The 144,179-nt window shown below is 31.9% G+C and overlaps 2 protein-coding genes and 1 pseudogene across 2 annotated transcripts; 1 reads left to right on the top strand and 2 right to left on the bottom strand.

Annotated features, from left to right (window-relative positions):
- Positions 1-6,879: 6,879 nt before the first annotated feature.
- LOC143042757 (uncharacterized) lies at positions 6,880-32,920 on the bottom strand. The gene is made up of 7 exons (XM_076215215.1): positions 32,865-32,920; positions 26,699-26,798; positions 25,213-25,353; positions 24,367-24,477; positions 11,004-11,187; positions 9,591-9,711; positions 6,880-7,068 (listed from the first exon to the last, which is right to left on the bottom strand). Exons 1-7 carry the CDS (start codon positions 32,909-32,911, stop codon positions 6,930-6,932), a joined length of 843 nt encoding a protein of 280 aa, XP_076071330.1. The 5' UTR covers positions 32,912-32,920; the 3' UTR covers positions 6,880-6,929.
- A 38,348-nt stretch (positions 32,921-71,268) lies between these two features.
- LOC143042756 (endoprotease aex-5-like) lies at positions 71,269-114,503 on the bottom strand. Its single transcript, XM_076215214.1, has 17 exons — positions 114,399-114,503; positions 111,968-112,025; positions 110,987-111,032; positions 110,166-110,237; positions 109,484-109,615; positions 107,401-107,462; positions 104,780-104,865; positions 101,049-101,221; positions 97,876-97,996; positions 96,486-96,589; positions 94,190-94,287; positions 92,526-92,638; positions 91,987-92,107; positions 82,808-83,088; positions 78,409-78,621; positions 76,487-76,585; positions 71,269-71,553 (listed from the first exon to the last, which is right to left on the bottom strand). The coding sequence occupies exons 2-17, from the start codon at positions 112,015-112,017 to the stop codon at positions 71,351-71,353; spliced, it is 1,974 nt and encodes a 657-aa protein (XP_076071329.1). The 5' UTR covers positions 112,018-112,025; positions 114,399-114,503; the 3' UTR covers positions 71,269-71,350.
- Positions 114,504-115,994: 1,491 nt separating this feature from the next.
- Positions 115,995-122,815, top strand: LOC143043812 (actin, cytoplasmic-like; annotated as a pseudogene).
- Positions 122,816-144,179: the final 21,364 nt, after the last annotated feature.

Genomic DNA, 144,179 nt, shown 5'->3' with positions numbered 1-144,179 from the left:
CAATCGAATATAAGACTGAATATCCTGAACAACAGAGGTTGACATCTGTTGACTTTTAACGGTGCATTAGTAAACTCCGTCGTAATGACTGATGATTGACGTTAAGATGTCTTTACCTATATGAGGTAATTATTTGTTTAACAGATAAGACTTCTTTATGTGCATTTAACTATTAAACAACAAAAATACATGCATAAGAATAAAAAACAATGTTAGCAATATAAAAAACCATTTCGTCATACTACAACAAACAAAGAGGGCTGAATAAAACACATGCACAATTTACTAAATCATACGCAATATACACCGATCTTAATTGAACAAAAGCACTTTACTTGGAACGGTGAGAAATTATATTGGAATACACATAAAGTATAAGAAAAAAAGTAAAATCACAAAAATACTGAACTCCGAGAAAAATTCAAAACGGAAAGTTCCTAATAAAAGTCAAATTTAAATGATAAAACACATCAACCGAATGGACAACACCTGTCATATTCGTAATTTGGAACAGGCATTTTCAAATGTAGAAAATGGTAGATTGAACGTGGTTTTGAAGCGCTAAACCTCTCACGTGTACGACAGTCGCATCAAATTCTATAATTTTGACAAATATGCGTGAAAAAATGTCACAAATAGGTGTATAACATCAACACAAACCCCACCAAAACTGAGGTTGATTTCGGGTTCTCCGGAAGGAAAGCAGATCTTGCTCCAGATGTGGCATACGTGGTGTTTCTAATATTATTACAAAGCCGATTGTACAAATTCCAATTGAACAATGCCGAGATATATTAAAAGTATATTGTCATCGATCCAACATCTTGTTTAATTGCTTTTTTTAAACATTTAACTAGTTTGGAATTCTAATTATTGAACAAAAAACGACAAGACAAAGACTAATTCTGTCATAATTCATGCTTTCAGAAGCCTGTAATTCAGTGGTTGTCGTTTATGTATTTGTTACATATTTGCTTTTCGTTAATTTTTATATATAAATAAGGCCGTTAGTTTTCTTGTTTGAATTGTTCAACATGGTCATTCCGGGGCCTTTAAAGGCTGACTTTGCGATATGGCATTTGCGCATTGTTGTTGAAGGCCATGTGGTGACCTATAGTTAGTTTTTTGTGTCATTTTGGTCTCTTGTTGAGGGTTGTCTCATTGGCATTCATACCACATCTTTCTTTTATCTTTAACTTTGTACTATATTTGGTCTTTGTAATATTTTATTCGAGCGCCTCTGTCGAGTCTCTTGTAGACGAAGCGAATGCCATGCGAAGCAAACTTCAATCCTGGTATCTATGATGAGTTTTTGATGCTCATTCGTAGTCCAAAAACTTTTGTTTCATTTGATACCAATCAGACTCTATTTATTATAGTGAAAAACGTATATATAAAATTGAGTCCTGGTATCTAGGATGAGTTTGTTTACAACCACTGGGTCGATGCCACTGCTGGTGGAGATTTATTTCCCCGAGGGTATCACAAGCCCATTAGTCAGCACTTTTTGTGCTGACATGAATTGTCATTGATATGGTTATATTTATAAATTTACTGTTTACGAAATTTTGAATTTTTGAAATTCTATGGTTTTTCTACGTCAGGCATAGATTACCTTAGCTGTATTTGGCAACACTTTTAAAATTTTGGTCCTCAATGCTCTTCAACTTCGTACTTTATTTGGCCTTTTTAACTTTTGGGATTCGAGCGTCACTGATGAGTCTTTTGTAGACGAAACGCGCGTCTGGCGTATATACAAAATTTAGTCCTGGTATCTATGATGAGTTTATTTATATTCAATGTTTTGGATTCGACTTCTTTGATTCTTTAGTTTGCGAAGACATGGGTTGATATTTTTTGGATTGCTTTAATAGCTTCAAGTTTTGGCACCAAGAAAAAAAGTAAAATTACAAAAAAATTGAACTCCGAGGAAAATGTGATGTGTTTGAGCTGTTGATTTTGTCATTTAATAAGGGACTTTCCGTTTCGAATTTTCCTCGAAGTATTTTTTTTTTACTTTTGAATGTTTAAATATGCAAAATATCTCTTCAGACATTAAGAAGGTCAAATTCCGCCAATGCAATGAGACAATAATTCCGAATGCAATTCATTGTGTTTCCTATCGCTTGAAACATTAACTGAATATTTTATCACTACCTACATGTATTCATCATAAATATTCTTAATCAATTTTGAAGTGGCAGATTAGTTGATATATATATATATATATATATATATATATATATATATATATATATATATATTTCTAAATAAATCGTTCAAGTATTTTCTTCTTTACACACAGGTTGTTGGGTTTAACCTCACATGTTAAATCGAAAATAAAAATGAATATAAATAAACATGTAAATAAACACACCGCTTTTTGGTCGGACCACAAAAAAGGTTCATGCACCAGTTAAATATGGTCTAATGAAAAACATATGATTTCATGCTTTATTCAGACAACATCTGTGATTTCATTTAATACTGATACATTCTCTTTAAATTGCTGTTCCTATTACGAGCAAGCAGTCCAGTGGTTGGCGTTGGTTGTTGTCTAGTGTAATTGTATTTCGTTAAACGGCACCATCTTAATGTAACAAGGACGAAAAATACCAAAGGGACAGTCAAACTCATAAATCTAAAGCAAACTGACAATGCCATGGCTAAAAATGAAAAAGACAAACAGACAAAGCTGTTTGTTCTTTCTGTTGTGCTGTTGTACATGTTCCTATCCTTGTTATTGATTAGATTCCTACACGTAATAATCTACTGCTCAATGTTGAAAGCTCTACGGTGATCTGCATTTGTTTTCATCTTGTTATTTAGTCTATGATCCTTGTTTTTATTTTCAGTATTTTTTACATATTAATGATTTATCGTCCTGATATGCATGTGATATTGGCTTTTATTATACTTAACTTTAAAATGCAAGATTTTGATTTGCTTATACGAGGAAACCAATTTACCCTATCCGATGGCTTAGCGGGAGACACTTTTTTTTAATGTCACCCTTTCAGACATACCAATCAAAAATTGATAATTTAAAGGACAATAAATTTAATTTTCATCAAATAGCCGAGAGGGTGACAGAACATATTTGTACCCTTCGAAAAAGCATTGCAACCTTTCAGCTATGTGTTTTTTAAATACTGAACTGTTAACACCCATCCAACATCACCATCCACATTAAAACTATAAAAAAAAGACATGTTGATTAACATCTATACGTTTCTCTCTACACAGAAATAATATTGAGGATTGCTTTCTCCCAAACCGAAGCCTAATTTTCTCATAGTTTCAACAACTACGGCAACATAAGCATGTTTCTCGAAAGATATTTGTATAAGGATATTGTCGCTGTTGGATTGAATATTTTTTATTTGTACCATATGATATTGCGTGTGCTTCGATGTTGACCATAATGTTTTCGTATACATCAATATAATACAAAAGTCCATGATAAACTTCTGCATAATCTCCAAAAGAAATTAATGCACTTTTTGCATTATTAAGCTATGAGCCAATCACTGAAGTCGTTGTTTGAATCATGCAACGTTTTATGATTGGATGGTATGGTACTAAGTCAATCCCTACCCTGCGTTCAGGAAATAAAGATGCTGATGTATGTTGAAAAGACAGTAGCGCCTCAGTTTTTTTGTCTCTTTAAAAGTTCAATATCTGACGTGGTAATTATGGAAAATGTCTCGTTCGATGCGACTAAGTTTCTTCTATTAATGTAAAATTCTGTAAAAGCCTGTGGAATGAAATATTCACAAATTGTATTACACATTGAAGTTAGTGTACTTTCATACACAGATTTCAGATGTATATTAAAAGATAGTGACTGTGTATCATTAATACATTTTTAAAACAAATGAAAAAGAAGCAACCGATAAATAAGTAAACTCATCATAGATACCAGGACTAAATTTAGTATATACGCCAGACGCGCGTTTCGTCTACAAAAGACTCATCACTGACGCTCGAATCCAAAAAAGTTAAAAAGGCCAAATAAAGTACGAAGTTGAAGTTAATAGATCTTTATGGTTCATTATAAATGCCATCATAGAAACAGAAACAGGTTACCCATGTTTATCATACGAGTTTACTACATATATTTGGTTGCAGTTGAGTATGCGTTGTCAATCTTTATTTTTTTGTGTAGTGCCTTGTTCATATGTTATAGTGTATTATCCGTGTCTATGTCTTTCATATTAACGAATAACAATTGACTATCTTCTGCCTTTAAATGCATAACATCAAACGTAACAAACCTGTTAATAACTTAAAATGGACCCTCTCTGTATTAGCAATGAATAAAAGTTGCAGACTTGTTATGAAATGAGCCAGGGAAATCGATTTTGAACAAGTCAGTGTAGCGTACCACTGATATTTTGCAGAACCAAGATTATGTTTAATATATATAGGAGTTGCATCCTGGTGAAAACCTATTTAATTGCCATGATAAAGAATGACCCGAATTCAAGTTGAATTCGAATGTTGAACCCGCAGATCACAATACACGAGAACAAATTGCCCAGGCTTATTTTTAAAAAAAATATTCGAAGAATTGTATGGCGAATCCTAAAAGTAAAGTCATTGACCAGAACGCTGCTGTTGCGTTTTGGAGTATTGCAAGGAAGCTTCTTAAAAAGAATTGTTATAATTAACGATACATGGTTTGTTCACATGCGTTTTGGCTGGTAGTGTCTCCGTAGCAATAGGCATAACATGTAAGATAGGGATGCCGATACAAATAATGAGCCAGGGAATCTGATTTATTCCTGTCATACAATTTGTTTTAACTATGGAATTGTAAAGACAAAAATGGTATCTATTGCAAAATCACTCCATGTAAATTTATTCATCACTAGTTCGAATGCAAGCACAAGGAACCTTCCAAAGCATGTCCTTATATTTCAGAACTAAGGTAGCATAAAAGATCAAATATACTACTGGTATTGATTTGCCTCTGTCATGTCAGTTACAGTAATACAGTAATAGTCAAGTTTTGTTATTGCCATTTGAAAATAATTCAGTATACATTCATGTTGAATATATGTGTGATAAATACGCGTAAAGGAAAGGGAGTGTATCTATGAAATTAAGAAGATGTGGTATGTTTGCAAATGAGATAGATCTCACTCACAGATCAAGTGAAATAGAAATTTCAACTAAAATTCATCGTACAGCTTCCAAAATGAGCAAACCCCGTACGGCATAGTCAACTATAAACGGTCCCAAAATGACAAACGTGTACCATTTCAAACAAGAAAACTAACGGCCTGCTTTATGTTTAAAACAATGAAGGAAAACAAATGTGATATTCAGCAACAAACGATAACAAACGAATTACATAAAATTGAGAATGGAAATGGGGAATGTGTCAAAGAGACAACAACCCGACCATAGAAAAAACAACAGCAGAAGGTCACCAACAGGTCTACAATGTAGCGAGACATTCCCGCACCCGGAGGCGTCCTTCAGCTGGCCCCTAAACAAATATATACTAGTTCAGTGATAATGAACGCCATACTAATTTCCGAATTGTACACAAGAAACAAAAATTAAAAAAAATACAAGACTAACAAAGGCCAGAGGCTCCTGACTTGGGACAGGCGCAAAAATGCGGCGGGGTTAAACATGTTTATGAGATCTCAACCATCCCCCTATACCTCTAGCGAATGTAGAAAAGTAAATGCATAACAATACGCACATTTAAAATTCAATTCAAGAGAAGTCCGAATCTGATGTCAGAAGATGTAACCACAGAAAATAAACAAAATGACAATAATACATAAATAACAACAGACTACTAGCAGTTAACTGACATGCCAGCTCCAGACTTCAATTAAACTGATTGAAAGATTATGATTTCATCATATGAATATCAGGCACAATCCTTCCCGTTAGGGGTTTAGTATCATACCATCATAACATATATGAGAAGAACATAACCCGTGTCATGCCAACAACTGGTTTTTTAATAAATGTGTTTAGTTCCGATGCAAAGACCCTATAAGTGAATCAATATTAACGCCAAAATAAGCAATCTTTAGTGTCCTGACAACAGTATCGTAACTATACCCCTTCTTGATAAGTCTATTTAAAGGTTTTGTTAGTTTTTGAGGTGAATACTGACATTTTTGTGCTTTATAAAGAATATTTCCATAAAAAATTGGATGTGAAATACCTGAACGTATAAGAAGTCTGCATGTTGAGCTATATTTACGAATTATGTCCTTATACCAATGATAGATGTTCCTTTCTTTGGACAAGTGCATATAGATGTGGCCCGGTTAAATAATTTAGCGAGGACAAACCCTGCAATTTAACCTGGGACAGCGATGTACAAGCACAAATATCAAACTCGGTTAAACATAGGCTTAATTCATCAAACCATTACAACAGTACAACGCAGTATAACAGTAACAAAAACTCAAACCGAAAGTTGAAGGGTATTTATCCCCAAAACAAAAAAAAAACACTATTTACAGATCAAACAATACCAGTATTAACTGACAGTTAGTTCGAAGCCAAAAATGGATAAATAAATTATCTAAAACTAAAATATCAATCATGACACATATGTCATGCCCATAATTGATAGCTTTAAATTAAAGACGTCATAAAATAAACTCATTATAGATACGATGATTTCTATTGTATATTGTATTGTCATATTGGTGGAATGGTTACAGAAAATTGATTGAGTACATTGTTATGTGTATAACGGTTTCGAAAAATTGCATTGATGGTGATGTAGACATGGACCACAATTCTTCATATGTCTAATATTTTACTCCAACAGCTGCATTTGAATTGGTACAAAACAATTCACGGGTGATATGTTGATTCGAAAAAAAAATCAATTGCTAACAAGTATTGATTTATTTTATTAGTAGCATTTGTATTCTTGAATTATATTACAGTGCGTCGCTACATGCCCAGCATTCGCTTAATCGTTCAGCACCAGGACAACAAACGCATACAAAATACTGTCTACCATTGACGTGCCTATGTTCGCATCCTTTATAATCTCTTGTACTATCCGAACTTAATTGCCTGAAAAAAATATTTATAAAGATATAGATGAGTTAGTTTTGGGTGTAAAGTTTTGTTTGCCCACAAGTCTTGTTTTCAAATAAATATTTAGTTATACCAATTATTACTTATAATAAATATTCAACTGTTGATATTTCCTGCAGCAATACTTTAACGTGTTAAAATTAGTTTAATGATAAAAACTTTACAATAATATGTTAGTATAGGTGATTATTTTTCAATGTTGAATCTGGTTTAATCATGTAATGTATTCAATTTACAGAATGCAAAAGAGTTGCGGTTATCAATTTTATAATAAAATAGTTAGCAAATCGGTATTGATGGCAATTCTTAGATTTTTTTTTTGGTTTATGTTCGTCCCAGCTTGTAATTATAGCATGGGTTGTTGTACAGGTACATGTTAACTGTTGAATATCTTTAAGATGTCTTTTTTATAAGTTTGTTTATATTGTTGTCTCGTCGACGTGCATCTTAAATCTCACTTTCCCCCCATTAAAATAAGAAACAACAAAAATGTCTATACATCCTTGTGTGTCCTTCATGGTTTATAATAAAATTGTAATGTGTAAAAATAGTAAGAGAATTTACACTATTAGGACGGAATTTACAATATCTATGCATGCAACGTGTAACTTAACACATTATTTTTTTTTTCAAATTGATATTGTCTTAATCTGTAAATAGTTGTGTGTTTTATTTTATTTCAATTTTATTTAACATCAACATTCGTTTTCACGGAGTGTCTTATACATGTCGTTAGATGGCAGTAAAATGTTTTTGTTTTAACTCAATACTCAACACTTCCACACATAAATGCAACATTCTAATGCAACAACGTTTGTAACGTTCATTTTGATTGGATAACGTCGTTTTTACATGGCATCAATTGGCAACTTGATGCTATGGGACGTACGCGCAACCGCAAACTACATATGACAGATTTTAATTACATGTTTTAACGTTGTTTTCTGTCAGTTTCATTAGAATGGAGATAACAATATTGTTTTTAAGCTCCGACGGTATCAATTGGGGATTTGATGGTCGCAAATACCCGTTTACTGTCTCCGCTAACGCGTCGCCAGTAAACTTAATTTGCGACCATCAAATCCCCAATTGATGCCGTCGGAGCTTAAAATACAATACAGTTATCTCCTAAGTAGTATACCACTGTTCACAAGTCATAAAATTAAAATTAAGAGAAAACAAATCCGGGTTACATTTAAAAATCGAACGAAACACATCAGTTATAAGAGGAAACAACCGAACAACATAATCACTAAACTGCAACAAAAGCTAACCCTGATATACATCTGCCATATTCTTGACTTGATACAGGACAATTAAGACAAAATGGCGAGTTGAACCTGGTTATGCTATTGATTGGGTTAATATATTTTAAATGCGTCAATAGAGATAGTGATTTTCTAAATTTTAAGCGTTAAATCTATTGCACCGCATACATATTATATATAACCATGCATTTTCCATATTAATAAACTCATCATAGATACTGAATTTACAGTATGATGTATACTAGAAGTAATTGTAATTTAAAATGAATCATAGAAACGTCACAACATTGCTGTACACCATGGCAATGACGTTTGAAAATAACAACATGGTCATAGAATTATAATTTTCATTGGAAACATATCTAATATAATTGGCTTTAATTTAATAATAACGTTTAATTACAATGTTTCTTGTATATCAATCCATTGTGTCTAGCCATTAGGAGTAGAAAGTAACTAATAATTACTAAATAAAAGTTTTCAGAAAAAAATAATCTTTCGGGATGTCGTCTTTGGATATTTACTTAAAATAAATTATAGAAACGTCATAACATTGTTGTACACCAAGACCAGTGACGTTTACAATTTACACCATGGCTATGATAAAAATTGGTGAACTATGGTGACCTTTATATGTTGCTGTTCAGTGTAGGCCAAGTATTCTTGTTGAAGACCGTACTTTGACCTATAATGGTTTACTTTTACAAATTGTAACTTGTACATGTTGGATTGAGAGTTGTGTCATTCATATCACATCTTCTTATATCTATGTGTTAATGGAGTAGCTATTGCTTAATAAAAACTATAAAATAATATAACCATAAGCACATTACTATGTTTAATAACAAAATATGTCAAGAATAACCTCAAAACATAAAAAAACAATCACCCAAAAAAGTTTGACTTTCATTCGATTGAATTAAAAAACAACATGAACAATGATTTTGGTGTTAAACTATTGCAAAAACATTACTCATAAAAAAGAAGCTTAATACATAGGTTTATGTAATTCAGATACAAAAAAAGGAACAATACTATCATAATGTATCTTCCCTGCGGAGTAATTTGTTTGTCTTTGAGTTGAAATATTTGTTTATGCTTTCATTTTTTTAAACTTTATAATAGTTTAGTACTTCATATTATAATTGCGTAATACTTGTGGTGATCTTAATTTATAGAGCACCATGTTCAATGTTGACGATTAGATTCACTTATCGTAAATATACTTACGTGCAAAAGTATAGATAATCACATCTCCCTGTTGTGTACGCATATTGCCTTGTACCACTACTGCCATCCCGACACTGATGAGCCGCTGGGAACCTTCTATTTCTAATTGACGTCAAATCGCCTTCAAAATAAAAAGTATTAGTCATAAACAACTAATAGTTAATACGTCAATATAACTTAACAAAAAACGACAGCTGTAACATTGTGTTGTGGTCATACCATGATTAAATGAATCCGAATGAGAAACTTAGCACTCAGGTTATAATACATTTTGTATTATATTTCTCATAAAGATAAATAGCTTAATTCGGAAGGTCACATTCATGAAAGGAAAGGGGATTGTAGTTACGACGTTCGGAAAATATCCGATATTATCTGTTAAACGGGGTTTCCATAACGGTCAACCAACTCGCAATGGTGTCCGCAAAATTTACAAAGGGATGATTTCAACTTGGAGCTTTGGTTTAATATCTTCCTTTTGAGCAGACACCCTCTATCAAGAAAATCACGATAGGAAGTACAAGCACTGGAATATCGTATCAATTGGGAGATATATAGCTCGTATGCAGGTGCTGCTGGAATGTTGCTATTTAGATATGGAAAGTTCACAATTAGAAATCTGAAATCATCTATTTTGTCGTAAAATTTTGTTTTCAACCGACCCTCATTGTCAATTTCTATATGTTAGTCAAGATATGAGGGCGATTTAACTGTATCTGTTGTATCCTTTATCTCTAGTTCGATTGAATAGATGCGTTCAACATAGTCACCAAATTTTGAATGATTTAGAAGGAGAACATCATCTATAGAGCGAAAAATAAAGTTAAAGGATATTGCTAACTTCTGATCTTTCCTCCTAAGATGTTTCTTTATGAAGTCAGCATCATAATGATAAAGAAACAAGTCGACAAAAAGAGAGGCACAATTGGTTCCCATAGGAATGCCGACAGTCTGTTGAAAAACACGTCCTCCGAACATAACAAATATGTTGTCAATAAAGAAATCAAGCATCTTGATAATGTCAAATTCAGAGATTCTTTGTTTAAATCAAAGTGATCCTTTACAAAGTAGGATTTATCCCTCCCTAAGATACAAGACAAGATACTTATATCTATGTTTGCCATTCTTTTTAATGAAACAAAGCAATTCCAACTCTTCCAATTTGTCTTTTAGTTTGGAACGTGGCATACTTGTGTAAAGTGTAGAAAAGTCAAATGTTTTATTCTATTGCAAGATGAAAGAGAGTTAGATTGTATGTACTCTAAAAGATCTTAAGCTCATAAGTCGAAAAAACACCAACAGAAAACGGCATGGCTAAAAAAGAAAAAGACAAACAGACAGACACTAGTACACATAACACATGAAAGAGATATAAAGGCTGACCAAAGACCAACCAAAAATATTTAAACTTACCCGTTAAGACTTTCGAGTTTGTTTGAACTTCTGTCACTGGATAGAGTGGGAAATTAAAACCAGTCACAAATTGTCTCAGACTTTGATGAAGATAAACAAGATCTTTTATTTCTGTTCCATTAATGATCCAATTCTGGTAAATCTTCGTTGTATTCCTATAATCAATGCTGTTTATTCCGTGGTTCTTCAAAATATAAATGAAGATGCTTATTAATGGATGTTAATTCATGTTCCTTACACATTGAAATTGAGATACAAATAACTGAGTACATATGTCTCCGTTTAATTTTCACTAGTATGATATCACAATTTGAGTTGTTATATATCTAACATATGTTTTGCCTTATACTAAGATAAGATAAGATAAGATAAGATAAGATAAGATTTATTCTATTAAAGTGTCACTATCCATTACAATATCAATATATATATATATATATATATATATATATACACATAAAGCCATAAGAACCTAACATTTAAGTAAAAGGAAGCCAGCCGAAAACGACTTATGAGACACTATCATTAAAACAAACATCTAATACATACATAAAAGGACAGCTTTGTTACATTTAAAAGTATTTCGTAGATAAAAATATAAAAAAACATATATAATTTCTAGTCGACATGTTTTCGTCGATAAAACATATGATAAAGGGAAATAGCTAAAAGAGGAACCATATTCTCATAACACATAAGATAACGAAGTTTTTCAATATCGCATAAATTCTCATAATCAACATTTGAAATACAGGCCTTGGCATATATGTCATGTCTGATATCAGAGTAAAAACAACAATTTAAAAGAAAGTGTTTTTCATCTTCAATTTGTCAACTATCACAAAAAATACATAACCGGTCTTGTAGAGGTTCTGGTGGTCTAGCATATCGACCTGTTTCAATTTCAAGTTGTAACGAACCAGCTCTGAATAGTGACAAAATACGTCGGTGGTATCTATTATTAACTACCTCTACATAAGGCTCCGTACCAATTCAAGTTTTAAACAATCTATAAAATCTTAATTTATTACCATTGACATTATTTTTATCATTCCATACTTCATGGTGCCAAGATTCTTTTTGTTATACTATAAGTAATCATTTTGGTACAGTATTTGAAATTGTTTTTGCTATTGTTAATTTGTTGTATTTGTTACTAAAACAAAACAAGTTTAGAACGAACATATTATCATGATGTATTAAACAATATCAGTTTCAACTCAAATAAGAATTATTTTTATGAAAATATTTGAACGAGTACATTGAAGGATATGCTTTTAAGTAACTTTAAAACAACACCACTTTAATCCGTTTGCATATACGACATATTTTAATTCGGAACCATTACATTTGTCATGTTTATAAGTCCCCTTTACCATTTATATATAGCTACATATATTGCTTAATTACAAATATATATCTGCAATACATCAGCGTAGTTTTTAATTTGATAACCAATTGAGATAAAGCAATTAATATAACAGAAATAGATTCTTTTAATTATGGCTTCAGAGTATCTGTATTTCTTAAATAATGGGTTTAGATTTCTCCTTTTGATGTGTAAACTCATGATATCCAATCAAATTCTGTAGGTCTTTTCTAAGCAGAAGCCTCATAATTTATATCACAAACAAGAGATATAAAAAAACATTTAAATTAAAATAATTTTACAAGATGTAACGATACCTGTATAAGATCAAGATAAAATATAGTTTTGGGAGAATAACTCGTTTTCCATGCAACTGGAAAACATATGTAAAAGGATAAACCAGAAACCATGCATTGACGAAGAAGAGAAATAAATATACCAAAAATGAAACGAAAAATGAAAGTAAAACACCATTCCATATAAAACCGTTCTCAGAGAAAACAAATACAGAGTGTTATAAACCAAATTGAGAGATGGGTTGTGTGTCAATAAGCAGCAGAAAAAATAACACAAAGTTATAAAGATTTCCAAAATGCAAAATAACACTTGATGCATTTTGCCAAAAAAACTGCTACAAGTTTTACCTTAACCAGAAATAAATGCTAGAAAGCCAGATTTTTACAGGATCGTAGGTATGTTAGGACCTATCTGACCATATGAAATATCAAAAGAATAGCCAATTTCATATACGATAAACTATGTCATAGTCCATCTCCAAAGAACACAAATTCTACAAACAAATTGTTGATACATGTAAAGGACCTACAATCCCATCCACTTTCCCAAATGTGACCAACTTGTGACTTATTGCACTAACAATAGCAACACGATGGGTGCCACAATTTTGTACCCTTCCGGAGCACCTAACATAACAACCAGTTTTTTAGTTTTAAGTTTTCTATGTTGTGTTTTGTGTTCTGTTGTGTGTCTGTTGGTCTTACTTTGTTTACGCCATAATGATGTCACCTTATTTTCGACTTATGAGTTTAAATGTCATTGATGTATCATGTGCTCCTCTTTTTCAAGCCTAAAAAGCATATTACGAAATCCATATACATTTGGGTGCTTTACAACAGAAACAACTTAAAAAAAACAGATCTGGCCTTGCATTTCCTATTATACAATCTCTCAAATAACAAAAAGAAAAATAAACATAAATATGTAAGGCATTCATTTTCATCAGGTTGATAACTTCCAAAACGCAGATGTGTGAAACTGATAACTTAAAGATGAATTATTTGAATTTCTTCGTTCTTAAACATTTAAAGAATGATTTCTTTTTTAAATTTGTATTTACCTTTAACTTATCGTTTTTGAATTTTGTTTGGCTACTCATATCATTTAAAAGAATAAAATATAACCTTATAATATATTAACAAAAATCCAGTTGGAACTAAACATATCTGGTTAATTACCTTCCCTCGAAAATAAGTATTAGATACAACACAAAGGTAACACAGAAACAGGCCGGTAACAACCGTTGCCGGATAGTTTTTCTGCACGAGTAGTCAGGTCCTTGACCTGACTAAAAGTGCAGAAAAACTATACGACAGGTTGTTTCCGGCCTGGTTTTTTTTTTGTTATTTTTGTTTTGTATCTGACTTGTACGACGTTTCAAGGAAGAAGTATTACATTTTGCCAGACTGAACATTTGAGAAACTTAAATGGCCCCAAAGCAGTAAATTAAAGTTATAGTATAAAGTTAACGCATTCTTTTTTATTTCCCTTCAACCGAGTTTTTTTTTTAGAAAAAAAATCAGGAATCCAATAGTTTGATAGAAAAAAAAAGAACCATTTCAAGTAAAAGATAAATGTTATCACATTTGAGACTTAAAATGCAACTTCGTAAAAAAGTAATATACTTAAGAAATAGTTAAGTATCAAATAAGATATCGTTTGGTTTTTATGGGTGAAACGGAAAGCGGGGAAAGGGGGGGGGGACTAAATTGATTTGAAGTAAACAGGCTGTGATCTTTATTTTGATGAAAAAATGAAGGTTGTGCCATCTCATCACCCCCTTTCATTCCCCCTTTAAAAAAAATGTTAAAATCGCACGTTTGCTGCCATATACATGAATTTAATATTCAGTTGGGGGGGGGATCCGGGGTTGGAACCCCATTTTTTGGACGATCAATGTATTTAAAAGGGGACATATAGTTGGACCCCATTTTTCCTTGGTTGGGAACCCCTTTCTTAAAATGGCTGGTTTCGCCACTGATAGATTTGATGGCGGCTTAAATATAAATTAAATACTAATATAAATATATCAAAAGAATGAATTTTCTACTTCATTAGTGAATGAAATGTTATGGATTTTGTCTTGTTATTGTACATGTATATTAAGACAACCACTTGATATATTTTTTTTTAAATTCATGCTCGTCTCTGAAAGTGTTGATCACGATTAATAAAACATGTGTTACTATATGATCCAATCGCAACCTACCGTACAAAATTGAGGACATGATAAGTTGAACGATTTTCTTCTTATTGCTGCTTATTTTGACATTTATTACACGAATACTTTTTATTTATGGGATCAATAGTGAATTGGTGAGTTGATAGGGATTTTATCTTTTGATGAGATTTGATTTTTGTTTACATATTTCCTGTATTTTTTAATTGATATATAAACGTCGGTATCATCATTTCTTTACTTCAGCATTGTCCAAAATACTATTCATGTCCAGGTATTGAAGAAAATACGTTAATTGACCGATTATTTTGCTCCATAAAAGGGGGTGTATGTTCTCTTCTGATTTTATTAACAAGTTACCTTTACAACGCCATCACCCAATATATATATATATATATATATATATATATATATATATATATATATATTTTAAATCAGCAATATTATATATATACAGTATTCGAAAAATCAGGAATCATGCAGATCAATAATTTGTTATCTGCTTTACCATAGTAATTTTTTTCCTCATTAAAATTGGGATCCAAATATGTTTTGGTTATTAGGAGAAAAACATACCCCCTTTCTTTATTTAAATTGAATGTCGAATCCCGTAGTGTACTGATATGAATAGTATTGTACTGGAAAGGTTTTAAAAAAAATATATATATTAATGCTAACGTAAATATTTTATTTAAAAAAAAAAGACCGGAAATATGTCGGTTAACCAAAAAGTTCAAATCTAATTAAAAAATAAAGTGTATCGTTTAAACAGAGTCCGTGTAACACCCGTTTTTGTACTGTTTTTCTATAGCTCTGCGGGGGGGGGGGGGGCGGGGGCAAAGTCTTACAAGCTTAAGTGCTAGATTGAATATATGTGTCCAATATGATTGTAAACCAGTTTCCGTTCGAAATGAAAGTGCACGAAACAGAGCTCAAAAAATGTTAAGTAAACATCTCATTGTTCTCATTATTCATTGGTACGTTAGAATACCTATTGCCGATAACAAAATAATCAGAATTTGAAAATTGATGTAGAAAGTAAAATCACAAAAATACTGAAATCTAAGGACAATTCAAAACGGAAAGTCCTTAATCGAATAGCAAAATCAAAAACTCAAACATATCAAACGAATGGATAACAGCTGCCATATTGCTGATTTGATACAGGCATTTTGTTATGTAGAAAATAGTGTATTAAACCTCAGCTAAGTAAGCAACCTCAAAGTAATATATTTATAAACTTTTAGATGTTTGAACAATTCATATATTGGGGTTAAGTCATGACGGCAAAGCTTGAATGTTTATCCAGATCATTATATTTACATTACTAAATGGTTTTGTTTTTCAATGCACAGTTGTTGCGTGATCGTCAGTATCTGAGGAATTCACCTCAAACCGGGAGTTATTGCTTTGCATGTACTGATTTTGTGTCATGGATGAACACCCCTTATCCTTATTTTTTTCTATTTTAACAATGGCAAAATAAAAAAGGGTTTCCCTAATAAACGTTATCATGAGGAAGTTATCAACATGATCAATATCAATTTGTGTTAATTTGTTATCAAATTTTAAAAAAATCGAAAAAATTCAGAAACTTGACTACTCATGTACTTTTCAAAATGTGTAAAGGAGTAGGTCCGGTAAGGGCCGATTTTTGCCTCAATTTTCAAGTTCATCTGACGAAATATTTAGACACTTTTTAAACACTTAAGTGTCTATTTCAATTGATTTAATTAGTTTTTGTGAAAGATTTTAAATGACTAAGTCATTAAAAACGCTCCGATTCAAGCTTAGATATGAAAAATCTATCAAATTTGCCAAAAATCGTCACTTTTTTAGAAAGTTTTTGTCAAAAATGAAAGTGGCCGCATCCGTGTTCATCCTCAACCTTTACATATATTATGTATTATCGTCAAATTCAACTTGCATTTTAATATTATGAATGAACACGAATGCGGCCACTTTCATTTTAGACAGAAACCGTCTAAAATTAAACTAAAATGCTTATTTTGTGAAGATTTCAGTAATTTAGCATGACTTTATGATGCTAGTACCCGATATTTGTGCATTGTATTGTCAAAAACAGCCCATATTTATGTAGCAGAATCATTCTACTTTCCAATAAATAGCTTCATGATTACAATTTCACATTTTTGTAAAACTGCTATATTTTGGGGCCAAAAAGGGGTCTTACTGAACCTACTCCTTTAAAGTAAAAGAAAATTGTTCTATCATGTTTATTGTGAAATATTTTGTCATCTTTTCAAAAGCTTGCCCAAAAAACGTAATACATACGCAATTATCAAGCTTTGTAGTAAACACAATAATTTTCTTGATTATGCTTTTTTTTCACCATTGGAAAACAAGCTTTATTGTATTTGAATAAAGTACTTTTACATATATTATTTGTGAGCTATTTTGATATGTATAAATATAAATGTAAAAGAAGCTGGTGTAATTAGTTGCTAATTCATTTCAACTTATTTTGCTTTTACAAATCTTTGACAACACTAGGATGTATTTACCTTAATTGAACTAATCATTTACGAAGATATGTTGCCAAAATAGATTGTTCTTATGACAAGTAAAATATTCCTCATGGGGACCTTAATTTGCAACCTTGTTTGATAGAATACGCCACAAGTCTGAGTTGGAATACTGTAGATTATGTTAAACACACGTTTGTCTTAATTATACATATCTGATACTACATAACCGATATTCTTTAGATTTAAAACCACTTTACATACTTCTTTAAAGTCTCAATACAGGTAATAATAATGTTTTTCTTTAATATCTTTTGATAATATTTTGAAAAAAGATCCCAATTTCATTTTTTCAATTTTATTATATTTAGAATTCTCAATATGCTATATAATGAACATTCTTAAGGTTTTTCCCATATTTTATATTTCAATAAAAGACTTTTGTAGACAAAATATTGCATCTATAAAAGAGAGACGGAGGATACCAAAGGGACATTCAAATTCACAATTTGAAAATAATTTATGCTCAAGGATAGCATTTTTCAGCTCTAATTTTAAAACAACATTGGAAAATGCTTTGTCCTTCAATTTTTTATTTTAAATTGAAGTTGAAAAAAAATGTACTTCATCCATTCAAACTATCTGATGTCTGATTTAATTTTCCATTACATTCAGCTGTATACACTTGGACATATAGCAGTTTTGTGCGGGTCGTATCTCAGACTTCACAACTTGACTTTTATTGATTTATTGAATCACATTGAATGAAATACATTCCAGTGACCGAAGACATCTTTTTTTCATTTAATTTTTAAAGAAATCCAACACGTAACATTTGGATACCAAAAAAACTACCTAGAAACTTTAAGAGTTTAAGGACAAATAGGGACATAATAATTGCTTCTGATTTAGCTTAAGGGATTGTTTTTAAGGGAATCGGAAACTATGTTTTAAAAAGAATGTCTTAAAATATCATGTCTTTGAAATCATTTTAGTAAGAAAGATCTGTCCACTGAGCTTGTCGTACAGTGCGTAGCTTAAACCTTAGTTTCTTAATATTTCTGATTTAATCTCTGAATAGGAAAGTTTGAATGTATGTTAAAAAATCAAATCAGACACATGCACTGATTAATAAGTTGGTGATACCCTTACGGACCAGCATTCTAACTTAGTTATCGACAATAAATAATAAAATGAAAATAATATTTTTAAATTCTATTGTAATTCGGAATAATTTGTGATTTTTTTTTACTTTTTACAACACTTTTATCAAAGTCAAAAATTGACCAAAAAAAATTATTTATACCAGTTACATTAAGGAAGTATTCTTCTGACTTTTCTGTCTCGTTCAGTCTCGTTGAAATCTCGTTCTTGCATTATTTCCAAAACATGTGATAGAAGTGGAAAATATCAAAGAATTTTAAAAATGTTATAAGCAAACATAAATCTGTGAAAAAATTGTGTATTTACAATGAATGGTTTTTGCGTAATCCAGTTTTCAAATTCTACGACCAATCAAGTCAGTATTTTTAGTCAAATTTTTGAGAAAATTGGTGAGGGATACAAAAAATGATTTTACAAGAATAATGTACATCCCACATCATTTTGGTCTTTTCAAATTTCTTAGATACGTCTTTTTTTTTCATTCATTTATAACAAAAAAGTTGAAATAATATGCATTTTGTTCTGAAAACTGAGAAAAATCACAAAAATACAAAATTGACAACATGGTAAATTTTACACAAAAAAGCGTCAAAATATGATAAAACATTCTTATATTAACACCTACCTATAGTTTTTGTAAGTAACATTTATTCAGATTGGTCCACTTCATCTTTATAGAAAGTAAGAGAAAAAGTTTAATTGTGGAACTGTGATTTGTTTCATGATAATAGCCCAAAAATAGGTAAAAATCGATGAAAAAATGGAAAATCATCAAAATTGGGCATTTTCAAAGGGCCGTAGCAAAAAAAGAAGTGCACCACCATATGATTTTTTTTTCACCAATTATTTTGTTACAGTCTTATAAACCCAAAAATCAGATTAAGAAAAAAAGTTTAATTCTAGAAATGTTTAGCTCCTCAGAGGTGTACATCCTTAAATGACAGGGTAGAAAGCTTCAAATTGTCATAAAATTTTAATTAAATAACAATTATTTTCCATTGTAAGTCTTATTTTTATAGACACATAGCACGGTTACTAAGGTTTTATATGGTGATTTTGCAAAGATCTCATATAGCTTTATTTCTTAAAAATGGCCTCTCTACATAATACCAACTAACATTCATCACTTTTGGTTACTATATGCACGAATATTCCCCAAAGGAATGAATATTCTATACAACCTAGTATGCATGTACATGCTATATAGGCAAACATACTTCTTGTTCCAGGACGCTGATCTATTGTATTGGGTGTATATACTAATTGATCTACAAATTCTGATATCAGAGTATTACAAAAATATATAGTACATGTTGTGTATTGATTGAAGTATCCCCTCGTCAAAAGTTGGTTTTAAAAAAGGGATCAAATCCACAACAAAACAAAATATAGCGGCAAAAAATCAGTAGACTGAAATTGAGTGGTTCTGGATTTTCATTTATTGTTTTGCCGTTGTTTTGTTGGTTTGAATTGTTACATATTTTGTCATATTGGACCTTTTGTTAACTGACTAAACGGTATTTTGTTATCATTGTTGAAGGCCTTACAATGAAATGTTGTAGGTTGCATCCACATTATTGGGGCTGTTTGGTGTTTGAGAATTCTGACAAATCGCTATGGAACGCCACAGCTGTCTTATGTGGTTCTCTGATATTACTTTATGTTGTTTTATCATTACTTAATAATAGTTTGTCTTTATTTGATATGGTTTTGACATTACGTAATGATGTTTTAATATAACTCAATATGGAATAGTCATTACTTAATGATATTTCGATATTATACGATATGGTTTCGTATTGACTTGATATAGTTTTGTTATTACTCAATATGGTTTTGTCATTACTCGATGTGGTTTCACCATTATTTAATATGGTTGTGTCATTAGTCAATGTGGTTTTAACATTACTTGATGTGTATGTGACTTGACGTAATGTAATTGTTTCATTACTTGATGTGATTTTGTTATTTCGTAATGATGATTTGTCTATTCTTTTTATGGTTTTAACATTACGTAATGATGTTTCAAAATTTGACTATTTTAAACTACTTGATGTGCTTGTTTCATTATTTGATGTGGTTTTGTCATTCTTCGATGTGGTCCTGTCATTCTTTGATGTGGTTATCCCATTACAAGTTTGATGAGGTAAAACCACGTGACCAATTCGGAAAAACCTGTTCTATTTTTAAATAGATTTTTATGTTGTATGACTGTGCCTTTAATGAATTAGGCCATCCATCTAATTAGTATTCAAACTAAAGTTCGGGTTACTGTTTAAGTTAAACTTTGAGTGAGTTTTCGAATGAAAGTCATACTTATAATTAAAGTTCTAGTTAGAATTGATTTTCGAATTGGACTTCGAGTTTGAGTCAGATTCAAAGGCAGAGTTCTAGTTACAACTTTGAGTTTTAGTCACTTCTTGAGGTAGAGTTTGAGTTGGATTCGAATTTAAGTCTCATTTAGAAATTATTAAAATTTTGAGTTGAAATTCAAGCTATTTTATATGTCTTTTTGAGTTCGTAATTAAATTTTCTATCGCGGAACAAGGGCTTTTGCTTGGGCTTCCGAAAAGAGGGCTCCGGGATATGCGTACTAAATAAACAATGTTGCAGTATACAAAACACAACATAGGAAGGAGTTGAAATAAAGTTAGATGTGGTGTGATTGCCAATGAGAGAACTATCCACCAGAGTTTATATGCAGTGGATGTAAGAAATCATATATCGGCAACCGTTCAGCCTTCAAAAATCCGTATAGTCAGCTATAAAAAGGCCACCATGCACTATGTGAAAAAGATTCAAACGAAAAAACTAACGGTCTATTTTACAAAAAAACAAATTTGACACATATGTATACAACGACAAAAATTGAACTTCATGCTCTTGACTTGGGTCAGGTACATAAAGAAAGTGCACGTGGTGGAGTTTAACATGTATGTGAGAGAACATCGAACTGTAACAGTAGTGTAACAGCACAACACGAGAAAAAATGTAAACTAGACAAATCGATGCCCCCGCACTCCACTCATTGAACCGCTTGTACCCCAAAAAGGACAAAGTTCATTATTTTTATCCCATAAGAGGAAAAATAATGAAAAGAAAAACCCTGACCACATGCACACCATCAATACATGTACAAACAGCTAGCAGAGTGATAAATTCCTAGCATTCAATTTGTAGGAGGAGTTATCTGGAAACGCCCTACTAACTAAATTTACAAAATTTCCCAAAAATAACAAAGTTCAACTTTCTCCCGAAGAGCATATATTAATAAAAATTAAACCCTGACCACATACAGCACACCTTCAACATATATGTATAAACAGACAGTAAGGAGAAAACTTACTAGGATTCAAACTGTTGGAGGAGTTATGGAGAATAACTACATGTATATACCCATAATGGGACGGAAAGACGGACGGACAAATGTTAAACACTATGCCCCCAACTTTCAGTTGCTGTAAAGTTGCGGTGGCTTAAAAAACATTTCAATTGGCTGGCTCAATAGATCGGTATGACTGGGTAATTTAAATCCATCGGGGTGATCTCGGGTTCCCTAGAAAGGTAAGGAGAGTCTGCTCAACGTGTGGCAACCGTCGTGTTATTTGCGAAATTACAAACCGAGTGATGTGGTCTTATTTGGAAGTTCACATTCGAGTAAAAGATGAAGGAGCATGTTCGCCGTCACATGTGAAACAGATATTAAAAAAAGTTTATTTTTCAATCCGTGCGAGGTAGATCAGAGAATTCAATTTATTAAAAGTAAAAAGATTGATATTCGTATATATGTTCAAATGATCATTATTTTTTTTAGAGAATTCTTATTTCATAGTATTGATGCTTTGTCGTTTAGTCCGAGCCCCCCTCCTCCGATTTTACTGTGTCTTAAGTGTGATTTGATTTTTTTTTAACGAAAACGTATTAGTCTTTTGATTTGTGTCGAGCCTGCGACATAAATGTAGCGGCAGTGAGACACAACAACGTCATCGAAAGTGGCGTCATTTCGGGACCTTTTATAGCTTACCATGGGTTATGGGTTTTGCTCATTGTTGAAAACCATACAGTTTTGTTTTAGTAAAATAAAACCGAATTAAACTGTTTTGACCTGATAAATTTATTACCTCCATGAAGTGTTTTAAAACTTGTATAGGAGTTTTTCTTCAATATCTAGAAAAAGCATCTACAGAAAAACATTTTTTTATATTTTTTGACCGATGAATGTACAGCTCATCAACATTACGCTTTTACACTGAAAGCAGCAATATCAGGCGAGACACAGCGTTTCGTGGACTTTTTTACAAATTTATTATAATACTGCTTCTATTTGAAAACTTATAGATCAAATAACAGGACCAAGTGGTTTGGGGATATCCCAATTATGTCCGAAATACTGTAAAAATTTTAGGATTTTATTTTTTTTATTATTGTCTGCCGTTTTCATACCAAATAACTCTGAACAACCACTCGAACTTTAATTTGATTTTTAACTTTGGCGATACCCATCCAAAGCACATTAAACAAACGACATATTGAAATCTGTTAAAAAATAGATTTTTTCACATTGTGCATGGTGGCCTTTTGTAGCTGACTATACGGAGTATTGCAGGCTGAACGGTTGCCGATATAAGATTTCTTACATCCACTGCATTTAAGTGAAACTCTGGTGGATAGTTGTCTCATTAGCAATCACACCATATCTAACTTTATTTCAACTCCTATGTTGCGTATTGAATACTGCAACATTGTTTATTTAGTACGCATATCCCGGAGCACTCTTTTCGGAAGCCCGAGCAAAAGCCCTTGTTCCCGGCGATAGAAAATTTAATTACGAACTCAAAAAGACATATAAAATAGCTCGAATTTCAGCTCGAAATCTTAATAAAAATTAGACTTAAATTCTAATCCTACTCAAACTCTACCTCAAGAAGTAACTCAAATTCAAAGTTGTAACTAGAACTCTGCCTTTACATGTGACTCGAACTCGAAGTCCAACTCGAAACTCAATGCTAACTAGAACTTTAATTATAAGTATGTATTGACTTGAATTCGTAAACTAACTAAAAGTTTAACTCAAACAGTAACCCGAACTTTAATTTGAATACTAATTAGATGAATGGCCAAACGCATTCAAGGCACATACAATATGGAAATCTAACTAAAAATATAACAGGTTTTTCCGAATTGGTCACGTGGTTTTACCTCATCAAGTAATGGGATAACCACATCAAAGAATGACAGGACCACATCAAAGAATGACAAGACCACATCAAATAATGAACCAAACACATCAAGAAGTGTAAAATAGTCAAATTTTGAAACATTATTACGTAATGTTAAAACCATATAAAGAATAGACAAATCATCATTACGAAATAACAAAACCACATCATGTAATGAAACAACTACATTGCGTTAAGTCACATACACATCAAGTAATGGTAAAACCACATTGACTTATGACACAACCATATTAAATAATGATGAAACCACATCGAGTAATGACAAAACCATATTGAGAAATGACAAAACTATATCAAGTCAATATGAAATCATATCGTGTAATATCGAAATATCATTAAGTAATGACTATTCATATTGAGTTATATTAAAACATCATTACGTAATGTCAAAACCATATCAAATAAAGACAAACTATTAATAAGTAATGATAAAACAACATAAAGTAATATCAGAGTATCACTTAAGACAGCTGTGGCGTTCCATAAATCGCCTTTTTCTATGCTCAATTTACTTGAATATGTATTCATGAATATCCCCTAACAATGATACATTTTTTAGATAATTACCATACATTTACAGGTTTGTTCTTTTAGTTGTCATGCATTCAGTCTTTGAATAATTACATACCCACATGTGAGCAATGTTTTCAATTGTACTTGGAGCATCGGGATATATTGATTTGTCCAGATGTCCGATCAAACACTGTTGTGTTTCAGGCATGCACGATATGTAATGTCCCTGTAATGGAATAACAAAACTAAGATAAAGTTTAATATGAAATTAGCAATCAAAAGTAGATAACAAATTCAATCTCCTGTACAACGCCAACATTACTGCCGTACACATGATTAACACTCAATACACATGCATTTCAATCACGTTGTACAAAGGAAGTTTAAATGTGACTCATCATAAAAAGTACTTAGAAGACACAAAAAGAATTCATCTTCAAGTAGAATTTCACATATGTAAATACATCGATATTTCAAAACTATTTGAAACAATATGACTCTTGTTTTAATTCCTTTTGGTATTGTTGAAACTAGAATTCAAATGGTTCTGAAAGTATTTGAATAAGATTAGTCGTCCAGATACATGTATAAGTCGGAATTGCAGTTTCAATTTTTATATTGAATTGATACATCGGTTTTGGCCAACTTGACATCAACATTTATGTAGCTGTCCTGTAGCATGGCTCCTACTTGAAGTTACATTTTCATTCGTGCTTGTTCATTTTGTCTTACATTCTCCTTAATAAGATTCAGATAGTGTTTGGTGTTTTGTGGTGCCATTTTGGTTTTAATAATACCCCTTATTTCATATGGAATGGCTCGTTCTTTTTGTGCGTACACGATGATATTTCTTTTCAGACACACATGCAATGGAGTATGGAGACTTATTCGAATTGAGCAATACATATCTTAATTAATACTTGAAAAAAAAAACACAAAATAGTGTACTTGTTTATCTTACCTTATTAAAATCCTGCATTGTATGTGATTCAAGTATGTTGTTGTGTTTTGGATTGTGATAATGCACAATGTTTTCGTATATGTTACTCTTTATTCGCTGCACAAAACGGGCTTGGCCTTCAGTCACTCTGATGTTTATGTCCTACAATTATTTTTGAAATGAATATCAATACTTACAACAGACTAAACACGAATGTTATACAATTGTCCTTAAGATATTAACAACATGAAATTAAAGATACAAAATTACAAGCCTGGTACCGTTGATGATTTTTTTAAAAGGAGAACTTAAAGTATACTCTATTCTTTATTCCTTTCGAAAAAAGAATAGGCAATCGATTCTAAACTGCGATATTTGATTCAGACGTATCAAATGTAAACATTTATTTATTTGTTCTATATAAAAAAAGTCTACTAAATGGCCTATTGATATAGCCTCAACAATGAATGCATATCAATTTTACAAAGATGTCAATATTCTATTTTAAGAGAGAGAGAAGCTATCCGAACACATAAATTATAAAAAAAAAGTGGCGAAAAATGTTGGAAGTTACCACTGCTCATGTCTACCAGTTTTTATTAACATCAGCAATATGAAGGGTGCCACGGATCTTCTTACCCTTCCAGAACACCTGAAACCAGCCCGGGTTTTTGATGTGGTTCGTGTTGCTTAGTCCTTAGTTTTCTATGTTGTTTCTTGTGTACTATTATTTGTCTAGTTGGCTTTTCTTGTTTTGCCATGACGTTGCCGGTTTATTTCCGATCTATGAGTTTGACTGCCTCTCTGATATATTTCTCCCTTCTTTTAGTGTAATAGCACTAGTTTGCTGGAAATCAATCTTAATTATAATGGCACATACTGATAGTGGGTGATTATCTCATAATGCATTGTGCTTTTTTAGTTCGTTTTGTTTTGTCATGATTTAGCAGCAGCATTTTGAATCAAGAATTTATGAACTTAGCATTTAGAGTGGTATACCAAATTGCCTTCAAATATAACTCCATTGCACGTACTGGAAGGCCAATACACTGGCTCTTAACACTTTTGACTGTGACTCTTCTAATTAACTTAAGGATGTAACGTCATGTTTTTGATTTATTTTATTTATTTAAGCTATTATGAAACGTATTCATTTACATTTTTTTAATTGAATAACGGCTAATGAAAACACGATGGAACTGGGACTCATACCAATTTTTTTTTAAATAGTAATTTCGTCTGTCATTCAATATGTTCAAAGGAGTTGCAATATTTAAAAAAATCAATTTTGTATATCACTCTTAATGATAAATGCTGATCATATGTTGGCAAAAAATATGAAAATACAGATTTTGTAAATTTCAATTCAATAGCGCACGGATGACCTTTATCAATCATGTAAAATATGTGATATCTATGATACATTATATTTCATCATTTTATTATTTTAAATTTTCATATGAATCAAAACCATAAAGAACATTTCGTTGTCTACAAATGTTATTACCAATTTTCCAGTGTCATGGTTTTCACATGACACAACAGCAAATGATAAAAATACTGCAAGTAAAAAGTAAGCATCCATTCTGTTGGTCGTTTGGATTAACCTAAATTAAAAGAAAATTATATCATTTTGAACTTCACTTCATACTGATTAAATGAACTACCAATATCTGTCATTAAGGACGTAGTTTTTTCGAAGAAAACATGTCACGCCAGCAGAAGTACGTTTAATAGGCTGAATTAAATATAGAAAAATAGTTTCAAGTTAATGTATAATATGCAATGTAAGTAGTCATTATTTCTAACCCGTATTGCTCTAAATATATTTCTAATTCTTGATTGGTCATTCTTCAATAAGAACAGTTTTTCTCCCAGAAAGAATAACATCGTTATGCTTTTGTTAGGTATAATGAGTAAACTGTTTGTCAATCAATGCATACTAATAGGGATTGCAACGAGTACTCTAGTACTCAATTACTTACTCGGAAGGCTGAGTAATCGAGTACAATTTTACAACCCAGATACTCGTTTGCATTTTATAAATCTTGAAACATTTCTCTGTACATTTCCCCTCACTTTCGTTCCCTTTGAAATATATTTCGTAAATGAATGAATTAATAATATCTATGAACAATGTAAATACGTTTATCCCTAGACTAACATGTGTTATAATTTAGTCTCAGGTTTATCTGTTATGGCCTATAAAGGATGGTGTAAACTTTCCAAAACATGTATGGTGTAATGGTGTATGGCATATGGTGCAGTGGTATAAGTTGTATGGTGCTATAGTGCTATAGTGTATGGTGTAAGGGGAATGATGTAAGGGTGTACGAGGAATGGTGTGATTGTGTAATGTGTATATAATACGTAGAGATTATAAAAATTTTATATTTTCAATAATCTGGTTTAATTCAATCAAATATTTGTGTGGGTACGTGGGTGTTGTAGTCTGTAGCTCATTGCCATATTCGGCATGGCCATAGATGGCGCTCGCAGCTTGAATCAGAATTTTGGAATTCCCGTATCAGCTTGAATCAGAATTTTGGAATTCCCGTATCGGGCACTTGTTAATTTACTGTCGACTAGAAAGCAGGTGTTACACAAATAAGTTTAACTTTTTAAAAGAAAAAGAAAAGATGCCAAACAAAAGTAATGCCATAGATCAATATGTCTCTACCATACTAAATCTCCAACTTGGACTTGATAAGTTACTGTTCCGAGTTTATGAGCGATAACTCCTTGTATCCACTTGTTATTGTCTCTATAGTCTCTTTAAGATTTGGACTCCCTACTGGATGCAAAAAGTTTTTTTTTTACCATCTTGTCATTTTATTATTTTTCACTGTGGAGCTAATGAGTTTACAGATTTACAATTGACAGGGAAGGGTTTAATTGAAAATGTAAAATGGTCTACCCTACGTTACCAGGCTTAATTTAAAAAGGTTATTATAATATGGTCTTCAATGCTACAGCGCGATACTGGCATTTTGCACCCTTGAATGCGGGTACCATAACAGAGCAGAACAGAAAAAGGGTGTATTCAGTGGTCAAAGACTTTGTTATAGAAAATGGGGGGAAAGCTATATTACATGAGAACATTAGGGCAAGTGAAGTGTCTTTATACAGAACAGATGGAACTCATTTGTCACAAACTGGAAATCAGGTTTTCTTAAATAATATACAAAGGGGGTGTCTTTCCAACGCACAACAAATTCAACTTTTCGAAAGATTCAATAATAAAAAAATTGTGGAGGTGAAAACCCAAGTCAGATTTGGTAGCTGACTTGGGCTCTCATGTGGCGGTCCAGGGAGACTGGTAGTGACTGGGGGATTATTTCATTCGGTCCTTGCTCTGGGCCTGACAAGTTCTAAAATTTGCAGGTTAGTGGTAACGGTGGGGTCTACAGATTGGTGACTCTGGGAGGACCTCCTCCACCTCATCTTATAGAGAGGAGGCCTACACCTGCCAACAGGTGGGGCACTAATAACTCGAGCATTGTAATACGAGTGTTTCCCCAGTCACTCCCCATGGTAGGTGGTGGTGTAACCGTGTTTAACTACCAGGGGTTTTATGACACTATGTCAACTACATGGTATAGGTAATCGGTAGCCACCCTGGCGCCTCAACTAAATATTAGAGAATACTCTGTAGCCAAAGTAATGCCACAAAGTAAAAATGTATATTCTAGTCATGAAAATGTAAAAAAGGTTGGTGTAATAAAATGTATGTTTAAATCAAAGGATTGTTTTTGTATACGTTGTAAATGAAAAACAGAGGATGGAACCTTTACCCAAATGAGTATAATATACAGAAAGTCTGTAGTATTTTAATTTTGGTATTTATGAACTACAATTAACAACAGACAAAGAGAGACAACTATAGATTAATTTTATAATCACTTTGTGATTAAAGGAAGGACTTCAACATAGTTAGAAAATACGTCAACAACTCTTGATCGTTGTTCTTCATATCATTGTTATTCGTTCAGTAATGATATAGGGTCTTCTTCTATGAGTATTGCAATTAATAGAGATTATAAAAAAATGATATTTTCAATAACCTGGTTTAATTCAAGCAAATATTTGTGTGGGTGCGTGGGTGTTGCAGTCTGTAGCTTATTGCCATAATCGGCATGGCCATAGATGGCGCTCGCAGCTTGAATCAGAATTTTGGAATTTCCGTATCAGCTTGAATCAGAATTTTGGAATTCCCGTATCGGGCACTTGTTAAATTGCTGTCGACTAGAAAGCAGGTGTTACACAAACAAGTTTACATTTTTAAAACACGCCCACCCTCCCTATGAAAATATGTGCTGCTGTTAAATTACACTGTTTGCAAATGTATGAATTATTTTAAATATTAAGGGTGTTCTTATCCCAGGTAGTACACCTGAGCCGTATAAGGCACAACTTTTTGGAACTTTTTGTCCTCAATGCTCTTTAATTTTGTACTTGTTTTAGCTTTCGAACTTTTATTTTCTGAGTGTTACTGGTAAATAAAGGCAACAGTAGTATACCGATGTTCAAATAAGTCTTGTGAAGACGAAACGCGCGTCTGACGTATTGAATTATAAACCGAATACCTTTTGATAGCTATTATTCGTTTGTTTCTCTATCTTATATGATCTCCCATTTAGTTGTATTGTAGTCCTGTCATGTAGTGTTATCATTTTAATGTTATATTTAACATTTCTATAAAAGCCGAATGTTTGGCTAGCCACAAAACAAGATTCAAGTCAATATTTTTTTCTTATAATGTCCTGTACCAATTCATGAAAATGGCCATTGTAACATTATAGTTCGTTAATGTGTGTGTTACACTTTAGTGTTGTAATTTTGTTGTGTCGTAGTTCTCCTCTTATATTAATGATGTGTTTCCCTCGGATTCAGTTTGTGGTCCGGATTTGATTTTTCTCAATCGATTTATGAATTTCGAAAAGCGGTTTACTACTGTTGCCTTTATTTGTTGTCGCACGCTTTCTTTGAAATTAATTGAATAATGGATAATTTCGGATGGGATGGTGTAGATAAAATGTGAAAGGTGTAATGTTCACAAATGTAACGTTTATGGTGTAATGTCACAGGGTGTCTGATGTAATGGTGTATGGAATTAGTGGGAAGTTAACACAATCTGAGAACTGTAGGTAATTATTTAGAAACGGTGGTTCGTTATTCATTATTATGTTGACACATAAAGAGGACTAGCGATATACCAATAGCAAAGGAAGTTTTATTGTGTTTGAGTTCTGCACCAATACACAGGTAAAAAATGCTTACATGAATTTCATATGAATCTCACGTGAAAATCACATGACAAATTTCACGTGAGATTCACCTCAAACGAGCTTACACATGAAACTCACGTGAAAATTTTCATGTGAATTTCATGTGAATTGAGATTCAGACGAATCTGATGGGAATTTTTTCGCATGAATTTCACTTTACTAAGAAAAATAGTTTGTAATTTGCCAGTAAACATATTTGAAGGTTGTTGACAGATAATTTTTGGTAATTCTTTAATCTTTTTCAGACAAGAAATGTCTGCAGTATTGGTAACTGATATGCTAATTAAAGGTCAATCATGATACCAAGTCTGAAAACGAACACTTCATTTTTTTAACATAAATAAGGCCGTTAGTTTTCTCGTTTGAATTGTTTTACATTGTCTGATCGGGGTCTATTATAGCTGACTATGCGGTATTGGCTTTGCTCATTGTTGAAGGCCGTACGGTGACCTATAGTTGTTAATGTCTGTGTCATTTTGGTCTATTGTGAATAGTTGTCTCATTGGCAATCATACAGCATCTTCTTTTTTATACTTACACGTTTAAAGGACATTTTAAAGTAAAAAACTTAAAAGACGCTTTCACATCAACTCATGACGTCAGTTCTAAAAGGAAGATATATCATACACCATGTACACGGCAAACGAACTTGGACTGAGTTATGTGCATTTACTTGAATTAAGTTTACAAGCATACTATACTGATGATGTTCTATCATAATATCAACTATCAAATAGTGATGTATTGGCATTGTGATCGCCGTTTGACATGTCCATTCAAACAATAAAGGTAAATTGCACGTGCAAAGCTGATGAACGTTGATTCTATCATTTCTGCAAGTATGACTTGATTTAAGAAATGATTTCCATCATAGAGTTCAGAATAATGGTTAGAAGCTTTGAAAAGAGTCCGCTTTAAAGCTCCCTTGCATGTGTAACATCATTAAGAAAGTTTTTTTGAAATGCAATGTTATCGAATCACACGTAAAATTTCCATTACGGAAACGTACGGTAGAATTGTATTCTGCAATGATTTGTTCATTTTCGGATGGGATGGTGTAGATGAAATGTGTAAGGAGTATGGTTCAAAACAATGTAACGTTTATGAAGTAAAGGCAGAAGGTGTATGGTGTATGGTGTAAATAAACTCATCATAGATACAAGGACTAAATTGTGTATATACGCCAGACGCAATGTGTATGGTGTTATTGCGAAATAAACACAATCCGAGAACTTTAGTTAATTATTTAGAAAAGGTGGATCGTTATTCATTGTTTTGTTGAAACAAACAGAGGACTAGCGATACACATAACCAAGGAACAGGTTATATTGTGTTCGATTTCTGCCCCAATACTGTCTTTTTTTAGGTTGTCAATCCATTCATCATATTATAATCAGGGTAAGGAAAGGTATTAACCAACATACCTCAACCCAACACTAATCAAAACTGTTCACTGGACGTTTACGATTTATCTTCCATACGATATGTTACACATATTATATTACTAGTACATTTTTCTATCGCACCGTGGGTAACATATCACGTTGTGGTTAATTTAAAAATTAACGCCGTCACATGGTTACCCCTATGTAGCCGTAGTAGTTATCAAAATTCATAGGGGTTCATGACGTCACATTGACTGTCAGTGGTGACGTCATCTATCAATGTTGTTGTGTTTTATTGTTAATTCTTCTACAAAACACTGGAGAAAAAGTTGCACGAGCAATACATTTGTTAAAGGTACATTACTGACCTCAATACGGACTATAGAGGTTAAAATAAATCCGTAGGGAATTCGGGATGGAACATTTAAAAATTAAAATTCTTTTTTGAAAATGACAAATTACACAAAGATTGCCAACCATTAGTCTTATTTGTATCATTTTCTGGTGAACATAAATAAATTCAATACACACACATTACAAACGTAATAAATACTTATAACTCATAGTGGTCAATGTTTACAGTACGTTTCTGTACAGTTTACAATTAAGGGATAAAACATTTACACTTTGCATAAAGATTACCAAAACGTAATATAGATAACTATAGCACATTTAAATTTTTTGACAATACAACTAAAGATTATTCATATGCAATCAACTTCATAAGTTGATTAAAAAAAACTTTTAAAAAAACTTCATATTTGACAATTGAATTTTAAAAGAAAAGAAATATATAGTTGTGGCCTGAAACAATCAATCATTACTATTATACTATACGTAAACCTTGTGATCTGCTGTTATCTTTATGAAAAGTCCTGCTTTTTCTAAATTATCATATTATTGGTCTTTCCTTTCAATGCATTAAAGAGTCATAAAAGAATATATGTATACTCCTATTTAAATGCTTGAAAATGTAAAATATGAATAATGAGGTTCTTACCGTAAAGTTAAAATGTGCTCTACTGCAGTAAGTGCAGATATGAACATAAGGAGAGGGAAGTTAGTGTGTCCTTATATAATTATCAAGGTTTGCTTATCGGTTTTATTGTCCAATCAATTTGCGACTTAAATCAGCTAATGACCATGAAGAGCATTATGTAATACAAGGAAATGTACTGCACGTCAAAATATTTTGCCACGTTCTCTCACAAATAAAAGTACAATCAGTACTCTAAGAGAGCTAATGTAAACGAATCACAAAACAGCATATACATATATAAAAGATATGTAAACAATAACACAAAAATAATAATTTACAATTTTAGATCGTTACTTTAATTAATGTGGAACTCTAGTTAGTTATACAAAGGGAAGGATAAAATAGATAATATAAAAAGTGCTTGAGCGAGTTAACCATTAAACAACAGGAATATGTTTATCTTATGTATACCATCATCATAAATGTACATACATGACTATACAATATAACAATTTAAGTATTAAAAAAACAATAAAACTTAAAAAAACATATTTTTATTGATCAATAATTGAAAATATATGCTGGCGTGTTTTATAAAAAGTAGTGTGTTCAGTTAGAATTCCTGGTGCATTTTAGTCTACACTGTTGTCCCCCCTTAAACTTATTGTTTATAAAAATATATCTGCATGCTCTACTATTTTAAATCATCTATATAACAACTATATATTACTAAACCAATAAATACATTTCTTTTATCTGTTTCACATTAATCTGTTTGTAATTTTTTCAGTACAGTCAAGCAATGTTTGTATAGAGAATTTCTGTTCAGCAACCTATTCATATGTCAGTTTGAATCCATTCGTTTGAGGTGATTTTAGCTTTTGAGTTTTTCATTTGATAAGGAACTTTACATTTTTCATGAAGTTCAATATTTTAAGTATTCACTCTTTTCTCTTTTGGTAGGTCAGAATTTTCTGTTACAAGTCAGGCAATGTCGTTCGGATTCGAGTCACTTTACTAAGAATAATAGTTTGCAATTTGCCAGTGAGCATATTTGAAGGTTGCTAACAAAGATTTTTAGTAATTCTTTAATCTATTTTAGACCACAAATGTTTGAGGTATCGGTAACTGATGTATTAGTTAAAAACCATTCATGATAGCAAGTTTGAAAACGAACGCTCAATCGTTTAATGGACATGGTGACTTAAAAAACGTCAAAGAGCTTTCACACTAAATCATGACGTCAGTTCTAAAAAGGAAGATATATCTTAAACGGCATACGAACTTGAATTGAGTTGAACTAGATTAATTAAGTTTACTTGCGTACTATACTGATGATGTTCTATTATAATCGTTATACATTGTATCAACTATTATGATTGATGAATTTCGAACAGAGGTATACTACTGTTGTCTTTATTAAACAGTGATATATTGGCATTTCGATCGCCGCTTGACTTTAATAATGTCCATTGAAACAATTAAGGTAAATTGCAAGTGCAAAGCTGATGTACGTTGATTTAACTGTTGTTTTATCATTTTTGCAAGTATGACTTGATTTAATTTGAGTTCGGAATAATGAGAAGAATCCTTGAAAAGAATCCGTTTTAAAGTTCCATTACGAGTCTTCCAGCGTTTAGATGGTGGCTTTAAAAGGTAATTTATTCGAGTCACATGTGATTATGTAGGACTACCAATGCGAAAACGCACGCTTGAATTTTATTCCGCAATAGTATGTTTATTTTCCGTCAAAACCTATACATTATAATAGATATAGGATGATGTGGTGTGAGTACCAATGAGATAACTCTCCATCGAAATAACAATTTAAAAAAAAGTATAGCATTATAGGTCAATGTACGGCCTTCAACACGAAGCCTTGGCTTACACCGAACGACAAGCTATAAAGGGCCCAAAATTACTAGTATAAAACCATTCAAACGGGAAAACCAACGGACTAATCTATATAAAAAAAACGAGAAACGAGAAACACGTATAAATAACATAAACAAACGACAGACACCTGACTTAGGGCAGTTGCAAGTATACAAAACAAAAGTGCATATGTTTTTTGATTGAGTTAAGCAATTTCAATTGATCTTTATAGTGTGTAGTTCTTTGTTGTGTTAGTACACTATTGTTTCATATAAGAGGGAAGGTTGCTACCTATTAAAATATTTTAACCCGCTTGATTTGTTTGCACCTATTAAACGTCGACAGGAATTTGATGCTCAGTAGTTGTTGTTTGTTGATGTGGTTCATAAGTTTTTTTCGTTTCTCATTTATATATAATTCATACCGTTGGTTTTCCCGTTTGAATGGTTTTACACTTGTCAATTTGGGGATCTTTTATAGCTTGTTATTCGATGTGTCCCCTGGCTCTAGGTTGAAGACCTTACGTTGACCTATAATGGTTTACATTTAAAAATTGGTGACTTGTATGTAAATTTTTCTCATTGGCACTTATACCAAATTTTGCAGATGTTCTATCAAAAACGAACCTCGCCCGATAAATTGAAGCTTTTAATCTCAGTTAATTTAATACATACAAAAGTGATTTATTATTTTACCGATTATATCGCTACGTGCTATGTTATTAATTTCAGATTTTAATCTACAATGAACTTTGTTCTTGACATTTTCAATATGTTGTTTCACATTCAATTTCGTGACTGATAATACTTTGGTGCAGGAAAACACTGTTACACAATTTAATGTTCAAATGATAATCTTTGCACCATTACAGACAAGCAGCAACAAACGTTTATTTCGTACATTACCCCTGGTTTTCAAGTAGTAACTTTATGCTAGTTAAACTTCCATATTCTTCATTAAACCGTATATTTACGCATATTTGATCAGCAAACCAACACCAACATGACAAATTTCATACTATTTGGGTGATATGATATCAGAATTCGATGTGTATTTTATAATACAGTAGTCACAATAGGCCATGGTCGCACTACAGTCTTTGAAAAAAGTACAAATTTTTACGATCGTAGTACGATCGTGCTGATTGCAGCCCTAAGGTCAGAGAACGGTCATGGTCTTGATGATCGTGATGAGCATTGCCAACTTTAAACATCATTGAATCATGGTGCAGTCGTGGCAAAATCAGATCGTAGTAGAAGCGTAGTGAGACCAAAGTAAGGTTGTTGTAAGATCGCAAATGTACTGGTAAGATCGCAAAGGTCGCTTTACCATCGCAGCCACAGCGTAGCGAAAGCGCGATTTTAGTCAAGAAGACTGCTCAACGATCTTGCAGTGACGTTACTACAAACATCACATATTACCGCGATCCATGCACGCTTCAACTACGACTATACCTCGTTTATACATAGCTTTTCAAGACCATTATACGATTTTAGCACGCCCATGCCGTCCTCATCACGCTCTTCTTACGACCTGACTACGTTGTTCATACTACGACCATTGTCATTGTCATATAAAATATACAAAAGCTTTCAGGGTTTTGTTTGTCTGTATATAATTTGGACCTCTTGTCCTTTTTCTTCAACATTTCAACCATGCTCGGTGTCATTTCTACTAAGTATAGTTCACTTTAGCAGTGTCATTTGATCTTAAGGGCAACCCATATGCTGTGATTCTGGTTAGATTGCTTGGTCTGACATATTCTACTGGATCATGTTTATCAGATCTCCGTCTGCCTCTACCTCATCCCCTACCACCAAGCCCACGAGTTCTGGTAGATAATAGTTGCATTTTTACGGTTTTGTTTCGGAGAAACTCTACGTATCAGTGAGGAATAGAAGGAATGAAACAGTATTTATAATGTCCACAATGTTGACAATGTTGATGTACTGAGAGCGTAGTAGGATCACGGTATGAACGTGGTACGATCGTAGTATAGTCGAGGTAAGAGCGTGCTATAGTCGCAGTAGAAGTGAGTTAAAATCGTTTGCAATCGGATAAATCGTGGTATGGTCGTTGTGAGGCCATGATGAGCATAGCAAAATCGTTATAATCGTAATGAGGTCGCAGAATTAACGTGGTGATAACGTGATAAAATCGTAGCGGGAGCGTTGTTGAATCGTGATGAGGACGTAGTAACATCGTGAAAACAACGAACATCAACATTTTCATATCGCTCAAACCGCGACCTCACTGAGATCTAAATTTATTTTCGATCGCGGTTAGCGTGTTGCGATCCTGGTGAAGTGAGTCTGGGGCATAAACCTTTGAAATTACACACGACATTTTTAATTAATTACTTTTGTGCAATTGCTAAAAAAAACCCTCTCTTTTCAATTATATTCCTCATTTTAAACCTCAAAGACAGATTGAAATTATCATTTTGTTCAACTTTAAAAACAAGAATGGACATCGAAGATACAAAATATACTGTTTAGGTAATGAATAAATCATAATGCGTCTTCCTTTTCTCTAATTGCAGATAATTCACATATTAGTGTTTCAATGCTTTTTCGAACAATCAAGGGAGACATCATGCCATAGAACGTAGCTATTAATCAGATGGAATTACTAGTTCTACGTAATAATGCATGAAGTAACCCATCAATAGTGAGTTATTGTGATAAGTGAAATGCAGTGCTGGAAGGAGACCATGTATATTTAGGCCAAATATTTTTCATTTTAAACTGACAAAATATATTTGAAAATTGCACTACAGATTTCACAGTTAATTGTTTTGAAACATGTCACAAAATTCTTTTGAAGTCACCTTTGAAAAATCATTTTCTTAATGAAATGTGACATTTATTTTGGTTCTCAATGCTCTTCAACTTCGTATTTTATTTGGCCTTTTTTGGATTCGAGTGTCACTAATGAGTCTTTTGTAGACGAAACACGCGTCTGGCGTATATACTAAATTTAGTCCTGGTACAATGTATCTATGATGAGTTTATTATTATATTTTTTGCGATTACAATTTTTGATTTCACAAGGATATTAAAAAAAGAATAAGTTTGTTTTCTAAATGATTTACTTTATCAAAAGTTTGAATAAATTACAACCTTTGCATTTGCTTGTTTTAGAAAATAAGCATATTTTAATTTTATTCTAAAAGCAAATATTGAAATCGCTGACCTTCAGCATTTTTCATTTTGATTTGAAATATTGAAAAATGAAAAATGCTCCAAGATGGGGGCATTTTTCATTTTGACATTATAAATTGAAAAATGAAAAATGCTTCAACGTATCTTTCAAATTTTTCACGGTTACCTTTTTCTGTTTCCTTGTTTTAAGTTAAATATCTCGAAGAAATGATGTAAACGTGTGAAATTTCTAGCTATATGGTAGACTCATTGGTGGCCTTCGGCTGTTTTATACTGTTTGGTCGCGTTGTTGTGTCTTTTTTTAACAGTCTCCATTTCCATTCTCAAAGTTATCATATATATGTTCCAGACCATATGAGTATTTGGACCGTACGCGTACGGTCCGGACCGTATACGTATACTCGTACGGTCCGACCATACGCGTACGGTCGGACCGTATGAGTATACGCGTATGGTCCAGAACGAGCTGACCATACATGTGATTGGATCATATGGGTTATATTTAAACAATTTATCACAATCTTTATTTTTAGTTTTACAAATTGTTATTATTATTATAACAATTAGATTGATAAACTGAACAAACGAACAATTGAAATTAAACATTTGTTTAATTGTATATCTGAATCCTATTTTGGCAATCTTGCCCAAGGTGACACTTGCTACAACAAGTAACGTAATATTTGTTACATTTAAAAATTTACATGTTTGCAGTTCATACATGTTCCTTTGCATTTGCATTATTTTTGGTAAAGTTGCTAAACATTCTTAAACAACTGTCCTCCCATATTATGTTTACTTCAGATATCTTCAATTTCAGTGATCATAATTTAATTAATGTATAACTGTTCGACGTGCTAAATACAAGAGATTAGCAGAGTTGATTAGCGTGATTTTTTTAAATAGTTAGAATATAAAGTTTGTATTTCAATTACAATTCAACTGTTTTTATATTAATTTGACTGTTAAGTTATGTTGATCTGTAATATGCATTTGTATCTACTAACACTTTCTTAATAGTAGTCAGACCGTACGCGTACGGTCCGACCGTATGAGTATTTTGAAAAAGTACGCATACGGTCCAGACTGTACGCGTACGGTCCAAATACTCATACGGTCTGGAACATATATAAACGGGTATTTGACATGTTCCACACACATGTAGGTATTCAGTCGTGTGTTCTGTGCGTAAAGTACTTAATAACAATTCGCATATTTTTGGTCATTATGCTGCTTTTCACTATACTACCGATGTTCGGAATTAGTTGATACCACACACAGTGCACATGTATCCATCTTTAACAAGTTTATCAAGAGATTTTCGGTTAAACAATGGAAAAAAATACCAAAAAACAAAAGTAGTGAAATATTTAAAATTGGTGTCGAATTTGAAACTTTAAAACACCTATTTCTTGAAACAAATTTCATTAAACATTACTAAACATGATGCAGATTATATCATTTTTCAAATTTGTATATTGCAAAGAAAAATGAAAAAATCTGTACGTTAAAGCATTTTTCATTTTTCAATTTACAATGTAAACATGAAAAATGAAAAATGAAATATGTTCTTTATTTGAGCATTTTTCAATTTTCAATTATCAATGTCAATTGGAAAATGCTCCATGTTGTAGCATATTTTATTTTTCAATTTTGATATTCAATTTGAAATATGCATAAGGTCAGCAATTTTCAATATTTGGTTTTTACAATGCAATTAGAATATAATTTTTTTTCTAAAACAAGCAAATGGGATTGTTTTAATTTATTTATTTTATATTCAATCTGTTGAAAAATGAAATCATTTTTAACACCAACTTGTTTTTATTTTTTTCAATAATCTCGTCAAATTTAATCTCATGTCAATTACAAATTTCAAATCTCATTAATAAATAAATGTTTATAAATTGACTTCGAAAGCTTTCTGTTACATTTTTCACACCAATTCAGTTCAAAAGTTGTAGAGCATTTTCCAAAATCTGTTTTTCATTTTAAAATGATAAATGTTTGGCGTTAATGTACACGGACTTTAAGGTATATGAGATATAAATTTGGCGGAAATATTATTGGTCTTTTTATAAGTAGTAAACGGTTAAAATGAACCAAAAAAAAAAATGAGGAACAAATCATGGTAACCATTGATAAACAAATCGTATGATTTCTATGTGATTTGAAAGTAATAAAATTTTACATGCAAATGAGCTAACAAATCACAATAACAAATCACGAACAAATTGCTTACAATTCATAAGCAAATCATAAACTAATGGTGAAGAAATTGTTTTGAAATCATTAACTAATCAGCAGTAATTGCTTTCCTTTTTCAAGCAAATCACAAACAAATTGTGTTTGAATTGTAAAGACATTGTTATCAAATCTTTAATAAATCTTTAACAAATCAGAATTAAATCATATTCCTACCTAAAGCAAATCATAAACAAAATGTTTTTAAATTATGAAGAAATTATAAACCAATGTTATCAAATCTTTAACAAATCAGGAGTAAATCATATATGCCTTCACCAATCAAAACAGATAAGAAACAACACGAACTCCACTAAAACCCGGGAGTGAAATCAGGTGCTCTGGAAGGGTAAGCATTTCCTGCACCGTTTACGGAACCCGTTGTGTTATTTCTTTGTTCAGTTCGGTAATGATGGAAGGTTATTATGACTGAGATATGATTTCTGACACACTTATGTCATAATGGCAAATCAGCTAATGATGTCGATCGTAAACTTTCTTGAGTGATGACCTTAATATGATTGATTCATAGCCCTGTCTTAACAACTTTTGAGAAAGCAGTATTCCTCGTTCATCAAAATCAACGTACTTTGAGTTAGCTCTAGATTAACGTATCAATTGAGACACAAATACTGCATAAGGTGGTGCCGTTGGGATGTTGCTACACAGAAAGGTGAAATTAAAAGACCTAGCTAATTTCTTTTCTCCTTTCTGTACAAGCCCTTGAATAAATTCTGCTTCAAAGGAATACAAAAACAAATCTGCAAGTAGAGAAGCGCAATTGGTACCCATTGAGATTCCAATAGTCTGTTAGAAGACCAGACCTTCAAATTCAACAAATATGTTGTAAATTAAAAATCCAAGCATGACAGTGATATCCTCTTCGCTGTAATGTTTCTTTGACTATGTATGATTTTTCACAAAGTAAGCTTAAAAATAGATATTTAAAGCGTCTAGTACCCTTTTTGTTAAAGAAACATAAGCTGACGATTTCTTTCAGTCGAGCTTTAAGTTTAGTAGGTGCACTTTGTAAAAACAGCTGTTTCTGAAACCACGCCTCTTTTAGGGAGATTTAGATATTCATAGAAAATTAATTTTCTTTATATACTGGTTCCCAGTTATGCTCTCTGTGTTTCATCTCATAGAGACATAATTTGGGAACGTTACCAGTAAATATACATGTGCACATTGTTTACATTGAAATCTGTAGTAAACCTTCATTCGAGGTAGGGGTAGTTAAGAAAATTAGTGTTAGTTTAAACTCTGAAAAGTTCAGGGCATATAAACGTTGAAAATATGCCGCATAGCCCTATATTTTGACCTTTGAAAAAAAATTGTAGTGCATATGAACTTTAAATTCTAGTATAAGATTTTTTTCAAAACTTCATAGTAAAAGTGGTACAGTTTTAACCATAAAAGGAGTTCCTATGGGAAATTGCATTGTCAATATTTGCAGATATGCAACCTATATAGGGTGAAAACAGAGAACATTCTGATTTTAACCAAATTTGCATTATCTCACAAATTTTGAAGAAATTAACTAAAATATGAAGTTTGATAAATATTTCATGAAGATTAATAGGATCCGGAGCCATAAATTCACAGTTTACAGTATGCATAGTTTACTTTACAAAAATAAATTCATAATATTTGCATATATGTAAGTTAAATTGTTAAGAAGTTTTTATTTTTACTCTTCGCAGTCATTGAAAGTCATCGATCCTTCCTGAATATTATGTATGGGGTGTTTGTGTCCTGTTGATAACCCTAAAGTAAGCCGTAACACCTAAATCTGCTTTTTTGTCACCACGGCATAAAAAATACAAGCTAAATAGTGTGTTCTATCCTGAAAATGTACTAAATATTCCAAATTGCTAGAAACAGCAGAATAATTCAGGACATTTGAGGCCCCAGGGGCAAAAAACATAGAAAATTGCCTACCCCCTCGGTCATAAATCAAATAATTTAACTAGTAAATGCCATGATGTTATGGTTTTTAAGTTCTTGATATAGAAAGCAATAACTATGCTTGGAAGTTATGCTAAATTCAGATGTTAGCAGTCATCTCTAAAACATTTTAAGTGAATTCATATCTTAGACTGGTATCTGCATACATACAACTATTGCAAATATGGCTTTGTTTGAACACTTCTAGTATATTTATTAGGTAAATTGTGTTAGATATATGGTTCCAGATGATATTGTTGTGACAAGGATTCTAAATTGACCATTTGAGGTAGAAAATGTGAACTTTAATTGACAAATAGGCATACAGTAAGATGTGGACTGGAGACAGACACAGGATTGGATACTTAATTTATATAATCTTGAATGTTGTAATGATTGACTGCTAAACATTACATTTATATTATTAACTAACTAAGTGCATTATTGCCAAAAGTGACTGTTTATTAAAAATAACATATTTTCTGGAATGGCCCTGTTTTTTCTGTAATGGCCCTGTTTTTCTGTAATGGCCCTGTTTTTTCTGTAATGGCCCTGTTTTTCTGTAATGGCACTGTATTAATGCCTAGTTTGTCTGTATTAAGCCCTGTTAGGGTTTTTAATAAAGTTAATAACACTAAGTTGTAAAGAGTATAATACTTTTTTGTATTTTATTTAGTTTAGTAACCAGCAACCCACATTAAAGAACCATATAAAGGAATCACTGTTCATCCTGTTTTTAACACATATCTCTTTCAACTTAATATCTTGGATATTTGGTATCTTTACAGATTTTTAATTGTGAAGTACAAATTATTTTGTTCAAACTAAACTGTCATTAAAAGAGTAAGACAGTACATCAAGTTAGCAGCAACACATACACTTTTGTTCAGTTGGTTAATAAATGTTTTAAGAAATGGGTGTTTTTATAATGGCCCTGTTATATGTCCTCGGTCAGTAATAATGGCCTCGGGTGTCTGTAATAGCCCTCGGCGTTGCCTCGGGCCATTACAGACTTCCTCGACCATTATTACAGACCTTGGACATATAACAGGGCCATTATAAAAACACCCATTCATTAATACTATAGTATTCTGATATGCTTTCGATATGTTATCAAAACAGTTTTAAACAGGTTCTAGGCATTTTATATAAAAAAATATGCAAATAGGGTAATTGGCAATAATTAAAGACTTGTTTTCAAATTCTTTTAAAAATTAAAACAGGGGAGGGGTATAAAATGTTCAGTAAAAAAAAACTTAGAGTATACACAGTGATTTCTCTCGGTCTATAATTCTGATAAATGAGTATTAATTTGAGAAAAACATTTTTAAAGAGTTTTCTATTTGATTAAATGTTTGTATAATGTGGAATAATGGTATAAAGAGTTGAAAAATCAAATGATTTAATGATGGTACTATGTTTTAATGATTAAGATCGTAAATTCACCAATAACTCTATTGAATTTTTAGTATCCACATCTGATTAACACCACTTCTTGAATATGCCGATCAGAAAATAGCTGAAGTACTTCTTTGACTGCAGTGAGTATGGCAGTAAGAACTTAAGAAAGGAACTTTAAAAAGGGGTTTAGTGAAACACTATGAAGAACCTGCAATATACCTTTCCTTATAAGGTTTCTTGTGAAGCTTAGGAATCCAATATAATGATGGAAGATACTGGTCTTCATCCTTTGGATTAACACCAAAGGAGATTAGAACCGATTTGTGGTTTTCCAGGATCACCTGCTTCGTAAGCGTTCTTAGTGTATATGTAGGATTTCCAAGTGTGTTATTTATCCCAAGTTCCTTAATCAGACAGTCAATGTAGTGTTTCTTGCAAATAAAAACAATATTGTTTTAGGCTTTGTCAGCTGAAACGACAGCATATGTGTTGATCTCTCTGACCTGAGGGTCTTTAAAGATAGAAGGAGCTTTGGTGCTCATTGACCCTTTAAGCTTACTTACCTTTATCTGAATCAATGACCTCACTGATTTTATCCACTCCGAAAAAGTGTCAACCTCAACCTTTTCTCTTTTTGTCCAGTCTTTTGCATAACCCTCAACAGAATCCATTAGTAGTTTGAAGTTCTGCTTCCAATTGATTGGCTGTGGCTCTCTGTATTTCGGACCCTTGAAAAAAAAGTTGTCTCAAATTGTAGTTATTGACTATGTTAAGGTCTCTAGAAATAACATGGCCAGCAGGATTATACACGAAATGGGATTGAACAGGTACAATCAGGTGGTTTAGCTTTGAGACCATCAATATTTAGATTCTGCAACACTTTTTTGTGATTGAAAATTTTAGATGCTACAGGGTTTGTGTAGGAATGTGATACTATAGAAGTACAGTGATCTTTAAAGTTAGAAGGAATGTTGCTTTTTACTCTTTTATGGTGAAGTATATTATTTATTTTTATAGCATCATTACCCTTGTTTGTGAACTTCAAATTAAAGACTGAACGTTTTTGCAGTTCCTCCGAATGTTCAAAAGCGGGGATAAATAATCTATGGGTAGCAATATCCATCACCATGGCAACTATTTTATACTTCGTAGATCGACTATCTGTAGTGTGGCATTCTTCACACGCTTTCAATAGAGAGTTCAGTCTAGAAAGCGGAAGTGCGTACAGTTTAGAGCGAATGTGATGAATTCCAAGAGGTTTATTGATATGGTCGACAAGGCAAACTATAGAAACATCATGCATATCAGGTGAATTATAGCAATGATGTCCATGGCTTCTCGGCCGACGAAGAGATCTTTTGAATAAATCCATCACATTCACTGAACTACAGATAGGGCTACTCAATTTACCTACAGTATCTATTTTATCGTTACATCCAGGTGTTGCAGTACCTAATTCTCTGATCCAGTACTCTTCTCTTTGTTTGTGAAACGGTGTACTTAATGTTGAATATTTGTGTGGTGATCAATTTTTTTCTAAAATGCGAGTTTTAATAGAGTTTCTTGAATGCACAGTTTCTGAATTTTAAAGGTTACAATTAATTAACGTTTGAATAGTATTAGTTGAATATGTGAAATAAGAAATAAACAACTGAAATTCCTTTCCACCGTCATCTTTCATCAACTGTATAAAACTCCTCATCTTGCAACCTGCTGTGTTCAGTTAATATAGAACAGTATTTGAAATTTGAATTTGATCTCAACCGGAAGTCGGAGCGATAGATAAACAAATAAAATTTGAATGCATTTACATTTTATTCATTGTTACAAATCATCAATGAATCACACCAATATAGCTAACAAGGTTAACAAATCTCTTTCAAATCATTTCATACAATATTCTAAGTAAACAAATCATACAGAAATCACACAAAAACAGAAACAAATTGCTTACAAATCATACAATAGAAAGAAATGGCAAAGAAATCAGGGAATTTGGAAAAATCTGATGTGTCTGTGATTTGTTTCATGAACCGCAATCAGATGGTACTAATAAATTGCAGAATCACGATTTGAAAGAGATTTGAATACGATTTGAAAGCAATTTGTTTATTTATTTTTCTGTTTGGGGAAGTTAGAAGGAATGTTGAGAGCACTAGGTTTTCCTTTTGATTTTGAAAATCTTGAAGTAATATTAATCTATCATAATACATCATTCAGATGCTTTGAACACACTAATCTGTCGGAAATAAGTATTATTGTCTTTGAAATGTGCCTTACAACATACACATATACCTTTTTGCCAAATTGTTTTCAGAAACAAGCAAAAACTTCATTGATCACATATGTACATACAGTGCATACTTTTGAAATCTCAGGGTCCACTTATTGACTTTAAAATTGGAAAGAACATGTTATCATTTTCTGATAAATATCAGGAAATGTAGTATGATTGCCAATGAGACAACATCACACGAGATCCACATATATTTCATCAATTATAGGAAACTGTATGGCCTTCAATAACTATAAAATGCCATATCGTATAGTCACTATTTAGTGTTCCTTCATGACAACTTTGAAACAAAATCATTGAAATAATAAACATCCTAAGTTATAATATATATATATATATATATAATAAAACAAATTATAAAAATATAACATAACAGTAATGCACCAACGAGAACCACTGAAATGCAATATTCTGACTTCCAAATGACACAGACAAGACGTATATGCAATGATATTGTCAAAGGAGTAGGAATTTGATCCTGACTGCAATGGTGTTAATGTAATGGGTTTATTTAAAACTACATTTAGACAACACTGTTGTCATTGGCAACACGTTTCCAGCGGTCTAATGTAAAACGTCTTCCAAATCTAGATTGCCCTTTTGGAGCTTTGATGAATTTCTTTCACATCTTCACATCCACTATGGTAACATTACATTATAATTTTTCTTTTTTCGCTTCCTGATAATTCTTTTAAATTTTGTTGAGAGATTATGCACTGGACAAACGATGCATCAATACATTTTCGCCAACATAAAAATGGTAGCATACACTTCAAGGTGGTATGGGAGTCTAAAATAAAAATGATAGAATTTGTTCATACTTTGCCACAACGTTGTATCTATTGATACATGTTGAAAAATATAATAAAAATGATTAGTCACCGCGCATTTTCTCAAGCTACAGGACGGGACAAAATGACACATTTTGTATGGATTATACAGGAAAAAACACCATTTTGTGATTAGAAACTAAACAAAATGATAGAATTGTTAAATACTTCAGGAAAAGGTAGCTTTCAGACACTGCTTTGAGAATATCAAAAGAAAAGATAGGGTCACCGTACGTTTTTTCCGGCTAAAATACAAAATAGGAAGATTCCATACAGAATCCTTCAGAAAATGCACTTTTTTAGAGTTACCTCCCCTTAAAATGCCAATTTAAAAAAAAAAAAAAAAACAACCAAAAATAATTAACATTTACAAAAATATCAAGATTTAGAAGTTATATTCTTATAAATTGGTACTTTTAAATGAAAATGTACATTAAACATCTGCATTCCTGCATCAAATTTTGCTAACTTGATGGAAAATCTGGACCTGATTCTCTGTTTTTTACAATCCAAGATGGAGGAAGACACCCATACTACCTTAAGTTTATTACTTTGTGATATAATAAGGCATATTTTGATAATAGTGAACAAAAGGGTAAAACATGCTACATGGAAGAATAAGTGATCAGTATGCTGGAGTTTCTTATTTTAAACATATGTGTTGATTGTGGAGGTAGACTTTCAGTAAATTGTCAGCATTCTTGTGGGAACGAACTGTGTGCCTCTCCTTGTCGACCTCTTTTTATTTTCATATTAATCGCAGTTCCTTCAGACACTTGTCAAAAACAAAAAGACCAATTTATCATAAAATGTACATACAGTGCATATTTTTGAAATCTCATGGATTCTAATTCCTTCACACATTCAACTCTATTTTAGCATTGAAAGTTATTAATTCAGAGACTTGTTTGTTTAAATTAAACATCCAAATCATTATGTCAAGTCTTAAAATAATCAACTGACAAGGTATGATAAGGGGCATTTTTGGCCCTCTCTTCAAATGACTTCATATTCAATCCATCGTTAGTCTATGCATGTTGACTTCACAACATGTTGAACATTTTATTAGTATGTGACTATTTGATTGTCTAGCAACGAGTTTTATAAAAATGAACTATAATATCCATCTTTAGTGCCTTTGCCCTAGGAAAAGACTTCTGAATCTTTTAAAATTAAAGGTAATGTGTTACCAAACACTTGAATATTTATTATTGTTGGATCTGTCATTCTCATAAATTCTAAATAGCAACTTAGCAACCACAATGTTGCCTAGTAACCACACAAAAGGACTTTTTCTTATCCAATGTTATCTATAAAAAAAACCTGAAAAATTAAAATATTTTAATACAACTCATATCAAGTCGACTCCTATATTAATACATTTAGTAACAATGTTTGCATGAAAAAACAATTTGATTTTGTATCTACAGAACCCGTCAGATCAACCCAAGTTTTCCTTATCAACGCATAGTTAGTTTTGAATTAACAGTTGAAGAACATTTCAAAAAATGTTTTAGCATCACTGAGTGTAATATTTAAGCTTGAAACGTGGAAAGGAGAGGATAGTTATCAGTACCTTTAGTGCAGATGTGCAATCATAATATACTTCTTAATTCAATGTTTCCATCGTAACAGAGAAACGTTTCCATGATATAATATCTTGCTAAGCAACCATCGAAAATCAGATAAATTAATACTAATTTCAATCTAAGCATGTATTTTCATATAAAAGAGAGACAGCAGATACCTATTATTTAGTTTTGCATACTGTATAATAATCTATGATTCTTTGCTGCGAACAACAACCTTATGACATGTATACCCCCTTTCCCCCCTTTGTGGACAATGTTGATGATTTTCTCTATTGAAAAAAATTGTGCATGATCTGATGAATAAACAATGTAATTCATGGCAATAAGGTTTCAATTAATTTCCTTTGTTTTTTAAAGTCCACAGATTGAGTTATTTAACTTAAATAGATTGCGAATGTGTCCATATGGACACAGTTGATATCCCCGCTAACATATAAAATTATAGAGAGACATATCTCAAGAACTTTATAAGTGACGCTACAAACATTTGAACTTAAACTAAGTTGTGTGACAATAATCATTATATATGTATTTCATAACATACAAATTTAAGTTAGAGATCGGAAACAATCTTTGTTTATAAGTTTCATAACATTTGGTTAAAGCAAACTTAAGTTAGAAAACGGAAACAAACACATCAGAAATTTTCATTTTAGTAAAGGGGCATGACACTTGAACTGGAACAGTTGCGCCAACAAAATTCAAACTCTATCTGTTTTTTTAGGTAATGAGCAATATATAAGTTTCATATCATTTGGTAAAGACAAACTGAAGTTAAAAAACGGAAACGAAAAATTCAGCATTTTTTTTCCTTTTGTAAAGTAGCATAACTCTAGGGTGGTAAGAGTCACGCAATCAAAATCGAACTTGACCTTTGTTTTGTGGTAATAAAAATTGTGTACATGCATAAATTTCATAACATTCCGTTGAGGCAAATGAAGTTTAACATCGGAAACTAATTTTTGGAACGTACAGACGGTCTGACGGACAGACGGATGGACGAACGTATGTATAGACGGACAAAGGTACAACTTAATGCCAGGTTCCGCTTCAGAAGGGGCATACAAATCAGAGGACGGATGCATTCCCTTCACCTCTGACACAGGGCACAACAACATAGTTGAGAATAATTAGAAATTACTGAAGTGTAAAATTGGCAGAAAAAGAATATCCAGTGAAACCTGTCCAAATCGAACACCCACGGGACTGTGCGTTTTGTTCGGTTTTAACAGGTGTTCGGAATGAAGAGGTAAACGGAAGTCGACACCAAACAAATTTTGGCACTTACTGACAAGGGACGATAGGTGACACACAGACGACAATTTATTTTTATGATGATTTAGATGTAAATGTAAAAATCTAGGTAGATGAAGATAGACGTGTTGTTCCTTTTTTGATATAAATCAAACACCTCTCCGTCAATCACGCTCATCGATGGGTAAAGGTATTAATCGTTCAATGATGTCCGACGTGGAGCGATTTTGTTTAATATAAATATTTTCTCATCCGTTAATTCACTAACCAATTCAGATTCTCAGTCAATGTCAAATGACGATTCCGTAGTTGAATCGAGATCGTCATTTTCAATTATCTGTACACACGAGTTATCGGACTAAACTGGTCACCCGCTGATCGATACTTTGCCACAAGATAAGAGCGAAACAACAGCAGGGGTCCAGTTTATTCTCGGACTTTGTCATTGATAAATATAGCTAAAGGAAGTCTGCAGGAGCTTCTGAATATTATATATAGGGCCTCTAAAAGGGAATCCGGCATCCCGTAAATATAATTTGAAAGTCATTTACCTTGTTGTGTTGCACGACTTCTTAATCCAGTGAAACGCTTCAAAATTTTTATTCAACTAAACAGTTTAGCTACTGAATGGCAGTAACGAGTTTGTGGCCGTAAATCTTTGAGTAACGTGCATTTAATTGATCTAAGAGAAAGTTCAATTCTTGTCCTTTTCTGCGGTAGGGGCAGCGGACCAGTTTAACGTTTCTTTACAAAAAAAATCATTTGCTCACTGAATACATAGACATAAACATGCTAATTAGTTTCGTAATTACAACTCACAAGTTCATTAAACCTCAAATACTCTCGGGGATACTTAACCATCCTGTGTTTGTTTAATTAAATCATGCAAATAATTAAAAAACCCCGCCACATTATGTATGTATGTGCCTGTCCCAAGTCAGGAGCCTGTAATTGAGTGGTTGTCGTTTGTGTGAATGTTACATATTTGTTTATGTTCATTGTTTATATAAATTAGGCCGTTAGTTTTCTCGTTTGAATTGTTTGACATTGTTATTTCGGGACCTTTTAAAGCTGACTATGCAGTATGGCTCGCCCATTGTTGAAGGCCGTACGGTGACCTATAGTTTTTAATTTATGTGTTAGTTTGGTCTTTTGTGGAGAAGTGTCTCATTGGAAATCATAGCACATCTTCTTTTTTTTTATAATAAATGCATTTAACAAAATGACTAAAACCACTAGACTCCTATCATTTTCAGGATTGCCTAAAGAAAAAACCGAACACTGTCAACACCGAATTTAAAAATTACCTGTCAAAATCGATCGATAGCAATCAAAACAAAAAAATATTTTTAATTATTTGCATGATTTGATTAAACAAACACAGGATGGTTAAGTATCCCCGAGAGTATTTGAGGTTTAATGAACGCAAACTGGTTTTATTTAATGACGGGATTCATTTTAAAAAGTCTTTATTTTTTTTAGATTACAAAATCACATTTTATATCAATTTTTCATCAAATGTATTCGTTTCAAAGAATTCACTCATAGCTCATAATTAGGAATGTCAACTTGTTATCGAATACTCGAGTATCGCTCGGTAATACCGATATCGATTGCCAAATGATAGTCGACTAATCGGTTTCATATTAAAATGGTCTTGCTTTCTTCAGCTAAACAAAACATATTTGTATTGAGAGCTGCTCACAGAAAATTTAATATTAATCAAAATTAATTTCCATTCGAGTGTTTTCGTTTAACTGTCATTTAAATTTCCTCTAAAAAGATATTGGATATATGAAGAAGAGTACTTTTCAAAGGCTTACAAAGTTTACACTTTTTATTGTATTTGTCGAAGAAAATATACTACTGTCGAAGCACGCAAAAAATCTGCTAACATAAACCATGGCGAGCACATGCATAGAAACGGACTATTTGATAAACACTGCCATATTCTCGACTTGGTACAGAACGTGTTAAATGTAGGGAAAATGGTGGGATGAACCTGGTTTAATAGATAACCATGATGAAAGCGAGAAGTCTAGCTATGTTAAAAGAAATCGATAGAATGACTACACTTATTGACAGGGAAACAGTTCAAACAAACGCACAGAGAAACGCAAAAAATAAACAATACATTGTAATATGATAGAACATTAAAATGGGTAAACTACAGAATACTATGAACATCTTCCTTTAACGATATCATAGGACACAATAAAAAGTGACGTATATGTAATTTTGAAATTCATACAGTTATATGGAACGAGTTTTGACAATTTACAATATTAGTCCAAACAACTACCATAATTATAACGGTATTGAAATGCTATTTTGAGTTAATTCTGTGACCACGTCATGATAATTTGACAATCAATAATTTATAAAATTACTATATAAATATAATACATATGTTATAATATACATAATAAGTTAACTCGAGAATAAGTCATATGTGAAATGTACAGAATTATCGATGTTCATGATTGTAGACAAAAAAACTAATTTTTGGCTGTATATTTATCAAATATAAAACAATTGCACTATCGACGTTTTCATGCAAAGTGGTAGACATAATCTAAATACCTAATCAAATTAAATGTCGTTTCAAAAAAGAGGGGTCTTTAAACTCGTTTTCAAGTTGAATCAGTTTGAATAATACAATCGGTTGAAAACTGCAACTTTTCCCGATAGGTCACAGTTTGACGTCGCGAAAATAACAGTACGATAGCAACGTCATTACCTCCACTAAAACTTAATCGTATGCCCTTAAGTAGCAAAAGAAAGATAATTCGGTCATATTGATCTTAACATAATCAGGAATGATTTAATAATACATTTTCAAGTAATGATCAGCCTGTCAATCAATTTTCAGATTACTTGCCGTCGATAGGTTTGGAACTGTTCAGATGTCTTGCTTGGACAGAACTGATTAGGCCACAATGGATAATTTTGAAACTTGATCAGTTTATTTTCAATAGGAAATAAAATCATGTGAATTGTAAATACCACCCTCTGTTTGTGATCCAAGTGAGAAACATCTCAGGAAAAGTTATTACGAACTAGTGATTTGTTTTTACCATATATCGGATGCCATTAACTGTTCACAAAACTTCACCGTCTTGAAATACTTACTAGGTTTTTCTACTTCAGGAATACATTACCTAAGCTGTACTTTGCCAAACTTTTAGGAATAAATGATTCTCATTTCTCTTCAACTCCGAACGTTATTTTGCCTTTTGACTTTTTTTATTCGATCGGCACTGATGACTCTTTTGAAGACGAAACACGCATCTGGCGCGAATACAAAACTTCAACTCTGGTATGAATAATGAGTTTATTCAATTGAAAAACTGAAACTGACTAAATAAAGATTGGTTTGGATATGTAGGAACAGTTTAGATCCAATTTACCTCTCTTACTAAACATTTTTTGCTAGATGTAATGCCACCAAATAATAGTACATCCTATCTGCTTCCATACAAAAAAGTACGAAAAGTACAAAAAGTTACATGGTTATTAAAGCTTATGCAAAGAAAAAACACGTATGTAAGTTTTATATGTATACTTCCCGTCTTGGTTATTTTCAAGGACAGATAAGGTAAACGCAATAGTGTGATAACACATGTAAGTGTACGTCTATTTTATATGTGTATGCTGTTTTTATTGAAATATTGACCACTATGTTATATTATTTTGATTAACTTATAATATTTTTCAGATACTGATACAGTTGATTTTGGACGGAAAAGGCATTCGCTTGAAGACACAAATAAATCGACACACAATTCAATTGGCGCTGAGAGAAGTTCAAAGACAATTTCAATCGGTGTCGGAATAGGCGTTGGTTTATTTGTCATATTGATAACCGTTCTGGTGTTCGTTAAGAGAAGCACCATCATACAAAGAATAAGACATAAATAACTTTATTGAAAAATTGAACTTACCTTTATCAAATCAATGACAATACAATAATTTTTCAAATAAAAGCAACCTTTATATTTCAGACATTCTAGATAAAAAGTTGTGTTACCTGTACATTAATCTGACATCAGCATTAAGTTGTTACAGCCCACCATGTAATAGTCCCCTTCGAAAAAGGGAATTCGAGAAGTTATTTACCAAAGGAGTAGGTCCAGTAAGGACCGATTTTGGTCTCAAATTTCAGGTTCATCTGACGAAAGATTTTGACCACTTTTTAAACACTTAAGTGTCTATTTCATTTGATTCAATTAATTTATGTGAAAGAATTTAACTAATTTTGTCATTAAAAACGATCCGATTCAAGCTCAGATATGAAAGACATTTTTCAGCTGGTTTTTGTCAAAAATAAAAGTGGCCTCATCCGTGTTCATCCTTAACCTTTGTATATGTTATGTATTATCATCAAATACAACTTACATTTCAATATTTATGATGACCACGAATGCGACCACTTTCGATTTACACAGACACCGTCTAAAATTTAACTCAAATGCTATAATTCTGAAGATTTCAGTAATTTAGCATGATTTAATGGTGCTAGTATCCGATATATGTGCATTGTATTGTAAAAAAAAAACAGCCCATATTTATGTATCAGAAGCATTCGTCTATCCAATAAATAACTAAAAGTTTACATTTTAACAATTTTGTAAAACTGCTATATTTTTTGGCCAAAATGGAGTCTTACCGGACGACCTACTCCTAAATGGTTTTTATTCCATTTCTTAATATCTGTATATGGAGTTTTTTTTCTCTAAGAACGATATGTCTTTCTATTGACGATATATATACAATATAAGATCAATGTCAGGAAAATATAGTCTTTTTTACATTATTCTGAGAAACTGGAGAAGGGCGAAGTTTTACCGAGTCCTTCCCCAGTTTTGCGCCGAATAAAAAAAAAAATTATATAAAATTATAATCCTGGTAATTTTGATAACTATTTACACCACTGGGCCGATGCCACTGCCGGTGGACGTTTCGTCCCCGAGGGTATCACCAGCCCAGTAGTCAGCACTTCGGTGTTGACATGAAAATCAATTATATGGTCATTTTTATAAATTTTCTGTTTACAAAACCATGAATTTTTCGAAAAACTAAGGATTTTCTTACCCCAGGAGTAGATTACCTTAGCCGTATTTGGCTCAACTTTTTGGAATTTTGGATCCTCAATGCTCTTCAACTTTGTATTGATTTGGCTTTTTAACTATTTTGATCTGAGCGTCACTGATGAGTCTTTTGTAGACGAAACGCGCGTCTGGCGTATAAAATTATAATCCTGGTAATTTTGATAACTATTTACACCACTGGGCCGATGCCACTGCTGGTGGACGTTTCGTCCCCGAGGGTATCACCAGCCCAGTAGTCAGCATTTCGGTGTTGACATGAAAATCAATTATATGGTCATTTTTATAAATTTTCTGTTTACAAAACCTTGAATTTTTCGAAAAACTAAGGATTTTCTTACCCCAGGAGTAGATTACCTTAGCCGTACTTGGCACAACTTTTTGGAATTTTGGATTCTCAATGCTTTTCAACTTTGTATTGATTTGGCTTTTTAACTATTTTGATCTGAGCGTCACTGATGAGTCTTTTGTAGACGAAACGCGCGTCTGGCGTATAAAATTATAATCCTGGTAATTTTGATAACTATTTACACCACTGGGCCGATGCCACTGCTGGTGGACGTTTCGTCCCCGAGGGTATCACCAGCCCAGTAGTCAGCACTTCGGTGTTGACATGAAAATCAATTATATGGTCATTTTTATAAATTTTCTGTTTACAAAACCTTGAATTTTTCGAAAAACTAAGGATTTTCTTACCCCAGGATTATTACCTTAGCCGTATTAGGCACAACTTTTTAGAATTTTGGATTCTCAATGCTCTTCAACTTTGTATTGATTTGGCTTATTAACTATTTTGATCTGAGCGTCACTGATGAGTCTTTTGTAGACGAAACGCGCGTCTGGCGTATAAAATTATAATCCTGGTAATTTTGATAACTATTTACACCACTGGGCCGATGCCACTACTGGTGGACGTTTCGTCCCCGAGGGTATCACCAGCCCAGTAGTCAGCACTTCGGTGTTGACATGAAAATCAATTATATGGTCATTTTTATAAATTTTCTGTTTACAAAACCTTGAATTTTTCGAAAAACTAAGGATTTTCTTACCCCAGGAGTAGATTACCTTAGCCGTACTTGGCACAACTTTTTGGAATTTTGGATCCTCAATGCTCTTCAACTTTGTATTGATTTGGCTTTTTAACTATTTTGATCTGAGCGTCACTGATGAGTCTTTTGTAGACGAAACGCGCGTCTGGCGTATAAAATTATAATCCTGGTAATTTTGATAACTATTTACATCACTGGGCCGATGCCACTGCTGGTGGACGTTTCGTCCCCGAGGGTATCACCAGCCCAGTAGTCAGCACTTCGGTGTTGACATGAAAATCAATTATATGGTCATTTTTATAAATTTTCTGTTTACAAAACCTTGAATTTTTCGAAAAACTAAGGATTTTCTTACCCCAGGAGTAGATTACCTTAGCCGTATTTGGCACAACTTTTTAGAATTTTGGATCCTCAATGCTCTTCAACTTTGTATTGATTTGGCTTATTAACTATTTTGATCTGAGCGTCACTGATGAGTCTTTTGTAGACGAAACGCGCGTCTGGCGTATAAAATTATAATCCTGGTAATTTTGATAACTATTTACACCACTGGGCCGATGCCACTGCTGGTGGACGTTTCGTCCCCGAGGGTATCACCAGCCCAGTAGTCAGCACTTCGGTGTTGACATGAAAATCAATTATATGGTCATTTTTATAAATTTTCTGTTTACAAAACCTTGAATTTTTCGAAAAACTAAGGATTTTCTTATCCCAGGAGTAGATTACCTTAGCTGTATTTGGCACAACTTTTTGGAATTTTGGATCCTCAATGCTCTTCAACTTTGTATTGATTTGGCTTTTTAACTATTTTGATCTGAGCGTCACTGATGAGTCTTTTGTAGACGAAACGCGCGTCTGGCGTATAAAATTATAATCCTGGGAATTTTGATAACTATATACCTTTATGACATTGACCTAATATTGTTTTTATACTACAACTTAAGTTAATACATTGATAGCTTTTTTAAATCGCAACACAACTTTCAAACTTATTGTCATGCCTTGATGTACCCCTGTTTGTGGATTAAGGGTTTCATGATGAAATTGACTATATGCAAAATATAGCTGTGTAACTTATTTATAAGGAAATAAACACAGTTAGTTGCAGTGTAAATTTGATCTATGATACAATCTAAATACAAAACCAATAAAATCAGAAGTGAATAACTAAAAGACCAACAGTAGTATACTGCTGTGAAATGTTAAAATTTCTCAAAAGAACAATAACCTTGGACAAAAAGCCGCAAAATACTAATAATATACACAGGTTAATGAAAATAACTTTGTTGTAAGGTTGAATTTGAGACGGAAATATGTTATACCAAATAAATAACTGTTCGTCGTACGAATAAGTGAACATTTATAGTTATACCAAACACTTGTCAAGGCTGTTTTATAGACGTGATATAACTTTGAATTAGTAAACATGAAATAACAAAGAAGCATTACAAATAGTATCAACAAGTCAAATTTACAAGGAAGTACGTTTTGAGAGTACTCGCAGTTATGACAGCTAGTTTAAATTTTAAAAAATCATGCATCAGAGACTTAAATCAACTAAAAGACATCCCAGGGATTTAGTATGCTAACCTCATCGTCATTCAAAGAAGCCATGACTTGTGCAATTCCAAAATTTAATGTTGCAAGAATTAGAAGAATGGTTAGGAGTAAATTTCTTTAAAGAAAAACATGAATGTGAATGTGTTTTTATATCTTTCGTTTGAAAGAATAACAATTTAGTTATGTTTTAATATTTGATAACAAAAACGATATTTGTAGCAATGCAAACAGTATTCAAAGATATAATTACAACATTGGTAATATAACCTTTACTAATAATTCTATTTAAAATTTCAATGAGTTTACACGGATCACAAAGTGATGCATTGATCATATACCGCATAGAGCAAAAGGAATATCGCCGTCTAAAAAAAGGTAGATAACAGTTCAGTGCAGACCAAGCATTACTTAAAGTTGACGCACGTTATCGTCTCGTGCACATATTTCGTACGTTAACTTCAATTTTCCGTTTACTACTAAATGTGCGTTTCCTTGAATTACTTTATCGCGGTCAGAATGGAAATTTCTAATGTTTACCCGAGTAAACGCACGTTTTTTCTGTGAACGTTTACACAGTATTAAGCGGGCGTTTATTTCAGATTTCATAAGTGATCTTTACTAGTAAACGCCAATTTCCCTGATTAGGTTATCGTGGTCAGAATTGAAATTTCTAATGTCTACCCGAGTATACGCACGTTTATTCTGTGTGCATTTAGACATTGGTAAACAGGCGTTTATTTAATAATTCACAAGTTTATTTTTACGTGCACTTAAGAGTAAACGGGCTTTTACCTCAGATTTTTACGTGCACTTGACAGTTAAAGCGCATTTACTTTTCGCGTTAACTGATTGTTTAAATTATTAAATATACTTCCTTTACATTTTGAACATTTACTTTATTTTGTTAAAACAACGTTTATCTTATCATTTTACGTCTATTTGTTGAAAACCGTAACCGTGAATTCAAAGACACTTTTAATACAACATATAAATTTTATTTATTGCAAACAAGCAGTTCCAATAACTTTAAGTCGCGGAATTTCTATATTTTTCTTTTCAAACGTAACATGTACAAATATCGACTCACAAAAATATTGCCATACAAGTTACTATACTCGTTAGACTGTATAGATATTATATACATACAAAATATCTTTTTCATTTCATATTATTATAAAAAATTAAACACTTAGTAATAGCTTTGATCGACGAATATAAATGCGCCTGTCCCAAGTCGGGAGCCTCTGGCCTTTGTTAGTCTGGTATGATTTTTAATTTTAGTTTCTTGTGTTTTATTCTGAGTTAAGTATGACGTCCATAATCACTGAATTTGTATGCATATTTGCTAAGGAGCTAGATAAAGGACGCCTACTGATGCGGGAGTTTCTCGCTACATTGAAGATCCATGTCAATGTAATTCACACTCTGGTTTGCCTTGGATTTTGATTCTGTTTTTGCCAATTGTTTAAACAAAAATTGTACAGTGTAGGGATATATAAGGTGTTGTATAATTATGAACCATCCGTCAATTTAGTCAGACTTATCCTTACGAATTTTAAATAACAACTGGGACGTCCAAAAAATATACTCGTACATCTGAACATGAATTAAATATTTACCCCTGGACGTTAAGCTACAAACAAAATCAATCAATCGAGATAATATACTAACAGTATAGTATTAGTATTCCAAGAAGAGAACTTCTCAAAGTATTCATTGTGAAGTACAAATGAAGTCATGCAGTCATGTTACTGTTGGATGATCCGTGTTATAGTTTTATGTTGAATAAAATCCATTCCAAACTACTGACTTTAGTAACGGTTCATTATCATGGATATACAGATGAAATACTGGTCCTCCTAATTGGTGCGGACAAAATTTTGTAGTCATTGTGTTCCAATATTACTGTCAATTGTATAATACAATCCATCCTGACACAGAAAAAAATTACTTCACTATACGACTATATAGATTTACATAATAAAATGCAAATATGGTCAGTTTGCGATATCAAAATTACAGAATATCTTTTTACTCAAAATTGAAACAGACAAACTTTTGTTGTCGTTGTGTTAAAATATTACTGTCATTTTATTATACAGTTTATTCTGAAATAGAAATATTACTGGTTTACTATGAGGCTACAGTAGGGAATAACAAATTGTAATTTTAGTATCGATTTTCCCCTTAGAAGTTATAATATGAAATATAGAAAAGGACAACTACTGCTGTTTATATTAGATTAAGTAAAAGTAAGTTCCTTTGGATAAACGTAGGTTGCATATTAAGAGAACTCTAGATTAGTCAACGAAAATATATCATCAAGATAACGGTTAGTATTGTTGAATGTATCAATGACGTGTCTTTACTGAGTTTTGTCATAAACCGAGATTCATAGCAATACATGACTACATCCGCGAAGTAAGTGCCCTTCAGAATGACAACTACCAGTCGATAAACTTTATCGCCGATACGTACACATATGGTATCCAGAAGCAAATTTACAGCTTCAAACATATCTTCACATTTCCAGTAAGTGTATCTAGAATACCTTCCCCTTTCGTTACAGAAAAAGGTTGTAAATGAGTTACTGCAAATGAATTTGAAATGAGATTTTTTCAAAAACCATTTAATTAAATATGAAAACTTTTGCTAGTGAAGATAGTGTGGAAGTGTAGTGTTGAGAGTAGAAGAATCATAACTCTAAACAGAATTAAGGACAATTAAATATATGTATGTTATCTTAAACATCTAAATAATTTTTAACACTTCAAAAATAATTAATACCATTATTTTAAGATATGTTACAAAACTTAAGAAGTAGTTCTTGATAATAGTAAGGGACGTTGTTAGAAGCACTGTTAGATTAGTAGTGGAACACTTACTAGATGCAGAGATGAAACGAATTTAAATGTTTTTTGGTCACTTTAGGTAACGAGTACATAAGAAGGATAATTGTAGGACTGTTTTTACCATACTTTCAAATAATGTAAAATCTTGAAACCAAACACATTTAAAATTAAAAGTAAAAATGTTCTAGGAAAAAAACTAAAAAGATACAACAATACAAACAGAGCTAACCCCTGGGTTTTACTTTAACATAAAACAGTATATTGCATCTGTAATATTAGTATGTCGGATCTGTTGCCCTACATCCCTTCGAGTAATATAAGTCGAATGTACAATTGATTACATTGTAATAGTATGTGCTTTTCAGTAATGACAGTTTCACATCATATTGTAACACCAAACCTGCAATTTGCTTTATCCAGAATGTAAGTACCCTTAGAGAAAAAAATTCACCTCACAACCTCTGAAGAGGTTAAATGTCCTGTAACATAATTTGTAAACCGAAATTGGGACAAATAAGCATTTTACAACCATCTACTCCTCTGAAACTACTCATCCAAATGTACACAAAATTAGCCAAAATCATTCCTAAGGTTATTAGTTTAAATTAATTTTCGATGAAATCGTCTGCGATCTAAGATGGATGGCATGACAAAAAAATAGTTAATTTTGGCTTATATTTCTGAAGCAAAAAGCATTTACAGCAAATGTAACACGCGTTAACATGTTCATCACACAAGATGTGTATGGCTTTCTAGGCGAATTAAACACACGTTATTGGGTTAATGCTCTGCGTTGGTAATTTAAAGGAGAGAGAACTGGAACAGTCATAACCTGTACAAAAATTAACTTGAAGCAGACTGTTTGAACGCTTTTCAAGTTACCTCGAGAAATTTTAAATATGTATTATATAAATAAAGGCAACAGTAGTATACCGCTGTTCGAAATTCATAAATCGCTTGAGAAAAAAACAAATCCGGGTTTCATACTAAAACTGAGGAAAACACATCAAATATAAGAGGAGATCTACGACACAACAGAAACACAACAATAAAATGTAACACGCACAACAGGAATTTTAATATAACAATGGCCACTTTCCTGACTTAATAAAGGTCATTTTAAGAAATAAATAATTGGTTGAACCTGGTTTGGTGGCTAGCCAAAACTCGCACTTTTATGGCAAAGTTAAATCTAACACAAAACTGTACAGGACAATTTTTCTGAAAAAAATGGTGGGTTGAACCTTGTTTTGTGGTTAGCCAAACCTCACGCTTGTATGGCAATGTTAAATTTAACATTAAATGACAACTCTACATGACAGGACTACAATACAAATAAATGGGAGAACATATGGGACAGAAAAACACACGAATAATAGCTAACAAAAGGTACCAGGTTTAAAATTTAGTACGTAAGACGCACGTTTCGTCCACAAAGGACTAATTAGTGTCGCTCAGATAACAAAAAGTTCGAAAGCCAAAACAATTACAACCCACCATTTTTTTCTGAAAAATTGTCCTGTACAGTCAGGGAAATGGCAATTGTTTTCGTATAGTTTGTTTCTGTGTGTTGTATCGTCGGTTTTTTTTTCACTTTCTGTTGTTTCGTTGTCTTAGTTTACTATATTGTAATCTTTATTTGCTTTATTCTCTGTCCTGAATGTTGTTGCATTAATTTGTACTGTATTACTTCCATGTACTGGTGTCATTTTTGTGTTAGATTTAACTTTGCCATAAAAGTGCGAGTTTTGGCTAGCCACCAAACCAGGTTCAACCAATTATTTATTTCTTAAAATGACCTTTATTAAGTCAGGAAAGTGGCCATTGTTATATTAAAATTCGTGTTTGTGCGTGTTACATTTTATTGTTGTGTTTCTGTTGTGTCGTAGATCTCCTCTTATATTTGATGTGTTTTCCTCAGTTTTAGTATGAAACCCGGATTTGTTTTTTTCTCAAGCGATTTATGAATTTCGAACAGCGGTATACTACTGTTGCCTTTATTTATATAATACATATTTAAAATTTCTCGAGGTAACTTGAAAAGCGTTCAAACAGTCTGCTTCAAGTTAATTTTTGTACAGGTTATGACTGTTCCAGTTCTCTCTCCTTTAAATTACCAACACAGAGCATTTACCCAATAACGTGTGTTTAATTCGCCTAGAAAGCCATACACATCTTGTGTGATGAACATGTTAACGCGTGTTACATTTGCTGTAAATGCTTTTTGCTTCAGAAATATAAGCCAAAATTAACTATTTTTTTTGTCATGCCATCCATCTTAGATCGCAGACGATTTCATCGAAAATTAATTTAAACTAATAACCTTAGGAATGATTTTGGCTAATTTTGTGTACATTTGGATGAGTAGTTTCAGAGGAGTAGATGGTTGTAAAATGCTTATTTGTCCCAATTTCGGTTTACAAATTATGTTACAGGACATTTAACCTCTTCAGAGGTTGTGAGGTGAATTTTTTTCTCTAAGGGTACTTACATTCTGGATAAAGCAAATTGCAGGTTTGGTGTTACAATATGATGTGAAACTGTCATTACTGAAAAGCACATACTATTACAATGTAATCAATTGTATATTCGACTTATATTACTCGAAGGGATGTAGGGCAACAGATCCGACATACTAATATTACAGATGCAATATACTGTTTTATGTTAAAGTAAAACCCAGGGGTTAGCTCTGTTTGTATTGTTGTATCTTTTTAGTTTTTTTCCTAGAACATTTTTACTTTTAATTTTAAATGTGTTTGGTTTCAAGATTTTACATTATTTGAAAGTATGGTAAAAACAGTCCTACAATTATCCTTCTTATGTACTCGTTACCTAAAGTGACCAAAAAACATTTAAATCCGTTTCATCTCTGCATCTAGTAAGTGTTCCACTACTAATCTAACAGTGCTTCTAACAACGTCCCTTACTATTATCAAGAACTACTTCTTAAGTTTTGTAACATATCTTAAAATAATGGTATTAATTATTTTTGAAGTGTTAAAAATTCTTTAGATGATTAAGATAACATACATATATTTAATTGTCCTTAATTCTGTTTAGAGTTATGATTCTTCTACTCTCAACACTACACTTCCACACTATCTTCACTAGCAAAAGTTTTCATATTTAATTAAATGGTTTTTGAAAAAATCTCATTTCAAATTCATTTGCAGTAACTCATTTACAACCTTTTTCTGTAACGAAAGGGGAAGGTATTCTAGATACACTTACTGGAAATGTGAAGATATGTTTGAAGCTGTAAATTTGCTTCTGGATACCATATGTGTACGTATCGGCGATAAAGTTTATCGACTGGTAGTTGTCATTCTGAAGGGCACTTACTTCGCGGATGTAGTCATGTATTGCTATGAATCTCGGTTTATGACAAAACTCAGTAAAGACACGTCATTGATACATTCAACAATACTAACCGTTATCTTGATGATATATTTTCGTTGACTAATCTAGAGTTCTCTTAATATGCAACCTACGTTTATCCAAAGGAACTTACTTTTACTTAATCTAATATAAACAGCAGTAGTTGTCCTTTTCTATATTTCATATTATAACTTCTAAGGGGAAAATCGATACTAAAATTACAATTTGTTATTCCCTACTGTAGCCTCATAGTAAACCAGTAATATTTCTATTTCAGAATAAACTGTATAATAAAATGACAGTAATATTTTAACACAACGACAACAAAAGTTTGTCTGTTTCAATTTTGAGTAAAAAGATATTCTGTAATTTTCATATCGCAAACTGACCATATTTGCATTTTATTATGTAAATCTATATAGTCGTATAGTGAAGTAATTTTTTTCTGTGTCAGGATGGATTGTATTATACAATTGACAGTAATATTGGAACACAATGACTACAAAATTTTGTCCGCACCAATTAGGAGGACCAGTATTTCATCTGTATATCCATGATAATGAACCGTTACTAAAGTCAGTAGTTTGGAATGGATTTTATTCAACATAAAACTATAACACGGATCATCCAACAGTAACATGACTGCATGACTTCATTTGTACTTCACAATGAATACTTTGAGAAGTTCTCTTCTTGGAATACTAATACTATACTGTTAGTATATTATCTCGATTGATTGATTTTGTTTGTAGCTTAACGTCCAGGGGTAAATATTTAATTCATGTTCAGATGTATGAGTATATTTTTTGGACGTCCCAGTTGTTATTTAAAATTCGTAAGGATAAGTCTGACTAAATTGACGGATGGTTCATAATTATACAACACCTTATATATCCCTACACTGTACAATTTTTGTTTAAACAATTGGCAAAAACAGAATCAAAATCCAAGGCAAACCAGAGTGTGAATTACATTGACATGGATCTTCAATGTAGCGAGAAACTCCCGCATCAGTAGGCGTCCTTTATCTAGCTCCTTAGCAAATATGCATACAAATTCAGTGATTATGGACGTCATACTTAACTCAGAATAAAACACAAGAAACTAAAATTAAAAATCATACCAGACTAACAAAGGCCAGAGGCTCCCGACTTGGGACAGGCGCATTTATATTCGTCGATCAAAGCTATTACTAAGTGTTTAATTTTTTATAATAATATGAAATGAAAAAGATATTTTGTATGTATATAATATCTATACAGTCTAACGAGTATAGTAACTTGTATGGCAATATTTTTGTGAGTCGATATTTGTACATGTTACGTTTGAAAAGAAAAATATAGAAATTCCGCGACTTAAAGTTATTGGAACTGCTTGTTTGCAATAAATAAAATTTATATGTTGTATTAAAAGTGTCTTTGAATTCACGGTAACCGTTACGGTTTTCAACAAATAGACGTAAAATGATAAGATAAACGTTGTTTTAACAAAATAAAGTAAATGTTCAAAATGTAAAGGAAGTATATTTAATAATTTAAACAATCAGTTAACGCGAAAAGTAAATGCGCTTTAACTGTCAAGTGCACGTAAAAATCTGAGGTAAAAGCCCGTTTACTCTTAAGTGCACGTAAAAATAAACTTGTGAATTATTAAATAAACGCCTGTTTACCAATGTCTAAATGCACACAGAATAAACGTGCGTATACTCGGGTAGACATTAGAAATTTCAATTCTGATCACGATAACCTAATCAGGGAAATTGGCGTTTACTAGTAAAGATCACTTATGAAATCTGAAATAAACGCCCGCTTAATACTGTGTAAACGTTCACAGAAAAAACGTGCGTTTACTCGGGTAAACATTAGAAATTTCCATTCTGACCGCGATAAAGTAATTCAAGGAAACGCACATTTAGTAGTAAACGGAAAATTGAAGTTAACGTACGAAATATGTGCACGAGACGATAACGTGCGTCAACTTTAAGTAATGCTTGGTCTGCACTGAACTGTTATCTACCTTTTTTTAGACGGCGATATTCCTTTTGCTCTATGCGGTATATGATCAATGCATCACTTTGTGATCCGTGTAAACTCATTGAAATTTTAAATAGAATTATTAGTAAAGGTTATATTACCAATGTTGTAATTATATCTTTGAATACTGTTTGCATTGCTACAAATATCGTTTTTGTTATCAAATATTAAAACATAACTAAATTGTTATTCTTTCAAACGAAAGATATAAAAACACATTCACATTCATGTTTTTCTTTAAAGAAATTTACTCCTAACCATTCTTCTAATTCTTGCAACATTCAATTTTGGAATTGCACAAGTCATGGCTTCTTTGAATGACGATGAGGTTAGCATACTAAGTCCCTGGGATGTCTTTTAGTTGATTTAAGTCTCTGATGCATGATTTTTTAAAATTTAAACTAGCTGTCATAACTGCGAGTACTCTCAAAACGTACTTCCTTGTAAATTTGACTTGTTGATACTATTTGTAATGCTTCTTTGTTATTTCATGTTTACTAATTCAAAGTTATATCACGTCTATAAAACAGCCTTGACAAGTGTTTGGTATAACTATAAATGTTCACTTATTCGTACGACGAACAGTTATTTATTTGGTATAACATATTTCCGTCTCAAATTCAACCTTACAACAAAGTTATTTTCATTAACCTGTGTATATTATTAGTATTTTGCGGCTTTTTGTCCAAGGTTATTGTTCTTTTGAGAAATTTTAACATTTCACAGCAGTATACTACTGTTGGTCTTTTAGTTATTCACTTCTGATTTTATTGGTTTTGTATTTAAATTGTATCATAGATCAAATTTACACTGCAACTAGCTGTGTTTATTTCCTTATAAATAAGTTACACAGCTATATTTTGTATATAGTCAATTTCATCATGAAACCCTTTCTCCACAAACAGGGGTACATCAAGGCATGAAAATAAGTTTGAAAGTTGTGTTGCGATTTAAAAAAGCTATCAATGTATTAACTTAAGTTGTAGTATAAAAACAATATTAGGTCAATGTCATAAAGGTATATAGTTATCAAAATTCCCAGGATTATAATTTTATAACGCCAGACGCGCGTTTCGTCTACAAAAGACTCATCAGTGACGCTCAGATCAAAATAGTTAAAAAGCCAAATCAATACAAAGTTGAAGAGCATTGAGGATCCAAAATTCCAAAAAGTTGTGCCAAATACAGCTAAGGTAATCTACTCCTGGGGTAAGAAAATCCTTAGTTTTTCGAAAAATTCAAGGTTTTGTAAACAGAAAATTTATAAAAATGACCATATAATTGATTTTCATGTCAACACCGAAGTGCTGACTACTGGGCTGGTGATACCCTCGGGGACGAAACGTCCACCAGCAGTGGCATCGGCCCAGTGGTGTAAATAGTTATCAAAATTACCAGGATTATAATTTTATACGCCAGACGCGCGTTTCGTCTACAAAAGACTCATCAGTGACGCTCAGATCAAAATAGTTAATAAGCCAAATCAATACAAAGTTGAAGAGCATTGAGGATCCAAAATTCTAAAAAGTTGTGCCAAATACGGCTAAGGTAATCTACTCCTGGGGTAAGAAAATCCTTAGTTTTTCGAAAAATTCAAGGTTTTGTAAACAGAAAATTTATAAAAATGACCATATAATTGATTTTCATGTCAACACCGAAGTGCTGACTACTGGGCTGGTGATACTCTCGGGGACGAAACGTCCACCAGCAGTGGCATCGGCCCAGTGATGTAAATAGTTATCAAAATTACCAGGATTATAATTTTATACGCCAGACGCGCGTTTCGTCTACAAAAGACTCATCAGTGACGCTCAGATCAAAATAGTTAAAAAGCCAAATCAATACAAAGTTGAAGAGCATTGAGGATCCAAAATTCCAAAAAGTTGTGCCAAGTACGGCTAAGGTAATCTACTCCTGGGGTAAGAAAATCCTTAGTATTCGAAAAATTCAAGGTTTCGTAAACAGAAAATTTATAAAAATGATTATATAATTGATTTTCATGTCAACACCGAAGTGCTGACTACTGGGCTGGTGATACCCTCGGGGACGAAACGTCCACCAGTAGTGGCATCGGCCCAGTGGTGTAAATAGTTATCAAAATTACCAGGATTATAATTTTATACGCCAGACGCGCGTTTCGTCTACAAAAGACTCATCAGTGACGCTCAGATCAAAATAGTTAATAAGCCAAATCAATACAAAGTTGAAGAGCATTGAGAATCCAAAATTCTAAAAAGTTGTGCCAAATACGGCTAAGGTAATAATCCTGGGGTAAGAAAATCCTTAGTTTTTCGAAAAATTCAAGGTTTTGTAAACAGAAAATTTATAAAAATGACCATATAATTGATTTTCATGTCAACACCGAAGTGCTGACTACTGGGCTGGTGATACCCTCGGGGACGAAACGTCCACCAGCAGTGGCATCGGCCCAGTGGTGTAAATAGTTATCAAAATTACCAGGATTATAATTTTATACGCCAGACGCGCGTTTCGTCTACAAAAGACTCATCAGTGACGCTCAGATCAAAATAGCTAAAAAGCCAAATCAATACAAAGTTGAAAAGCATTGAGAATCCAAAATTCCAAAAAGTTGTGCTAAGTACGGCTAAGGTAATCTACTCCTGGGGTAAGAAAATCCTTAGTTTTTCGAAAAATTCAAGGTTTTGTAAACAGAAAATTTATAAAAATGACCATATAATTGATTTTCATGTCAACACCGAAGTGCTGACTACTGGGCTGGTGATACTCTCGGGGACGAAACGTCCACCAGCAGTGGCATCGGCCCAGTGATGTAAATAGTTATCAAAATTACCAGGATTATAATTTTATACGCCAGACGCGCGTTTCGTCTACAAAAGACTCATCAGTGACGCTCAGATCAAAATAGTTAAAAAGCCAAATCAATACAAAGTTGAAGAGCATTGAGGATCCAAAATTCCAAAAAGTTGTGCCAAGTACGGCTAAGGTAATCTACTCCTGGGGTAAGAAAATCCTTAGTATTCGAAAAATTCAAGGTTTCGTAAACAGAAAATTTATAAAAATGATTATATAATTGATTTTCATGTCAACACCGAAGTGCTGACTACTGGGCTGGTGATACCCTCGGGGACGAAACGTCCACCAGTAGTGGCATCGGCCCAGTGGTGTAAATAGTTATCAAAATTACCAGGATTATAATTTTATACGCCAGACGCGCGTTTCGTCTACAAAAGACTCATCAGTGACGCTCAGATCAAAATAGTTAATAAGCCAAATCAATACAAAGTTGAAGAGCATTGAGAATCCAAAATTCTAAAAAGTTGTGCCAAATACGGCTAAGGTAATAATCCTGGGGTAAGAAAATCCTTAGTTTTTCGAAAAATTCAAGGTTTTGTAAACAGAAAATTTATAAAAATGACCATATAATTGATTTTCATGTCAACACCGAAGTGCTGACTACTGGGCTGGTGATACCCTCGGGGACGAAACGTCCACCAGCAGTGGCATCGGCCCAGTGGTGTAAATAGTTATCAAAATTACCAGGATTATAATTTTATACGCCAGACGCGCGTTTCGTCTACAAAAGACTCATCAGTGACGCTCAGATCAAAATAGTTAAAAAGCCAAATCAATACAAAGTTGAAAAGCATTGAGAATCCAAAATTCCAAAAAGTTGTGCTAAGTACGGCTAAGGTAATCTACTCCTGGGGTAAGAAAATCCTTAGTTTTTCGAAAAATTCAAGGTTTTGTAAACAGAAAATTTATAAAAATGACCATATAATTGATTTTCATGTCAACACCGAAATGCTGACGACTGGGCTGGTGATACCCTCGGGGACGAAACGTCCACCAGCAGTGGCATCGGCCCAGTGATGTAAATAGTTATCAAAATTACCAGGATTATAATTTTATACGCCAGACGCGCGTTTCGTCTACAAAAGACTCATCAGTGACGCTCAGATCAAAATAGTTAAAAAGCCAAATCAATACAAAGTTGAAGAGCATTGAGGATCCAAAATTCCAAAAAGTTGTGCCAAGTACGGCTAAGGTAATCTACTCCTGGGGTAAGAAAATCCTTAGTATTCGAAAAATTCAAGGTTTCGTAAACAGAAAATTTATAAAAATGATTATATAATTGATTTTCATGTCAACACCGAAGTGCTGACTACTGGGCTGGTGATACCCTCGGGGACGAAACGTCCACCAGTAGTGGCATCGGCCCAGTGGTGTAAATAGTTATCAAAATTACCAGGATTATAATTTTATACGCCAGACGCGCGTTTCGTCTACAAAAGACTCATCAGTGACGCTCAGATCAAAATAGTTAATAAGCCAAATCAATACAAAGTTGAAGAGCATTGAGAATCCAAAATTCTAAAAAGTTGTGCCAAATACGGCTAAGGTAATAATCCTGGGGTAAGAAAATCCTTAGTTTTTCGAAAAATTCAAGGTTTTGTAAACAGAAAATTTATAAAAATGACCATATAATTGATTTTCATGTCAACACCGAAGTGCTGACTACTGGGCTGGTGATACCCTCGGGGACGAAACGTCCACCAGCAGTGGCATCGGCCCAGTGGTGTAAATAGTTATCAAAATTACCAGGATTATAATTTTATACGCCAGACGCGCGTTTCGTCTACAAAAGACTCATCAGTGACGCTCAGATCAAAATAGTTAAAAAGCCAAATCAATACAAAGTTGAAGAGCATTGAGGATCCAAAATTCCAAAAAGTTGAGCCAAATACGGCGAAGGTAATCTACTCCTGGGGTAAGAAAATCCTTAGTTTTTCGAAAAATTCAAGGTTTTGTAAACAGAAAATTTATAAAAATGACCATATAATTGATTTTCATGTCAACACCGAAGTGCTGACTACTGGGCTGGTGATACCCTCGGGGACGAAACGTCCACCAGCAGTGGCATCGGCCCAGTGGTGTAAATAGTTATCAAAATTACCAGGATTATAATTTTATATAATTTTTTTTTTATTCGGCGCAAAACTGGGGAAGGACTCGGTAAAACTTCGCCCTTCTCCAGTTTCTCAGAATAATGTAAAAAAGACTATATTTTCCTGACATTGATCTTATATTGTATATATATCGTCAATAGAAAGACATATCGTTCTTAGAGAAAAAAAACTCCATATACAGATATTAAGAAATGGAATAAAAACCATTTAGGAGTAGGTCGTCCGGTAAGACTCCATTTTGGCCAAAAAATATAGCAGTTTTACAAAATTGTTAAAATGTAAACTTTTAGTTATTTATTGGATAGACGAATGCTTCTGATACATAAATATGGGCTGTTTTTTTTTACAATACAATGCACATATATCGGATATTAGCACCATTAAATCATGCTAAATTACTGAAATCTTCAGAATTATAGCATTTGAGTTAAATTTTAGACGGTGTCTGTGTAAATCGAAAGTGGTCGCATTCGTGGTCATCATAAATATTGAAATGTAAGTTGTATTTGATGATAATACATAACATATACAAAGGTTAAGGATGAACACGGATGAGGCCACTTTTATTTTTGACAAAAACCAGCTGAAAAATGTCTTTCATATCTGAGCTTGAATCGGATCGTTTTTAATGACAAAATTAGTTAAATTCTTTCACATAAATTAATTGAATCAAATGAAATAGACACTTAAGTGTTTAAAAAGTGGTCAAAATCTTTCGTCAGATGAACCTGAAATTTGAGACCAAAATCGGTCCTTACTGGACCTACTCCTTTGGTAAATAACTTCTCGAATTCCTTTTCTCGAAGGGGACTATTACATGGTGGGCTGTAACAACTTAATGCTGATGTCAGATTAATGTACAGGTAACACAACTTTTTATCTAGAATGTCTGAAATATAAAGGTTGCTTTTATTTGAAAAATTATTGTATTGTCATTGATTTGATAAAGGTAAGTTCAATTTTTCAATAAAGTTATTTATGTCTTATTCTTTGTATGATGGTGCTTCTCTTAACGAACACCAGAACGGTTATCAATATGACAAATAAACCAACGCCTATTCCGACACCGATTGAAATTGTCTTTGAACTTCTCTCAGCGCCAATTGAATTGTGTGTCGATTTATTTGTGTCTTCAAGCGAATGCCTTTTCCGTCCAAAATCAACTGTATCAGTATCTGAAAAATATTATAAGTTAATCAAAATAATATAACATAGTGGTCAATATTTCAATAAAAACAGCATACACATATAAAATAGACGTACACTTACATGTGTTATCACACTATTGCGTTTACCTTATCTGTCCTTGAAAATAACCAAGACGGGAAGTATACATATAAAACTTACATACGTGTTTTTTCTTTGCATAAGCTTTAATAACCATGTAACTTTTTGTACTTTTCGTACTTTTTTGTATGGAAGCAGATAGGATGTACTATTATTTGGTGGCATTACATCTAGCAAAAAATGTTTAGTAAGAGAGGTAAATTGGATCTAAACTGTTCCTACATATCTAAACCAATCTTTATTTAGTCAGTTTCAGTTTTTCAATTGAATAAACTCATTATTCATACCAGAGTTGAAGTTTTGTATTCGCGCCAGATGCGTGTTTCGTCTTCAAAAGAGTCATCAGTGCCGATCGAATAAAAAAAGTCAAAAGGCAAAATAACGTTCGGAGTTGAAGAGAAATGAGGATCATTTATTCCTAAAAGTTTGGCAAAGTACAGCTTAGGTAATGTATTCCTGAAGTAGAAAAACCTAGTAAGTATTTCAAGACGGTGACGTTTTGTGAACAGTTAATGGCATCCGATATATGGTAAAAACAAATCACTAGTCCGTAATAACTTTTCCTGAGATGTTTCTCACTTGGATCACAAACAGAGGGTGGTATTTACAATTCACATGATTTTATTTCCTATTGAAAATAAACTGATCAAGTTTCAAAATTATCCATTGTGGCCTAATCAGTTCTGTCCAAGCAAGACATCTGAACAGTTCCAAACCTATCGACGGCAAGTAATCTGAAAATTGATTGACAGGCTGATCATTACTTGAAAATGTATTATTAAATCATTCCTGATTATGTTAAGATCAATATGACCGAATTATCTTTCTTTTGCTACTTAAGGGCATACGATTAAGTTTTAGTGGAGGTAATGACGTTGCTATCGTACTGTTATTTTCGCGACGTCAAACTGTGACCTATCGGGAAAAGTTGCAGTTTTCAACCGATTGTATTATTCAAACTGATTCAACTTGAAAACGAGTTTAAAGACCCCTCTTTTTTGAAACGACATTTAATTTGATTAGGTATTTAGATTATGTCTACCACTTTGCATGAAAACGTCGATAGTGCAATTGTTTTATATTTGATAAATATACAGCCAAAAATTAGTTTTTTTGTCTACAATCATGAACATCGATAATTCTGTACATTTCACATATGACTTATTCTCGAGTTAACTTATTATGTATATTATAACATATGTATTATATTTATATAGTAATTTTATAAATTATTGATTGTCAAATTATCATGACGTGGTCACAGAATTAACTCAAAATAGCATTTCAATACCGTTATAATTATGGTAGTTGTTTGGACTAATATTGTAAATTGTCAAAACTCGTTCCATATAACTATGAATTTCAAAATTACATATACGTCACTTTTTATTGTGTCCTATGATATCGTTAAAGGAAGATGTTCATAGTATTCTGTAGTTTACCCGTTTTAATGTTCTATCATATTACAATGTATTGTTTATTTTTTGCGTTTCTCTGTGCGTTTGTTTGAACTGTTTCCCTGTCAATAAGTGTAGTCATTCTATCGATTTCTTTTAACATAGCTAGACTTCTCGCTTTCATCATGGTTATCTATTAAACCAGGTTCATCCCACCATTTTCCCTACATTTAACACGTTCTGTACCAAGTCGAGAATATGGCAGTGTTTATCAAATAGTCCGTTTCTATGCATGTGCTCGCCATGGTTTATGTTAGCAGATTTTTTGCGTGCTTCGACAGTAGTATATTTTCTTCGACAAATACAATAAAAAGTGTAAACTCTATGAACGCAAACTGGTTTTATTTAATGACGGGATTCATTTTAAAAAGTCTTTATTTTTTTTAGATTACAAAATCACATTTTATATCAATTTTTCATCAAATGTATTCGTTTCAAAGAATTCACTCATAGCTCATAATTAGGAATGTCAACTTGTTATCGAATACTCGAGTATCGCTCGGTAATACCGATATCGATTGCCAAATGATAGTCGACTAATCGGTTTCATATTAAAATGGTCTTGCTTTCTTCAGCTAAACAAAACATATTTGTATTGAGAGCGGCTCACAGAAAATTTAATATTAATCAAAATTAATTTCCATTCGAGTGTTTTCGTTTAACTGTCATTTAAATTTCCTCTAAAAAGATATTGGATATATGAAGAAGAGTACTTTTCAAAGGCTTACAATTTTCCCTATCTCTGTACCGTTAGAGCATACATTTTCATTAGCAGGACTGTAAACACCTTACAAAGTTGAGATATCGCCTCTTCCTAGAAAAAACTAACACGATCTTTTTCAAACAATGATGAGTCATCATAAGTTTTTACCTAGCGAGTACTTGAGTATCGCTCGGTAAATCCAACGAATAATCGATTAGTAAATGTTAACCGAGTTGAAATTTCCTACTTAAAATATATTAAAAGATTATAAAATTTTAGATGGGTTTATGGAAAACACAGTCAGCGTAAAATGAAGTGAAAAGGTTATCTAATGTGACAGGGAAAACGATATTTTTATACCTTTGTAGTATTACAGGATAATATTCAGATATGATATATTTGGTAAAGTCGTGTTACACAATGAACATGTCGGAATATGAAGTGAATGTCAACCCGGGTATCAAACAAATCAAGCATAACAATGAATTATAAACTATCGATATATTAATTTTCAATCGAAGGCGAGAGCATCTCATTTGTTTTGTTTCATAGAAATATTGATGTTAATGCAAGTCAGTATGCAAAACTAAAACAGTAAAATGCATAACAAATTCAACTTAAAATAGACAAGAAGAAGCTCTTAAGTCACGGATAACATGAATTGCAATTATGATGTAGAACATAGTAAACAAAGAAGAGACGGTTTATATATATTTTCCAAACTTGTATCTGAATCCCATATTTGAATTTCTTGTAATATTGTAATAGACTATTGTTGTCATTTTTGTCGGGCCATTGTCGACTTTTGCAGAAAAAGCTAGACATAGTTTTCCTACATTCCGTCGTCGACTACATAGTTTGCGACGTAGTTGGCATCGGCCACAAAAATTCACTCTGTTGTTAATTTTTTTTAAATTTTAATAACTTTCTTAAACTATCCTTGATTTCTAACAAACTTGGACAGAAGCTTGTTTATGATCAAATGATAGTATCCAGAAATAAGTTTTGTAAAAAACAAGAATGTGTCTTAAGTACACGGATGACCAATCCGCACTATCATTTTCTATGTTCATTGGACCGTAAAAATGGGGTAAAATCTCTAATTTGCCATTAAAATTAGAAAGATCATATCATTGGGAACATATATACTAAGTTTCAAGTCGATTGGACTTCAACTTCACCAATAACTACCTCGACCAAAAACTTAAACCTACCTCAACCAAAAACTGTAACCTGAAGCGGGACGAACGGATGGAAGGACGGACGGACGAACAAACAGGGGGACGCACAAAGCAGAAAACATAATGCCCATAAATGGGGCATAAAAATCTGTTTTTTCAGTATTTTACTTATAAATGGAGTTTGTTTTTCTTCCAGGAAACACTATATTCACTAAGGTTAAAGGTTTTTAAAATTTTAATATCTTTTTTAAACTTTTTTGGATTTTTACTAAACTTGACCAGAAGCTTGTTTATAAACATAAGATAGTATCCAAATATAAATATAGATATAAATAAATCGAACTCGTGCTATTGCAATTTTCTAGGTCTGTTTAATTTTATATTATTTGATTAAAACAATGTGTTTATCATCGTTTTTACCTGTTTAAGAATGATTTTTTTTTATGGATCGAATCAGTTTATCACATTTTTTTACCTTTGTTTTACTTCAATATTGACATTCTTTGAATCAAAATGTGTTTATCAATTGATGTAAGCTCCCTTTCGATTTTTACAAATTTCAGATTTTTCGTTTCCATGTTGTAAATTTCTATGCTAAAAAAAGGGTGGATTTTCCAGTTTTCGGACAATCACTCATTAACACTTTCACAAAATTTTATGAAACTTTGGTGACTTATTTATATCTGTTGACTTTAGCTACCTTTCAATTTTGATAAATTTCAGATTTTACGATTTTCAGTCATGTATTTTTATACTTAAAAAGGGGAATTTTTCCAGTTTTAGACAATAACTCAAAACCACTTTCACTAATTTTGACTTTGGTGAATTGTTTATATGTATTGATGTAAGATCCCTTTTGATTTGTATAAATTTTAAATGTTACATATTTGGTGTAATGCAATGTTATTCTTAAAAAAAATGAGAATTTTTTCCCACTCAGATTTGATGCTGTACAGATGTGGAATATTTCTTCTTGAAAAAAAATGTCGGAAACGGCCAAAGAAATGTATTTGTTGAAATCATTTTCAGATAATAAATCAAAAATGCTTTCAGCAGTTTATGATGCAACTATGGTGACTTGTTTATAGCTATTGAACTAAGTACCCTTTTGTTTTTTTATATAATTTCTGATTTGATGTTGTACAGTATTGGAATTTTTTCTTCTTGAAAAAAAATGTCGGAAACGGCCAAGGAAATTTTTGTGTTGAAAAACATCATTTAAAGCACATAGACAAGCTACAAAAGGGCAACGGGCGTATCATACGCTTATAACGAAGCTCTTTAATTATTTATCTCGTAGTTTGTGCCCCTTTGAGTAACATTAATTGCTGAGAAGCCTGGAATAAAAATTATCATATACACCGTTTTATACATTTGTTTAATTAAATCACTGTAAGTTGTGTGAATATATTTCAAAATACAATATACTAGCAATTAAACAATACTACATACATATTCTCAAATATAACTGTTTAAATACCTTTATAGTTTCGATTTGTTTCTGTACAATGCTCTCTTAACGGACGCTTTGGGGGATAGACCAAACCATGGAAAATAATTTTGGCGCTTTGTACTGTACCTATTTAAGAAGAAAAATATAACCGTCTGTCATGTCTGTATACAATTCAACATATATCAACTTTAATTCCGGTTCGAACAAACGGAATAAGAGCAAACAAATATTGAACTTTTCAACCTTTAGCAGAAGGAAATATTTTACCAAGGTCATAGAATATTGATCAAGAAAGTATTACAAATGCAAGTGTGTCTGAACGTGAAATTCATAAGAGATATGATTAATTCCTAGAAAATGATAGTTAATAATAAATTTCAGAATCGCAATGAGTTTAAATAAAAGAACACATTATGATATGCGCACTAGGATACATGTAGCTACATATCTTGTCAATGAACTATCAAAACTAACCGGTTTGAAGTAATTAAGTGCAATGGCAATTTTATAAAAAAAAAAATGGAACAAAAAAGTTTATTGGATTCCTGATGTCATAATCAATGAATGAAGGAGTTCCGATGTAAAAAAATCTTGAGAGTAATAGTTTTATTATTTTGTATTACATAAACTTAGGTTGACGTATTAGTTTTCTAACTGATTTTGTCATCAGGATATTTCAATGAATTCATTCAAAAGGCTAATGTATGTATCTAATGAGTGGATATGTATATAAGTCGTACGGAAAGAAAACAAAGCAGAAATGTGTTAGATATTGTATTGACTTGAAACTAAGGTGCTTAACAAACAAAAAACAGTAGACATATGTCCACATATTTCAGAAAAAAAACTGATAAAGATGAAAATATGTTGTATTGTATACATATGATGCATGATTGTTTTTATTTGTTGTTTTTCATGTTATTGGCTTTGGACTAGCTGTAAATACTGCGAGTATTCTTAGATCTTTAACTAGTATTTCAATTTCAAGTGGATGTATAAGCACCCGTCCAAGTTCATTTTGAGTTGGTTTTTGTTAGATGTATTTGTATCCATCTGTTAAGTTCAGCCTTTTTCAATTTATTTTACAACGTACTCTTATCTTGAACTGTTAAACCGCTTTCACAGGTTAGCTCCACCCTTTTCGTATTTACAAATGTATATTGCCATATAAACTGTAAAAAGTAATTTCGTGACAAGTTCAAATGCATATTTCCAAGAATGTGTTAAAAAAAGGTAAACCAAACGCATATTTCTTTTGACTACACATGTTTTAGATTGAGATTAGACAAAAAAGAATCGAATTTCAGTTATAAACTTTTCAAAAAAGATAAAGTGATATTTTTATATTAATATAAGTGCTTTGTGGTATGAGCTTAGCTGGGCATATTTGCTGCTTTTTTATCAAAATTATTTAATCTTGATTTTATAATGTATAACACATGTGAAAGCTGAAACTGAATAAACAAAAAGTTCTTTTGTAAATTGCTCTAAACAAATGTTGCGTGATTCAGCGCTTTAATAACTGCAATACATGTGTATCACTGTAACATTTATAGTTGTAAAAATGTTGAAATACTGTTTCAAGAAGAATTACTACACGATGCATCATTTCCATGTTTGAACTCAACATGCATCTCAATAGTAGTATCGAGTGTTGGTGTATAAAAGCTAAGGTATTTAAAAAATTAACTTAACATTCTGGACTCCAAAACAAAACAAATAAGATAAAGATAAGTATTGTACAACTGTTTACTTTATTCAAATATGCCTTTTTTATTAGACGATCTTTGTTTCTTGCACTTAATTTATGATGACATATGTTTATATATTATGTAAATTATTTTGTTTATGCTTTTCAGATTATACTATATAATATCCAGGAACGTGTCATCGAATACCCGAAAGATTGGGCATATTAAGAGATCAAACATGTTACATGTAAAACTTACCACAGTATGGAATATTGCAAGACTCAAACAATCTATATTGAACATTTGTATAGCACCATGGACCCCGTGAGTCATTATTATGATTACGGCAATAATTATGAAATTGATCATATTGATATCGGGGTGGCCAAAGCTGACATCTGCGACCTGTCTTCGTTGTACTAACTGATCCATTGTAGTTGACACCGTATTTATCAAGTGTACAATTGTATCCTTTAAAGTAAAATACAAAAAAAAAAGTATATATACTATTTTAATTCGACAAATACATGAATAATGATTCATTGATTGATGAAAGTTTGCTTTATGTGCATCAATGCATGTAAAGGATGAAATGATAATTGACAACATGTCATATAAATAAAAAGATTCAGTATGATAGCGAATGAGGTAATATCCACAAGAGATCAAATGACACAGAAATTATTAACTATAGCTGACTGTACGGCCTCCAACAATGAGGAACGCCCATATCGCAAAGTCAGCAATAAACGACTCCGAATGACAATTGTAAAAAAATTCAAATGATAAAACTAACGGCTTAATTTATGTACAAAAAATGAACGAAAAACACATATGTAACACATAAACAAACGAAAACCACTAGATTACAGACTCATGACTCGGGACAGGTACATACATACGGAATAAACATTTTAGTTAGATCCCAACCCTCACCTTATCTGGGACATTTGTGTAACAGTGCAACATAAGAACGAACATTTTAATTATGACCATCTGAATAATGTATGAAATTAACAGCAATGCATACAAGTTAAAGAACATGACTAAAATTAATAATACTATTTCCTCTTTCGACTAAAGGGCACCGATGGTAGTGTATATGTTACACGATCAAAGGGATACATGTATTCATTTAGTTATACAAAACAATAACTTACTTTAAAGAAAGAAAATAGATAAAAAAAAATGAACTAAAGAAGATTTTTTTAAGATGTTTTCTCTTTGTTAAAGAAAAACTATTTCGACATAAGAATTGCAGCAAGCACTGTTTTGAAGTAGACCAAGCAAATTCAGTTTTGTGTTTGTTTTATACATGTAAATCACAGCCATAAAACACTCTGAGTTTCACTTAACTACCTGCACGCACAGGTCAGAAAAAGTGTCGAAACAAATATTGAACAGTGATAATGTCAAAATCAGGTAAACCGGTCATAATTTATTATGGTGATTATTACTAGTTGATACTCTAATTTGTGGGAATTTAATGTAATAACAAGCTTGTTGTTATATTTGATGCGAAATATACACCTAGTTTACTAAGAAAACAACGTAAATAAAGGCAACAGTAGTATACCGCTGTTCAAAACTCGTAAATCCATTGACAAGAAACAAAATCAGGGTAACAAACTTAAACTGAGGGAAACGCATTAAATATAAGAGGAGAACAACGACGCAACATTAAAATCTAACACACACAGAAACGGACTAAGCATTAGACAAAATACGATGAGAATAACAAATACAACATCTAAACCAAATGCACGAATTTGGGATAGAAAAGTTCCGTGACACGTCTTATAGTAATGTGAATTCACACTCAAACACAAGAGAAAACAAATGACACAACGGAAACACAACGTTAAAATGTATCACACCCAGAAACGAACTACAATATAACAATGGCTATATTCCTGACTTGGCACAGGACATTTTTAAAGAAAAAAATGGCGGGTTGAACCTGGTTTTGTGGCATGCCGAACCTCGAACTTTAATGGCACATAATATAACAGGACTAAAATACAAATAAATAGGAGAACATATTAGACAAAGAAACACAAGAATAATTGAAAACAAAAGGCATTAGTTTAAAAATTCAATACGCCAGAAACGCGCCTCGTCCACACAAGACTTACCAGTGACGCCCAAATATAAAAGTTCGAAAGGCAAAACAAGTACAAAGTTGAACCGCACTGAGGATCAAAAGTTCAAAAAAGTTGTGCCAAATAGGGTTTTCTGCTTGGGATAAGAACATCCTTATTGTTAAGAACAATTTATGCTATTGCAAACAGTCAAATTTACATCTACTAACCTCTATCAAATGAATATAAAAGATATAAAACTGAAGTATTAACTAATTACAGAAAACAAAACCCGGATACATTACATAAACCAACACAAAAAAATGGACGCATCCGACTTAGTCAAGGCCTCAACGCAAAAAGTTAAAAATAAAAGTGACGTCACACACGAAGAAATGAAAAGGCACAAATGTTACGTCACATTTGAAATTCTGAAACAGCACAAAAATGACGTCACATTAGAATGACTAAAACTATATCTCAAAAATAAGATAGAATTAGGATTGATTTAAGATTATATTTGAACTAAATACTGATATTACATTTAATAACAATACACATTGCTATACTTATCAATAGCAAACTAAGGTAGCAATTAACTATATTATATAGCTATGTCCGGTTTGTTTTGAATCTAACTTCAAACGTGAAACATCGTACAGATTACGTTGAACAAAATCAAATCTAAAAAATGAAGCGGTGATTAATTTCCTTTACCATAACGCATGAATATAATAGAAAAGACGTCAACACATTTGACAAAATCTGATGAGAATTTCAAATATAACATCAAACTAAATACATGAATTTGGGATAGATGAGTACCGTAACAAGTCTTATAGTAATGCGAATTCACACTCAGCAAAATAGTCACAATAAAAAATTCCAGCATTTTGGTAATATCATCTTCAATATATTTTCTTGAAGATTCAGTGTTATTATTCACAATATATAATATGTTGTAACCCAAATCAAGAAATGTGTATCTACGATTCCCATTTTTATAGAAAAGACTAAGATGGTGAAGTCGATCTTTCAACTGAGCATGGGGAATAGTAGTGTATAGCGTAGAAAAATCACCAGTCTTTATGTTGCTTCAAAATTGCAAAGATTGTGATAGAAGATTAAGCTGTAGATCTTTCGAAATTTTGAGAATCCACTTCTGGTTAACAGCACTGGTAGAATATATCTCATCACAATAGTTTTGAAGCCCATCTTTAACTGTAGAGAGAATAGTTGTCAGTACTTTAGAAAGATGTTTAGTCGAACATTTTGAAGACCCAGCTATGTATCGTTCTTTATATGGAGTTTTGTGTAATTTAGGTATCCAGTATAATGAAGGTAAATTTTCTTCATTTTCTTTGATGTTGATACCAAAAGAAAGAAGGACAGATTTATGATTTAAAATTATTTTAGACATACTCGTATCGATAGACTTCTACTAAAAAGATTGAAAGACTTAAACATAAAGTACTGATAAAAAGTGGGCGTTTATATTTGCTTCTGATAAGTCACAAGCTGTACCTTTTTTGGTCTAAAAACACAATCAGATATTAAGGCAATACATTCTTAAAACAAATCATATTTTCATGGCATAAAATCAAATTTAAAAGTGTAATCGTCAACGCCTATAGATACAATCATTACCCGCCATACAAATTCACACTTAATCAAATGTTTCACTAGATAAAAAGCCATAATTGATAATCTTAAAGATAAGACGACTATTCTAAGACAGCAAAAACAGTTTACATCATGTCATCTCACAATATGAATTTCTCATATATGTGCTACATAAACGGTAACTTTTAATGTATATTTGCTACACAACAATTTACGGTCATGATTTCTAAATCGGTTTATCTAAAGACGGCATGACTTGTGATAGTTCACGCACATGGCAATATAAAGTGCATGTATTAATTCGGTTACAAGGCATATTTATCTTAGCAACAATAGCACTCCTAACAATATTAAAAATGCACGATCTGGTAAATATTAACGGAATATTTATAAGGTCAGATTGTTTATTTTCGATACTGCTGTTTTATGTTTTAATTTACAGATTTCTGATTGTCTCTCATTTAAACTCTTCGTCAGTTTATACATACAATTAGTACACAGTGCGACGTCATTGTTCACCGATAATTATTGTTATGATAGTCTTCTAGCAGAAATTATCACTAGATCGAACTCTAGGCTGCACCAGTACCGATGAACTTGATTTGTCACTATATTATTATTTAATTTACAAAATAAATTCATGTAATCTTCATTTCCACCTCAAACGTAGTTTCTCATATTGATTTAGGATATCCGTTGCCAGGTTGCAATTCAACATAACATAATTCTAAACAAGTTTTAATTTGCATTTTTTATTTATAGTATCTTTTTAATTTTAATGATTGATTTGCGTCTATTTTCCGGTGCACAGAGACCCTTATTTCATTGGTCGATTATGACAGAACCCAGAATCTTGCTTTGTCCATTATACATGTACATTTTGACTTCAATTACCGTCTTCTCCCTTATAATTGAATTTCTTAACTAGACAAACAGTTAAATTTATATCTTACCGGGTACATATGCTTTCCTGTTAGTTTCAAATTTCCAGTTACCATGTGGGTTTTGCCCCCAGAACTGAACACTAACAACGGTTATGTTTAGCAAGTCAGAATCATCAAGTATTCTTCCTGGAATAATTTTAGATTTGAAGTTTGTTGGCGGTGATAACATGTTAATTGTAGAATGACCAATGCCAGGAGCATCAATAATCAATGTTACTTCAACATGCTCCAAATATGTTATATCACAGTCTCCTTTGACTTGAAATACAATTTGAAGAAAACGCGGTAACCTGTGAAAAAAAATATTGATTTACGATATTCCTTTTTAGTGGTATGCATTAATATTCAGCAAACATTTTTTTTCGGCTAGCGTATGTACAAATGTTTAATGCCGTGTTAACTTCAAACAGTAAGTTTTAACAAGTTCATATGCATATTTCTAGAATGTGTTTAAAATAAATAAACCAAAAGCATATTTCTTCTGTAATCTGAGTGAACATGTTACAGATAGAGATTGAACAAACTAGAATTAAATTTACAGTTATCCAATCTCTTCAATTACGATAAAGTGATATTTTACATTAAATTATACATTCAGTGCCTTAACTAAGATATGTATATACGTGTTTTTTGCCTCATACTGTAAAGATATGAATGGCAGATGTCTTTTGCAAAGTATACACTGGTATTGGAAATCGGGTACATTGAAATATTTTTTGTTTATAGCATGTGAATTTAATTGGTTTATACTTATAGGAATTTTTGTTGGCATTATATGCGAATAGCAGTATTTACTCTGTTAATGAAACAAAATGGTGGACATTGGTACTGTCTAATACTAAGTACTAAGTGTTTATATTCACAAAGGAAAGGAAAAAGAATAATATCAGCTTTGTGTTGGCTTGCATTTAAGTTTAAGGATGTTTGCTCCTCTATTTTTTGAATTTTTGCCAATTTTTTGGAATTCTCTGGTTTTATCCATGTTTTGCCATTAAAAGTTTTGCCCACTAACCCCTGCCTTCCTTTTCATAATTTTATTACAAAAAGTTTAAAAAGCCATATTTCAAAATCTTAGAGAATCCTTTTTTTTTCATAGTTTTGTTTTTGAAACAATGTTAAATGTATGAAAAATCTGAAAGAATTATTTCCCGCCAATTTTCAATGGCTTATATCTCGAAAAAAGCAACATCATCAAAGATGCATATGAAGGAGACAGTCAAAGCTACATGTATACGTAAATAAAATGACAACACCATGACTAAAATGAAAAAGACAAACAAACAAATCTGACTGTTTTAATTTACACTAAATCCATCGGATGTTGGTTTGTACGGATTGATAATTTAGTCTTAGATGCTTGATTTTTTTATTAGTTGTTATTGGCTTTGAACTAGCTGTCAGTTAACTGCGAGTACTTTCATATATGTTCCTAGTATCTTTTAAATGTTGGGATGTACAAGTGCCTGTCCAGGTCCACTTGTATTTTTGTCCATCTGATGAGTTAAGCTTTTTTCAACTGATTTTTATGTTGTGCTGTTATACCACTGTCCCAGGTCAGGAAGTGGGTCGGATTCCCGCTAACATGTTTTACCAAGTCAGAAGCCTGCAACTCAGTGGTTGTCGTTTGTTTATGTGTTGCATATTTGTTTTTTGTTCATTTTTTGTACATAAATAAGTCGTTAGTTTTTTCGTTTGAATTATTTTAAAGTGTCATTTCGGGGCCTTTTACACCTGACTTTCTTGTTTATAATTAGTATACAAAACACAGCATTGAAAACTAAAGACTGAGCAATTGTCGAAACTACCAAAAACAAGGAGTTAATTAAGGTGATCCTGCTCCACATGTGAAGTGTCGGTTATGTAAGTACAGGCTATCGTTTTACAAAGAATCGTACGATTTACGTTTACGATTAAACTAACGTTAAGCGTAAGATTTTACCTACGAGTGTTTCACAAAGATGCATACTCAAGAGACAACCTACCGTGCGCTGCCTATCTATCTATACTATTAAACGAGAAGACCTCATTTTGTGTGTCGCTTCTCTTAATTTCACGATGAATTAATCATCATGCCTCTGTGTTCTATAGGTAACTTGCATAGTCGTATTTGTCATCCATTCTTAAGATTAATCAGATTGAGTTATTTTTGGAATAAAACGACAAAAAATGAGTCCGGATATTGATTCCGTCATCAGACTGACTTTTAGTCATAGATAAAACTTCCGGTTTTAAACATGCATAAGAACAACCAATCGTATGATAGATAACAAAAATAAAAAATAAATGAGCCAATCAGAGCATTCTCCATATCATGGTGTTTAGATCGCAAGAACCACAACTATTATACCTCCTTATAAGAGAGGATACAAGAATGTGTTCAAATTAGTACACGGATGCCACATCGGCACTATATTTACTAAGTTTCGAGTTGATTGGACTTCAACTTCATTAAAAACTACCTCGACCAAAAACTTTAATCTGAAGAGGGACAGACGGACGGACGAACGAACGAACGAGTGCACGGATGCACAGACTAGAAAACATAATGCCCATAAATGGGGTATACAAATTTATTGTTGACAGTGAAAGTAGTGATTTGAGGCAAGACCTTTTTCGGGACGTCGGGATCAGGTGTTTTTAAGCTCGGGATTTGAAGATTGATCCTTACGGGATGCGGGAATATATTTTTCGATTTCGGTATTTCGGGATATGAATTTCTTTAAATTCTGAATCTTGGGAATTCATGTTTTTAAGCTCGGGATTTCGGGATCCTGACCCCTCCGACCACACCTCAGATTAGCCTTGGTCGGTCTTACTCATTTATACAAAATTGATATCCTAGCATTGCCATGTTAATAAGGCGCTTAAAAGAAAAAGCACTGATGGATTGTCATAGAAGCATATTTTATTACACTAATAATGGTCTATGTATAAGCAGTTACATTTATTTCAGCGGTGCAAATTTTTAAGTTAAATTTAACTTTAAGCAAAAGATGCATTGTAGCAAAGGAGAAGACTTATTGTGGTCTGAGGCCAGAAACACGAAAACAATTGAATTTAACAGAAAGGAAACAAATATCACACTTCTAAATTTAATCATTGTCAAATTGATCCCTATTGTAGTATTTTAATCAGTAAGACTTTCTAAGATAACAATACGAATACTAAAAATCTGGACTTGAAATAAGGCGTAAAGGTACAGTTTTCAATTTGTTAGCGGGCATGACGTAAAACAGCGAATCAAAGAATTCAACTTTATTTATAACTAATATAGGACAATGCTGTTGATTAAAAAATACTCCATTCTAGGACCTTGTGTTTTTCAATTAATTAATTTTACCAATAAGTTCCATGTCGACGGGTTCACACAGAACGAATTTGAAAGCAGAGAAAACTGTATCTTATAATCGGCATGACTTTATCAGATGACAATACCAATACTCAAATAAGGCTTACGCATAGTTATATTTATATACTTTAATTCAGTAACGGACCCGCGATATCACGGGTGTGTTCTAGTACAATAAAAAAATTGTAATATTTTGACACATAGAAAATGTTTTCGCTCGGCATAGCCAGAAATTAGTAGTGCTTTTGCTAATTAATATTCATAATATGTAAATGAGAATTGTACCACGTGCTAAAAGTTTGAACTGGACAGGCTTGATATCATTAATTTTTTTAAAACACGGATATTTTAAGTTGCCCGTCACAGGGTCATTATTTACTCTTTTATATCACTCTGACATTTTCGTAAAGTTGTCAGGCTGTCAAAATCAAAACAATGAACGCGAATTAAGTGAATTTTTCGAGTTTTCGTGAGTTTATAATATAAATAGGCGCATTTTAACTTTACGTGGGAACCTAGAGTTCAACAACTACACATACAAGGTTTGGACTAGCTTATTCTTTGGACATTTAAGTTTCAAATGTCACCCCAGCAACCTGTTTTTCTAATGGACTTGTTAGCCAATTTTCAACACAAAGTTTGCAAATTTGACGTTTCAGCCGTTTAAGCCTGTATTTTACAATCCAATGGTAAAAGCCTCTCGCTTCGATTTTTAAAATAGCTCAGAAACCTTGATTTTTGAAACAATAGTCATTATGTTTCGTTTAAATGGTGTATATTGTTGTGTATATTTATTTTCTGCCCCGGCAACCTGTCTATCAAGATTAAAACAGACATTTTTTCAAAATTCCTGATCATTTTAATATAGTTTCCGTGACCCGTATATCCCACTTCTTTAATATATTATTCAAATAAGCAAAGTGGCGTTGATTTTTGGATATGGGCTCATTTCTTAATTAAGATCCCAAATTCTAACTTTCAACAAGATCTTGACTTCGAGGAGATTACATGCATCTGAAGCTGAAATGGAGTGAAGGTAATCGTCAATGAGACATAATAATAATTTTGTATTTTGAATGAGAGTTGAATTTATTTTCTTTCATCAAGGTGGGAACTTAAAAAAATAAAGAAATTCCAATGTTTACTCCCATCCACTTAAAGGCTTAAAAATAAGAATCTCGTCTTCTTAAAAAAAAAAATAGAAAATGAATAAACATATTTAGGATTGGAAAATTTAGGATTTTTATGCCTACAATATTCTAAATTTGAAAATGTATATTTATAGACATAAACAATCCCATAATGGCAAAGTGAATAATCATAGTTTTCAAACCTGCAATTATTAGAAAGATCCAAGCAGGTATTGAGTACGGGGTTTAAGCATACATTTTATACCTAAAAAAATGCGAACCTGGTAGAGTAAATAAGTAAATTATATTGAAACTATGGGTTCATACCAATACATTCATGTATTTATAAATGATTGTTTCTCAATTTTTGAACTGTTATTTGTTTTAAAATAATCGTAATATATATACGAAAATGTCTATCAACAAAGAGCATCGTCCTCCGCTGTAGTGTATTACCGCAGGACATGCATTTATAGATGAGAAAAGGGGGAGGGGGTCTTTATAAGGATTGTAATTTAAAAGCTTGACAGTTACATGTATGTATTTATTGTTATCTTCATAAAGTCCGTGTAAAACATGAGCGATAAATGCTGAAGAACTAGTAAATAAGCTTATATAATTTTCTTTTTTTGCTGAGTATTTAGTACACAGTTATGTACAAGCACCGTGATATGACGTACCGACTCCCCTCCTTATCCGGGCTGTGCTAGCTCACTCATTTCTATGTTTTTATGGTCAAATATTTGGACTATTAGAAGCAAGATGCTGCGTTAAATTAAGGGAAAATCAAGTCAAATGTACTGAGAAATACGATTATTTCAGGAATTTAAAGTTTCAGCTACTTATGATTTGGACAATATTACATAAATACATGTATTCTAATGATCCAATGACACTTTTTTTTCTTAAACATAATGTTATGTTGTTGATTTTAACAAATTGTCGACAGGTTAAATCACTACGATTTGACTAACGACAGCTTGTTAACAATCGTAAGTTTACAATCAAACTTACGATAAAATTGTACTTACGATTGTTTGTGAAACGGTCAAAAACTTACGATTTGACGTACGACCGACGTACGATCTAAGATGGTGGTACGATTCTTTGTGAAACGATGGCCAGACCCGTTAATAAGTCTTATTCGGTAGGTCAAAGGAAAAGGAAACGATTGTCTACGTTATTAAAAGATATGATTGGTTTTTAAAGGTCACAGGCTGATAATTTACTACGCCAGACGCGCGTTTCGTCTACATAAGACTCATCAGTGACGATCAGATCGAAATACTTACGAAGCCAAAACTAGGACACAGTTAAAGAACAGTGAGGACTCAAAATTCCAATATGAGTGTTAAATCTATCTTTGTTGTACATTTACAGGTTTTGAAATCTGCACCAAACATTACCTTCTGTATTAATTATAAAAAAAAGAAGATGTGGTATGATTGCTTATGAGACAACTCTCTACAAGAGACCAAATGACACAGACATTAACAACTATATATCATTATACTGCTTAGTCAGCTATAGACGGTCCCGAAATAACAATGTAAAACAATTGAAACGAGAATACTAACGGCCTTATGTATGTACAATACATAAACGATAAAACAAATATGTAACACAGTATACACACGAAAACCACTGAATTACAGGCTCCTGACTTGGGACAGCTACATACATCCAGAATGTGGCGGGGTTGAATATGTTGGCGGGATCCAAACCCTCCCTATTACCTGTGACAGTGGTATCATAGTACAACATTAGAACGAACTATACAAATCAGTTGAAAGGGCTTTACTCATCAGATGGATACAAATTCAAATATTACAAATACAAGTGGACGTGGCCTGGTACTTGTACATCCCAACAACAAAAAGACCCTAAGTAAAGATCTGAGAGTACTTGCAGTTACTGACAGCTAGTTGAAAGCACGGTTAAAGTTATAAACAGTTACCTATGTCCTCGTCGGCACTTTTTAAAGACTCCAATATTTATTTACTATTTAGGATAAGCATTTTTTAGCAGAACATAAAGTTCTTTTGGCAATAGAGTTGTACTTCATTGTTTTGCTATTTTCCTTTTATAGTTGATGGGTTTCCCTTGGTTACAGTTTCTAACCTGGATTATATATTAACCGAGTACGAAGTCTAATGTTCAATATAATCTTACAGTGAAATATATAATGTATGACTGAGTGAAAGTTATTAATTTTTATATAACATATGTACATCAAAGCGTAAAACGATATTGACTCGATGCTACTATATTACGAAATGATATAGATGCTATGTTATTACTTTTAGTAACATGCTGTCAGTATCATTTCTAACTTAAAGTTAATATGTCAAAATAGTGAAAAAATGCAAAATATATTTTGGAAAACACGTGACCAAATAAACTAATTAGAAAAAAGAACAATCAAAGCAAATGTAATACAAAATATTAGGCACCTTAAATAGTGTTACAATTCCAATTTTTTATGATAATATTCTTTATAAAGCACAAAGGTGTCAGTATTCAACTCAGAAACTTACAAAACCTTTGAATAGACTTATTAAGAAGGGATATAATTACGATACTGTTGTCAAGTCATTAAAGATTGCATATTTTGGCGTTAATATTGAGTCATTGATAAGGTCTTTGCATCGGAACTAAACACATTTATTCTGAAAACAGTTGTTGGCATGACACGGGTTATGTTCTTCTCATATATGTTATGATGGTATGATACTAAACCCCTAACGGGAAGGATTGTGCCTGATGTTCATATGATGAAATCATAATCTTTCAGTCAGTTTAGTTGAAGTCTGGAGCTGGCATGTCAGTTAACTGCTAGTAGTCTGTTGTTATTTATGTATTATTGTCATTTTGTTTATTTTCTTTGGTTACATCTTCTGACATCAGACTCGGATTTCTCTTGAACTGAATTTTAATGTGCGTATTGTTATGCGTTTACTTTACTACATTGGTTAGAGGTATAGGGGGAGGGTTGAGATCTCACAAACATGTTTAACCCCGCCGCATTTTTGCGCCTGTCCCAAGTCAGGAGCCTCTGGCCTTTGTTAGTCTTGTATTATTTTAATTTTAGTTTCTTGTGTACAATTTGGAAATTAGTATGGCGTTCATTATCACTGGACTAGTATATATTTGTTATGGGGCCAGCTGAAGGACGCCTCCGGGTGTGGGAATTTCTCGCTACATTGAAGACCTGTTGGTGACCCTCTGCTGTTGTTTTTTATTTGGGCGGGTTGTTGTCTCTTTGACACATTCCCCATTTCCATTCTCAATTTTATTACAAGCACAGGTACAAAATGTACACGATATTTGTTTTTTTTCAAAATGAAGAAAACAAATATCATTATAATATGTACAATATCATAAAGTAAAAGCTTTGAAAACTGCTATACAGTCCATTCAATGCTAATACGATGCAGGAAAGAATTTCAACGATGACATGTACTCAAATGCATATTTGCATGCTGCAGAATGCACAAAGTATGGACTAAGTCAATATTGATGTGTCACAATAACAATTATAGATTAAAACAGAAATAGTATAGAAGTTTTCAAAATGAATGAAAAGACGGTTAGGTTGTTTGCAAATACTCCAAATAATATAAGATTCTGAAATTTCGGTCACCATCGAATTTATTTAAGTAAAATTATATGTATCATCATGCAGAGTCATTTGAAAATATTTGTACCAAATTTAAGTTTGTGTTTACAGTGTATCTGTAAAAATGTGCGTTTGATTCCTGATTATTCATTTTATTATACTTCACGTAAAAATGCCATACTTTGATTGACTAATAAGGGATGTTTACTCTATCACATGAGTTAGCGGGGGACAATTATTTTTAATGTCACCCTCTCGTCCAGACAAATCAAAGGACAAAGAATTGAATTTACATCAAGTAATTAAAGACAATGCTTAATTAATGTTGTCTCATTGGCAATCATACCACATCTTTTTTATATTAAGTTCAACGTTTTTGACTCAGATTCTGTTATTTGACAGTGAAAATAAAAAAAATAAAACATTTTGCCTCATTACTGTTGATGTTTCAAATACCCGTAACATTGTCATGTACGCGACGTGAAAGAAAACACTTTTAAATACAATTCATCTGTAAAAGATAATAATGGTACGAAATTCAGTATAAAAAATTTAAAGACACATAGATGTGAGGGTGATAGAGCAGATTAATAAACCTCGAAAAAGAATTTTCAATCTTGGCTTCCCTGCGGTTGACAATATTTTTTCTCGGGGTATCAATCTGCTCTCTGAGATATGTGTTATTTACATAATATTGCACCTTTTCACAATTGGTATTAAATCTAAAGCAACTCATTATTGGGCATTGAACTTTCTTTTGAACTTATACGTGATGCAAGAAAAGGTTATTATAAAGATAAGAGGGTATTTTGTCAAACCTAAAAAAAAAAAATATTAATAATTTTTGGACTTAATTTGAAGCCATAGTTACCACTCGATACTGTTATATTATTTCCTTCAGGTAGCTCCTCAGGTGTTTTTTTTATACCCGCTGATTTCAAGTGGTAAGACGGTTGATGAAGTTATGGTGAAAGCAAGCAATTAACATGATTAAGGAAGATAAATTCAAATGATTGAATTAGATTTTATAGGGTGCTTTTTTGTAATGAAGAAAAAAACTTGATGCATAGGAAAACAGATTATTACTTACGAAGCATGGTTAACAGGTAAATCCAACTGACATATTATTTTCTTTCCCACACTTTTCCATTGAATTGCTCTTTCTACCATGGCGTTAACATCTATGAGGCCGAATCCATACTGTGACGAGACTGTTGTATGGAGAAAAGAACAGTATGAACGAATCGATCCTCGTAAATCTATTTAATATCGCCCTGTGACTCTTTCATGTCCTTAAAAACATTCTACTAGTAAAATGTTTATAAAGGTGTTTTATACAAACTAATGAATTGATAAAACAACATAATAAACAAATTTGAAAATACGTGTCAAATACGACACATAGGGACACATTACTATTAAGTAATTTTAAAATACTCGTTCTGCATTCTATCAAGCAAGCTGTATCGTGTTTTTCATTCATATATTTAACTAACGCCCTCTGTTGTTCTTCAACTCTGATGTTAATCAATTAATTCTTGTTGTATTCTAGATTTCTTAGTTCACAGCAATTTGTTTTGATAAGTTTAAGAATAATGAGATAATAAAGGGCGTATATTTTAAGCATACCTTTGAACCCTGCTTCATTACATCGAAAGGGTTCAGCAATATTTTTGAAAGGAAGTGAAGAATTGGCTGTCTGTGAAATTATATGCATGACATCTCTGTATGAAAGAGTTTGACTAAAAAATAAAACAATATGTTAGTCTTATTTTGTATTTGTATTCATATTACCAGTCTGAGTATGGTTATAAGTTCATTACATTAAGTTATATAAATATAAATATATATATATATATGTTAATGTAAGGTTAAATACAGGTATTTGTTCATCATGGTCATGTTATGTCCCTTCATCCTCCAACCCTAACGGAAAGCGGATATCATTCCTGGATTGGTGTGTTGTACAAGTAAAGATTAAACTAATTCAAATGTGATTTTTTTTAAAAAGCTGTCTACATATTTGTTGGAATACTTGTTGTCTATACTAAATTAAGGTAAAATTTTGGTTAAAAAAAAAAACGAAGCCTCGCACCCGTAAAAAGAAAATATACATTGCTCGTCATTTGTTTTAAATCTACATAGCTTAAAAATTGACTTAATCTTCAGTGGCACTTTAAATGATCATATATATGTGCTATACATTTTATTTTGCTGCTTATCGAGAACAATGTTACAATCATATAGTGCAATTCATAAGAATAATTACAAACATTATTGAATATGTAAAAAAGAAGATGTGGTATGATTGCCAATGAGACAACTGTCAACAAGAGACCAAAATGACACAGACCTTAACAACTATAGGTCACCGTACGGCCTTCAACAATGACCAAAGCCCATACTGCATATTTAGCTATACAAGGCCCCGATAAGACAATGTAAAACAATTCAAACGAGAAAACTAACTGCCTTATTTATATAAAAGAATGAAAGAATCGAAGTATATTTCAGTGAATCGTACTCAATATTGATATTTAGGAGCAATAGTAATTTGCTAAAAACTAGTGCACGCATGTTGCAGGTTTTTTGTTTACTGAATTAAGCATAGTTGTTTCGATTATATATATATTGCTTGTCCATACACATTTTTTCCTTTCGCACAAGCAATTACTTGCATATTATACAAAATTGGATTTTGCATTTACCACTACAATCTGGTTAACTGACATTATAGTTAAGCTTATAGCAAGTGAAATGTTATTAGTACAAAGCAAGTGCAATCAGTACAAAAAAAAGCATTCTAACAAACTAATAAATCTAAACTGGACATCTATCATAAAAGTAATAATTTTCAAACAAAGCTAGAAACACATTGCATTAGTTGATATTGTCCTCATATACTTTCAAAATGAATAGAGAACAGTATCTTTCAAATATTTACAGTACTGAAATCCATTATTGTGAATAATGTGTCTCGAAATAGATATCAATTGCAATGTTAATCATGTATTCATCTTCATAGATATATAGAGCATGTACAATTGTATTAAATGTTTATGAAATGTATTGTATCACCTAATAGTTTCAGTACACGCTGTTGCTGATCAGGGGTCGTCCTTTGAAATGTAACATTTTGAAAAACTCTCAGTCTCACAGTTTATATTTCTTTTCAATAATTTCGGAAAGATATTAAACCATCCCCTTTGAAAGAACAGCCCGAACCTAAATGATTGTAAGATTTGACAAGGTATAAGCAAGGCTATATTTAAATATTTGCGTTATGTATTTACTTAGCACTTAGTGTTACTGCTATTGAGCCAGATACGACGGCAGTTGCTGCGGAGTTCATTCCAAAATTTCCAGTTACGTTCATTCCCGCTGTTGTTATCTGCAAGTATTGAGAAATTGTGCATTGACACATTTTTTTAACATTTTACAAGGATATGAAAGTTATCAGTTGTATTTATTAAATGATAATTGTTATTTATATTAAAAAAGATGAGACTATTAATGATTATTGAAGGTTTCTTCGACTGTTCTAATATTTTAATACCCAAGACTGTGAAATTTGTCGCTTGTGAATTGTGATGCACACATATCGCTTTGATAAACCAATGTCAGATATTAGGTATTATATACATTTGTATTTCATTCCCTTTTCTTTCTTATAACTGTCTTTGAAGAGCTTATATGTAGTGTATGTGTAAGCACATGTATACAAAGTAAATATAAACGGGAGTAACGTTTCAATACGACAGTTCCGGGATACGGATTTTAGATGATTCTGTCATGTGACGTCCTTCACCACGTGACGGAAATGAATGCATCGTCAATTCCAACACATGTTGAGCAAACAGGTGAAAAAGTTTGATTTCATACTGCACATAATATTTGGGAAATTATAATCTAACAAGATGGTCACCCTCCCTCAGTCATACAGGAATCACAGATTACGTACTTAAACATAAGTTATTTATATACTACCTTACATAATGACGATTATGAAAGTGCTTGGATATTTTAACATAGCAGGGATACGGGCGAGCTTCTATCTTGTAAATGACGTCATTATGGCTTGCAAAATTGAAGAGCTTTTCCGGTGAAATACATGATTTTATAAACGATGTATTGAGATATGTTCATATAAACGTCATGAGAGATATGGTATATTACTGTTGAGAAACTTGAAATTGTGTAAGCTATTTCAAAAATCTTCTTCTCTAAAACTCCTTGGTCAAATACCTTCCAATTTTAACTAAATGTCCCTTAGGTTCTCTAGTCTAAACTGTATCCGAAGTTTTGATCCATCGACAAGCATGGCCGTCATGGCTAAACATAGAACATAGGGGTCAAATGTATTTTTTGGCTTATATCTCAAAAACTAAAGCAAATAGCAAGTCTGACATGGAATACAGTTGTTTAATTGGTCAAGATCTATCAACACTGAAATTTCCAATCGAATCAAATTGTTAGGTTGCTGTCACGATATTGGTAGCTGCCACGATATTGGTAGTTTTTAGGAAATTTTTCAGTTTTTTGTTATCATCTTCAATATTATTATAGATAGATATAAACGGTAAACAGCAATAATGTTCAACAAAGTAAGATCTAAAAAAAAAAGAAAAAAATGACCAAAAAAGTCAATCGACCTCTTAAGAGGTTAATATTGTCTTTTAAAAACAACTTGACACATGTTTTCATCAAGTTTGCTAACATTTTAAAATCTTCCTCTGAAACTATAGTGCTTAATGCTTCTTAACTTTAAAGGAACGTTCTTTTAGGAATCTAGTTGATGAATTCTAACCGAATATTTGGTTCATAAACAAACATGGGCGTCATGGCTAAAAATAGAACAAAGGGGTCAAATGCAGTTTGTGGCTTTTATCTCAGAAACTAAAGCATTTAGAGCAAATCTAACACAATGTTTAAAAGGTCAAGATCTATCAGCCCTGAAATTTTCAGACAAACCAAACAACCAATTATTCATTTGCTGCCACTAAATTTGTTATTTTAAGGAAATTTTGCAGTTTTTGGTTATTATCTTGAATATTATTGGGGAAAAAGACAAACTCTAAACAGCAAAAATGTTCAACACAGTAAGATCTACAATACAGTATGCCCAAAATTGTTAAATTACCCCTTATGGAGTTATTGACCTTTATGGACAATTTTACATACGTTGTTTGTGGTTTTTTAACTTTAAAAATATTCTCAAATGAATCTAGTATAAATCTTTTATCTTATTTCATTGGAAAGAAACATAAACACTATGGCTAAAATGGAACATATTGGTAAAATGCATTTATTTGCTTTTGAAGAAAATATGACAGATACTATGAACATTAAAAAGCATTTTTAGCCACTTATTATTATATAGTAAAAAGCAAAAATAATCATTGATGAAAGATTGAGCAAAACAATAACAGGTGAGCGATTCAGTCTCTACCTCTTGTTTAATGACAGGATGTAGGCATAAAGAAAATAGGTGTAGGGTATATTCGTATATCAGTAATTTAACAGTGTGGTTGTACTCCTGTCATGATATACGATTTAACCATGATAACCAGAAGATGCATAGATATTCACCATTTCAGGACGAACGTTGAAACCAAGGGTCCTGGTTGGTGCTGTAACCATCATTGCGCTACATTTTTCACCTGTTTGTAGTGCATTTAATTGATGGTCTATACCTAAAAATACATTTCAAGACGTGATTTGAATTAAAAAATAGCAATCTGTGTTTGAAAGAATTCAAGACAACTTTCATCAGGTAATTGAACTGATCGCAAGTATCATTAGTCTATCTCCGCGGGACAATATCCATGCCGTGAGTCTGTCTATGCTACAATCTTGTAAATGGAGTTAAAATAGATAATCTAACAAAAAAAGCAGCGATGCTGGATTCGTCCGAAGAGTATTATCCAAGAATTTTCCATAACATATGCCATATATATTTACTTTCATTTGAAATGGTACCAATGATAATAGGATGCCTGAAGTTTTTTCTGATCGTCATGATACATGACTTAGTTGTTTCATGTCCATAACTGTTTCCCTAGATTCCTAGCCTGTTTTCATGTGATTTTTTAAATATCATTTATTATTTTTGTGAAATGATCCTTATATTAAAAAAAAAATACTGGACAAACACAAATGTAATTGGTTTATGGTTTTAACCTTTCTTTAACAATTATGTTTAGCTTTAGTATTAGCAGTAGAAGTATTTGAGAATATACGGAAAACGGGAGAAAACAGCATACTGTATAATCTATTACAGGTAATACTACATTTGAACTTTATGAATGAATGACCTAACTGTATAAGATTAAGCAGAAGAGATAAGATTAACAATGGGACAAGGTAAAATGTACTGTTCAAGATGTTTACTTTTGCTTTTTATGTATCGAGTGTACTTTGAAAATATTCATGTAGTTACGACATGTTTTCTAATGTCGGAATGAGATATGTGTTCGACGAGAGTTCGATATCTTGTTAGTTTATAAATTGATTGCAACTACTGCAATTGTTAACGAAATTTCAAAATGTCATAAATATTAGATCTCATAATATATTTTACCAATATGTACAGCTAAACATGCTTCTTTCATAAAATCAACATACAAAATACATTAAAAAAATAAAAAATGGCTAAAAGAATGCATTTCAATATATTTTTGATAATTCAATAGGTTTTTAAAACACTGAATACAGGTCTTTTTATGCAGAAAATGTTTGCATACGTTAACACCGAAACTGCAGATGAGAATGAATGGAATGTAATAAAAAAAAATTATTAAAATAACAAAATAATCAATGACCCAGATAGAACTTTTTGAAAAAAAAACATGCATACGGCATTTGTTAACATTATTTTTAAGTTTCAATTTTTGAATCTAATGGTCGGCGATTTATAAAAGATTAATATGATTATATGAAAAAAGGTAATAATAGAGCAATATTAATGATTGAACAATACCTGCAACGAGGATAACATACACATTGTTCATGAATCCCTGGTATGCACAGCTGTCAGGAACAAAAGAAGATCCACCATTTCCACTAGATACAACGTAAATTGATCCTCTTTGTCGGCGTCCCTACAAACGTATATATTTAGATGTTATCTTTCAAAATTTTAATAGCCTGCTTGATTTTATGAACTTTTATTTAAATTCTTACAAATTAGTGGCTGATGAAATATTTAGTCAGATAATAGTTTACTTTTATTAATCGAATTGTCATGTTTTTAATTTATTGTATTGCAAAATTTATTTGTTATTACAATAAATTAGTTAGGCGTGATTCTAAAGATCATGTTTTCAACGAAATGTTCAAATGTTCTAGTGTCTGTATATTTAAGGCTTTGTTCAATTTAATGAAGCACTTTTGAACTTTTGTAGGAAAAGGTAAAAATGTTATGCAAATTATATCTAAATATCTAGACTACCGAATTGTTTGATTTTGGCTTAGTACTTTGGATAAAAGGGGTCAATTGTCAGTTATTGTATTAATCAATCCATTCTAGGTTACTACATTTTCGAATCTATGATTTTGGCATACGTTTTGTCATTATAAAGAAGAAATGTGGCCATTGTTGATTGGATTTGGCAGAACAGTGATCGTGAATGGGCATTGAATCTAGTGTAATGAAAGCATGTCAACAGGACGAATTTCATAAAAACAGACTTTGTTCTTGTTTCATTAATGAAATAGTAAACAGGCTTGTCTGTTCCGAAATTTCTAAGAGAACATTAAAAAAACAAAAGATTTTCTGCTCATAGTTAAATATTATTCAGTTACATGAACATGACCGCACCAATATGGAGGTTTCTTATCTTGAACAATATGTTTGATATTTACCAATAGTATTCGGTACCATCCGTGTTTACTGAAAATTGATTGATGAATTTGTGGTACATCTGACTTGCATGTACAACATGTATTCATAAGTTTTCGACAGTTTCATATTCAATTATTCCACTTTTTTATATATATCTATACGATATGTATTACCATGTTGAATGGTATCTTTGATATGTTTATATGCTACTATAGAAGTATGACTCATTTTTGCCTATCTTTTTGGATACTTAAATACAATAATGATGTCATCAAGATAAGGGTTGTGGTTGCATTGGTGTCAGATCATTATTAGAAAAGTAAATTATTGCTCTGGATAGCATATCTATACTATTAAATGCGAAGACCTCAATGTGTCTGTCGCTTCTTTTCCTTCCATAATCAATTAATTATTATGACTCTGTGTCCTATGCATTTTAGCATTTATCATCTTTGCTTATGGTTATTCATTTTGGGTTATTTTGGGAGGAAAACAAAAACAGGCATCCGGATATTGTTTCCGTCATCGAACTGACTTGTGAGTCATATAAAAGACAGTTTTAAAATTGCACATACATTTTATTAACTCGAAAGATTTAGCGCCCTCTATCGATCAGTGTCCATCAAAAGTGACACGTGATATAACGAATGGATTATTCGGTTTATATTTTCAGAAGTACTTGGGGTCATATCAATTATTTTCGCGTTTTTCTGTATACTATGATCATACATATACTATAAATAAAGTGAATTTGCTTTTTACTAGAAATTCCAATAGTTTCCACGGCGTTCACTAACATTTATTATTTAGATAGTCTCTTGTAATTTATCAGTGACCGTTACTAGTATTTATAGTATATGTATGAACATAGTTTACAGAAAAACAAAAACTATCGGTCTTTAAAAAGGGGTAGGGCTTAAAACAAATTATCCGGCAAGTACAGGTACAACAGACCTTATCTACCATCAACATCAATCTCTTCCGCAAGAAACAACAGGTTCTGAAGAGCCGGAATCGCTCATCTGATTTGCTCTAAATGGTAAAGCTTCTGAGATATAAGTCAAAAACGGCTTTTTCCCTTATATTCTATTACTAGCCATGGCGGCAAGGTTTCTTGACGGATCAAAAATTTTAATACAATTCATAAACAAGATTCCAGGAACATTCATTCAAAGTGAAGAAGTTTTAGGTACACTGGTTTCACATGAGAATATTTTAAATGTTCTTTAAATGGCAATGGCAGCCATGTTTCTCGTTGAATCAACACTTCGTATACAATTTACAAACAAGATACCATTAGGAACATTTATTTGTTTAAAGGTATTTGACCCAGTAGTTAACAGAGTAAAAATATATTTTAAAAAAGTTTACGACGCTTGACGACGACAGACGACGACGGATGCCAAGTGACGGCATAAGCTCACATGGGGCTGTTTGGGCCTCGATGAACTAAAAACATCAATAAAAATAAACAACAAACAACAAACAATACATGAACCGATCATATGACTTGTTACAGGCACAATAAATTGTGGGGTTGAATGAAGTTGATTATAAAATGTAGTTTACCGATGTTGAATTCTCATAAATAAGACAAATCAAAGTAGAAACAAAGTAAACGAGGTGATGGAATTATATAAAAGTAGCGAAACCATTTGTGACGGCATGGTGAATGTCTCTTAACATGAATGCATCACCCGCCATGAGATTCCACACCGATTCAAAATGTCGTCATAGGAAAATATACGGTCAAATTACACATTAAACGACAATCCTGGTGTTGTCGCCATTGTGATTAAAAACCATAGACGTATTCATAATTATGATAGATTATTGAATTACCTTCTCTTTTTTTTAAACCGTCTCATTTACATGTTGTGTTGTAATTTAGGGTTTACCCATTTTGATTTCAGAAAACAAACAGCATTTCTTTGTACACACAAGACATACAATTGTAGGTAACTTTAAGTGCCAACGTTTGTTAAGTAAATACCAGACCACGGTAAGTTGTACTATTCATGCGAATTTAAATTTTGGACAGATTTTGCTGTCATATATAGAACATCTTAAATTTTATGCATTGAAATAATGACAAACAAATACACCAGTTCTAAAATGAGATGAGGCGTCCTTTTCATATTTGTGTCTGTAAATAAGATTCACGACTTTTTTTAATAAGCGGTGTTCACCAATAAAAAGACAAAACTAGCATATACTAGAAAAAAATATTTTATATGTGCACAGTTTGCATTAGTCGTTAAAACCACTTTATCACACATATACAGTATATGAATCAATTTTGAACATACATTACTTGTCCCACTTCTCAATGCCTGTCTGACATCAGATTCTAATGGATAGGTGGTGACGCTGTCTGAAAATCTTGCAAAACTGCATGAGTATATGTCAATCTTTTCATTTTTCCATGTAAACGCTGTTGCTGGTACTGCATTATCTATAACTGGACTGACAAATTGTAAATCTGAAATATTGATAAACCAAACGATAATGTGAACCTTTTGTTAATTTAAGAAAGAAATTATTTGTAGATTCAAATTTTGAATACATTATTTTTTTCAAAGTTATCGTTTATATAATCCCAAATAATTTAACGAATTTCATTATTTTTTTTTTGTATTTCTTTACCAGTATCCATTGATTATGAAGGTTAATCCGTGAACGAACAATACGAAACTGAGATCTGTTACAGGTATGAATTCCGTGCAATCAACACTAAATGCAATGTGCGGATTTCTAAAACTGGAGGCTTCAAGGAGACTGTGTCGCTCAAATGATATTTTCTATTTTCAATTGAAATAATGCAACCGTGATACTTTTACTTAAGGTTCAGAGATACAAGCTAAAATGTGCATTTCACCACTATGTTATATTTTAAGCTATGTCGGCCATGTTGATTGGCTGTTGGGTTCATCGGACACATCTTTTAAACTAGAAACCCTCATGATGATTGTGATTAAGTTCGGGGAAAATGATCTAAGTAGTTTTATAGAAGATTTTGAAAAATTACAACAATTAAAAAAAAAATATTAAACATTTACAAAAAGGAATAATTACTCCCTAATTTGTCAATTTACCGTTTTGTTCATGATTACTTATTTGCAGATCTTACTTTTACTGAACATAATTGCTGTTTAAAGCTAATCACTTTCTATAATAATTTTCAAGATAAGAACCAAAAACTAAATTTTGTTAAAAATAAGCAATTCCGGGGCAGCAACCCAACAACAAATAGTCTGATTTGTCTTAACTTTTTAGGACGGATAGATATTGATCTAATGAACCATATTTGCTCTAAATGCCTTGGTTTCAGCCTACAATTTTACATTTTACTCCTATATTTTTTTTTAGCTATAACGGCCAGTTGGTTAGCCGGATCATCGGACACATTTTTGTTAACTAGATACCCCAATGATAACACGTTTGGTGAAATTTGGCCCAGTAGTTTCAGAAGAGAAGATTTTTGTAAAAGTTAACAGACGACGAACGACGGACGAGCTAAACAGGTTGCTTTGGTGGACAAGTTTCGCAAAGAGATCAATACTGAGGTTGTATGGTTTAACACTGAATGCGGCATGTGCGTGCTATTTCGATCTTTCTTTTTCGCGGATTGCACATATTCCTGCCGAATGTCTCTGGCTCTCTTTAGCGTCATCAGCCAATTGTAACTGAACGCCAGAATATAGTCGAAAATACTGAAAGTGTCTTTATACCTCAACACAATAGAACAATATTAAGGTAGCACAATACAAAGATTTTTTTTACTTCCGATCTCCAACCTTTACAATGCTGTTCTTTTCCCAAGACTGCATATACATTAATAAAAAGAGGTATTTATAGATAGATAAAAGCGTAATCTTTTAAATGAATGCAATATTTTAGTTATGCAATCATTATGTAATTAATTATTATGAAATAATGGCAAAATCTTGGTCAGTTCACTTAAATGAATTTAGCTCTATCATCTCTATAACTATACTGGAAATTTAAACGAAATCGTTATCAAACCAACAGGGTCTACAAAAGCATTTCTCAAATTATGGCTGTCGTATTACATTCTCCCAATAATCTGTAATTAGTGTAAACATAAACGTAGATATTGATTTATTAAGTGTAAAATTTGATCTACAAATTCTATGCAAAATCTAAGACACAGTTTTGTAGATTATGGCTCTAGGAACAGCATATATTATAAAATCAACCCTCTCGGGATATCCATGAGGAAGCTCATTTCAATTGGAAGTGGACATTTCTTGTAAAATTTTGTAGACACAGTTAACATAATAACAGATTACACAACTGTTGTATAATACTAACATTGTATTACTTTGACAGAGAAATCTGTTAGCTATCTATAAATACCACTAATATAAATGTTCATGCATTGTAAAGAAAGTTACAGTATTTTAAAACTGGGGAAGTGAAGGTATAAAATCTGTGTATTGTGCTAGCTTAAGGAGTCTTCATTTAGAATAATAAGAAATTCAAGAAAAAAGAAAGCATGGATAAACAATAATATACCAAACATTAATTGTTGAATAATTATCACCAGAAAATATTTAAAGCAGTTTTATTTATGCAAACTTCGTAATAAGTTTTTATAAGAATTCCTATACTTCACGTTAAACTGCAAGATTTTAATTGGCCTATACAAGGGAGACAATTTACTCTATCCAAGGCTGAACGGGAGACAATTTTTTTTAATGTCATCCTCTCGCACATACCAAAGAAAAAACGATATCTTAAAGGAAAATGATTGAATTCACATCAAATGATTAATTGCAATGCTCCAGTTCTAAGTTTTGGCTCAGAATTTTTTTCCTAGAACATGGAGAATTTAAAAAAACAAACTTACTACTATTTATTTTTCTTATATCTGTAACATTGTATAGACAATAATAATAGGACATTCAGTATAACTAATCAATTAACATATAGCTAAGAGGATGATAGAGCAGATTGCTCAACCTCAGTTAATAACTTATATCGAGATATCAATAAATATAATGCCATATCCCCCAACTTGTAAAGGTAATTTAGAATTAGATTAATCGTTTTCTGGACTTGTCTTAACAAAAAGAGTATAAAGGCGATAAGGCAACCAATACAATTATAAAGTAGACGGACAGAAACTGTTAAAAGCATGGTTTATATTGACCATCCATATTAGTTGACCGATACGACAGAGAAGAATTTACTGACATTAATAGTAAGATACTAACGTAATTGCCTAATTCGTTGATAAATGCACAACAGGAGGTAAACTTACATTTTTTGGTAATTATTTGAAAATTTACAGCATGCATGACTCTTTGCAGATTTTAATATTACATTCGTGGATTAAACTGAACCTTAATATAAACTTTTGAAAAATCAAAAAAATCAATGTAAATTCTCATTACTTTGATATACGTAGGACGCCTGTTTCGAGTTTCTTACAATGTAATTGACATTTACAATTATATGTATCATATGATAATCAGTCTCTACAGTTTTCATATCAACTCTTTGTATATTTTATTTCCACGTTAGAACCCGATTAGGAAACAATATAGTAATTAAGAGTTAACTTTATTGAGAGTTTTTTTATTTAATATTATTTGGAAAGTATATACAAATTAAGTTCCAAATAACATTGTTCAGCAAAACGCGAAGCTGTAATCTAAACATTTGAACTTAAATCAAAGACTTTTCATTCCAAGGATCATCATTAACTACACATATGCAAATACATGTACCAGATGTATGTTTCAAAGGATGATGTCATTACACTTGTTTCTTCAAAACTTCTGTCATTTTGTAATATGCAATTGACTGTTGACCTACTGAATAAATTGGAATAGGATGATCTTCTTTGCAAATGTCAATCTCCTCCTAATTTGGTGAAGATGTTACCTTTATTTCAGAAGATACCATCATTCAATTAAAAGTTAAGTCTATCATTTACTTGTTTTACATTATCCTTTGACGAAGTGACCTCCGATTCAATTGGGCATTATGAAATAAATTGGAATCTACTAACCTGCAAGTTCAGCTCCAAATGCTATTCCCCTACCAGATATATTATTTGCTTCTGCAGCAATCAATCCAGCTGTTTCTGTACCATGCCTTTAAGGTTGATTTCGATAATGTATATAAAAAAGAAGATGTGGTATGACTGCTGATTATACAACTCTCCACAAGAGACCAAAATGAAAGAGAAATTAACAACAATAGGTTACCCGATTGTGACTGTTTTGCTGAGTGAGAATTCGCATTACTATAAGACGTGTTACGGTACTTGTCTATCCCAAATTCATGTGTTTAGTTTGATGTTGTATTTGTGGTTCTCGTCGGATTTTGTCAAACTTGTTGACGTCTTTTCTATTATATTCATGTGTTATGGTAAATAAAATTAAATACCGCCTTCATTTATTAGATTTGATTTTGTTCAACGTAATCTACGATAATTTACGTTTGAAGTTGGATTCAAAACAAACTGGACATATATATAGTATAGTTAATTGCAATGTGCATTGTGTTTAAATGAAAAATCATTATTTAGTTCTATTATAATCTTAAATCAATCCTAATTCTATCTTACTTTTGAGATATAGTTTTTCAAATGTGACGTAATTTTTGTGATGTTTCAGAAATTCAAATGTGACGTAATTTTTGTGCCTTTTCACCACTTCGTATGTGACGTCATTTTTCTGATTTTTTGCGTTGAGGCCTATACTAAGTCGGGTGTGTCTATTTTTCTGTGTTGGTCTTTGCATTATGTTTTCGGGTTTTGTTTTCCGTGATTAGTTAATACTTCAGTTTCATTATGTATATCTTTTATATTCATTTGATAAAATTTACTGTTTTCATAGCATAAATTGTTCTAAATAATAAGAACGTTCTTATCCCAAGCATAAAAACATAGCCGTATTTGACAGAACCTTTTTCAACTTTTGATCGTCAGTGCTGTACAAATTTGTACTTTTTTCACTTTCGATCTTTTATATTGGGGCGTCACTGGTGAGTTTTGTGTGGACGAGGCGCGTTTTGGCGTATTGAATTTTAAACCTGATGCCTTTTGTTATCTATTAATCATGTGTTTCTATGTGTAATACGTTCTCCTATTTATTTGTATTGTAGTCCGGTAGCGTTATGTTGTCATTTCAATGTTATATTTAACATTGCCATTAAAGTGCGAGGTTTGGAATGCCACAAAACCAGGTTCAACCCACCATTTTTATCTTTAAAAATGTCCTGTAACAAGTCAGGAAAATGGCCATTGTTATATTATAGTTCGTTTCTGTGTGTGTAACATTTAACGTTGTGTTTCTCATATATTTGAGTGTGAATTTACATTACTATAAGACGTGTCACGGTACTTTTCTATCCCAAATACATGTATTTGGTTTTGATGTTATATTTGTATATTCTCATCGGATTTTGTCTAATGCTTAGTCCGTTTCTGTGTATGTTACATTTTAACGTTGTGTCGTTGTTCTCCTCTTATATTATTACGTTTCCCTCAGTTTAAGTTTGTTCCCCCAATTTTGTTTTTTGTCCATAGATTTACGAGTTTTGAACAGCGGTATACTACTGTTCCCTTATTTTCCGCAAGGCCTTCAATAATGAACAAAACCCATACCGCATAGTCAGCCATAAAAGGCCCCAATACAAAAAACGTTTTTAAATCGGAAAAAATAAAAGGGAAAAATGATTATTCTTGAGTCCTTTGACTGTGATTTACATACTTGTTATTACTAGTTCGCTTGTTTTTAAAAAAGCCATATATTAGTACAACAACTGCTTTAACAATTATTATTATTACAAGTGGATAATATACAACTTACGAGACGGATCAACAGCATACAAATTTATATACGAATATAATATGTAAACTAACAGAACATAGTTTAATAAACATTATGTATTAGATGCAAGAATAGCTCATCGATTTCCAAATTTCACCAACCCAGAAACACATAAGCTCAATGTTAGTCGTAGCATCTTTCGTCGAAATTGGAATTTTATTATGAGGCTTAAAAGTTGAAAGGTCCAAATTATTAACCCTTCTGGAGATGTAATACAAAAGAATTTCAATAAAACAATCAAAATGCTGGTATAAGTAACAAAAAAAGGTAAAACATTTTCATATCCAAATACGGTCGAATCATATAACTGTGATCAAATGACATTTAAAAAAAACCCACAAGACTAATTATTTAAAGGAGATTAACAAGTAAACTCCCAAAAGTAAATTGGACATTTTTGAAGAACTAACAGATGGAGTTCAATATATCACTAAAAAAGAGAGTCAAAACATAATAGGAACTTTTTCAGATAAAAGCGCATAAAATTGTGATAAATTGAATACATAAATCTTTAATACTAGTATATATAATTCATGACTCAGCAAACATCCCAGCTAGCACCTCGATTATTATGATATGTTCCGAATGAATGATAATTTCTTTAGATACGTGTTACATGTACAGATATCGTGTTTTTAAACTCATCGTAATCAAATGAGATTCTTTGAAATATATGATATATGAGATTCAGTGTGTAAGAAACACGGTCGAGTATTGTCCTCTTAACTGAAAGACTTATACACATAAAAAGGCATTTCCTGTAATATTTAACACTAGATAACTCAATACTTACTGTACTATTAAGTTATGATAGGCATTGTACATTGTCCGGTTTATATACGATAAATCTTTGTTCTGTAATTTAAGATTAGTAAATCATTTTAACAGATGAGTGAACTAAGTTCTGATAGTATCGATACACTATTAGAATACAAGGACATACTAGAATTGTACCGCTTCAATAGGAGAAATGAGATAGTATTTAATACCAAATGAATCATGAAACTCCATCTCAATCAGCATCAAAACAAACACTCATTTTAGTTTTGATGATTTAGTCATATTTGTAAAAAGTGAATCATCCTAAATGTGTTTTAGTGAGCACGACTGATTTAATAATATAACAAATATGCACTATAATTGTAAAAAGTACCTTCTAAACTTTCTCATTTTTTAAAACGATATGCTGTTTTGTTTATATTTTTCTTTATTAAAACCGTGTCATTAGGTTATTTACATAAATGCTTTCACAGATGCTTCTTCTCTAAATTGAAGGATTTCAAATGTCCTTTATGTTCGTTCTAAATCTTCTAGTTTTAAGGTACCACGAAGGGAAGTTATGATACCTCAATATCTTGTCATGCATGAAATAGTAAAACTTTTTGTGCAATATAACCCGTGGTTTTTTTGGTTTCTAAATGAAAATGGATCTCCAAAACAAAATGTTAATGATATGGATGATTAAAAGCCGAGAAACCATAATTTTCTTGAACAAAGAAATTCGATATTTCAAATACTGAAAATAAACATTTATACTTGATTATATATTCAGCGAGTTCAGAGCACAGTTTATAATTTTATTTTATGTTGGCAAATTGAAGTTTAACATTAGAAATAAAAATGTTAAGACTTGAGATATTGTCTATTAGAAAACGAGAAAACGAGAATACAATATGCCTGTTAAGTATGTGCTTGATTGAGACAATAGAAGTGTATTTGTTTTTAAATCTTCTAAATCTATTAACAGGATACAAATCATTTAAAATATTTCAGAGTGAAGTTTTTAAACAATAACTTGTTTTCTCACTATTCATTACCTTGTTTTATTTCGAATTCATTTTGCATTCTCAAAATTGACGAATATCTGCCAAAATTCTAAATTAACGATGTACCAAATGAATGCACCTTTTTGTGTTATTTCAGAAACAGCAGGAGCAGATACTTGTTTAGCAAAACTCAACAGCATTAGTACCCATTTTATATTTATCTAAATAACGTTGGCTACATATCTAAATAAAAACCACTTTCACTTGTTCTGCTACTCAGTTTTGTATTTATAATAGAATGTTCTCCATATCAATGTTACGTTTTCCGCCTCGTGCGTGTCGTTTGCCCAGCAAACTTATGTATTCTTATAGCATATGGTCTTTACGAGTTAACAGTATGAACAAAACAAAGTATTGGAAATAAATCAATCAAACAGCATCCTAACATCAAATATCAATAAATTAATTCTTTTAGAATGGAGGTTTCTATATATGCTTATGTGTTGTCTCATTGGCACTGACACCACATCTTCCTATATATATATATATATATATATATATTAAGTGTTATTCTTAGTGTATGAAATCCTTTTTGCTTTTCCTTTAACGATATTGACTCATTGTTTGCTTGGTTTAAAGACAACTCCTTTAACAATGTGGTATAACATAAATGAGTCATCAAACATGCAAATGGTTACGGAATATGTTTGAGGCAAGAAATTGTAATCTAATTAATGATATTTTTGCTATAAACATCCTGTTTTGAAGTCGGAAACATAAGGCATATGCAAATCAACACATAGAAGTAAATAAAAATTAAAAAAAGATACCATGAGAATTTATAAATCTACCAGTAGTTGTTAAGTTGATAAAAAAGAAAATAGTTTCGAGCTTTAGTTATTTCAATATTTTTTTTTTGTATCTATTAGGATTTTCTTTCTTAAAATATCTAAAGTATACTTGTATTTCAAATTACTGATTTTAGTTGATAATTTCAGCTGAACAATCTCTGTCTATTTAATCTCAACTCTTTTTTAATTAAACATTTTTCTCAAAATTTTTCCCCCAGTGGTTAAAAAACTTAATTGTAAACGTGTTGATAAGACATACAACTTTATTTGTAAGGTCTGCATTCCTTGATTCTATTCCAGTGTCGACAACTGCAACGATGACTCCGCTCCCATTATAACATTTCTTCCATGCAGGTAATACATTTATGCCATAGTCTTTTTCACTCTTGAACTGGTAATTTATAAAAAATAAGTTGATTATATGATCACTAAATAGTTTATACCAAATTTATCCATATGTGCGGTTAATGCATTGCGCATATTGCGCTTCTGTACCGGAGGTTATATTGTCGGATGATTTTTTTTTTTAATAACTTTTATAAATGATAAGCACTTGCTTATTTTGAAATTTGTGAGTATAAATGAAGGAAATTCGTTCCTTTATTATATAAAGTTATAACATACAACATATTTAACGATAGAAACTTAGACGCGCATGTCGTCTATACACAACTGATCACTTGCAATCACAACACAATTGGAAAATTAAAAAAAAATAACAAATTTTAAGAGCCAAAAACCAATTTCCTCAAATATTAAAGGCCATCTACGACAGAAACTGAAACGTAGGTCAAGAAAGTATTTTGACCGGTACCTCATACTTTTATAGTATAGTATACTAGTTTAGTAGTGGTAGTGTGCAATGCAATTCATGAAAAATGAAATATAATTAATATACGTTGTAAATTTTCGTTCATTGTTTGAATTTTATAAATACTAACCAGGTACCACTGATATTTCCATAACGGATCCATGATATTACTGTTGCAAGAAACTGTTAATCCTGGATGTTGCTACAATTAAGAAAAGGCTTGTTTTATAAAAACAAAATTTGATTTAAACCATGGTTATTCTGGTTGCTTTCGTATTGTCGTTAATTTCGAAAGGTGTTTAGGAATCAATCCCGAAATACTCCGTGATATCAAAACTCATTGTTACAATTGTCCAATTATAATCATGCACCAAGGCAACTTTTTCATCAGACAAAATATAGACGTAAGAAATTGTATTACGTGTTACATTTTTTTGTTATGCAGCAATATAATTCAAAAATGTTTGGAATCAGATAAGTGTTATCGTTTCAAATTAGTGATATCCGATACAATTAAAAGAATTTTCATTGTGAAAAAGAGTATAATTATATTATCTGTAAACGTGTTTTAATAAAATTAGATAAATACAATGTATATGTGTTTAAAACGATTTGACCTCTATATCTAATGTCATAGATAATTTACAATTCTTGATATTAGGTCAGGTAGATTGCTCATTATTAGAATACTTGAATAATTGCTATAAATCAAATTGCAGTGCCTGCATAAATGGATATTTTGATTATATTCATATCATCCGAATTATAATAATGTTCGTAAAAACAACACATCCTATAAATAGGTCTCCTCTATTCTTAACAATTTGTATCGTAACTTACTTCACTGCACTGTTATTGCCATTCTTGTCGTGTAATTATAGCAGATGCAAATTTTTTAATTACTAAATAATGTAAATGTATGCTAATGGTGTTTTGCGGCGGTAGACTAACCTTATCAGGATTTGGATCCAGAAGAAAGCATATCCCACTATTGAACCTGTAATAAACACAACTCTTTAGAAAACACCTATTCGCATTTAAATGCATGCAAACGTTGATACTGGTCTCTATATCATATCAAAATATGACAGTTCTTGTCAATTCGTTTTTTATGTGTTTTGTCATTTGATTTTTGCCATGAGATTAAGGACTTTCCGATTGGATTTTCCTTTGAGTTCAGTTTTTTAGTGATCTTACTTTTTTTCCCATACAATACTGTCCAAGACTTCTTCTTCAGTATATTGATCAAAATGCATATGCCACAACAAGTAAAAATTACTCTTGGAGTGTTAGTACATATTATCTTGTGTATATCACACAATCGACAACTTTCTTTTCTGAAACAACTCGATTTTTCTTCGAACATTTTCATTCTAGTATAATCTGTAAGTGTATATTTCACCCTAAAAGCACCTTGAAATAGGTTGAGGAAAGATTTTGGACACATGTTTTATTATGCTCTCCAAAATAAGGGATTGCAAAGAAAATGAAATAACGTATGATGAATAAATATGACACAATAATTCGTTCAAAAATGTGCCCAAGAGAAAACATGCCAAACACAAAACCCGCTCGAGTTTCAATCAATTTAAATTCAAAATACATAATGTTGAACTAACTTTACATTCGTTTCCTTTTTTGTTGTAGTATTTCAAGATATAATTCGTTGAAGTGCACACACTAAGGTCAATTTAGCAGAGCTTATCCCGTACTTTGCTATAACTCTAATCAAAAGTTATCTTTGAATTTCTCGAATTATCAGACACGAAGACACGAAAAACCTGCCTTTGCTAACCAATGATGAGGGGAACCTTCAAAATAGTCTGGGTTCTTTTTTTTTTTTTGGTAATATTTTAAGGTTCTTCTAAACTACAAGATTCATAAAAAGACTGGCACTAGACCTTTTTCAATTAATGTTATAAAGTTACTTACCCATAATATGCTACTTCAAAAAGTATTAAATTTAGCGTAATTGCCTTCATCTGTGCAACTAAAACATGTATAAGAAGTATGTGTGTTTATCTTATCTGCTTAAGTCAACAATGTACAGATGTGCGTTTAGTGCATTACCTATCATTTAGTGGTAAGATAAGGAAGGTTGAGTATATCACTGCGTTTCATAAAAAGGGATTTCAATTATATACACTTCAGTTTTATGTTTGTCTGTTCTATACAGTGGACATTGAATAAAAAGGAAAAGATCAGATACCGATTATTATGCAACAACAAAAATTATTTCGATGATTTGAGATAAAGTTATACTAAAAAAAATACTGGTCCTTTTTTATCACCGTTACAGTTTAGTAGTTCTACATTTTGATATTGCTGTAAAAATATATTGCATTATTTTTATAGTTTAGCTGATTTTATGTTTTGATTTAGAAATGTTAAATGTTGCTCATTATAAAAATCACTCAACAAAAACATTTACTGAAACAAGAAAATAATAAAATGAAAAATAACAACCCATTATACGTATTTGGAAAGAAGCTCAGTAGTAACAAGACAGCTACTTAATTTGTATGGACATATATTATCAATAAAGCATTTCCGAAATCTGCCATTGTGGTTGCGGTGGTCTTATAAAACCCAAAGACCTGATGATTATTGAAGAACTTGATCTCTAGTTCGAAGCCTTCATGTGCAGTATGTTTTGACGGATACCATATTGGAACGTTGAAAATGAAAAGTAGGATGATTCTTGAACAACAATGCACAATCAGACCAATAGACTGACGTCCGAAAAATGCTTAATTAAAGATAAACGATCAATATATAGAACTTTCCTAGCGTGTTGTTCTTTATTGTTTGATGAAAGAAAAAAATGTATTATCCAACAGGGTTTTTTTTATCATATGTAAGGTCGAATAAACTTCTTTACCACTTGATATATTGATTTTTGGATATTTACAACCTATAATAATATTTTGAGTCAGATATAAGTATCATGTTTCAGGACGTATGGAGCAACAAATTATGAAAACAGAATAAGTTATACATTTTTTTAATTTGAAGTATGCACATTTTAGTTTACTAACTTATCATATAACGTTTGGATATATATTCTACCTTTCTGATTACTTGATAGTGGGGCAGGAACTTTTGTTCGAGTCGTGAAGCATGGCAAGAATCTTTCCTCACAATAAAGTGAAGCCTGACAAGACTTTTATTTTCATAATAAATGTATGCAGGGGAAATCATTTTTGCACATCGTTTTGTACATTAGCCCTACCCTCAAATTGTATAGCACAGTCCCTTACCTGTTAGTTTCAACTTACATCTGCTTCGGCATTTTGATATCAAGAATTGTTTTCGATACGTAATAGGAAAATAATTATTTTTCATATCTGTCATATGCTTACTAGATATGTTTGCGTAATGTTTAGAAGGCATAAACAAATTTCAAATGCGTAATGGCAATGGGCATCTGTAAGAATTATTTGCATGGTGTCGAAATTAGAAAAGGTTCTCAATTCATCACACAACCATACCTTATATAAAAATGAGTGTAACGCTGTGGTCGTCTGCATTGGCATAGCTTATCTGTACGTCGTATTTTATAAATGTTTAATATAATTGTTTCATGTTATTTATATTTTAGAATAAATAAAATATACGTAAAGCATATACGATTTTTTATTTACTCTTTGAAACATTTTCTTTACTTAATAATATATCTTAATTAACTTTCGAAGTCGTTAAGATTTTTATCTAAAAAAATTAAATAATTGAGATATATTTTTATCTCACATAAAAACAACAAAATATAGATTTCAATGAGTATGTTATCTATCTGACTTAACACATAACCCAATTATGATATAGATTATCTTTGATTTCTTATATCATTTACAACAATTTTTCGTACGATATCTTGTATATTTGTTGACTTTTCCTTTAAACAAAGATTTATACGATATATTCGTTTATTAAAAAAAAATCGTAAAAACTTTATAAATATCTTATTAACGCTGCAGGACGACCCCGGGTGCGGGAGTTTTCTCGCTACATTGAAGACCCATTGGTGGACTTCAGCTGTTTTCTGCTCTATTGTCGGGTTGTTGTCGCTTTGACACATTTCCCATTTCCATTCTCAATTTTATTCTTAATTTTATTAACTCTGTTTGTTTAAATATTTCACAAATGTCATACATTCTTCCTTCTGTACTAATAATGATAAAAGCAGATTACATAGTGTACAAAAATTTGGACATTAACATACTCAATAGATTTTAACGGTCTTTGGAATCGTTAAAAACTTAGATATAGGTCCCATAACAGGATGTCCAAACTTAATAATTGTAAAATACGAAAGAGAGAAATAGAGAGAGAAACTCAAACACATAATTATTAATACGCTTACCCAAATGTTAAAATGAAAACATTTTTCCTCCTATTGATTTAAACGTTATCAATCAAATGCAAACATTAAAACTGCATAACACAAACATTCAAATCTTGGTTACGCATGTATTTGCTGATAAGATTGCATAATCATTATACATGTATAACATGTCAAATGCTTTAAAAAGATATTACATAATGTTAAACATTTCCAAAATGGTCCTTTTCTTCATCGTATTTTTGTTTGTCCCGTTCATCTTATTTCTAAAACAAAGAATTTATCTGAATCATATATTAAATCAAAATAACTGTTAATTTAAATTAGAAATTATTGACTGTTTGGAGGGACAGAAATTTAGACTGCAAACTACTACCTACAAAACTAAAAAGAATGATTCTAAAGGTTATTTGATGATGAAAGTGTTTAACGACCATGACTGCATAAACAGCCTACCACGGGTGGCAATCAATGGTTCTTTAATTATTTGTATAGTTCAATAATCCTCTTTGTTGGTTCCTATTTCTGCCTGTATGTGTATGTTTTAAAAATGTAAACAATTCGTTCCGGAAAAGAAAATCATGTTCAGTAACCCTCCCTTCACAGCACTCACTTCATACTAACAACCTTTCACTTGGATAATCTGCCAACATATTACACCAATTGATCTGTTCGGTGGAGTAGAAATCTAACTGCAATTTGGTAAACTGTTTCAGCAATGGCTTTTGTGAAACCACAAAGGTTAAAAAGAATTAACACAGTAATTGGAGAATTCACAATTGTTTTACTAGAAACAATAACAATGCAGGATTCATACACAAATAACGAATCCTTGCAAAACATTCCATCTATACCCAACCCGACTTATCGCTTACTGTCAAGTATTAAATGGTCGTGATATATTACCTATGCATTTGTTGTGCCATAACTTCGTTTGTCGTTAATCGGTTATGTTGATATACAATTTATTAAATTGTTAAATCCCCTTTTATCGAAATGTCCTTTGTACAAATAGCAAACTGTATTGGGTTAATCATTGTCTATTTTAAGATATTACAGGTATACCTTTAAACGGCAGGTTTTGTTTATCCTAATCTATTTTAATACATAACCGACGAGAAATCTCCCTTGATATTGTTTGATTTTGATGACTAACACTTTATGCAAGCTTACTAAAGTTTTTCTTCTAATTTTAATCTGAGTACTCGGAAAAAATCTTACCAGGTTATAAATTATAATCATAGCAAATTTAAACACGAAATAGATCGTAGAAGGAATAAATCAAGTAAGTACCATTTTGCCCTTTTTATATTATGTTAATTTCATAAAATAAAAGTTGAGTTGTTGTAAAATCCATTTTTATCAAATTATTAGAATATGAATATAACTGTTAAAAATATTGACAATAATATTATACTTCCACCTTTTGTGTAAGATATTGGAAGAGGCTTCAAGTACATGCAATGTCAATCTTGCTTTGAAAGGTTGAAAATCGTATTTTTACATGCACTATAGCGAAATGAATCGTACTTTGCAATAAAGAATTATCTTTTATCATATTTAAGTTAGATCGATATTTTGTAATTTGTAGAGCACACATGACTATTAAAAGTAGCAATGTTTTTCAACAAAGACATGACTGCAGTAATTATTGACAACGGTTCCGGAATGATTAAGGCTGAATTTGCCGGAGATGATGCAACAAGACCCGTCTTCCCCGCTGTTACTGACAGACCAAAATATCAAGAAGGTGTAGTTAATTTTACGTTTTTAGCTTATTGCTGCGAATCAAGGTGCGGAGCTATAAGTTTCAGTCGATATACACGCAATCTTGAAATAATTATTCATCACAAATGTATTCTGATTGGTTGCTTTATGATGCGGCTGAGATACAGCAACAGCTATTGGATAACATGAGATAAAGAATTATAGACTTTTCTCATCTTAGGAGAAGACATTGAATGCATGAACATTAAGTATGTGTATCACAGTTTCGATCAACTGTCATTAATCCATGTTCGTTTTACTATACAAACATAGCACATTGAAATTCAATACTGAAATATCAAGTATTAATACGTATTTATTTACTTTATAAATCTGCAACAATCACCTTTAGTTTTGCTCATCAATGTGTTGTATAACTTCTGCAAGTAAAACAGAAATGCTAGGTTACAATGTTACGTTTCGTACATGTATATTCATTGTATTACGTGATGTTCAGCTAGAAATATAATTATCTCTGTTCTGGTAGAAAATTTAAGAAAGGCACATTAAATAGCCGATGACTTGCAATCCTCTATGGTCTCTCTGGCTCTATCCCCCAAAAAAATCAAAGTGGCGTCGATCAATGAATTATTTGCAATAGTGAGCTTCCTTCAGTGGGTCGTTCCTTTACTAATCACAACCATATGCATGTCCTTATATTGAGGAAAATCTTTTCAAACACTCATTAGTGGAACAATGAACTGATTAGGCTTTTTCTTAACCAAAACATATTGGCAATCGTTTTTAGTTTTTATATGTTTCGTGTTTCTCTTACGGTTAAATTTACGTTTGACATGTTCAAGGGGAGATAACTTAATTTAATTAATTATGTCAATAATATAAAATGTGAAATGATTTATAATTTCAGACAATCTTTGTGACCTGCAACACACCAGCATTTTACGTCGGTATCCAGGCTATTCTATCCCTGTTTGCATCAATATGAACAACAGGAATCGTGTTTGATGGAGTTTCTCATATGGTTCCTGTATATGAAAGTACACTCATTCAAATATAATTTGACAACGTTTTGAAATTTTTTTATGTATATATAAATGTGTTATTGCATTATATGATCGTCCTGAAAATGCATGAAATATTTGTCCCTGAACATTAGGTCCGATACCACAATTATTTTGTAGTGCATTTCTTTTAGAACATAAATGAAAATGAAAAAAATCCCACCTGCGCTTTCTCAAAGACACTTTTACAGTGTGTTGTACTACTTTTGGGACAAATTATATCAAAATTATAGCAAACTTCATCGTCTCTAACTCAAAATATGGACAATTTTATGTTTAGGGCGTCTTGAAATCTTTTGACAGCTTCCGAAGTGCTAATTTTAAACTTTTTTCAGCTGGACCAAACCACTACTTTCCTTTCAAATTCTAGACCCAAATTTTTTTACAGTGTAATTTTACCCCCCTACTTGCAATTTGAGGCATTAAACATGGAGAAATAAATTTGGAAGGGGTATAAAAATTAATGGCAAGTAACCCACTGTCAAGACTAGGGACTATATTTGTGAACAACGAAAATCAAGGACGACAATGGTTGTCTCGGACCTAATAGGGTAGAAAGAGTTGACAAATCTTATAAAAACTTAGTATGACCACAGCTTAATGCATTATAACACTGCTTACAAAGTTTCATGACAATAGGATGTATATTATAGACATTAAGTTAAGTTCTATAATCATCTTTGCGTGTAAAATTTTGACGTTAAAATTGAAAAATTTCAACTATCAACATTTGGGGCTTTAAAAATTAAAAGATTGAAAAAAATACTTTTTAAATGCCTTAATATATAACTTATCATGTACTAAAAGCAATAGAGTACTCATTTGATTTATCAGACTTTGCATAATTATTCAAAAGACATATTTATATAAGCCTGCGCCTAAAAATTGAGTTTTTTCAATGAAGGGGGACCTTACATGAAGATGTAATATTTTCCAGCAATTTTAAATTTGTGAAGCTTTTTGGTTATAAATAATCCTTACATATGTATTGAAAATACTTTAAATGGAAAGAAAAGTTACAAATAACATATCATATTAGTTTAAAAGGGTCTTAGGCCAAGTAAGACTGGAAAAAATTTAGGGTCAATTTAGGCCGTGCCACATATTTACATTAAAAAATGCATATTGAGGCTTTAAGAAATAAAAATTTGTGTCTTTTTTATCATTTCTTTACTCATGTGACATGATACAACAAATCTGAGCACAAAAAGACTCTTGCAATTAACTTTTCTTACAAACAGTATAGTCTGATAAAAAGATTTTTGCCTTTTTAGGGAAAAACTTGCATGCAATTTATTCTCAACAGGCTTATATTTAAACCACTTGCTATCCTACAGAAGAAAAGAAAGATATTATGTGAAATGGAACAGGTACAATAGACATTGTAAAGTGCATTTGATACAATTTTAGTGAGTTCTTCATTATGGACATCAAATTTTATGTACCAAGCTCCCCACTATTGACTTCATCCAAACAAGGCGTTAGACAAGGGTCATTTATACAACATATTTTGCACATTTTGTCGGAGATAATCTTCTTTTCTGTAGATTCAGAGTTCACAAATAAGTAAAAGAAGTAGATAAAGGCATAGAAACACAAATATTGACAAATGAAAACCTGTCAGATAGAAAGTCAGGATGCCATTTATGCATCAATATTGAAAAAGTTATAAAATGCCTATTTTGACCATAAAATGCCAAAATTGGTCATTTTTGCAGAAATTCTATAAAATAAAAGTTTAAATCCTTTAGTTTCATGCTATTTGTCAAATTGACACCATCAAATCATTTAGGGAAGTTGCCAAAGAACAGATTCTATATTTACAGATTTCACCTCTTAGGTCCGAGACCACAATTATTTCGTAGTGCATTTCTTTTAGAACATAAATGACAATTAAAAAAAATCCCACCTGCGCTTTCTCAAAGAAACTTTTACAGTGTGTTGTACTACTTTTGGGACAAATTATATCAAAATTATAGAAAACTTCATCGTCTCTAACTCAAAATATGGACAATTTTATGTTTAGGGCGTCTTGAAATTTTTTGACAGCTTCCGAAGTGCTAATTTTAAACTTTTTTTAGCTGGACCAAACCACTACTCTCCTTTCAAATTCTAGACCCAAATTTTTTTACAGTGTAATTTCACCCCCCTACTTGCAATTTGAGGCATTAAACATGGAGAAATAAATTTGGAAGGGGTATACAAATTAATGGCAAGTAACCCATTGTCAACACTAGGGACTATATTTGTGAACAACGAAAATCAAGGGACGACAATGGTTGTCTCGGACCATTAAGCAACCAACAATCAATCAATCAATCCTATATCAGGGCTCGACATTAACGCTTGTCCGATTGTCCGGGACAAGTGGACACAGGTGTCGGGCAAGTAGATTCACCATACTACTTGTCCGATGGGACAAGTGAAAAATCAAGGTCAGATAAAAATAGATCAAATTCAAGACTTATACATTCCCAAAAATATGAATGATTGTTTTATTGATCATACTTAATGAAATAATTATTCATTGATTGAACCAGAGACATATAAAACTTGTATAATATGTCTCTGATTTGGAGTTTTGAACATGCTGGCAGCCATTGACCAGGGGGGTATAAGTAAGGGGAAAGAAACCAATGTTAATGTATCTTCTTAGTATAAGCTTCCTTGAATTAGGAGCACCTCCATATGGAGTTTTACCTAAACTTTAAGATATTAAATTAAAGTATGTTTCATTTGATTTTGCTTTTATGCATAACAATAAATTAAAAAAGATTTTATTTGATAAGATCTATGATATAAAAATTTAAGATGAAAAAAAAAAAAAAATCTAAAAAGGCAGATTTTTTTGTAAAATGTGTATGTACTTCATGATCATATATATCAATGTATATACAAATCAAAATAAATTGTAAAAGCTTGTTTTGACATCATCAATAAATTAAAAAGGTTTACTCATATACATGTTCAAGGTGGCCAGGTGTATTTACGTCCTTGGTTTAACCCATACCACTACTAAAGAATGAATAGGTCCATAGGGGAACGTAGTGGTTTGGGAAGAAATGATGATTTAATGATTGACAAATGATAGTGACATTGAGTCAGAGAACACAGTCTTGCAAAAAAACTTTCATTCTGAAATAATGAAATGTACTTTGATGCGGTATTCATATAACATTACAAAATGCTCCTTTTATTAGGTACAATCAAAGCCCAAGTGTTATTATTGCATAAATCATCAATATGTTAGATTTTCAATTATGAATTCGGACAAGTGAGTTAAGAGTTCGGACAAGCTGATTTTCTTGCCACTTGTCCGAACGGACAAGTTAGAAAAAATGTTAATGTAGAGGCCTGCCTATATATGAAGGTAAACAAATTAAATTATTTTTTGACAACGTTTTGAACATATATTCCTTTTATTTTTTAAATGTTTTATTGCATACTTTACTAATTTAAACAACAAAATATATACAGCATTATATAAGTACAAGTATACAATATATATTTATTATTATAAATTAAACATGATATTTTATTCATTCTCTCTTTTATCTTTTGAAGACGAAACGCGCGTCTGACGTATATACAAAATTTAGTCCTGGTATCTATGATGAGTTTATTTAGAGTAATAAACATTGAGGTGATTCATGAATAGTAATTCCGGAACGTTTTTTTAACGGAATAATATTGCGGAATATCACCATTCTTCTTTTAAATGAAATTTTCCTGTAGACAAGCTACTCTTGTATGAAACTGACGAAGCTAAACACTCATTGGACATATTAGAAGCAATGTTACGTATTTTTTTTATATTTTTAGGATATGCTGTACCTCGTGTCATTAAGAGACTAAATTTCACAGACTAGATTTGACAGCCTACCTACAGGATACTTCGAGAAAATGGATATTGTTTCAACTATTCTTGTAAGAAGCTTTAATTTGATTTGTTTTACAAAAATTAAAAAAAGAAGCAAAACACAGAATTGATATACTTGAAAATTTGAAACAAAATCCTTTGATCATATTGTCTGATAATTTCCTTTCTCAGCGTAGAAGAGTGATTTGATAAATTATTGCTAGAAACTAAGGGTGCACTTGCCGTTGTCAATAAAATTAATAACGTCGTCATAGGTTAAATAGCGATAAACAGATTATAATTTGTTATCTCGTCTGTACCCATCAAGCAAGAAAATCAATCTATCTTGAGATGATTAACGATAATCTAAAAATATAAGATATCCAGTTGCAAACAGATCAAAGATAATTAGGAAAATCAGATAATGTTTATGCAAATAAGCTACATAAAACATAATTAATAGACTATTATTTATAAATAAAAATTATCTTCCATGAATAAAGTCATGTTGCAATTATTTCACAAATATAAAGTGCAATCACATACACTACAATTCTAATCAATGACCAACAGAAAACTAAAGAGAAACACAATGTATAAACAGAAGGAATAACAAAAGGTTCTCATAAAATCGGATTTCTAAAATATAAGAAAATTTGCATTGCAAACATCGGACTATTTGTACATTTCAAAACTGTGAACAACATAAATTTATAACCTTATTTTTTTTTGTTAAAATCGTTATGTTGCTCTAGTTTTCGTGCAAGAACTAGATTCCTCTGCAAAATTTTCTCAAATAGAAAAGAGCTACGAACTTCTAGATGGTTGTGTAATCACTATTAGAAACGAAAGATTCAGATGACCGTACGTTTATTTCAGCCCTTCTTTTACGGGAATGGAGGGTGCTGGTATACTTGAGATGTTACATAACCCAATCACGTCAACAGATACATGTATTGACATCAAACGAGATATGTATAATAACATCCAGATTAGTAACTTATTAAGCAAACCAATTGTTGTTTTCAAATTATATACAAAACTGTAGTCGCTATTTGGTCTAGATATATTATCTATAATTGAAACTAGCGCTTACGATTTACATCGATTTGAAATGTCAAGGATTGCAATTCTTTCGTTTGGCAAAAAGTTATCAGTTCTTTCCGGTCTTCGGCTTCCACCTTCATTATAACTGACCGCTTGGATATCGTTATTCGTGCTGAAATCTGTATTTAACATAAACGAACACTACAAGCAATCAAATAAAAAACCAAAAAAATGTTTTGCAAAAACTTAAATGTGGTTTGGTAATTTGTTTTATACTTGAATGCCATAGCATTTACATAGTAAGAAAAAACAAACAAACGTTATTACGATTTATTATTCTGCTGTCAGTATGAAAGTGGATGAACAAAGTATACAGAAATAAGACGAAAAGAGTCGAGGAGAATTAGAGATGACTAGATTTGAGATAGTTTGACTTCATTACATAAAATGGCAAATGAATTGTAAAATTATAGATATATATATATATATTGTATTTAAATAATGATCACAATCTCCATGATGATTTAAATGTAAGTACACAATTTAGTGTATTCAACTTTTTTGCTTTTGTCTTCATGAATTGAAGAAAGGTTGAAAAAATAAATGGAGGCAATCATCCCGAATTCGATGAAAACTAAAATAATTGCCACCACAGAACGGAAGTACTCGGTGTAGATTGAAAGGTCTATTTTAAGAATTTTGTCTACGTTTGGACAAATGTGGATTTCTAAACAGGAATATGACGAATGTGGACCCAGTACTGTCCGCAGAAAGTGCTTGTCATGTGTATATGGATAGTTTTACCTTTTGTAATTATGTACAATAACAGTACTAAAGAGACCCATTTAGTATACTGAACAAATGGGTTTTCGTGTAAACATATGTAATGGTATGTGTTATTTCATTCCCATTTACTAAATATTTATGATTGTTATTATAGTTATTTTTCGTATATACACTTGTTATTTAATTAGTTAAGTTTTATTGAATTATTTGTGTGTTTTCCTTGTGACTGTTATTTTGATCAGTTAATGTAAGAAAAAGTTACTACAATTAAAAAAAAACTATGTTTATAGACCATACCAAATCGACAACCAATTAAAATGATTAAATAATCTATTTTCCCCCTTTTTTTTTGAGAAAAAAGAATACATTTACAAAAATGTTTCCTTCTAATCACAACATGTAATTACGCTTGAGCTGCTTGTCTAATTTACTTCTCCAATTCAGGATGTGAAAGCATATATTCAGTGATTTTGCAATCTCAACAGAAATAACAGAGAAAGAACGAGTAAATCGCTCAGCATTAAGTTATTGCATACAGCATACGTAAAACACTACATTTCATGAAGAAAAGTCATTATGTGATTTGGCTTTATTTTAAAGAGACGTTTTTAATAAAGCATGGCCTAGTAAGCGCACCACTATTTGATTGGTTTATTCAATTTATAAAGATACAATTAAATTTCATTTGTCAATATTTAACCTTTGACCTGTGTCACCGCCCAATAAAAAAAATAAATCATATATAACCTTACTCAATAACGTTTTTCATGCAGTAAAAAACGTTTCTTCTTAAAAGACTAAAACGTTTTAACGTAATAACTCTCTGTATTACTGAAAAAAAATATTACACCAGGGTTCTCGATATCACAAACTAGAGTCAAAACATTTACCAAATGTTATCGTCGGTACACAGACATATGCAAATATAAATCAAGACATCTAATTGATTAGTTCAGGTATTTCAGATAAAAACAATTATGGTAATATTTCTAACAAAGCACAAAAATGTTGGCTTCACCTCAAAATCTATCAAAACCTTTAAACACACATATTCAAAAGGAATATAGTTACGATACTGTTGTCAGGTCATTGAGAATGGCATATTTCGGTATTAATATTGATTCACTCATATGGTCTTTGCATCGGAAATAAACACATTAATTTTAAAACCAATCGTTGGCATATCAGTAACTGCTATAAGTCCTATTTATGTATCATTGTCATTTTCCTTAGTTGATATACAATCGAAAGACGGTGTATTCCAGTTTAATACAAAAATACAGGCAAAGGATACAATTCAAACTTAAAAGTTTCCTTAGCTTTATTTGTTACCTATTCTGACATCGGACATATTTTAAACTGAGATTTACTGTTCGTATTACCGTATTTTTCTTTATTCTACATTGGGTAAAGGTATAAGGGATGGTTGAGATCTCACAATACATGTTTCACCCCGCCGCAATTTGCACATGTCCCAAGTCAGAAGCTTTTGGTTGTCACACGTATTAAAATTCATTCATGATACAAGTATACAATTGAAAGACCAATACAAAAAGACAGGCAAAGGATACCTAAGGAACATTCAAACTTATAAGTCACAATGTAAAATCCCGTTGCTTCAAAGAAATAGACAAACACATATTGGAAACAGTGTTTTACCACGGTTCATTTTTCACTATACCCACGCAGGATAATCAAGCCAGAAAAAAAGCATACTAATAGAATCCAAGAGGAACCCACAATAAATGGGTGCGTTGGCAAGGTAATCAAAGACAAACATCAATAAATCGAGACAGATAATCTGACGTTGAAAATGAGCACGAAACATTTTGTTTTTCTTTCTGGACAACCACAAGTATCAGGGTACTAATTATGCAAATACAATATCATAAGCCAAAAAGTAAACTGAAAACAAAACTGCCTTCAAAAAAAGACAACAAGGACACAGACAAGTAATTATAAATACACATAACCATTTTTCAGAGGATTGAAACCTTAACATTTTATAGCACTATTAACTAGAATTGTAACTGATTCGATGACAGGGCATATATACCTATGACTTCAAATGTAGATTAAGCTTTGCAATCAAGGTTACGCGATTGTAACTCGTATGATCAATTGAAATTACTTATCGACATTTAGCTATGAAGGTTAGCGTGTGAATGTGTGCATCTGTTGATTGTGTACCAATAAAAAGAACGAAAATCAGGCTATTGTTCGCAGTCAAAATTGAGGCTACAAAAGTTAACGAATGTTAACATTGATCTGTTTTATGGAATATTCGAATGAAGCTACAAAACAGAAATTAAGGAAAACCCATTACTTCCACCAGGAGCTGTTGATGCTTCCGTTCTTAAATAACTCTTATATTCAATGTTTCTTTAATTTTTGTGCTATTTTAACATTTCCTGACCGGGGTGAAATACTTGTTCTCGGCAAATGATTGGTCACATTTTAATTGTGACGTTAGATTTCTCGGTTTCTTCTGAATTTTCCCTTTTCGATTTCATTAAAAGTCGACCATGCATTTTAACATATGAAAATCTTCTTCTATTTCAAATTCAGCCCAAAAATGGATCGTATTTACACTTAAGAACATTTCAACTCAACATGTTGATCAAAGCTTTCGTCAATTTTTGTTTGAAATTATAAGAATAATTCAATTTGTTCTATATAACAAAAAAGATGTAATGTACTTAAGAGGCCGTGCAAATAAGCATAGAGCTTCAGGTGGAAAGTGAAAAAAATAAAAAAATCATCAAACCTTGCTTAAAATAAAGATCTTAGTCGTATTAGATCATACGACAAACAATAACGATCATTTGTGAGGAAAACAAACTTTTTTGACAGTTAAAAAATGGCTACCATAGAAACTAGTGAATCTGAGACACTATTTGAGGTAAAAAAAAAACAGGATATTCCGACATGAAATATAATATCAGAATAAAGAATAGTGGTCATTGCAAGTAAATATTTTAATTATATAACCTTAAAATTATCAGCTAAAAAAATCTTTTCTTAAAAAAATGTTTATTTATGGTTGCTATATATGGTAACAGGAAAATCAAAGGGTTCAATTTATAAATCTTACACAAAAATAAGCAATTTTTGGGTCAAAATTGTAAAAAATATGGTACTGACAAAAATGAATGACTATCATATAATTCAACGAAAAAATAAAATTGGGTAGACTATTGAATTTTTTTTGGCGACAGCTACCCAACATTATGCTGTTTCGGAAGTAATTTTGTACAAAAACTACAAATTTTGTCACCTAATAGGGGTCACTATCATAAAAAAAGCACATATAATTTGATTTGTACTGATAAAATAAGTGTCACACACAAGTGTATTCAACTAAGTAGAAAAATATGCATAAAATCTCCATGGCAACAATCTTTTTTTCATAGCAACCTACTGAGGCTGAAAATATACAATGTTGATTTTTTAACAAAAATGCACGAAATAAGTCACTTGAAGCCTGCTGGTGATAAAATAAAACACAATAACAGTCAAATTGTGCGTTAAGTGATGCGAAACTCTCCTTAGCAACAGTTATTCATGACATAAATGCCTAGTAACCAACTGATAATTGAAAACACCCACACTCAATTCATGGATAACAAGCACAATTTAAAAGTATAAATACCTGATAAAAACCAAACTAACATAAAAAGATCAATTATGCATCGTGTGCATAATGATCTTTATTCAGAATTATCTTATATAACACTACTTATTGCATAACAACCAGCATATGTGGTGTAAAAGAGGGACGAAAGATACTAGAGGGACATTCAAACTCATAATCAAAAATGAACTGACGATGCCATGGCTTTAAAAGAAAATGACAAACATGAAATAGTTTACAAAACACAATACAGAAAACTAAATATTAGGCAACCCCAAACCAACAAACAACTTTTAGGGGATCTCAGGTGCTGCAGAAGGGAATGCTGATCCTGCTCCACATGTGGCACCCGTAATTAAATTATATTATTTCATGATAATTCAAAAAGAATCAACTTCGTTCGATGATTCTATGCATTCAATCTTTCTTTGAAACAGCAATACGCGAATAATTACATAGGCTCTTGTGGGAAGTTGTGACTGGAGCAAGGTCCAAGTTTAATGGCATACAATATAGTTACAGGGGATGTAACATTTATTTGACGCTGTTAACGTAAAATATTGTTTTCGCGACGTCAAACTGGGACATATCGGGAAAAGATGTATAATTCGACTGATTTTTATCATTCAAACTGATTTAATTTGAAAACAAGCGCTCCTGCAAAACAACTGGGCCAAATAAAGCCAAATTTGGTCTAAAATCCTTCAATGTCTAATAGCCTGTTGATTTATCAATAAAGTTATCATACTTTTGATAGACTTGAATAATTTTACTCTTTTGTTTTTCTGCAATTTCACATCGTATAATGGCTTGTACCTCCCCCTTTGTCAGATAAGATTGTCAACAAAAATACGCCAATGACTTTATTGTAGGGTTGTCATTTCAAATAGAAATTAAAGTGAATATTAAAAGTTTGATCTTATTTAAACTTTTGGGATTTAATCTTTATATAGCCCCTTAGGTGCGGGGACCGTGCCATGAAATTATAAATATTTTGTTTGCTGTAGATTTAATCAGGTGTGCACCAGTTTGAAAACTCGTGTGCATGACTTTAAAACTGATGAACACGACTTTTTAAAGCATGTGCATGACTTCGAACGTCATGCGAACAAATTCAAATTGTGCGCATAAGTTTCAAACGTTTGTGCGCATATCTTTCAAAATTAGTTTGCACAACTTTCAATGTTTCAAACTTGTGCACTTCTCCCTATTGAATCAGTCAACTTTGTTTGAAAGTCGTGGTCACTAGTTTTTAAACGACTGCAAACATTTCTTGGCGTCGTATATTGGTATGATGTCGTCTCAGTCGATCTCTATTAAATTTTCCAGATTGTTCAATATCAAAATAGGAAGCTTGGGATTGATATTTTGGGGGTTTTGGTACCACCAGGTAAAGAAGAATTGGGGACGAAAAAGGGCAAATAAGAAGTTTTTTGCAGTTTCCTGACAATTACTTTTATTTAAGTGATTGGATTTCTCTGTTATTCTAGCACAAGGTACCATACAATAAATGGAAAGTTTGGGGGTAATAACTCCAAGAAGGGTTCAAATTATTTTTTTAGGGGGGGGGGGGTGTCATATATTTTTTGTTTGTTCTCATTGATAATTTCTGATTTATATATATATATATATATAAATATTAAGATTTGCGTAATAGTCAGAAATCTTCATTTGCATAGTATTGCGCAATATTGAGAAATATTCAATTGCACAGTATTGCACAATATCACAATGTTGAACAATATCGCAATGTTGCACAATATCAAGAAATCTTCAATTACACAGTATTGCGCAATAGCAAAAAATCTTCAATTTTACGGTATTGCACAATAAATCTTCAATGGCACATAATTGCGTCAAAGTTAAATTGCCAAATAACAGAAAATATTCAATTGCACAAGTTGTCGCATTAGCAAGAACTGTTCAATTCCACAGTATTGCGCAATAAGCAAAAAATATCCGATCGCAAAGTATATGCAATAGCAAGAAATCTTTAATTGAAAATTAAACAAAATAGTTGGGATAAAAGTTAAAAAAAAAAAGAAGATGTGGTATGATTGCCAGTGAGACAGCTCTCCACAAGAGACCAAAGTGACACAGAAATTAACAACTATAGGTCACTGTACGGCCTTCAACAATCAGCAAAGCCCATACTGCATAGTCAGCTATAAAAGGCCCTGAAATGACAATGTAAAACAATTCAAAAGAGAAAACTAACGGCCTCTTTTAAGTACAAAAAATACGAAATACAAATATGTAACACATTAACATACGGGGACAACCACTGAAAACAGGCTCCTGACTTGGGACAGGCACATACATACATAATGTGGCGGGGTTAAACACGTTAGCGGGTTTTTGCCTATTTCAATTTTTTAAGATCTTTCACCACATTTATTATGTGTTAGAAACCTATATTATGTCAAAAACTTGATCACAATCCATTCAAACTGTATCAAATTTCAATAGTGTGTAAAAAATGCACCAACTGTTCAGTGTTTACCTCAGCGGTCGTATCAGGCTGCGATCGGCGAAGCATTTTTTTTTAAAGTTGTGCAAGAGTATAAATTCGGCATGATTTTTCAAACTGGTCTGCATCACATCAAACCTCTGGCAAAACAAAATATCTATTTTATTTACATGGCACTTAAGGGACTCCTAATGTTTGACAATCTCTTCATATTTGTAATTTATTTGGTGATCAATCTCTGCATTACCTTGTCCCGCAAAATTAAAGAATGTTCTTTCAAGTTGGCATTGATGAAAAGGGATACAACTGCAATGAAAAGTTTGCAAAGATATTTTAATCAGAATTTTTAAAGAGCTTATTCATCAGAAATTAGGGACATCACATGTATAGAAAAGAATGTATGATATTGGAATAAATTTACCTAACAATACTTGTATTCAAAACCGTCCCTGATAGGTAGAACCGAGGAGATAGGACCTTCAACGGGACTTTGGGTCTAGTTTGGGTTCGGGTGTGAGTAAGCTCGGGATTGCGGGATTGAACCTATCTGGATAAGGGAATCTTTTTTTTTGCGATGTCGGGATTTAAATTTATTTAAAGTTGGGACCTCAGGATTTTGTGTTTTTAAGCCAGGGATTTCGGGATGAGGACCCCTTCTACCCCTCCCTATTTATACTAATACAATAGCTACAACATTAATGCAGTTTAAGTTAAAGTTTTAGGTATATTCCTTCCATGGGTATATATCAGTTATAAAATGACAGATTCTTTTTTGTATCAGATGAACTCAAATAAGGAGCTGTGGTATAATTGCCAATAAGACAAAAACTCACAAAATACCAAAATTGATGCGTCTACTATTGGTCTTCTTACAACCTTCTACATTGAGCAAACCCAATACTTTATAGCAAGCTATAAACAATGATAAAAACCAGCAACATAAACAAATATTTAAAGCAAATAAATTAGAAAACCCATGCATGATTTAGTCTTTAACTATAAACTAAGAAATAATTATGGCAGACTTTGAAAATTGAGTATGAAAATGGGGTATATATATATATATATATGTCAAAGAGACATTAACTCAACCAAATGACTACCACTGAATCACATGCTCCTGAATTTGGACAGGCACTTACCTTATGTGTGAGGTGAGGGAGTAATTTGTTTACAAGCTTAACCCTGCTAGTCTTGAACAATAAAATTTCGCACCTAATTTGTTCAGAAACTTCCAGCAAATACCATGTAAATTGACTGATTTTAAAAATCAACAGGTTTTGAATTAAAGATGCTTGACCATAGTTGAAATAAAGCAAATAATTAACATTTAGGTTTTTTTAATAGGATGTTGTGGGTGCTTTAATTAGAAAAAGAAGTTAGATCAATAATTATAGTGAATTCTAATCAGACCAACTCTGTAAAGTTATCAACTTTTGAACATATAAAAAATCTCATTCGTGTAATTGGAAGGTTGGAATGAATGAACTTAATATTTAAAAAAATCAAAATGATTTATGAAATTCAGGACTTAGTATTACATTAGAGGGACATAACCAGGGTTGGTGAAATAAATGAGAATTAAAATAGTAAATTTTAAATGCTCATTAAAATGGTAAAATTTTAGACATTTTAAACCAATTTCAAAAAAAAAGCCCCCACCCCCCTTTTTTTTCAAACCCTGAATCCACTTTTATTAGTCCCAAGTACTTAATAATTGGCGTATTCCATCTATAAACAATTATATCATGAAACAAAACAGTGTAATAATGTTAGTAGATTAGTAGTAGGTTGACACCAGGTCATCTCAGTCTTCACCCCCATATCTGGCACACTTCAGAAAAACTCAGAAAAAAATGTGAAAATATGCATTTTTGAAACCGTCAGCAAAACAATTCTCTTAAGAGTCTACCCAATTTTATTTGTTTGATTAACAGTAAAGATATTTAATATTAGGATTACATAATACATTATATCACTATTAGTCCAGAATTTCGTATTTACATGATGCAAATCGAGTCGTATTCCTTAATATTTCCAATTTAAATTTTTTTGCATTTTCCTGTTGCCATAGCAACGTATTACAAAAACATCATCACTGATAAAAATGTTTTATATGATTTGCGGTGGTAACCTTACTTTGTACTTTTAACAACAAATACACTCCTAGTCACACTTTTGCTCTAGGTAGCCTGCAAATGTGTTGACTTTTGTCTAATTTTGGTACGCTCTTTGGACTCGTAACTAAGGAAACATTTTCCTTAGATACGAGATGTAATGATGTGATCGAAAACGTTTTTTTTTTCTCTAACATGTTTTTTATGGCATAACAAATCAATTAAGAGCACTTTAAACTAAATTTAAATTTTTGCCCATTCCATGTTTGTACAGTATGAAGCTCTAAGCTTATTGGCACGGCCTCTTAATTGTTTGAAATAGATTACCTTAGCTGTATTTGGAAAACTTTACAGAGCCTATTGTTCTCAATGTTTTTAAACGTCATGCTTTATTAGGCTTATTAAACTGTTTTATTTCGAGCGTCACAAAAGAAATTCCTTTTAAAATTTTAAGGGAGTTATTAGGGAACTATTATATCCCTAGTTGCATATTCTTATGACAAAATACTAGTATACATTATTATCCGTGATTGAATGTATATCTTCTGTTGTATTCGAAGAATGCGAATGAATAAAAAGATAATGCGAATGACTTCATTATGTTTTAAAATTTTGAATCCATATCAATTATTCTTAATTGTAAATCGAATAAAAAAAAAGCTCATAACTGTTTTTAATGTAACCTCTTTAAGCGAATGGTATAAACGAATTATTTTTACTGTTGCGAACAGTCATGGTTCGTATTGCTTATTCTTTAGTTTTCTATTTTGTGTCATGTGTACTACTGTTTGTCTGTTTGCCGTTTTTATTTTTAGCCTTGGCATTGTCAGTTTATTTTCGATTTATGAGTTTGAGTGGTATCTTTCGTCCCTCTTTCATGTTCGCTTAAAATGAAATAGTATTGACATGGCTTTATATAACATTGCACACAATCACACATTTATCGAAACTAGTATATGTAATATGTACTAGCGTTGGTTCATTTAATACTCTTATGTCGGATATTTATTTCTTTGACATATTCCCATGTCCATTTAATTTTATATACATATCATGTACATTTTTGTTGTTGTAGCAGTCTTTTGGCAATGCAAAACATCCGAACCTTAAGATACTATCATTTGTGATGGCCCTCTACGAGAATAGTAGGGGAATTGTGTTTTGTGGTCTGTGTGTCCGTTCGTTCGTGCGTCCGTCCGTCTGTCCCGTTGATTGTTACAGTTTTTGGTCTAGGTAGTGTTTGATGAAGTTGAAGTCCAATCATCTTGAAATTTAATACACAAGTTTCCTATAGTTTGATCTTTCTAATTGATATGCAACAGTTGGCCATAAAAGTGGGAGGTTTGGCTAGCAAAAAAAAACAGGTTCAACCCACCATAATTTCTTAAAATGTCCTATACCAAGTCTATAGAATGGCAATATCATCATCACAGTTTGGTTCTGTGTGTGTTGCATTGTCGTTTGGTTTTTTGATGCACTTTAGCGTTTCTGTTCCATCATTGTTTACTCTTATATTTGATGTGTTTCCTTTCGTTTAGGTTCGTAACCCGAATTTGTTTTCTCTCAATCGATTTATGACTTTCGATCAGCGGTATACTACTGTGGCCTATATTCATGATATTTGACCCAAATTAAATGGTCAGTTGCGCATTTCGTCTATAAAAGATACTTAAACCGTGAACAAATGTGTTAGCCAAATTCAGAAAAAAAGTAAAAAACAATGGAAACATACTGGACGACAAGTATAATGACATGAAGCATGAAAATTAATGAACCACCATACCTCATTTTCAATTAAAAAAAAATGGAAACTATATGTCAGAAAATTCCGATGTTGTCAATACGCTCCTTAGTTGATAATCCTTTCCTTACATAAAGTCTTGTTGAAAATTAAATTCTAATTGTCCCAACCTAGTCAACGATTTATTCTAAATATCTCATTAAATGGTTTTTTTCCATTCGATCAAACTCTGTACAATAACAGCACGGTTAACCCGGATAGCATCTTGTAAAAAAGAGGGTAGAAAGATACCAAAGGGACAACCAAACTCATAGACCGAAAATAAACTGACAACGCCATGGCTAACAGAAAAAAGACAAACAGACAAATAATAGTAAACAAGAAACAACATTGAAAACTAAGGACTAAGCAACAATGTTTACACATTACTTTATATATATCTTAAAAACCCTGTTGTTCAACAAATTAAAAACATCATAGTAGTAATATTTTATTTTTGAACGACGAACACAAGTTTTAAATACTACCAGAGAGTGTATCAGTTTTTTGTGATCCAAACTGTAGGTGTATGACAGTTCAGCAAATGTCTAGTATGCGTTGTTTAATATTTGCAGTTATTTATAGATTGTGGGTTTTAATGTTTTAAAATAACGACAAATAATCTAATAGTTATCAAAAAGTCTAACCTTTAAATCGCACACAGATATCAACTTCTGTTTGTACAAAGCAATATGAATTTAGGCACGATAATGGAGGGTAAGTTAAAAACTAAATAACTTATTGACTTTTTCTAATACTTTTTTTTAATACAAAATAAATGATTTAAATAAAAATATGAATCTAAATTATATTTTATATTTTAAAACAAACTAATTATTATTACATTTAGTGATTTTGTTTCTAGTTAAAAAGAATCATAATAACTGTCATTCTCTCATTCGCATGTTACTCGCAAAAGAATATTCGTTTCATATGTTTAGAGCTAGCTTTGAACTAGCTCTCAGTAAATGTGCGTCTTCTCAGGTTTGTACTTGTGGTTTTCTGTTTTGTAGTTGTATAAGTACCATTCCACGTTCTTTTTGGGTTCTTGTAAGTTTTATTTATAGTTGTATTAATATAACTAAAGTAATATGAAACTCAAAAAAAAAAATGCATATGTTTTTATAACTAAACATGCTAAATGGCTAGTTTGCATTATTAAACTTATGTACATACTCTTTTTTCTAAAGAAAATTATTCTAAAAAAATCATTACAGTGCATACATTGTAAACCGATGATAAGTGCTAAAAAAATGAAATGTAGTTAGAGAATGCAAAGCAGATTTTTTTAATAATACAATGTGTTATTGTAGTGCAGCATCACATGTAAATCTACTCCTTGTTAATAATGTGAATCGATAAGGATGTTTGCATATTTAAAAATATTAAATAATTCTGAGAAAAAGAAGTTTTATTAAAAGATAAGTATGTCTCCTGTAAGCGCCACGAAGAACTCGGAGATTTGACATTTAATTTTCGTCTTGATCTTGAGTATAAAATGTAAAACCATATAACTTAAAATATATATTGCAAGATTTGTTTTATTAATCTTTATTTTTTTTTATACACGTTAACGACATTATCAAATTATGGCTTTTACTGTTCCTTTGAGAAAGGCTCTACATATGACATCTTCTTAGCACATGTGCACAGCTAGTACGAGCAACTAAATGCCCCCGTGGAAGAAAACTATCGCAATCGGTTCATCCAATAATATCTTACAAGTCTGCTGATCTTCCAGGTTCTGATTTTTTTCTTTAAGACTTCTAACTGACACTTAAATAAATAAAGGGTTAATGTAAAATTGATACATTCCATTTTTTGGAGCAAATGATAAAGTATCCCTTCGAAAAACAACTTTAAATTTAAAACAAAAGTTTTTGGTATTTTTGATTACTGGATAGTGGCAAGGCATTGCGTTTATTTTTTTGAGCTGATAGTTCGAATTTAAATTTGAATTAAAGTTTGACTTAAAGTCTAAAATTCGGGAATACTTTGCGTTAGTATAAAGCAAATGCGATTGAATGTAAGAGATAAGAGTTCAAGTTAGTCGTCGAATTCGAGTTGAGATTAATGAGTATACACATGCTATAGATTGAACTTGAACTCGAACAGAAGATGCAACTCAACTCGAACTTGTCAATTACTTCCAAATGTATTGCTCGAACTCGAAAAGTTTCTCCAAATTTTCACTACAATATTACATTTGTACTTATACCTTGAACTTCAACTTGAATCCATCTCGATGATAAACCACATAGTAATTTCCGAATCAATGTGTTCATACATGGGCAATACAAATTTAAAACTGTAACATCATACTTTATTGATTCTGCTGCAGATTAACATCATAACAAATATATAAATTAAAGAAGACGTGGTGTAGAGGCAAATTATACAACAAGTCTACATCACAAATTAAAACCGTCTAAATTCAAGAGATAAACCTGCGATCATCAATGACTAATAAGTGTCAATACTATCCATACAGTACATACGTGTATGTTTGATTAGGGACTTTCCGTTTAAATTTTTCTCTGAGTTCAGTATTTTTGTGATTTTTCTTTTATTTTATTTTCGTCCTCAACTTTACAATATATATTGCAAGATTTGTTTTATTATGTATTATAATTCTTCATCATTTTAAAGACATTAACACAATATGGCTATTACCATTCCATTGATAAATGCTCTACATATTGGACATCGTGTAACCGCATGTGCATAGCTACTACATGCAACTAAATGCCCACAAGGAAGAAAAACTATTGGAATCAGTAAATCCAATCATATCTTAGAATGTCTTCTGTGATCTTTTTAAGTTCTGCTTTTCGTCTTCAAGACTTCTTACTGACACTGAAATCAATAAAGGGTAATGTAAAACTTATACATTTCATTTATTGAAGCGAATAATAAAGTGTCCCCTCGAAGATATATATACTTTCAGTCCTTAATTTACTTTTAGTATTACGTTTTGGCGAGTAATTATATGAAACTGTGACGAACATGGTTGACTGAGTTACTAAGAAATATTTATATGTAGAGAGAGAAAAACACATTACAGAAGTTACATGTAATAGGAAAATGAAAAAAAGCAAATGACAGTCCCTAATGAAATGTACATTATTTATTGATAGGTATCATAAAAATGTTTAGAAATTATATCTGGTTGTTTACCTTTGTGTCGTCTGTGATATACTTATAAGAAAGTATATTTAAAATCGTAAGAGTAGTAGTCACTGCCTCGGTACTGTGATGATACCATACTTTGACGTATAATGGTTTACTTTTACAAATTGTGACTTGGATGGAGAGTTGTCGCACTAGCACTCATAAATACCACATCTTCTTTTTTATCTATTGAATTCGCGGTTGATAATTTCAGAAAGAAACTAAGGTTTCAATCCCCCCAAAACCTCCTTTCTATCTGAGTCCCGCCTGCTGTGTAGACAGGAATCAATGTAATAGACAGGTCTGATATAATAAATGGCAATCGTACTTCCGGAGAACAACTTTTAACAAAACAGAAAAAAACGAAAAACCTTCACCTTTTCACATTGGGTGAGAAGAAAAGATCAAGTTTCCCCGTTTTTTTATTGTACTTCTTTCTCAAACGAAACATTGTTCTTACTTTGCATTTTGCATCTGACCTAGGTCTTCCTATTACTGTGTTGTATGTACATACTGGGGCTTCATCACCAGCAAAATCGACTGCCAATGAAAACTAGTGAAATATCGTCATAATCTAACATTCTGAAAGGAAATCTAAACGTATCTGTAGTGTTGTATTCCACAAACTATCATCATCTTTTACGAATAATTCAAAGTTTTGTAAACAGGAAATTTATAAAAATGACCACATTATTGATATTCATGTCAACACCGAAGTGTCGACTACTGGGCTGGTGATACCCTCGGGGACGAAACGTCCACCAGCAGTGGCATCGACCCAGTGGTGTAAATAGTTATCAAAAGTACCAGGATTATAATTTAGTACGCCAGACGCGCGTTTCGTCTACATAAGACTCATCAGTGACGCTCATATCAAAATATTTATAAAGCCAAACAAGTACAAAGTTGAAGAGCATTGAGGATCCAAAACTCCAAAAAGTTGTGCCAAATACGGCTAAGGTAATCTATGCCTGGGATTAGAAAATCCTTAGTTTTACGAATAATTCAAAGTTTTGTAAACAGGAAATTTATAAAAATGACCACATTATTGATATTCATGTCAACACCGAAGTGTTGACTACTGGGCTGGTGATACCCTCGGGGACGAAACGTCCACCAGCAGTGGCATCGACCCAGTGATGTAAATAGTTATCAAAAGTACCAGGATTATAATTTAGTACGCCAGACGCGCGTTTCGTCTACATAAGACTCATCAGTGACGCTCATATCAAATGACGACCACTGGTTCTATGATAAAGCAGGAATATCTTACATGGATGGAATAGTTATGTATTTGCATCCGCTCTTGTGCAAGATTATTGACTCTAAGTTTTAACCAGGACAGCATATCACCTTAAAAAACCGTTTTCATGAAATCAAATAATCGTCACCTTAGTAATAAAAAAGGAAGGGGAAACAAAATGTTATGATCATTTTCATTGGCAGATTTTCAATCAGCCGTCTGTTCCCAAAATGCTTATTGAGTCGACTAACTCTTTGTCAAGTAATCATTGGTAATATGATCATGTGGAAAAAATGAAATTGTAATTCGGCTGCATAATCGGAAATTTAAGTTTGGTTGGAATATTTCTACTGCGTGTATCCTGCAAATTGACTCTTGTCTTCTTTATAAATAGTGAAAGCTCAACCTCTTATATTTTTTTAACCAGGATGATTTTATTGTGTAAATATGATTACACTCAAATATTCAGTTTCAAAAGAAAATATCGCTAAAATTATCAAATATGGTGGTTCGCAAGTATGAGATAACAACCATAAAAAATGACATCTTGCAGTCAAAACATCATCGATCCATGCTTATATTTTGGTAAGGCAGACACTCATCGGTGGCGCTCGAATCGAAAGAATTGGAAAGACATATTGAAAATAAGGTTGAACAGTATCAAAAACAAAAACTTCCTAAAATGTTTTCAACAAAATCCAAACATGGGCTAGAAAAACCTTTATGTTTTATTACTGTCTATCCATTGCTGCACCCGAATTCTTCACGAAAAGAACAAATATACAACAACAAATCCACTGCTGACTGCATACATATTAACTTATGTGTGTGCTAAAAAAAGATGACTAAAATAAACAAGCCACACAACCATAAACAAGTATGGATAGAACTATAGGGTTTCAAATATCTGACAAATAACAATAGTATCTTCAGTCAAAATAAAAGCAATACTATCATGACTATTCAAACCGCTGCTGTTGTAAAGAGCCACGCTCTCAAAACGGAAACAATCAACATGAATGATGAATTTAGTAAGTAGTTTGAAGTGATTAAATTGTATTTGTTTATTTGGGAGAGTCTTGTTTGTTGCGTCTTAATATCTGAAATAATAGTATACCTTGCACATTAATAGATTCAGAACGTTATTAAATATAGTTATAATAATGTTTGTTGTGTTTAGTGTAGAAGTCTACTAATATCACTGTATTTGTTCATACATTTGCTGTTTATTTTTTGACTCGTCTCTTAATTTAAATCTGCGTGTAAGTTCTTTTTCGCTAATTTTAGTTTTATTTTCTTATTTCTTTATTTATAATGTTACGGCCAGAAATAACCTTTAAATTGTAGCCAACAAAAGACACAAATCAATACTAAAATTTAACAATATTTATTATAAAAAAGTTTACAAGAAGTATTAAACAAATTTTACTGTCAACTTAACTGTCAAAATATGAGTCCTATCTTTTATCTTTATCTGTATCTGGTTATCTTTCGGAATCCAATCTGAATATTACGTTCACTACTAAGGTCGCAATCCAGTATGATGTTGTTTGTAGAATAAAAGTGTCAATCCAAATGCTATGAATATTAATGTCTATCGATGTCTAAGTCCAAGTCCAAGAGTGAGAGTTTAACTTTAGTGTCTGTATATATATATTTGTCATGGAAGATTCTAGAACAGTCTATAATGGAACATCCTAGAAAGTTACAACAGAAGTTTCTAGTAAAATGTAGAAGTTTATATAACGCATCTTTTATTAGGATCATTCTGGAAAGTTCCAATCATTCTGTAATTGTTCCAGTGATTTCTAAACTGCACAGTTCTAAGATTATTCTGTAAACAACTATCAGGCCACACAACACAAATCAGGCCAACATAAATAAATACAATAATTACAATATCATAACACCTCCCCCTTAATAGACGTTTTAGTGTAACAAAAACTTATCATGAATAATATGAACAAAAATACATAGTATATACAAAGTGTTTTAATAAGCTCTAGATAAAGCATCTGCTATTACATTATCCTTACCCTTGATATGTTTTACAATTACATCATATTCCTGTAACAATAAACTCCACCTAGTCAACCTCTGATTCTTGTTTCTCATTTTATAAATGAAGGTGAGAGGATTATGATCAGTACAAACAAGAATAGGATATACAGTGGGATTCAAATATACATCAAAATGTCGAAGTGCTGACAACATTGCAAAACACTCTTTTTTGATAGTTGAATAATTTTTCTGATGTTTATCTAATTTCTTGGAAAAATATGATATAGGTTTCTCAACATTATCATCTGTCTCTTGATATAAAACAGCTCCAATTCCTACATCGCTTGTATCAACGGCAAGTTTAAATTGTTTTTCAAAGTCTGGAGTAATCAGAACTGGACTATTAATTAAAAGTGATTTGCTATTTTCAAAAGCGTTTTGACAATTTTCACTCCAGATAAATTTAGAATCTTTTCGTAAAAGATGAGTCAATGGTTGAACCACAGTAGCAAAATTTGAACAAAATTTTCTGTAAAATCCAATCATGCCTAAATATCTCATAAGTTGTTTTCTATTTGTAGGAGGAGGAAATTTGGAAATGGCTTCTACTTTAGCCATAATAGGTTTCACTTGACCTTGGCCAACTGTATGCCCTAAATAATCAACAGTGGCCTGACAAAATTCACTTTTACCAAGATTAACAGTCAAATTTGATTGTGACAATCTATCAAAAGTATCATACAAATGTGTTAAATGCTGTTCCCAGCTATCACTACATACAATTAGATCATCAATATAAGCATAACAACAGTTTAAATCTTTTATAACATTATTAATCATTCTTTGAAATGTAGCTGGTGCACTTTTCATGCCAAACGGCATTACAGTATATTGAAATAAGCCATCTGGTGTAACAAAAGCTGATATTTCACGAGCTCTCTGTGTCAATGGAACTTGCCAATAACCTTTCAACAATTCAAATTTGCTCTCAAATGTTGCTTGACCAATGTTGTCAATACAATCGTCTATCAATGGAATCGGATAGGAATCAGATTTTAAGACTGAATTTACTTTCTGAAATCAGTCACGAAACGAAAGGTTTTATCTGGTTTTGGCACAAGGAGACAAGGAGAGCTCCATTCACTGTTACTCGGCTCAATAATATCATTGTCAAGCATATATTTAATTTCTTTTCTCATAGCTTCAAGTTTGAGTGGATTGAGCCGGTAAGGATGTTGCTTAATTGGAGAAGCATCTCCTACATCAACATCATGACAAACAGCAGTGGTTTTGTTTGGCCCATCTGGAAAAAGATTTTTAAAAGAAAATACCAAAGTTATTATTTCTTCTCTACGATCAAAAGACAGATGTGCAAGTTTTGAGTCTAAATTTGACAAAATTTCTGAATTTTTCAATCTAACTGTCTCTTTCAGAGTTTTAGAACTAAAAGGTGGTTCAATTACATCTGGTTTGTCATGATTGTTCTCAAATTTAACCATGCCTAAAGTGGCAACTGGTTTACTCTCACATTCATTAGTACACTCAAAATATGGTTTTAACATATTAATATGACACACTCTGTTTTGTTTGCGCCGACCTGGAGTTTTTACAATATAATTCAAATCATTGATTTTACTCTCTATTTTATAAGGACCACAATATTTAGCCTGTAAAGGATGTCCAGGGACTGGCAAAAATACAAGTACCCTATCACCAGGCTCAAAAACTCTGTCCCTGGCATCTTTATCATACCATATTTTCATCTTGTTCTGTACATTTTTTAAGTTTTTCTGAGCAATTTGACAAGCAGTATACAATTTTTCTTTAAATCTAGATACATAGTCTAAAATATTCAAGTCAGTATGTTCAGTAAGCCACTTTTCCTTAATCAGTTTTAACGGTCCTCTTACAGTATGGCCAAATACCAACTCAAAGGGATTAAATCCAAGGGATTCTTGAACAGCCTCTCGGAATCTGATAACTTGGTAATAAGACTTTTTTTAATTCTATTAATCTAGTTACAATTCCAAAACCTAGATAAAAACCATTTCAAATTTTAAAATTTTCATTGTTTTCATTTTTTGATAACACAAAACTTAATATTTCAAAATGGTCTTAAGATTTCATTATTTTGAATACTGGGGACTAAACTATGTTTTCATTTCGCTCTAAAGAAGAAATATTCTGATAGGATATATTAATGTATGTCTGCTTGTTAGTATTTTTTCAATAATTTAGTTTTATATTTTATTTGATCATTTGATCATTTATAAAACATTCATATCAGTATTCCCTTTTAATTCTGATAACATAGATGTTTTATTCTGTTAAACCTATAAACAAGACCATAACCACTAAAATAAACACAAAAATGAGTCTTACATTTTTCTATGGGTTTTCTTTCTTAAAATAAAGCAATTGTAAAAATACTCTCAAGATTGTTTTTCGACTTTTTTTCAATGATTTTAGTTCTACCTTATTGAATCCGTATTCATGTGACCTTCAATTTAACCTATTAGCTAGCGATTGGTTATGTATGTTTGTGCGTGTCCCAAGTCAGGAGCCTCTGGCCTTTGTTAGTCTTGTATTATTTTAACTTTTAGTTTCTTGTGTACAATTTGGAGTTTAGTATGGTGTTCATTATCACTGAACAAGTATATATTTGTTTAGGGGCCAGCTGAGGGACGCCTCCGGGTGCGAGAATTTCTCGTTGCATTGAAGACCTGTTGGTGACCTTCTGCTGTTGTCTACTCTGTTGTCGGGTTATTGTCTCTTTGGCACATTCCCCATTTCCATTCTCAATTTTATTAGTCGTGTTCAGCCATTTAAAAAAGGAACATAATGTCAACATTGAAAGTGAAACAAATGTGAACCATTTCGTTGACTGATTCGATCCACAAAAAATCTTTCTAATACAGGTAAAAACGATAATTTACTTATTTGTTTAACCTATAACTCAAACAGACATAGAAAAATACAATTGCACGAGGTTGCTATATATTCATATTTATGTTTGTTTTTATATTGGGTTATGTGATCATCGGCAGTCTTCAGAGGTCATTTCGATAGTTAATTAGACGGCGTCTAGACTAAATACATTCGTAATTCTGATATATAGTATCGAGTATATGCATTATAGCATTGTTAACTGTTTATGTCAGACTTATTGTAATTTATATATACGTTTTATTATGATATAAATCAAATATGAGAACTTGAGTCAAATCGGTGAACATGAATTTGACAGCTAATTCCCCTTTAAAAGTTATTTTTGAAAAGGAAAGGCGAGCCGTACTGTGCAAGTTTTTTATTGTGTGTTTTACTTATGCCACACATGGTTCAGCTTATTTTGTGCATGCAATTAGTCAAGCTAAATGGACTTGTCTTTGTATATGTTTTTGTATTATATTAATTTCCAATGCATACTCTTAAGACAAATTCAACTAGATTACATTAAATGGCATTAAATTATCTTTTGTTTTTAATTATGCATATATGAAATAACAAAGTATATATCATTGTACGAAGTAAGCATTTATCATGCTTAAGGAATTAGTTTTATAATCTAAAAAAAAATCTAAATACATCAAAATTGTGTCATTTTAGAATCCAGTTTCTTTTATCTTCTGTGGTAGAAAATCTGAAAAAGAAAATCAAGACTGTCTTTTTTTATCATTATTTACATATGAATAAGGAAAATCATGCCCGATACATTATACACAGTCCTATTTGGTCATACATGATTTTATTTCTTTTTATTAGCACATGTAATGATTAGTATGTGAACCTCTATTGGAAATAGAGAATTAAAAAATGTATATAATTTTAAAACAACGGACCTGTCAATCATTTCTTTTCCAAAAACTTAATTTTACAACAGTTCGATCTTCCAAGACGGATTGGTTTGATTCAGACTTGTTCGTAAAATAAAAGTAATGCTACGTTATTGTCTTATTGTTTTGTTTGTTTTGTTTTGTTTTGGTTTTCTTTTCATTAGAGTAAGACAGTTATTTTTTCATCCAAATAGTACTGTTTCAAAATCTGAAAATGTAAAACTCAACATCGAACATCGTATAGGTGGAATTGGTTCTAACGTTGATTCTTACTAGTTCCCTAACTCGAAGAACAAATGTTCGGTTTTCATTAAAGCTCATTTTTATTCTCAAAGAGCTGAATAACAGCTGATTTCGTGTTGAAATATGCCTGTGTGAGCAGGATCTTGCACTCAAAGATCAAACACAGCATATATAAATAAACAAGCAGCCAACATATTGTACAGGAGCGTAATTAGGTATTATCACATGCTTCCAGGCAAGGCATACTCATTTAAGGACAAGTTATACTATGTAAAATTTGTATTGTCATAAGAAATACACACAGGAAAATCGATGATTATTTTATACTGAGATCCATCAATGCTTTACCGCAAAATATCTTGCACGGAAATTTCGTATGTCTTTGCTACAGGAACTCTGAACATAATATATAGCCATTCATTGCTTGGTGGTTGGTTTGGGGTTTTTTTTTTGTTTGTTTTTTTCGGGGGGGGGGGGGATTTATTATTCTTGCAAATTAAATGATATTTAAATTAATTAAGTGACATTCATTTACCAAAGATCTTCTATGTTTGTCCCGTTGTTTCTTGTATTCCTAATTTCGCTTGTTGAATCGGAGGAAGACTTAGCTTGCAATTTCTTACATCGAAAGGTTCTGTTGACTGATAGCTGTACCATATTCTACATGGTACAAATTGATCCTCAGTTGCATGGAACAGTCTTCTGTTACCCATAAATGGTTGTGCATGTACTTGTAAATGTACTGTAAACTCATGAATGGGGATGAAATCCGCATGGTTGAGGCCCTTATACGGTAATCCAGACGGTACTAATTCACTGCTTTCGAAAA

This window comes from Mytilus galloprovincialis, chromosome 8, assembly GCF_965363235.1.
Source record: "Mytilus galloprovincialis chromosome 8, xbMytGall1.hap1.1, whole genome shotgun sequence".
Taxonomy (NCBI): domain Eukaryota; kingdom Metazoa; phylum Mollusca; class Bivalvia; order Mytilida; family Mytilidae; genus Mytilus; species Mytilus galloprovincialis.
The sequence above is the reverse complement of the archived record's forward strand: the minus strand, read 5'-3'. Positions and strand labels throughout refer to the sequence as shown.

What these genes read in the sequence shown, in the direction of transcription:
- LOC143042757 (XM_076215215.1), bottom strand. Translation starts at nt 32,911, where the DNA reads ATGTTCATATCTGCACTTACTGCAGTAGAGCACATTTTAACTTTACG. An exon ending in ACCATGACACTGGAAAATTG is followed by an intron (nt 25,354 to 26,698) that starts GTAATAACATTT and finishes AAATAATTGTAG; the next exon opens with GACATAAACATCAGAGTGAC. An exon ending in GATTATCTATACTTTTGCAC is followed by an intron (nt 7,069 to 9,590) that starts GTAAGTATATTT and finishes TATTTTTTTCAG; the next exon opens with GCAATTAAGTTCGGATAGTA.
- LOC143042756 (XM_076215214.1), bottom strand. Translation starts at nt 112,017, where the DNA reads ATGAAGGCAATTACGCTAAATTTAATACTTTTTGAAGTAGCATATTAT. An exon ending in TGGATCCAAATCCTGATAAG is followed by an intron (nt 110,238 to 110,986) that starts GTTAGTCTACCG and finishes TCTTAATTGTAG; the next exon opens with CAACATCCAGGATTAACAGT. An exon ending in TAATGAAGCAGGGTTCAAAG is followed by an intron (nt 92,108 to 92,525) that starts GTATGCTTAAAA and finishes TCCATACAACAG; the next exon opens with TCTCGTCACAGTATGGATTC.